The sequence below is a fragment of the Lepidochelys olivacea genome, assembly GCF_965140295.1.
Source record: "Lepidochelys olivacea isolate rLepOli2 genome assembly, chromosome: 5".
NCBI classification, from domain to species: Eukaryota; Metazoa; Chordata; order Testudines; family Cheloniidae; genus Lepidochelys; species Lepidochelys olivacea.
The window spans coordinates 44,979,669-45,101,564 of NC_140415.1; the positions used below are offsets into that span (position 1 = coordinate 44,979,669).

At 40.7% G+C, this 121,896-nt stretch overlaps 1 protein-coding gene across 2 annotated transcripts; it reads right to left on the minus strand.

Annotated features, from left to right (window-relative positions):
• Positions 1-38,607: 38,607 nt before the first annotated feature.
• Positions 38,608-121,466, minus strand: TENT2 (terminal nucleotidyltransferase 2). Of its 2 annotated transcripts, none has more exons than XM_084629667.1 (15): positions 121,294-121,466; positions 112,709-112,900; positions 111,259-111,384; positions 108,890-109,139; positions 106,449-106,563; positions 106,245-106,336; positions 104,983-105,049; positions 103,427-103,496; positions 93,915-93,991; positions 89,902-90,030; positions 85,498-85,541; positions 60,214-60,350; positions 47,211-47,302; positions 42,456-42,535; positions 38,608-39,683 (listed from the first exon to the last, which is right to left on the minus strand). In XM_084629667.1, exons 2-15 carry the CDS (start codon positions 112,861-112,863, stop codon positions 39,609-39,611), a joined length of 1,509 nt encoding a protein of 502 aa, XP_084485793.1. In that variant the 5' UTR covers positions 112,864-112,900; positions 121,294-121,466; the 3' UTR covers positions 38,608-39,608. The 2 variants fall into 2 exon arrangements, with proteins under 2 accessions (XP_084485793.1, XP_084485794.1); XM_084629668.1 differs by lacking the exon at positions 121,294-121,466 and adding an exon at positions 121,162-121,265.
• Between the last annotated feature and the right edge of the window lie 430 nt (positions 121,467-121,896).

Genomic DNA, 121,896 nt, shown 5'->3' on the forward strand with positions numbered 1-121,896 from the left:
GCATTTGTTTTTTCAATTACATATTGAAATTTTCTTCTGAAAGTAGAGACAAGATGGGTGAGGGAATATATTTTATTGGCCCAACTTCCATGGGGGGGAGGGTGGGGGAGAGAAGCTTTCAAGCTATACAGAGCTCTTCCTCTTCTGCAGAGATCTGTGTAGCTCAAAAACATGTCTCTCTCTCTCTCTCTCTCCAACAAAAGTTGAGCCAAAAAATATATTACCTCACCCACCTTGCCTCTCTAATATCCTGGGACCAGCATGGCTACAACACCATGCCTGAAAGCAGACATTTTCTTTGGAAGATTTTGTTTAATTGGAAATCCAATTTTCCACTGAAAAAAATTCTGACAAACTCTTAGACCAGCCCTAGTGCTGAGTGCCATCAGCTCCCACTGAAGTCAAGCAGAGAACAGAGCACTCAATACTTTGAGGGACTGGATCCCAAATTTTTAGTAATACCTCAGTTGTGAATCTTGGCTTCATTTCGGTCTTGTGTAACTAAATCTCTCAGAAAGGAATTTAACTCGCTACACATCTTACAAATAATGCTGAAGCAACATTCAAATACTTTAAATAATTCTTATTACTAGTCTGGTTTTTTACTATACAAACTGCTTTATTGCACTTCAAATTCACATATTTAAAAAGTAAAATGTTTTGTTCCATTTTGAAAAATCTGCACCTGTGTGTTGAAATGTTGCATTTTTGCTGAGTTCTTCCTGCTTTGTTACCATCGAACACATATTTCAAACTTGGGAGCCTAAATCCAGACCCCTAAATCCATAATCAGGCACCTGATCTTTGGAGGTGGAGATCTGTATCTGCAGCTCCCATAAACACAAATAGGCACTACAGGAGCTCATCACCTCTGAAAATTAAGGAACCTAAATATGGGTTTAGGTGCCTAACATTAAGCACTCAAGTTGAAATGTTTTGGCTAAAATATTTAGCTATTATTCTATTTTTTAAAAAACTTAACTCACGTTCTCCTCAGTTATCTGTCCTTACTATTGTTAATATTAACTCTTCAGGGTCAGTCATATTGTGCTCTTCCCTTTCATGTAGCAATAGCTCAGCCACGTCTTTTAAGGATCATTTTAGATATAATTTTATTTGAGATGCTGAACTAATGTTGGTGAGATGCGGGTTCAGTCACATACCACTTTGATCTTTGTTCGGTTGAGGTTCCTCCATGCAATACACCTGGAAGCAATCAATGACGTCCCCTTCACTCACAGTCCAATAGACTGCAATTGATGTGCTTGTAGCCGAGTTTGGTTCCTGAGGTAGCAATTTTGGAGTCTGTGGAACTGGAAGACAGACCTTGGTAGTTATTTATACTGCTTGTATTGAACCACACCAACTCCAGCTATGCATGTCATGAGGCAACCAGATGGTTTATTTTCCCTTAACTATGAATACTTGAGATGACAGCCAGTTAAGGATTCATTAAAATAAAAAATAGGGGGACTATTTCAAATAACTGAATAAGGACAATAAAGATGTAATTTTAGGCCAATAAGTTCATATCAATTAGGGATGGGTGAATCAACGGCTAGGAGTGAAATTCGCTGTCTGATTCACTACTCCCATACAATTCCACTGATCTGAGTGGGGTTGGCATAGGTGCAGAGGCTGACAGAAGTTAGCCCAATATTTGTCAAATAGTAAAAATATCAGTGCTATCCAGCTAGGTGAATATTCAGGCCATACGCAGCTACCTGTCTCTAATGGTCCATCTTCTCAGCAGCAGCAATTCCCAGGCTTATGAGTGTTCAGCTAGTTGTTGCTACATGAGTACCATGAGAACTCCTCCTCAGACAGCATGCCACAACCAGCAGCATGTGAGCTGCTGGCCTACCTTCACCTCTTCCAAACCTCCCATGAGGCACCCAGAGAGACACAATGACAGTTCTTGGTAGGCTCAAGGATTGAAGCCAAACCCTGAGTCCAAGAGGAGCCAGGCACAAGGCTTCCAACGCCTGGAAGGGCTAAATACAGATTATCAGGCTAGGCAGAGGCAGTATGCAGAGGAGTATGTTTGGATCATATGCATATTTGGAGGCCAGAGTATCATCCAGTTGGTAGGACCCCAGATAAAATAATCCTAAACCCAAATACTGAATTGATCACCAAGGCCTAATACTATCAGATGAAGGCAGGTAAGATTTTTGTTCCCTAAGATGGTGTAGAGCTTCCTAGCTCTACAGGTGCAGATTTTCCTTTTCTGCACAACTGCATCTAGTCAGAATCAGAACTTCTCAGCAGCTAATGATAATATCCCATCTTGTCCATTCTTTTCTTAAAAAAAAAAAAAAGGACCATCACACAGGTCTACAATCTGTGATGCAGACAATATTATTCCAGCATTAGAGGCATGATGTAAATGATGTCCTTGTGGGGTTGGGAAAACCTTCCCCACCAGCTCAGAGTCCAGTCAGCCTTAGGAGTGCCCATGTCACTAACTTGCTTTCTCCCAATCTAGATATTAATAGATAGAGGCAGCCTGGGTCTGCCCTTTGGTGATATGGGAACCCGCGTTCCACCATTGAGTCCTGTGATAGCTTTAAGTTTTAAAAGTACCAGGTATGTACTGCAGTGTAGTAAAATGTCATGGGCATCATTCCTTTCCCTGTCCTTTCCCCATGAGGACTATTCATCTTAATAGAAGAGAGAGAGTCCATGTGCTCAGGCATCTACTACTTTCTAGTGCACTCTGAGGCATAAATTCTGCTGAAGCCTCAAAGTGCCTCTTATAATTTAAACTGTCAGATCAGAAAGTCCAGCAGGAGGGTGACTGTTGTCGGTTGCACTGTATTAGAGAGGGAAGCAGGCTGCCTCTTGGGAGAGCCTATTTTTGCTGAACTGCCCTGGCAGCCTGGGTCTGCCCTGAACAGAGAGATTATAACAGGACAGCACCTCCTGAACAGGAGACCAACCAAAAAGGCGAGTGAAACACGTGTTCATAGGAAATACTACACTAGAGCTAGTTAGTGGGAAGTGGAAACCTACTGAAGAAGGGAGCCAGGTTTCAGAGGCAGGATTGGATGTACCCCACTGCCAGCCAAGGGCAGAAAGAGTTAATAAGATTCCTTGGAATCTAGGAAAAGTACCTGCCATACCATGAAGACATTGTACAGTCTGTCAGTTGTAGAGGGAGGGGTGACAGCTGGGCAATAGGTCTTTAGAAGAAAGGATGTGAACTATGGGAGAGGCCATTGCTCCCAGAGAGGAACAGACTCTGCTTGGACCCGATGCTAAGTGGGCTCTGCCCTCCAGGGCTCAGAACTTAACAGCATGAAGAGTGAGAGACTGTGTGGAGTCTCACTATTGTTGAACTGTTCCTTGGATGTCCAGAGATGTTTTGTGGGAAGATAATCCTTTCAGGGAGTAGACATAGAACTCTGCTTGAGCTCTGCAAGGCTGCCATACTTTGATTTTGAACCCTATATCATCTGACACCTTGTGACCTGATTGGGGATGCCACAAAGTCCTCTAAGATTTGCATAAACCTCAATTAAGCAGTCAAAATAGAACCAGCCCTCATGAGATTGTTGTTTTTCAGGATTATGAGTCAATGGAAGACAAAACCATATCTCAACATTAAATAGTCTGATTGCACCGAACAAAAATATACACTGTTTTTTCATTTACCTAGTAAATTTCCATGTTACATGGATTCTACAAAGATACAAGCAGAAAACTTTTGCTCTTTTCAGTTCTCTTCAGACTGATGATGATCGCCTGTGTCATTAACAAAGTAGATGCTGATGCTAGCTGTTTTCCTGCGGTTTATACAGAGAGCTACTGTAAGATTACATCTGCCTGTCATTGAAAAATTCATCCCTTTAGTTGCTAAAAGCAAACCAGATTTGGGGTTTTTTATTGCATCTAGAAGACTCTGTCTTCTAATAGTGTCCAGTGGGGAAATTGTTGTGGGTTTTCAGAAGAGTTGTATGGGAACCAGAATTCCCATTTAATGGGAAATCATGCAATTTTGAAATTTGTTTCTGTTCCAAATTAGAATGAAAACAACAAAATTCAAAATTCCCCAAACAATGAATTTTTTTGAAAAATTGTTGTTTCAAGTCAATCAAAACATTTAGTTGATATTGAAATGAAAATTTTTGATTTAATACAAACTTTATTTTTTATAATATAGAATAAATTTCAAATTGAAAAGTCATTTCAAAACAGAATATTGATATGTTCCCTTCAGAAAATGTTGAAGTGGAATGTACTGACATTATCAAAATGCTTCATGTCGAGGCTTTTTTCCTGAGATAAAATTTAATCAAAACTGACAAGATTCCAGGGAAAGTTTCAGTTTCAATGAAATGGCATTTTCCAATGGAAAAATAATCCATAAAAAAATTTCTACTAGCTCTAGTTTTCAGTGGCATGAAAACGAAGCCAAACATATAGCATTCCATGGAGGGGTTTTCATAAGGTCAGTGTAACGCGGAGAATGGTCAGTTTCCCCCTCCTTTCATAGTACCCCTGGCAGAAAGTTGCAATCAATGGAAGTGCTTGAGTCAAACAGTAACCTGATTTAAACAGCAGGGGCTGGTGGCAGGTTTTTATCAGTGACATGTCCTTGACTTTGGAATTTGTTCCCTCCTTTTTTCCCTGACAGATTTGATTACATTCTGGGTATGCTGCAAGGTTAATCTATGTCCCCAGGCTTTTACTGAGAGAGTAGGTTAAGTGAAGGGATGAATGGGGAGAAGAAAATTACTGGGTGGGAAGCTCTTAGGGATGCTGAGTGGCTTGAAGGGGAGAATTTTCTGATGTGGTGAAAAGGCTCTGAAAAAAACAACCACCCTATTTTTGCTATTTTATTAACCATTCAGCACCTAGAGAGAGAGAGAGAGTGCAGTGGATGAGAGGACTTCAAAGATCAAAATCTGAGGAAATTTTATTTCAGTATCAGTGCACCGACAAAGAAGTGGAAGAAGTATGGTCCAGGAGTTATGGCACCTAGGACTGGGAAGACCCTGGTTCAATTCCCTGCTCTGTGACAGGCTTCCTGTCTGACATTGGGCAAGTCACTTAGCCTCTCTGTGGCTCAGTTCCCCAACTGTAAAATGGGTATAATAGCACTTCCCTACCTCTCAGGGGCATTGAGAGCAGAACTGGATGAATACATTTTTCAGCTAGCTGGCTGAAAAAAAAAATCGGAGAAAAAAATTTGCTTTGAATTAACCTGAAACAAAAATGTTCTGGTGATTTGAAAAACTCGAAAATATTTGGTTTTGTTTTCAACTGAAAGAATTTGGTAAATTCAGCATGAATTTGCTACATTTTTAGTCAACCTGAATGTGTGTTTTTGGCAAATACTCTACTTGCAAAGATAAATTGATAAAGACTGTGAGGCACAGTCACGGATGGTATAGTAATGGACTTCATATAAGTACCTTAAATAGATAGAATAGAGTGATGCAGCAGAGGTGAGCAATGCAAAAGTCGGAGAAGAGACAGCGCAAAAAGGAGGATTAGACAGGAAGAGAAAGGGGCTAGACTGCATAGGGAGCTAAGGGAGAGTTTTAAAAGGTATGGAGGAAAAGAAAAAAGAGGAAGAGATGATATCTTATGTTTATATAGCACATTTAGTTTCAAGGGAATGTAAGGATACAGTGCAGAAGAGCAAGGGAAAAGACTATGTGGAGGAAAAAGGGAAGGAGAGAAATATAGGAAGGGGCTGGCTGGGTTACTGGGAACTGGAAATGGAAGCTAGAGCCACTCACCCCTAGTTTGTCAGTGCAAATCCAGCTCTGGTTGGATGTGCGGTTTGGTTTTGATTGGACACGGTGGTTAAAGCAGATCAAAATAGGAGGGGGAGTTCAGCAACTTTAGGAAGCTAACTTGTTTTTAATCCAAATGTTTGTGGCAAGCAAACACAAAACAAAGGCAAAGCAAATCTGTTGCATCATTTACCTCCTGGCTGTTGGCTGGCAGCCAGAGTAGGAAGGTGGGACTCACCTGCTGGATTGGAAGGGTCAGTTCATAAACTGAATAATAGCATCAAATTTGCTCAAAATCTTTAATAAAAACTGCTAGAGATTTCCTCATAAGTTACTTTTTTTTTTACAGCTACAATGGCATAGGGCTGTGTTGGGGTAGGGCCCCAGCACTCAGACCATCACTTGAATGAAGAATTACCTTGATACATCTAAATACATTTACTTCTCTTATTTCTTGAAAAAACATTAAAAATATGTTTTGAAAAGATGAAGAGAATGGTTGGCAGGATGCTGATGGGAGGGAAGCTGAATAGGTGGCTTGCTGCAAAGAACTATGCTGACTCTGAGCTGTTAGTTCTCAGAAATCATAAAACTGAAGAGAAAGCTAGTAATGGATGAAGCTGATAAGCCATGGCCAGTAGACAAACATGGCTTGTTTATTCTCTTAACTTCCATGACTGCTGGTCAGATCTGGATGATCTTCATAGGTAAAATTCACACACACACATATATGGCACAAAACGCAACTAAACAGGCTTTGTGAAGAGAACTAAGTATGGGCTTGGGACATAGAATACACCCCATTATCCTCCATAGTCACTGCCCTTGCCTACAGAGTGGGCTGGATCCAGCTACTGCAGCCACTGCTCCTTCAGATCCACATGTAGATAGGTTTCCAGCCACTAGATCCACATAAATACACATCCAGTGGCCTCTTTTTTTCAGTCCACCCCCAACTTTTCTCTCCACTCCAGAGGCCTGCTTCCCCAGCAAGGACGTGGTTGAGAAGCACACCCGGAATGGCTGCCATATTTGTGACCCCACACACATAGGCACCACGGGGCTTCCTCAGCATGGAGAGTGTTACACAGGCTTAATTGTACACAGGCACAATTAGACTTCATTTCCAATTCAGCTCTGATTGCTAATTACACAGGCTCAGAACTCCAAACTTTTTTTTTTCAAAGCAAATTCTGATTTTACTTTTTTTTATAAATTCCAGGGCTTTGCCAAAAATGTTCATTTTTTCACAGGATGCACCCATAGATTCTTACCAGCGACACATTTTAAGGTCTTCTGGTCACTTCTCACTGAACTGTCTGCATAATGGTCAAAAAGTGAAAATGCACTGGGCATTTTTTCTAATGAGAGAGAATTATCCATTGCAGAAAGTAACCTATTGGGAAGAAAATATATATCCAAATAAATCCCGGTAGCATTACATAGTTTCCAAAGCTCAAAGATGAACAACATAGGACATGCACTGCTCAGAATATTTCCCATGGATTCAAGAGCAACAAGCAAAGAGAAGAGAACTTCCTAACTTTGGATGTTAAGTAGGGGGTACAGTGTTTAAAATTAGTTCAAGGATATCTTAGCAGTAAATATGAACCCAATCTAACTACAGTGTATATCTGTACACTCATGAACTGTGGGAAAGTTTAGCTATAAAGTTCAGAGCAAGTTCCATCAAGAATATGGGGTTTAAACTTATTGACACTGTCCCTTTAAGTATATTTAAAGTCTACAGAAAATTACATCTATCTACAGAAAGCTGACTTCAGAGACATAATGTAAAGCAGCTGGTTATGAGGAGAAAAAAAGGAAAAGGAAAATGGATTGGACTTAATTAGCCCTTATTTGCTTGGTTCATTATAAAAAACAACAACATATTTTTAACTGAGGCAAAAGCAGCTCCAAGGAAATGGAAGAATTCTTTCTACAAAGCAGTCAAGCAACCCCATTTGTTTTTACACTGAAGTTGTTAGTTGTTCACAGTTTTAAAAGGATATACATAATAAAAATACATCTTCTTTAGAAAGACATGCAGCATTATATAAACCCTTTCCTTAATCTTTTTTAGTAAATGAGATACAATCAATTACAGTAACGAAGTTCATGCATAAAACAAACTAATTTTAATATGTAAGCTAATGCTAGTAAATTACATGCAATAAAACCCTAGAAAATTATTTTTGCATAGCCTACTTTTCAATAATCTACAGTATACAAGTAATTGGACAGATTGCCACATGTTGGTATACAATTTTAATGTAGTGGATGTCCCCCAGAGGTCTGTACTGGGCCCAGTCCTATTCAACATATTCATAAATGATCTGGAAAAAGGGTTAAACAGTGTGGTGGCAAAATCTGCAGATGACACAAAATTACTAAAGATAGTTAAGACCCAGGCAGACTGCGAAGAGCTACAAAAGGATCTCTCAGAACTAGGTGACTGGGCAACAAAATGGCAGATAAAATTCAATGTTGATAAATGCAAAGTAATGCTCATTGGAAAACATAATCCCAACTACACATACAAAATGATGGGGTCTAAATTAACTGTTACCACTCAAGAAAGAGATCTTGGAGTCATTGTGGATAGTTCACTGAAAACGTCCATTCAATGTGCAACAGCGGCAGTCAAAAAAGCAAACAGAATGTTGGGAATCATTAAGAAAGGCATGGATAATAAGACAAAAAAATCATATTGCCTCTATATAAATCCGGTACGCCCACATCTTGAATACTACATGCAGATGTAGTCGTCCCATCTCAAAAAAGAGATATTGGAATTGGAAAAGGTTCAGAAAAGGGCAACAAAAATTATTAGGGATATGGAACAACTTCCGTATGAGAAGAAATTAATAAGACAGGGACTTTTCAGCTTGGAAAAGAGACGAATAAGGGGGGATCTGATTGAGGTCTATAAAATCATGACTAGTGGAGAAAGTAAATAAGGAAGTGTTATTTACTCCTTCTCATAACACAAGAACTAGGAGTCACCAAATGAAATTAATAGGCAGCAGGTTTAAAACAAACAAAAGGAAGTATTTTTTCACACAAGGCACAGTCAACCTGTGGAACTCCTTGCCAGAGGATGGTGTGAAGGCCAAGACTATAACACAGTTCAAAAAATAATTAGATAAGTTCATCAATGGCTATTAGCCAGGATGGGCAGGGATGGTGTCCCTAGCCTGTGTTTGCCAGAAGCTGGGGAATGGATCACTTGATGATTACCTGTTCATTCCCTCTGGGGCACCTGGCATTGGCCACTGTCAGTAGACAGGATACTGGGATAGATGGACCTTTGGTCTGATCCAGTAGGGCCATTCTTATGCTCTTATACCACACGACTTCATAGTACGAATCCCATGAATAATGAGAAATATGAAAGGATGTTTTGAGCACCACTTAAAAAATTAACCCCTTACTCACATATAGAAATTTACAATTTGATGTTTCTTATAATAAAAACTTACTATGTCTTATAGTTATAATAAAATTATAATAAAAACTTCAGTATGTCCCTGAATTGGCCACATATGATTTACCTGGGCCCCAATCGAGCTGAACACTGTAAGCACATGCATACCTTTAAGCACATGACTAAGCACATTGACTTCAGTATTGACAAATCATATGGGATGCATATCAGTATATAACTCCCATTTAAGTCAGTAAGTGAAGTCCTGTCCCCACTTCAAGAGGAGTTTTGCCATTGACTTCAGTGGGACCAGGATTTCACTCAATAACAGCGTTGTGCGCAAAAGGGATGTGGGTTCAGGCTTTATGAATAATAATAAGAGATAATTTGTGCAGATTTTAGCAGAGGGCAAATGACTTTAAGATTAAATTCTCTCTCATCAGGATGAGTCCCACTAAATGGAACCCCCAGTGGCAAATCAGATAAGGCATAAGGGTTTGATTATGGGTTTGGGGGTTTTGTTGGTGTATGTGTTTGTGGCGGGGACGGGGATACAAACACGGATGAAATAGCAGTCAAATTCAAACTTCACTAGAGTTGCAACCATTTATACTAACTCTGAAATTATCCCAGCAATTCCACCCATATAAGTGACATGTTGGATGATTTTCATTAAGATTTTATCTCATATGGAAATTACAGTAGTAAAATATGAACACTTCAAAACAGGGTATTTAAGGCAGAAATCTAAGCATCATCAGAATGCTCTTATATAATTACATGCAACAGCTATTTAAGAGCGGCTACGCAGAATATTCCAAGTGATCTGACATTTTAAAAAAGCTATATTTATTATGATTTAAGTTATGAATTATAAAACACATGCAAAACCCTTCAAAAGCTGTCAGCTACAGTAACGTGTAAGATTTCTTCCCAGACTATTATTTGTGGTTTTGAAAGCAGATATTTATACTGGAAGCATGCTTTCAATAAAGGTAGAAAGTATTAAATAAAGCAGCCAAACATGCTAATCCTAATGTTCACTACAATGCACCTAAACCACATTTCATATACCTTTTATTCATTTCTTTAGATAACTAATAGAGAAAGGGGAAAAGAACATATTAACAATAAAAAACAGAAGTCAACATAATATTAAAGCAAGTAATTTAAAGACTGATTCTGCTCTTTTCTGTTGATGTAAATAAGCACCACTTCATGGACTACACTGGAAATTTTCCCATACACACCAGCAGAGAATTTAGGTCTCCAAGTATTTTCCCCTCTTTAAGGCCATGAATGACCCAACATGGTACCTAAGCACATGCCTAGCTTTAAGCACAATTAGTCAGTATTCATTACTCATGCTTCAGGTGAAGCACAAGTCTTAATTACTTTGCTGAAACAAGTCGTAAGTTACGTTTACAGGAAGAGATGTAATTTCTACATTAAAACATTACGGTCCAAATTCCGAGACCAAAATTCGCTCCACATTGCTGACCCTTAGAAGCTCCACGACCTTTACACCAGTTGAGCTGGGGATAACTCCCATGTCATGGGAATCCTCAGCTGTCTCTTTAGCAGCACAAAGAGGACAGTGAACAGATCAGTGAACAGATGGGGGTTCCTCCATTCCTTATAGAAAAAGCCAGAGGATCTCAGCATTGCCAGCCTCAAGAGATCAAAAATCATGAGTTAAAGACCCCCAAAATTAGGAGATTGGCCCCCCAAATCATGCTTTTTTTATAATAAATTAAAAAATGACTATTTTGTGGGGGCTTTTCAGCCTTCATGTCTGCCCATCCCCTGCCCAGCAATGAATTCTGCCCCATCCAACCCCCACCCCATCAGCTTAGCCCCCAGCCCTCACCAGTGCAGCCCCCCCAAGTTCACTCCCCCCAGCTCCCAAACTCTCAGCTTTCCCACCACCTCAGTTCAGCCTCCCCAATCCCCACCCCCTTAGTCCTACCCCACAGCTACATCTTTGCTCCTCCTAGGCTTCTTCGTACCCTCTCCCAGGTCTAGGGGAACTGCAGTAGGTCCCTTATCCCCCATCCAGGCCAGGGGAGAAGCACTTGGGGCTGGTCACAGGAGGAAGGAGTGGAGTCACCCTGAGCTGCTGCATTCATTGGGCACGTCTACACAGCAAAGAAAAACCCGCAGCTGTCCTGTGCTATCTGGCTCAGGCTCATGGGGCTTGGGCTGCAGGGCTGTTTCATTGCTGTGTAGACTTCTGGGCTTGGGCTGGAATCCTCCCACCCTGCAGGATCCTAGGGCCTGATTTGCAGGTCAGGTCCAGAGGTCTATACAGCCATGAAACAGCCCCACAGCCCGAGTCAGCTGGCACAGGACAGCCACAGGTTTTTCTTTGCCATGTAGACTTACCCTTGAGCTCCCTCGCTACCTGCTATGAGAATGGCTTCAGGATGTTGCGGGGAGGGGAGGAGAGGGCTCTGCCTGTAATAGATGACTCGTTATTCTGCCTTGGGGGCAGACAAGTGAGGCCAGAAACTAATCAGGGAGCGCCAATTCACCAGAGGGCTGGAGCCTCTTGCATTATTGAGAGACTGGGTCCAGCCCCAGCCAAAATCGTGTAACTTGCAGAAAAGCTGTGAGAGTTGGCAATACCAGGATCTTTAACAACCACATGTAGTTAGGGCCCCATTTTTACATCTGACCTGAGAAATGGCACATCCAGTGGCACATGCCCCCACATATTGTGATGGGTATTGAGTCAGTACTGACACAGAGGGGGAAGTGCCACTCACTGAGTCACTGACAATTGTTGCAGCAACGGTGCATTCCTATGGGCATAGATTTTGGCCAGTGATTCCTGCATCTAACCCAAAAACCATTTAGAGATTGTAAGTAATGGAGAATTTTCCCCAACCCTTGGTAATCTGTTGCAACGGTTAGTTACCCTGACTGTTAAAAATGTGAGTCTTTTTTCCGGTTTGGACTCTTCTGACTTCAATTACCATTTCCATTTCTTGTTACACCATCATTTGCTGTAATTAAGAATCCTCTCATAACAAATATCTTCTCTCTGCTTATTATAGATTGTGACTGAGTCATCTCTTAATCTGCTCTTCAATAAGCTAAATAGAACGAGTTCCTTTAGTGTCTCACTGTGAGGCATTTTTTTCCACATGACATATCATTCTTTGACCTCTTCTCTGAACCTTCACATGACCCAGCAGTTCCAGACTGGCGTATCTGAGATTTCAGAATTAATTTACCTCAGAAGACAAAGTAGGTCTGAGGATATTATATCAAATGCCATGTGTGACTAATATCATTAAGGTTTCTGTTATGAATGTAATTCGTACTTACATTTAGGAAAAGAACATCATCAAGTTCTTCTGTTTCCTTTACAGTCATCTCCAAGGTTTCCTTCGCCTCAACAATACTTTGCTGAAAGTTAACCATCTGTTCATACAAGTATTCCATTTTCATCTTCTTCACCTCCTCAAAGTTCTGGGACTTCTCATCATACTGGGCTATCACTGTCTTAACCAGCTCTTCATTTTGGTCTTCTAAAAACTGCTCCTTTTTTTTACTGTTTTCCTGGAAAATAAAACATATGAAAATCTGAGAAGTAAAACTACATCAGTGAATGAATGTACATAAAACTCTCTAAATTATGTAAACACCAGCTATCACTCAGGCAGCCTTTGGCAGCCTTACAAAAAGACATATGTAATTATCTAAGCAAGTTCATGTATAAGAAATATTATTAGGTAAATACTTTAAAAACAATGGCCAAGATTTTTGAACTTGAGTGCCTAAAGTTAAGGTTTCTTTAGTTAGGCACTTAAATAAGAAGCCTCATTTTCAGAGCTGCTGAACATCCAAATTTCCTATTGAAATCAACATAAACTACAGGAACTAAGCACCTCTGGGCAGGGCATCAGAAGACTCATTTAGATGCCTGAACATGAATTTAGGTGCCTAACTTTAGGTATCCAACATTTGAAAATGCTGATCCATGTAAAAGTTTTAATTTTTCAACAAAACAGATTGAAAGTGCTATCACAATAATTTCCCCATCCAGTGGGGAATATTCCACATAGCATTCATTGTGCAGCAGCCCCGTATAGTAAATCAACTATATATTTTTCTCAGTTAATCACTCATAGTAAGGAAACTTTAAGGACTAGTGAAACAGACAATTCCTGTGTAAATGATAACATGAAACTACAAAACAGTATAAAAATATCTTGAAAGGACTGACAATATTGAAGGAGAAAACTGGAGTAGTGTAGATATTAGACTTACCTCAACAGAATTAAACAGGGATTCTATTTCACTAACCAACTCCTCAAACTTCATTGACCTTTGCTGTAATTCTCCTAGAAATTCATCTAATTGATCCTGAAATAAAAAAGTGGCAGCAAATTTTCTAAATATGATGGTTGTGAAATACTGCTTTGTAAAGCTTTCACATAAAATATATATGTAATGTTTCACCTCTAGATGTTATTAGAACAATTGTTAAAATTAATTTCATAGCTTCACCATGACTTGAAAGGCAAGCACAGGAATAGTGGTTGGAAAAGGTATAATACCAATTTCAAAGAAGAAGCAACAATTGATCCTTGAAGGTGCTTATGTGAGGTGTTTCTCACCCGCAATTCTCACTGGCTGTGTGGGAATTTGAGGGTGCTCAGCACTGCACAGGAGTGCTCAAGAGACTGCAGGATCAGGCCCACAATGAGAAGAGAACACAAGTAATTGTTACAGGCTAGCCTATGCAATAAAGTATCTAGGGAAATAAACATAAATATAGATGTTCCCAAGGTTCACTTTTAAATATTTTAAATAAATATACACAATTTAAACTATGTATATATTATACACTGAAGGTCTGAACTTGCATTCCTTTTGCACCCAAAACTCCCATCAAAGTCATTGGTTGTTTTACGTGTTCAAGAATACAGAATAAGGCTCTAGGAATAATAAAGACAACATTGACCAGGTACTATAATAATAATAGAGCTTGTCTCAATGCAGCAGTCCTTCTTGACCTTCCTTGAGAGAGAGCTGGCCATCTGCTCATATGCAATTCAGATTTCATAAGTGCACTTGGTTTTAATTAATTTGTATACTTCTGAATGGAAGGTTTGAGGAAGGCTGGTAGCAGCTTCCTATAATTTGGCAAACTTCAACATCTAAAATGAAAAATACCACATGTGACCTCTGAATTATAAATATCATATTCTATTGTTAAATTGATAAATATTTAGGATTGATCACTTTGAGATTCCACTGTGAAATTCTGTTTGTGAAGATAATGGCTCTGTCAGTCTTTATAGATTAACAGCTCATTTCACTTAATGTGAATTTCTTCTCCAATGCCAAAAGCTGAGAAGGTGAGCATTGTGTTGTCTTTGTATTTCCTTAGCAATTATAGCTGTGTGAGTAGCAAAAACTACACATAGACAATCTAAGAGTAACATGAGCTTTGGCTGGTAGAAATCATGTGAAGTCAGACGTGTGTTGTGGCCAGATTTAATTACTGGCTGTGTCTCCAAGGTCCACAGTCAGGGAATGACATCAGGGGACATATCCATCTCTGGAGTAACTCCACTCACTTCAGTGCAACTACACCAGGGACGACTTCAGAGCTGTGACTTTATTAGTGACATTTTGGCAGCTGATCATAATTCACAGCCAAAGCAGGAAATGCCACAGATAAAAAGTGATAAAATCTGGTACATGCACAGACTAGAGAAAAAGAAAAATAAACAGTTGCAAAAGTTTGCGCCTATTTATATTTGAGGGCAGTATTTCATCATCTTATAATTTTTTATTCTTATTTATGAATTAGCATTATAATAATCTAGTGCAACAGAACATATGCCAGAGATCCACTTTCAGGCCAAATTCAAGGGTGAAATGTATACATTTAATGTTAGTAAAGTGGTGTAAGAGAGTGAAAGTAACTTACGTGCAAAGAGGCCAGAATGAGATTCAAAAAGGTGCAAGTTAAAGGTGAAATCAGTGGGGGAATTCTGCTTAAAAACTGGCACAACATGGCTCAGAATTTTTAATAAAGTTCTAATTGCAAAATGGTTATTATTGGTGACTGTGCACAATCTAGAAAACACAGGTGACTTTCAGACGCTGGATTCAGATTGCGGAGCTGGTAACTAGAAAAGCAATACCTTTTGACTGGTGAGCTGAGCAAATTTGATATGGAATAAATGAGATCATAAAGATGAGACCTCATACCACCATTTTTACAGTCACTTTTCAGAGCCAAACTGCAATTAAACAGGTTTCTAGAGAAGTGAAAAGTGTTTTCACAAGTATTTATATTGTAGGAGTATTTGGATGTAGTCATTATACATAGTATATTAATTAATGCATACCTATGGATTAATACTACATAATACTAAATTGTAACACTGGCAAGAATAGTCTTGCTAGAATTATGGATGAGATTAATTTTAATTTCACACCCTTATTTTTGAGTTTGTTTCAACCTTTTATATTGGATAGATCTGACAATTGATATCCTAGAGGCTGGATGCAAATTATTTGAAACATCAACAGTGGTGCACATTTAGGCTCCATATCAGGCACTTCTCTCCCCTCCCCTGAAGACAATAAGAGCTTGTCTGCACTTCCACAACAACCAAATGAAGGAAACCGATTAAAAAACTAGGGTCTAATGTGTAGTAAGAGGTAAGATTTTAGCCATGTTTTGTAACCAAGCTAAAGCATTTGTCTGACCTTTGTACTTAAACTGGACTGCTAACAATCTTGTGACAATGTCAGTGCAAGCATATAGAGGTTACTCTACAATGTCAAAGTGAAATGAACCAGTGTTACTAAAGTTATGCCTCTTCGCATGCCAAAAAAAAGCCACCTATATTAAGGATGATGCTAAAACTAGGAAAGCTTAGTAAATGATAACATGATAACACCCAGGGTCCACACTGAGCGAGGAAGGGGCAGAATCATAATCCAGCATCCTTCTCCTCTGCTACCACCTTCTCTTCCTTGTCCTGTGAAGAGGCCACTGACTATCCTCAGCAGTTTACTCCCTCCACCCCAGAAGCACAACCCTAATCCTGGCCAAGGGTAGAAGGGAGGCTGGGGGCGGGCGGGAGGGGAAAGGATACAACCTCCCTCCATACCCCACAATGGCTGCTCCTGTCCTGCAGGGCTGGGCCCGGCTCCCCACTCTGGGTGTTGTGACCCTGGCACAAGACCAGGGTCACAGCACCTCTCAAGGTTTGGCCCAACTACCCCTCAGAGGGAAGGGAGCTAGGCCCAGCCCCATGGGACAGGAACTGCTGGTGTGGGGTGTACTTACCCTCCACCTCCCCCTCCTCCCCGGGACCTCACTCCACACTGGGTCCATGACCCATCTACAACCTTTCCGTGACCTATTCCAGGAACCACCATTTAGGAAACACTGGTATTTAAAAAGTGCATTGTAATAATCCAGCCCAAGGATGACTAAAGCATTGACAACTATGGCAAAAGGAAAAGTTCCTGTTAACGGATAGCATACATAGAAACTGAAAACCAAAATACTTGCATTCTCTCTACTGAATCTGGAGCAGTCTCCAACTAATAATTTCCAATCCCAAATCTGGTCTAAGGTTAAAGATGAAAGATACATATTTTAAACTACATAGTCAATCAAGTAATCCTTTATTGATCTTCAATTATGAAAATGCTTACCTTCATATCCATTACAGCAGTGTCCAGTGTTGTCACATCATGGCCTTCATGCTCCCCAAAAAGCTTGTCAATAGCAGAAATTGGGCACCTGCACTGGCAGCAATAAGTATCAACATGGGCCTTCTTAATTTCTTTTTGTGGACTCTCACTTTCAGATATGCCTAGTGATGATTTTTCAGAATTCATCATCACAAAGCCTGAATCCTCATGTTCAATGGGTGTCTCTTGCTCTGTCTCATTTACAAATTCATAACTATAGCTAATCTGCTCAAAAGATTCCCTGTCTTCAAACAACAAATCTTCATGTGCCAATTCAGAGGACATTTCATCTTGCAAAAGTTCTTCTTGGGTAATCACTTCATAATCCATTGACTTGGCAAGATGTTCATCAGTCTCAAAGCACTGCTCCTCTCTTGTTGAATCTGATGGAAAGTTATCAAAATCATGTCTAAAAGGCTGTAAGTCTAAATCACCTGATGCCTTATCGAATTTTACTCCAAGTTCTGGAAGGCCAGTCTTAGCTACTTCTAGGTTATGCTTTGCTATATCATCGGCAATATTTTCTCTGACTGTTTTTTCATTTGTCTGCTCATCTGTATCCAATAGATATTTTTCCCTGCTTATTTTTTTGTTCATACGATCATGGTCTAAATCATATGCCTCTTTTGTCATGGGATGAAGGTGATTATTCAAATATGAAATTAATTGCTCTGGTTCCTGAGGAGTATGAACATATTGATTGCTTTCACTTTCATCAACAGGTGTTCTGCCATGAGGCACGTAATTATCCATTTTATTAACTGCTGCTATTTCATGTAGTTCTTTCTGCTCATCTGTTAGAGGAGTTACTGGCTTTGATTTATCTTGCACGGATGCTTCTTTTTGATTGGTAATTACCTCAGAATCTAGTACTTGACTGGACTCTTCATGACTCACTTGCTCTGACAATTCCTGGTGTGTTGCTGCAGGTGCATTTTCTTCGTCTCTTTGACTAGTGGGATCATTTCTTTCACCTGAAACATTAAGCTTGCTTCCAAAAGGAATTGCCTGAGTTGGCTGACAAATTGTTACTTTAATATAACTAATAAATGGGATTCTCTCTCCTGCCATAATTTCTCCTTCTGACAAGATCTCGGTTTTGGTGGATTCTTCAGCTAAAATATGAACAGATTGCTGCTCCTTTTCAATTACCTCATAAAAATCCTTATGTTTGTCTCCTGAAAGCCTCAGTTGGCCTGACACGTCTTTATTAATAGACTGAGCCTTTGAAACCTGATCTTTTTGAGACCCAGCCACATTACAAGGAATATCATCTTTAAGAATGTATTTTTCAAAATATATTCCAGTTTCATCGTCTGTGTCAGAATTTCGAGGAAAAGATGCATCAGAATTCCCACTTTCTTCATCAGAAGGAGGCTCATTTTCACCTTTTGCATTTTCTCCCACTGCTTCTGCATAGAGGTCCTTGTATAAAAATGCCAGTGCAGGTGGCTCCTCTAGAAGTTCTGGGTTAATCGCGCTGACTGATGTGGGAAACAACATAGATCGTTCTAACACTCCTTCTTCTGTATCAAATAAGGGTGTGCCTGCTAACTTCTGTTCATCTTCTATATTTATCACTTTTTTACTACAATCAATTGATTTTTGCATAGTCAAAAATTTCTGAGCATCTGCAGAAGTCTGCATCTCACTTTCTTGTTCTATCATTCCATAAAAGGCTTCATCCAAGTCATTATCTAGTAAAGTAAATTCATCTTCCAAAGTATTAACATCAGAACTTCCAGTTGAAGAGATGGCTTCTTCTGTATGCTTCTTATGATTTGCCATTACAGCAACAAAGGGAGATAGCCCCTGAACAGATAGCTCAGTGGGGGATTTGTCATCAATCAAAGTATACTTTTCAAAATAATCCACCTCAGTGGTACTCTTGTTAGGATTCAAAACTTCGCCACCTTTATTTTCTGACACAGTGGAAATTTCCTCCTCTGTTTCTACAATTTCCTGAGCATCTACTTCTTCAACAAGATCTTTTTGTTTCATATCTTTACCGCTGGTGTCATCTATCACTGAGTTTTCTGAAATTTCTGTAGCTGTTCCATGTGCTGACGCTTCCTGGTCACCACAATCAAACAGTTTTGTTTTAATGAGGGTATTTGTTTCTAAGTATTCTAGTTTATCTGGCATGTGTTTGCTTTCTTCTTCATCCACTGAAGAAATGAGTGGGACAACATGAATATTCAATATCTCATAGCCTTCTGAAATGATATTAAACATATCTTTTTGTTCATCAGGTTCTGGAGTATATTTCGATTCTTCTGCAGAGTTCACATGTTCTGTTAATTTCTCTTCTCTCGGTGGATAATGTTCAGGCTCTTTTGACCCTGCTTCTACATTTGAAAAATGCTGTATTTCTTCTGCTGTTGAAAGGTCTCCAATGCTAGTTTCTGTTACATTGTTTAAATTTTTATCTGAGACTGGATTACCTGGTAGTGAGGAGTATAAATTATGTGTGTGGATTTCATTAATGGGCTCTGATAGGAGATTACAGGAAGCTTCATTTGAAACAAAATCAGATACCATTGTCATCGCTGATTTATTCTCATTAGTACTTTGGGCTGTACGTGCTGTCTGAAGTCTACCTGGAAATTGTTTTGATTCAAAGTATTCAGCTTCATTTGGAAAAGACTGAATTTCTTGCTTGTCTGCTTCGTTATTATTTGTAGGATCAGCATAGCCAGTTTTTGACTCTTCTGACAACAAATCAGTTTCTTCAAATGCATACGCTTGAATTTCTAGAGTCTCTGTTTCATTAAAAGGCTTAACTAAGGTGGTTTTTAACTGTGTTGATGGGAAACTGTCTACTTCAGCTGAATAAGACTGATTTTCTTGCGTCACGGTTTCATCAATAAAGTCTGATGAAACAGCCATTGATTGTTCAGATGACGTATATTCTGTGTCAGGCAAAGAAGAATCAATATCATGCCTCTCTTCTTCATTAATGGAACCAGCTGAAAAGTTCAAAACTTCTGAAACCAAGTCTGGCACTTCATGTGCATCAGGTTGTATTTCTTGCTTATCACTTTCAGCAATGAAGGTGGGAGAAGGAGCTGTTAACTGTTCTGACAGCATGTATTCTGTGCCCAGTGAATAAGCTTGAAGTTCTTGTCCATCTCCGTCATCAGTATGCATTAGTGACATAGTGACTAACTGTTCAGACATCAAGTTTTCTATTTTAGGTGAATGTAGCTGAATTTCTCGCATCTCTGTTTCATCAGTGTCATATGATGAAACCAAAGAGTGATACTTTGATTTTGCAGGCTTGGGTCTATATGGCTGAATGTCTTGCTTCTCTTCCTCATCAATAGAATGTGACCCAACTAAATGTTCAGGCACAGATTGTGCAGTTACAGGTGAATAAGATTGAATTTCTTGGGGAATTACTTCATTAACTGAATAATATGAAAGTGAATGTTCAGGCTCCAGTCCTGCAGGTCCATGTGAATAACACTGATTTTCTTGTGTTTCTGTATCTTCAATAGGATATGATAAAATTAAATGACCAGAGTCCAGTTGTGGAGTTATGGATGAATAATGTTCTATTTCTTCACTCTCTGTTTCAGATAAAACTAGATGTTCAGACTCGAATTGTGCAGGTACAAGTAAACATGGCTGAATTTCTTCATTCTCTGCTTCTTCAATGGAATGTGATAAAATTCGATGTTCACACCCCAATTGTGCAGCTTGTTTTTCTGTTTCACCAGTGGAATATGATAAATCTGAAAGCTCAGACTCCGGTTCTGCAGTTACTTGTGAATAACACTGACTTTGTGTTTCTGTTTCATCAACAGGATATGATAAATCTACATTTTCAATCTCCAGTTGTTCAACTGCAGGTGAATAAGACTGAATCTCTTGCTCTTCTGCTTCTTCAATGGAATAGGATAGATCTGAATGTTCAGATTCTGCCTGAGCAGATATGGGAGTATGTGGCTGGATAGCTTGCTGCTCTGAATGTGCAGACTCCAATTGTGCAGTCTCTTGTTTCTCTGTTTCACAAGTAGAATATGATATATCTGGTTGTTCAGATTCCAATTGTGCAATTACAGGTGAATAAGGATGAATTTCTTGCTTTTCTGCTTTCTCGATGGAATATGATAAATCCAGATGTTCACATTCTGATTGTGCAGTTATCGGTGGATAAGGTTTAATATCCCGCTTTTTTGTTTCAGATAAAACGGAATGTTTAGGCTCCAACTGTGTAGCCACAGGTGAATAAAACTGAATTTCTTGCTTCTCTGTTTCCTTGCCAGTACGTGATGAACTAGAATGTTCAGAGACAGATTCTGTAGATATAGGCACATAAGGCTGAGTTGCTTGCCCCTCTGGTTCATTAATATAATCTGTTGAAATGGTCTTTGTGGTCAAAAATGAATTAGGCTGAATTTCCTGGTAATCTCCTTCATCAATAAGATATGATGTAATGGACAGCGGCTGTTCTGAGGTCACATTTGCAGTCTCAGGAGGAAAGGGCTGTATTTCTTCTTTCTCTGCTGTATCCATAAGATCTGATGGCTCAGACATTGACCATTCTGATATTGATGTTATGCGCATGGGTGAACTTGTGTGGATTTCCTGCTTCCCCTCTTCCTCAGTAAGGTATGATGAAAAAGACAGTGACTCTTCTGATATCTCATGTAGAGTCTCAGCTGGAGAAGACTGTGTCTCTTTTCTCTCTTCTTTATCAAGAGGAACTATTACACCCACATTTGAAAAACTGCTAGATTCAATATTTGTTTCGACTTGTTTTATATTATGAAGTGAGCCATCATCCTCATCAGTGCAATCCTTTTCAAGATGCTCCAAAGGTGTTGAGGAAAGGCTTTGATTTAGGAATCCTTCGTGCTGTTGTTTCTGCTTCCTTTTTATATCCGATGGCATAGCTGGATCCTTACTACCTTTCTTTCGGAAAAAAATTGGCGTTTCTTCTTCTGAAATTGAACTGAACTTCTGGATTTTAGCTCTTACAGCTCCATTAAGGGCTGGCCTTCCTTTTTTCAATTTTTTTTCTCTACCCATGGACTTTGAGGCAATTGGAGCACGTGACACTGGTTCCTCAGTAAGGTCTGGCAAACCCTCTTTATCTTTTGAAGTTTCTGCATCCATAGCTTGTGCTTCCAGTTCAGCAGCATTTAACTTAGCATCCTGCACTTCTGCGGGAGCATCTCTTAATTCTTGCATCTGCATTCCGGACAAGTCACTCTTTTTGCTACCCTGGCCTCCCTTCAAGTCTGACGTCCTATCTGATGATTTGCACATCCTTTTCCGGACAGTCTTACCTTCATCCATGAGAAAGATAACTTTCCCTGGGGGAGAATCTACAGATGAACTTTCAACACTACAAAGATCAGAAGTAGCACTAGCTTCTGAGGCCCAAGGAGTAGAACATCTGCTTGAGCTGGTTTCCCATGTTATTCCACTATCTTCACTTTGAACTGTTACCATAGAAAAGGAAGGGTCGGACATGATGCATTGTAGCTTGGGTTTCACATCTTCATTCTGGATAATGTCCTTTAAACTACAATAATAAATAAATAAAAGTATGATAGGATCATTTATTATAAAAAAATCAATTACAGTAAAATCAAACATACCTAAGGAAAACGATTTTTCAGATTTAACTACTGTAACAAATATAGGCATAAATAATGTAACATTTTGTCTGACAAATCCGCTGTTGGCACTGGTAACATCATATGTTGTAAAATTGTATAAAAACACTAAGAACTTCAAATTTTCTCTCACTTATGCTAGCATGAGGTTAGAGTCTGGCTTTAAAACTTAAAGGAAGCTTAATGTTCAGCAAAAATCTAAGCATGAAACAAATCAGCAATATCACTAAAGATCTAAGGCCTGATTCTCCAATGCTTGATACCTTGTGGAGTTATTTAAACCTGTACTATGTTGGTGTAAATGCTGATACACTGATTTAGTAGCATTTTACACCTACTTTGCACAGATGTAAATGACTAATTCAAAGCACAAGGCAGGGGAGATTCAGGCCCATACTTTATTACTAAATTACTAAGTTACTTTATTACTAAATTACTAAGTTACTTTATTACTTTATTACTCTTAGTTCTCTTCATCTTCCAACTCTATGAACTTTAATTTATTAATTTAGGTCAATTCTGTGTACAAGGGTGTTACAAATAATAAAAATATTCCTCCAAAATCATGGGTTTATCTGAGTCCAGTGTGCTCTAACATGCCAATACATTATTAGTTAACCATGATTTTATAAAGAAACTTTTAAAATATTTATGGTACATAAAATTCCAATAGCTATAATTTCTATCAGTGATTTAAGTATATTGTTTCAGGAAAAACCTACAGAACCATTTACCCCATCCAGCTTTATAAACTACAGCAGCAAAAAAAGTTAAAACGATTAAATAATTAAGGATAAAGTCACAAATTTATTTCAGTAAAGAAATGTGAAGAGTAATATGGAGAAAATAGAAAAAAAAAGACTATCAGAAAATATTCAACCCTCTACATTTCTTCAGTACCCAGTACCTTAAAAATTTCCATTTTTAAAAGCAAACCACAGAGAAGGCAGAAGAGGTCATCGATTAGACATCTTGCTATGGAAAAGACTTTAAGAAGACCTGTAACCTACCTAGCAACTGACTGAAGAAAAACTGCCAGTGTCACCAGCCCCATCTGACTGAGTACAAAGAAGAGCTTGGAAGAAGAGCTTTGTGTATGCTCAAAAGCTTGTCTCTCTCACCAACAGAAGTTGGTCCAATAAAAGATAACACACCCACAACATGAACTCTCAAAGCCTACTTCATGGGATGAGGCAAACTTGCAGCTGAAAGATCCTGCTTCCACTAAATAGAAGGAGATAGTCATGCTTTGAACTACCTTTATCTGGCTAATACAATGTAATTACACAGATAGGAATGAAGAGCTAACCTGTGATTATATGAGATTCAAGGATCAGAGCCAGGTGGAACTCATTGTATTAGTGGACACAAGGAGGAGGCTGAGCAGCACTGAATTTGTTTCCAGATGGCAAGTGGAGATTAGAGAAAAAGCATAACTACAACCATGACAACCACATTGATTTCAAAAACACTCCTCAACATATGGTAGAAGACATATGTTAAAGCACAAGGAGAAAAGAAAACTCAAAGGAGTACAATGGTCTTCAGAAAAACCTTAAACTCCAAAAACTAGAAGCATACAGCCCCCACAACTCTTGTGCAAAAGTACCCAGCAAAAGTAGTTGTGTGTCATGCCTGTCATCCAGGCAGAACTGAACGAAGCATGACAATTCTGTTTCACAGCAACTTTTGAGGTTTTGAAATTTGTTTTCAATACACACTGGAAAGAAAAACACTTTCAAACACATTTGTGAAAACAGAAGAGCTTGTTTTATAAATGTAACTTTTTATTTATATCATAAAAGTGTTTAAAAGAAGTTGGGGGGGTGGAGACACTCATTGGTTAAACTGGGGAAGAGGAAGGAATTGTTGCAGTAAGAGGAGGGGAGTGGTGGAGAAAAAGCGAATTTGCCTGGGTGGGAGACAGAAATGGAAGAGAAAAGTGAAGGTTAGAAGGAAATGGAAATGAGAGTGAGGCTGGGAAGCTGAATGACCACAACCAATGCTACACAATGAGCCAAACAAGTATTCAGAGCCCCAGGGTGCAGAGCTGCTGCTATCTTCCTGGAGAGGCAGAGTGGAGTTCACTGGGCCTGATCCCCTAGGAGGTGGGGTGGAGTGCGAGTGTCAGTGAGAGCGAGAGCCAGATATATGGGAAGCTGGAAGCCTCTCCCTTCCTCCCTGAACCGTCAGGTGCAGTTAGTATTGGGTCTTTGGGAAATGAGCCCAGATCCATAGGACACTTCCTGTGAGCTCCTCCTGGCTGCTGCTGATTTTGTTCCCCATTTAATAAGGAAAAAAGGAGACCACAGGACCTGACTTGTCTCTACTGCTCTCACCAGTGCTGGCTATTTTGAGGAAGGAGCCCCCAGATGTCAAAGGATTTCCATAGCCCACACCTGAAAGCTCTTCCTCCCTCATGGAGAGTAGCAGCCAGGGATGGAAAAGAGGCCATGGGCCTTGTGCCCTGAACAGGTCCCTCTGGGTTTGAAAAAATGGTAAAGATCCTCAGAGCTGCACAACCCAAATACCATGGGTGAGAGAAGGCAGTGTTGGCAACAGCCCAATTCAGATTAGCCAGTAGACAGGAATAGGAAACTGCAGCAGGAATCCTGGCATAGCTGTGCAGGACGACATGCCAGGCTGACCCAATGTACAGTGGCAATTTCGTAGTCAGGGAGCATCTTACTGTGGTTCCTGCTATTTTACACTTTCAGTGAGTGGTAACACAGGCATCCACCAGTTTGTTCATTTTGAGCCCTTTTACTTAAAACCTCAGCCCTAATGGAGAATTTCCTGGGCCCGTACTTTTTTGTGCCCACATTCTCATGTGTTGTGGTAGGATAACATCTTTACACATCCAGTATACAGCCTACTGATTGCATAAGGCCTTTGTATACTCCACACCTTGTTTCTTTCTCCTCTCCTCACCTAGACAGAAGGTGCTGACCTATTTGAAAGAGACTAAAAAAAAAAATACTGAAACTAACAAAAGAAAACACACTCTCCAACTCCCATTTACTTTAGTAGGTGGGTCTAGAACACCTATGCATACAAACTTACATTTACACCACTGTGACAGTCCCCTCTGGGCCCCTGCCACATCCCACTCACTGGCTGCCATGCAGCTCCTTCTCCACACTGGATAGCAGAACCTCTCACCTACCCAGACCAGTCCACTACTCAAGTTCGACTCCTCAATCCACTTCTCCAGCTTCCTTCAGGCTGAGGGCAGACTCTGACCCTGCTATACCGCCTCTCACCATCTTCTTGGCTTTGTCTCCGTTTAATTGCAAGGAGGGTTGCCAAGCCTCCAAGACTGTCCTGGAGTATCCAGGAATTAAAGATTAATCTTGAATTAAAGATTATTTCATGTGATGAAATCAGGAATACATCCCAACAAAATGGGCAACTCCAATTGCAAGGAGGGCATGACGTTGTTTTTTTAATGGCAATTCTCCAGAACCTCATATTGGTCTTCCAGTTCACTTGCCTTCTGAGATTTTATCCTTAAAAAAAATAATCAACCCAAATAGGTACAGGAAATGGTTACAACAATATAATGTTTGGTTATCTTTTGTTTTCTGAGTATTTGACGCTGGGAGTCTGAAGTCCTTTTATCTATATGAGCCAGCTAATGGAAGGAGCCCAGAAACAGCAGTGTCTGGACAGCTAACTGATGTTTTTTTCCTGTGATTAAACTTTAATTCCACATATGTATCTGACTCCACATGGAATCCTACAAATAAGGGACTATTAACTTACATCATAATAGTTTGTCTGGTGTTTTTCTCAAAGATATGACACATCCTTTCCAAATACCATTGCTGCTTAATAAGAAAATATTAGTTCTAAATGGCAATAGAAAAAATAGACGTCTGTCAAGAAGGTAATTTCACAAGGTACAGTTCCAAAAGATAGAGCACACAGCACAGGCGTTCATAAGAACAACTGGTTTATTCATGCCAACAAAGGACATGATGTCTTGTGCTGTCCTTACGACAGGTTCTGACACTACTTGTTAGTCTCATTGTTTCCAGAAATGACAAAAAAAAAAAAACCTGCAGTACCTGGCTTTGATAAAATGGTGTGAAAAGTAAGGCACCATGACTTTGCTGGAGCTTTATGGAGACTGTTGCTATCAGAACATTACCATAACAGCAGATTTTAAAAGGATAACTAGTTTCTGATAGAAACACTGCCTTGTAGCACTGACCCTGATCCTGGAAACAACATCATCATGCATCACTTTACCCACCTGAGCAGCTTCACTGATTTAAATAGGACTACTTAGTGCAAGTAAGTATTTTTTCATTGTAGGATCAGTCCCTTTACTTGTATGTTGCATGTTTTTTATACGCTCTCTCTAGCATTCTACTTTAGAACTTTAAAAATGACCATTAAACTTTATGCTTTGTCACATCATCTTCGCCAGTTTAAACAACCACCAGCTGCTGCTAGCTTTTGTTTTCATATATCTGATTTAAATCCTTCTTCTTCTTGCATTCAACTATTTTCTCCCTATCAAATAATGCTAAGACTGATTCTGTTTGGTAGCCTGTCTACTACTGTGTTTCAAATGCAGCCCACCTGCTCTGTAAAGCTTTAGTCTAACTGGGAAAAACACCAGTTACAGTTACCAGCAAATCCTCACACATTCCACGCTGGATAATCATGCTTTAACACCACTGTCCATTACTGTTGTTACTGTCCTGTCCTTGAATGCTACTTTACTAAGCACCTTCCAAAAACACTCAGAATATCTTCAACACTTTGAATCTCTTTTAGCTTATCCAAATGGCATATATAGTGTGTACACTACATTTTTACCTACACCACAAATTAATTACTTTTTACCTTTGTTTCTAAAGTACCAGACAGACACCCTCTCCTAAGATGGCCTAGTCTCCAATTGACTGTACAAAGAGCCCGGTAGTGAAAAAAATTTACAGGATTAAAAATTAGTTTGTTGTATTTTCCTGTCTAAAAGGAATAACTCACAATATTTTTAATATTTTAAAAAATATTAGCTCATTTTAATAGATTCTGAAAGAGTGAATAACCTGTTCATTCAAAATAACCTCTTCTCTTTATTGGATGCACAGGGTTTGTGTCAGGTTATTCACAGGCATGGCTACAGCTTTTTTTAAACAGCACTGATGAACTTTATTTTTATTTATTCATTAACTTTGCACTTATCACAGCTGTAGATAAGTACTTTCTATGAAATATACACCATTGTATCCTTAGTCTTCAGAAACTGACTTAATAATCCACTAATGTCCCATTGCTCATTGAGATCTCACCTTTGTTATCTACTAAATGACAGAAAGATTAAACGATCAGTCAGATCTCTCTCTCTCTAGCACAATATATGAAGCTAGTCAATTTGGGTTCTGGCAGAGTGGCAGTGGAAGCAAGCTTCAGAGACAAGGGCTCTCAGCTAAGAGCATCCTGCATAAAGGAACTTCAACAAAAGTGCACTGGATGACCTCAACTGTTGTCATGGAATATGCAAAGAACTGACATAACACAGTCCCAGGCTTTGTAGCTCTCTAAAAATGAATGATAGGAAGACAATGCTAAAGTTATTCTGTTTGAGCACTGCTGGGGGAGCCAGGAAACCTGAGTTCTAGTCCTGTTTCTAAACAGGCTTCCTGTTTGCCCTGGGGCAAGTCACTCGACTTCATTATGCCCTGTATCATTATGCTCATCTTGCTTTGTAAAAGCTCTTGGAAATCTGTGGATGAAAAACATGACATAGGTTCCTCTTACGTCCTACGGCAAAACTCCCCCCAGGTTTAAAAGTGCAAGGGCAGGCACTATTAAACTCTGTCTAGAGCTGAACAGGCAACCAGTGCTGCGCACAGATCACAAATGTTAAATTGCAGTTAACAGCAGAGTTGGCTGCAGAATCAGGCATGTACAGCCTTGCAAACAGATTTAACATGTCTTGGACTTTTCTAAAAAAGATTTTCAAAACATTAATAGCAATTGTGTCTTGCAACAGAGGCACCAAATTTCACTTGTAAACTCACAGCCACGTTACAGAGTGTAGAGTTACATCTTATGGGCTTGCCCTCTACATCCTTACTCATATTCCTGAGAGTTTTGGCTAACTAGTAATGACAGAGGAGGGCCTAAAGCGCCAAATCTTCATTTTATTTTCATTTACAAAAATCCCTAATAGCTAAAAAAAAGTTTTAACATTTGCAACAATAAACCATTTCTGAGCCGTGAACTTGTTTTGCCTTATTTGCACTAAAGGCAAAATGTCAATTCCCACCACAGACCTCCTGGAAAAGCAATGGAATATCCTGAACAATCGTGATGTGAGCAGAACTACAGGAATTAAATCAGAAGCAAGTCAAACTTAGGGCTGGTCTACATTGGCACTTTACAGCGCTGCAACTTTCTCGCTTGGGTGTGAAAAACGCCCCCCGCCAAGCGCTGCACGTTTCAGCGCAGTAAAGTGCCAGTGTAGACAGTGCACCAGCGCTGGGAGTTACTCCCCTTGTGGAGGTGGGGGGGTTTTAGAGCTCTGGGAGAGCTCTCCCCCAGCACTATGCTGCGACTACGCCGGCGACACTAAAAGCGCTGCTGCAGAAGCACTTTAACGCTGCCAGTGAAGACGAGCCCCGAGCGGAAAAAACTCAGGCGCCCATTGAACACAGCTGTTTGGAAGTCCCTCAGGTACACTCACCTATCTTAATGAAATGCTGTTGTGGGATGTACATGAACAGGGCCATTATTAATATAATTGGCTGTTTAAGGAATTCATCACCATGATTTATCAAATACTCACTGTATTAGAACACTCTTCATCTGCAGCATGATGATGCTATGCCTAAATAGGGAACGGTACTTTACTTGTCCTGTTTGTATTGCAGTAGCACCCACCCCAGGCAAGAATGAGATCTGATTGTGCTAAGTACCATTCAAATGCTTAGATAGAGACACTCCCCCCTCCTCAGAACTGCTATTAAATATAGGAGATCTGAAGATAGAAGGCGTGAGCTACTCCCATCTGTAGTTTAAAGATAATTTAAACACCATTATTAACTATTTAATTGTTGCTCATAGAAGCAGAAATATCCAGCTGATGACCCTGATTCAGAAATATACTTAAGCATGTGTATAAACTTTAAGCCCTGCATAGTCCCATTGACTTCAGGGGGACTACACATGTGCTTCAGGTTACACACATGTTGAAGTAACTTCCCAAATCTGGGCTAAAGAGCTTAACCAGCATGGTTAATATAGGTGCAAAATTGGGCATTATTATGAGTAGAGTTTCACCGTTTTTTCTTCATCCTTTTGACCTCTGCCCATGAAGAACTTTCATGGTAAGGTTCCAAATCACTCCAAAATTTGATAGGCTGCCGAGTCACTTTGTATAATCAAGAACAACTCCTACCACTTGGGTGGCTGCAAGTGTATCATTCAAAACCCTTATCAAATAGACTTCAGAAAGTATTTTTCAAACATTACTACTTATTTTTCAACTCTGTTTACAATGTACATTTAACAATGATGGATTCTGTCCCCACACAACAACCTCCTGCTCTTGATCTACATTAGGTGGACCTAGATGGGCACAAGGTGTCCCACTGATATCACTGGGGTTCTGCATGAGCACCAGGGTCTGCCCACATGTATCAGATTGCAGGATCAGGGCCCAGGATCCTGGCAGAGACAGGATCAGAACTCAGATTTCTGGCTTCCAGTCCTATATGGAGAGCACTCATCCAAGCTATTTCTCAGCAGTTTCTCTATGTTAGAAACTTTGGTCCCTGAATAAAATGCCTAAAATCAAAACAGTATTCTGTGCCCCTTTTCACCCTAAAAAGCAGAGTCACAGAAGGCCTCAGATCCCTGGTGGAAGGAGCTTAGAGTCCTCCTTCCTCACCCGACTGCTGACATGTAAATCCCCAGAATAAGTAAGATCAATATGTAACAAAAAGTCAGCCAGAAAGGGAGGGGCAGGAGATGCCACTCCAGCTGGCATGCTGCAGACTCTTTAAATAGAAAAGCCTTCAGTGCTCAGGATAGGCACTTACAGAATAAAACTTAATTACAGCCAAATTAACCAGAAAGCGTCGCTGGCAGATTCTCATTTGTTTTATTCAAATACTCTTTGGGAGGAAGGGAGGGGAGATAAAATAGGCCTGGATCCCAGGTCCCCCAAGTGTTATGCCCCACTCATGCATGCAGGGCTTGTTCCTTTCTGGAGCGGGAGTACCTGTTAGTCAACTCCTCCACTTCTTGGGGCTCCACCAATCCTTCGGGGACTTCATCCTCTAGAGAGAAGGAAATCTCAGACACTCTGTCACACTCAGAGCCAGAGTAACCCTCCATTCAGTTCAGGCCCTTGCTGGGATTTTTACCCCCTACTCCGTCCTCCCCAGGGTTGCCCGAAGCAACTGTCATCCCCAGCAGCTTCAGTTCTCCTGACTCAGGAGAGTCTTTAAATAGAAGGCAGGAAAGTTACAACAGCAAGTTGCTGTTGCTGCCTAGGTCTTACCACTGGGTCCTAGCACCAGCCCCACCCCAGCACACTGTGAATAAAAGGGACAAACCAGCAATTGCAGCCACTTCTCTGGGCTGCTCAAGCCATTCACAAACTAAGCTCATTTTTGCTACTAAGAAGCTTTTGATAAGAGTATTTTATAGCCAAGCTCACTGGTTAAATGAGCAGAGTTACAAAAAGAAACACAAATCAGAGCTTCAAGTGACTTTCCGCAACCAGAAGAAAGGACAGGGTGGGGCTAGGAGAGTGGGGGAAGCAGATATGTCGAGTCTAATTTTGTCTCAAAATCAGTAATTAAAAGCAAAGTAAATGTATGTTCAACAGGGGGCTCTGGTGTAAAACCCTGTGTGAGGGTTCAGAATAAAATGTGGGTTTTAAAATTTTTTTTTATAAAGTTTAAAATATTAAAAACACAGCAAAGAATACACAGCCTTAAAAATGAATGTAGTGCTTGTGAAAGGTGTCAGGTGATCCTGGTGTTTCAAGTTTCCTACCCTTACTCCTCGAAACTGGAATACTGAGTTTATGCACCATGTGAGGGGAGCCAATTCAATGCCCTTGGCTTGAAAAACATAAGTATTGTAATTAGGCATTCAGTTTATAAGGTAATGGGAGGCATGACTTGATTTACTGCTCAGATGCTACACTATCTTGAAACAAATTACAATTTTCCCTTTCCTTCCCATATGGTAACTCTGCTAAATAGTATTTACTAAAGCCTATGAAGACAAAACAATTCACTAAAATGTGGATGAAGATGCAGCTGCAGGTTGAACAGCTACTGATACTATGTATTGTAATTGATAAGCAAACTAGCAGACTAACATCTGCTTTTCCTCTACAACAGATGGAAACCAGCCAGATTTGCACTACAATTATTCTCTACCATCATACAACTGCGTTGCTTTTCACAGGCCAGGAGACAATGATCTTCAATATTCCTAAATTAAAATTAACCAAATGAAGTGCTTGTCACAGGTCAGGGGAACTGCACCTGTATTTCCCCATAGTGGTTCAGCGATGGCGCCCACATCAGGCTTCCAGCTCCCCTGGCCATCACCTCTCTTGGGTGCAGACGGGGGTCTCACTTCCACTGACCGGGGAATCTCCAGGCTGCACAGTCTCCTGACTCTACTGGGATGTCCCAGCAAGAGACTCTGCCAAAGCAGGCCTGCTTACTTTCTCTTCAGAGACTACCTACAGAGTAATTCCCCACAGTTACAAGTTACCATGCAGCACTTCCTATGCAAGCACATTTTTTTCTTAAGGTAAAAGCAGTACAGATCAAACATTAAAAAATAAAAATAAAAGAACTTGCATGTACGCTAATAAGCTTACCAGTGATGCCTCCAATCCAAACATGGGCTCTGGCAGGAGCAGTCCTTCAAAACCCCACCCAAGGGGTTTCCCTGGTGGTTTCGAGTTCATCACAGCTTGAGCTCAGAACAAGCACCCACTCTTATGGGGACTCAGTAGGCCAAGTCCTTCCAAATCTTCACTAAGGGTTGGGGTCCTGTTGTATTAATTTATATGGAATGGGTCAAAGGTATTATCACCCAAACACTGTCCAACATTAAGCAGCGTTAAACAAGGTCCAGGGTTTGATATACAGAGGTCTCAACATACTTTGTACCTTGGCAAACACACCATTATCTTTAATAAAAAAAAATTTAAAGATGGAAAAACAGTTAAGGCATTTGAAATGTAAAGTATTAAATAAAGCTTTTATTTTAGCAACATCTCTTGTTCTCTTTCTAGCAGGACAGTCTTTAGAAGGCAGTCTCTTACATGGTATCAGAGATGGTGATAACCGTCCTTTTGGGGAAAAGAGAAGATGTTAGCACAGATGTGCCAAAGCTGCTGCTGCTGCTACTGAAGTCCAATTCTGTTTTTATCCCTGGGGTGTTTGGGATGCAGCTGGAGCTGGTAGATGTGATCAGGGTCCCTCGCTCTGGCTTAATCTGGTCAGGACATGTCTCAGGATCAGGATGACAAAAGGCCTGGTGTGCCAGAATACGGTGGGGGGTGGCCGCAGCCATAATGGTGAAGCTCATTCCAGTGGCCTATTTTTCTCCCCATCGTTTCTTTTTTTAGCCAGCCAGCAAGGGAATAGTGGACTAGCCCATCCCCTCATTATTTTGTCCATCAATTGGGCCTAGTTTCTGACACACCAATTTTGGTTTACTGATTTGTGGCTCCACGTTTTTCTCGTTTACCAAGCATGATCTTAACAGTCTGAGTTACATCAGGAGGCTTTTTTTGAGGTGGGAAGGGATTAATTCAGTCTGTCTCCCTTTCGTACCTTTTCCCATCAACATTTGTTATTATAGGTTATTGTGACATCTCATTAACTTTCTTATGCTTTTTACAGTTGAGTTCACAATTATGGTAAATCTGTAGGCCCAATTATCACAACAGCCGTCCATGGACGAGAAGTCCTGTCCATTTGCTGGATCAGGATATTTATCCAAGAATGCTTTGTCTGTTGGTCCCTAAAAAATCCAGTTTCAACTAGTATATGGAAACCTCCCCAGGCGGTGGCTTCAAAAGGCAGATAACCAGAGGGGTTAAATTAGCATCCCCCTCCTCCTACACCAGATACACACATTTCCACAATAACACATGCACCACTGCATTTTTAATGCAATTGACGCCAAAGGTATAAAGCCTAATTAAATAAGGTTTAAATTAATTCAGTAAAGTTTATCTTAATTCCATAAGGTTTGTCCAGGATATAGTCAGTCCTCACAGCACTCGTCATTATATTTATAATGGGGGAACTCCCTCAACTGAGATTTTGAATACAGAATCCTAAATTAACCAGAATGTTGTTTCTTGATACTTTGAGTGAAATAAAATAATTCCATATTTTATTTGGCACTTTAAATAAACTGCAAGTTGTAAATCAAACAAGCAGCTCTGGTTGATATCACAAGATTAAGGAAGTCCAGCAGGACTAATTTCTGAATATAAGTCATCTCTCTAAAACTAAATTACAAACTTGGGTGCCAGAATCATCTCATCCAAAGTGTTTCCTATGTGCAGATAAAGCATTTTTGTTCCCCTGGCCCCAAGCAGTCAGACCTGTTAGGTACATGATTTATAATGCAGACTCTGCATCACAGATCATTTTTTAAACAATTACCTCGATTTAAAGGGACATTATAGTCTGACCACCTCTATGTCACAGGCCATTACATTTCACCCAGTTACCGCTCTGTTGAGCCAAAAATCTTGTGTTTGACTAAAGCATATCTTCTAGAAGGCATCCAGTATTCATTAGAAGACATCCAGAGATGGAGAATCCATCACTTCCTTTGGTAGTTTGTTCCAGTGAATAATCACCCTCACTGTTAAAAATGTATTCCTTATTTCTAATTTGACTGTGTCAAGGTTCTTTCTCCACTCTGAACTCTAGGGTACAGATGTGGGGACCTGCATGAAAAAACCCCTAAGCTTATTTTTACCAGCTTAGGTTAAAACTTCCCCAAGGTACAAACTATTTTACCTTTTGCCCTTGGACTTTATTGCTGCCACCACCAAGTGTCTAACAAATATATAACAGGGAAAGAGCCTGCTTGGAAACGTCTTTCCCCCACAAATCCTCCGAAACCCTACACCCCCTTTCCTGGGGAATTGCTTGATAAAAATCCTCCCCAATTTGCATAGGTGAACACAGACCCAAACCCTTGGATCTTAAGAAAAATGAAAAAGCAATCAGGTTCTTAAAAGAAGAATTTTAATTGAAGAATAAATAAAAGAATCACCTCTGTAAAATCAGGATGGTAAATACTTTACAGCGTAATCAGATTCAAAACATAGAGAATCCCTCTTGACAAAACCTTAAGTTACAAAAAGACACAAAAACAGGAATATACATTCCATTCAGCACAACTTATTTTATCAGCCATCTAAACAAAACAGAATCTAACGCATATCTAGCTAGATTACTTACTAAGTTCTCAGACTCCATTCCTTTTCTGTTCCTGGCAAAAGCATCACATAGACAGAGAGAACCTTTGTTTCTCCCCTGCTCTAGCTTTGAAAGTATCTTGTCTCCTCATTGGTCATTTTGGTCAGGTGCCAGCGAGGTTATCCTAGCTTCTTAACTCTTTACAGGTGAAAGGGTTTTTCCTCTGGCCAGCAGGGATTTTAAAGGTGTTTACCCTTCCCTTTATATTTATGACAGACTGTCTGGCTTCAGCTTCCAGCCATTGGTTCTTGTTATGCATTTCTCTAGTAGAATAAATAACCCTTCAGTTGCTGGTATTTTCTCCCCATGAAGGTACTATATTATATTTATTTATATAAACATAAACAAACCCCAACATTATACTACCATTAATACTGCTTCCCGTCAAAGACCTCACTGACTGATTTATCTTCACTAATTTACACCTGCAGCAGTTATTCTTCCAACTGAACTCTAAACTAAAGCAGATCTTTGCCATGTACTCCCACCAGCTGCATTCTTGTACTAGTAATGGCACTCACTGATCTCTAGTTCCCCTTATATGCTCTTACTCTGGCTTCAGGGCACATATTTCAACCTTTTTTTCATTTTACTCAAGTCACTATCTCCCCAGTCTAGGATTTCCAGAACTGAGCTACATACAGAATACCTCCCGGGGGATTTACTAGAGCAATTCCTTGCACCATCAGTGTATCATGTTTAGAGTTCAGCTTTTTCACCCACACCCTGTGCTAATAACCTATTTTGGTCATATGTGTAAGATTTACCTAATTCTGAGAGCTTGATTTAGATTTATAAAAAAAATCTTCAGTGAGTTCATAATAGTGTTTTGGCCCAACTATGATTATGTTCGCTTTAATCTCACTGGCAGCATAAATCAAATAGTAAAAAAGCCAACATTATAGATCCTACTATACGCAGTCCATGCTGATTCCAATACTGCTGCTACAAAAAGTGAAGCTTCTGCTATCACACAGTGAAGTCAGTTAGGTCACCTGTCCAAATCAGAGGCTTAACTGAAACGGATGTTACTAATTCCTGTGGCACTGGAACACTGAAGAGGGCTCTTGGAAAATGATATAAAGTAAAACAGAATCCTACACTTAGTCAATTTCTGGCATAATGTAAACTGAGAAATGGGAAAGACATCAAGCAGCAAACCACTACCGAAACTCACATAGTATTCAAAGCTGTTTCTAAAGCAATGGAAGGGGTCTAAATTAAATCATTCCACTTCATCGCAGTGAGAAACCTCAGAGATGCTTCAGTGTCAGACTATGCACAGTGACCGAAGGAAACACTGGTCCACCATGACAAACCCTTTAACAGTTAGGCCATACCTACACTTACAGCTGTGCCGCTGCATTATGCCGACGGGAAAGAGCTCTCCCGGCGATATAAAATTAGCTCTAGTGGCAGTGGCTATGTTGGCGGGAGAGTGTCTCCCACGGACATAGTGCTTTGACCACCCAGCGCCTAGGCTGGCAAAACTTATGTCACTCGGGGGTGTTTTTACACATCCCCGAGCAACAAAAGTTTTGCCACCTTAAGTCCTCGTGTAGACGTGGCCTTAGTCTGTTACTTAGACTTTAGGTCTCTCAGAAAACTATTATTGCTGCTGATTACAAAGGAGATGGAATCAGATTACAAATGAGGAACCTTATTTGAGTAAATTGGAGGAGAAAGATCTGAAAAAGTTAATTCATAAACATATTGGCTATTAGTGGACTCCTCACTCTGGATAGATGCCTAAACTAATTGAAGATTTAGCTCATCAAGTCATCTTCAAGCAACTACACAAGGTGAGTGATCCAAACTTTCTAAACTAAGTGGAAGATGAGCTCAAAAGTTACACAATCCAAACAATAAGATTTCTTCAAGAGCTTCCATCTTGTTTTATGAAGTCAGTCAAAAACTACAGTGCACAATAGTACAAGCTTTACAGCATTCACAAGTTATTCTTCCAATACTTGGCATTTCCACAGGAAGTTGTCCTGCTCCTGGTTGGCCAGAGAGAAGGATACTACAATACCTTGATATTTGTTCATTTTTTGAGTCTTCCTTATGTTATTCTTCACACTACTGTGGTACTGCCACCATCCATGCTACCACCAAAGAGAACTACTTCAAAAATAGTTACTCACAAGGTACCTTGCTCCGGATTATGGGAATACTTGCTGGAGGAAAGATGGCAGTTTATTCCCACACATTTGAAGGAACTACCACTTGGACTCATGGATTCCTGGTTACAGGTAGAGCTGGTCAAAAGTGTTTCAATTTTAAAAATCTATTTGCAATTCTCCTCACTGTTTTTTTTTTTCTTCTTTTTTTAAACCATTGATGACACTATTGAGCTTCATAAAGGAAACTATAAGGGAATTTTAAAAGGAGACTATCCTACTAGTAAATTTTCGGCAGAGATAGGGAAATAGTGCGGGATACAAAACAATTATAAACATGGAGAATGGTAACATGGAGAGCTTTCCTGATGCAATACCTATTGCCCTTTTTGCTTTCTCTGTTGGGAGAGATGCATATTCCAAGGGCTTGTCTACACTACTGCTTAAATCAATGCAACTTATGTTGTTCAGGAGTGTGAAAAAGCCACCCCTCTGAGCGACGTAAGTTACATTGACTTAAAGTGATGTCTATACTGCGCTATGTTGGCGGGAGATGCTCTAGTGTAGTATAGTGAAGACAAGCCCCTTGAGATAAAATTTGTGGAAGATTATACATGTAGTTTTGTAGCTTTGACATGCCACTCACTTGAAATGCATATGAGATGCTGTCTTGTGTATACATGTTCCTTTCTAGATCTTCTATTTCCATAAAGTTTTGTACTCTGTAGGCATAGGAATAGCTAGTGCCTTTTTAAACATTGTATACACACATCTAGAGTCACTAGAGAATCTTTGAATGCTGACATTTTGTGCAACAAGTTTTCACTGTTTTATGTAAAGCCATTTGATCATACCTCTTCAACGTATTTAAATAGTGAGTGACTCATTCAGACCAATTTTATCATCTCAAGAAAAGGAAACAAAACCTGATTTAGAATAAAACATTTCAGTTTTATCTGCTTGATTGCCATTGAACTACAGATTAGATTAAAGTTATAGAAGCAAACTTATTTAAATAAAAAATTAAATGACAGATTAGAGTGAGACCTGTACAGTAAATGATTTTAGAACAGGCAACAAGCTGACCATTTAATCCTAAACATTGGAGTGTTTTGTAACTTTTTAAAAAATTCTGTAATTAATGAAGCATAAATAAAAATTATCTGCAACTTGGAGATATGAATTCAAGAATATGTTAAGAATCCAAATGAGCATTTTGAGAAGCCTGTAAGGACTACATTGCACATACATATAAAATTCCAATAGCCACACATAAATTTTTGGTTTTGGACAAGACAATCCTTAGCAGACTTCTCATTCTACACAATCACAGGGAAGTAGAAAACATTTAGAAGAGCTCATGTGAAATAAGAGCAAAAAGAAACAGAAAAGTTATCTGTATTTTCCATACATAAACTTTATTCCACTGGACACCATACAAAATATTAAACTTAAGAGAAAAAAAGAAAATATTAATTTGACATCATTGAGAAGTAACAATTGTAACATATGAATTGGTCTGCAATAACAAGTACATGAGAGGCACAAACTGTGCTACAGCAGGTCTAAAAGAAGTTTCACTGTGTTTTTTTGGAAAAGTTAAAATTTTCAAGATTACTTTTTAAATTTCAATTTACAGCAGCCGACCAATTTACAAATATTTACAGAAAATCAAAACAAAAACTTGCCTTATTAGCAGCTTTTCTTTAAGCAGCCATCACTACTACTTTGCATATGGAAAGGAAACATTAAAATATAGATATCTGACCTAATCTGTATAAACATTAAGCATTTACATACATTGGTTTATCATGGATTATTTCAACTGTTTTGTAGTAGCTCTGCTGCTCAAAAATTCCAGTTTAGATTATAATTCCTGTGACCTGGAGCATAACAACTAGGGGATAATTTCATTTTGATAAATTGTTCCATGTAAGAGGGAAATAAAACTGGAAAGTGCCAAGTAGAGCAAAAGTGCATACTGCTTGAAGCAGTTGTAAAGCACAGCCTACTTATTCATCAAGAAACGTGCAATGTGTGCTATGTTTTAAGCTGGACTTTTATACATTGCTTAGCTCTTCATTTCTTTACTTCAGTGTTAAGTGTGGTCGAATTAACCATTACTTAGTTAAACGTAACAACAATTTAATATACTCTGATACCTTCCCTAAAATTAATTAAGTCCTGTGGTCTGAAATTTGGGTCATAATAGTCTCCTATACAAGTCAATGGTGCAAGGATTTTTAGAAAACCCATTTTTGAATGAATAGTTATATTAACAAATGTCATAATAAAATATGCAATCTTTCTTATAAACATTTCCTTAACAAAAACTTGAAAGAGAAAACACTTCATAAAAAACTATGGGGAAAACTGCATTGTGGTTTTGATATTGTTCTTTATATTTCAGCAGACTCCAGTAAGAAGAAGAAGAAGGAAGCCAATTATCTTTTCTGTATAGTTGCTCTTACAGGTAGTATACAGTTCAAGTCTCTCTTGTCTCGTAATCTCTGCCATGACTGAGGAAAAAAAGTTACAAGGTTTTTTAAAAGCTATTCTCTTCTATATCACCACCTCCTTTAAAACTGAAAGAGGTAAACCCCACACAGATCCACAAAGAGTTTTAAACAGTTTTGTTTTCCTCACAAATTTATGAGCAGCATCAGGTACTTATTTCTTTAAAAAGATTGCTTACAGTAAGAGGGAATCTGTAGTAAGCCAGACAAAAAGGAGTGCACTTTTGAGAACAAGGGCTAGTCTACGCTCGAAACGCTACATCGCCACTGTCGCGTGTACGGTGAAGACGCTCTATGCCGATGGGAGAGAGCTCTCCCATCAGCATAAGAAATCCACCTGTGAGAGGCAGTACCTATGTTGACAGGAGAAGCTCTCCTGCTGACAGAGCGCTGTCCATACTGGTGCTTAGATCGGAGTAACTTACATTGCTCAGGGGGGTGACTTATTCACACCTCTGAGCGATGTAAATTAAACTGAAGTGGTAGTGTAGACCTGACCCAAGTAATTATGTTTTCAGGGGACAAAGACAACTTGTGAAGGTGGGGGTATTAGTATATTTTAAAAGAACTAAGTCTCTTATAATGTTCTGTCTTTAAAATGGTTAGGTACCTTCACGTTTCTGATTTTGGAGACATACGCTAAATATCTGAGGAGCTATCCCTTGCTACTTCCGAAAAAGAAGAATGTGTCCTTGAAATTGGTGACAAATTATATTATCTCTATTTCTGTCCTGGGTTACAGAAGTAGAGTATGGGATTAGGTGTCTAAGGCCCTGATTTGGCAACTGACTTTATACAGGCAAACCTTGTGCCAGTGTAGAGTCAGTGCCTTTCAAGAAAACATTTCACAGGCTGGAGCGATTTTCAATGAGTTATGCACCAACCTCCCCCTTGGGGCTCCTTTAAAAATCCAAGCCTTAGAGGTTATTTGTAAGTATGTGCATCTTTTTAAATAATTAATATAGTTGACCCTTACGGTGCCTAAGCAATTTATTTAATCATTCATTAAAAATGGACTATTTTATTTACATATATTATATGGTGCTTAACACTAGTGGCTTCACAGAAATAAAATATTTTGTACAAAAAACCCCAAATACTTTATATAACTTATGAGGTCACTAATATTCTCACAATAAAATCAAGCTTGCAAACTGCCCATATTAAAAGCCCAGATCTGACCACTTGTGTCAGTAGATCCTCAACTGATATCTTGCCCTAACACCAAAAGGAAAAAGGGACCGATGTTTACAGCATGCCCAGAAAGTTTTCCAGTATGGGCTCTCTCTTTTCCACTGCTAATATTCAATAACATATTTAAAATCATAGGACAAATATACTGTGCCTAGAACTATATAAATAGTTATAGAATCATGCAAATGTAGATTTGGAAGAGACCTCGAGAAGTCATCCAGTCCATCCTCCACACTGAGGCAGCCAAGTATACTTAAGACCATGCCTGGCAGATGTTTGTCTAACCTGTTCTTAAAAGCCTGCAGACAGAGATTCCACAACCCCTGTTGGAAGCTTAGTCCAGTACTTAACTATCCTTCTAGTCATAAAGTTTTCCCTAATATCTAACCTAAATCTCCTTTGCTGCAGATTAAGCCAATTACTTTTTGCCCTACCTTCAGTGGACAGAGAGAACAATTGATTACTATCCTCTTTATAACAGCCCTTAGTCTTCAAATATGTTATCAGGTCCTCTCCTCAGTCTTTTTGCAAAACTAAAACACACACATTTTTAAACTTTGCTCATACAACAGGTTTTTTTTAGATCTTTCATCCTATTTGCTGCCTTCCTCAGAGAACACAAAATGCCTATGAAATGTAACAATATTTTAAAAAGCAGAAAAGTATTTTACTCGTGTTTGTGACACAGAAAGATACTCAGTTTTAAAAAGACTAATTCTGCTTGTTTCTTGAATTAGAAAAATCTGATCTTCACTTAATTCCAAACAGATATGTCACAGTCAAAGCAAACTATGATGGGGAACAGGGATAGGAGACAGGAGGTGGTGAGTATTTGCAGATTAAGCCCAAATCTGAGGCCCAAATCTTACATTCCAAGTAAAATCCACATCTCTCCACCATCAGCGGGAAATAGGGAAAGTTGCAGGTCAAACAACAGTCATGTCTCACTACAGTTAATGTTCTCCTCAGATTGTGCCAATAACCCCTTCTTGCTGAAGAAGTGCGTACCTGATATTTAAAATGTGTACAAAGAGCAGAAAAACAACTTGTAAACTACTGGAGGCCATATTTACCCATGATAGAAGGAGAAGTAAAGGCTCAAACTATTTTTTGTTCCATAGCTCCCTTGCAGATTCCCATAAGAAACACCACTGAATCCAGGAAAGGTTGAAAATGTTCTATCCGCAAAACATTAATAAGAAAGTCAGGCTAAGACTTTCAAAGCTGACTAAGGGATTTGGATGCCCAGTTCTCATTACAATTTATCTCTGCCTTGGAGTCCTGAATTTAAACACACAGACCATTAAGAAATTTTCATTTTAGGTACCCACTTCAGCATTAGCCCTGCCCTTGCATGCGAATGCACACGCACACACAACAAAACATTCTCACTTCATATTTCTCTCCTTCTACATATATTGGGATGAATGCCTATTACACAGATTCTCAAGTGTAAGGCAAACAGACCTCAGGCCACCACTGTAGTACACAAATCCACTGACCCTCTCAGTTTTCATTTTTTATTCCAAAAACTTTTTAGCAGACAAGAGGGCTACAAGAATTAATCTGATGTATTTTTACCTTTAGAAATTCATCCTTGATAATGTCAAACTTCTGCTTTTCATGTACAGCCCTAGCTGTGTTTGTTCCATCAAAAGGCTCTGCAAGGTTAAACGTAAAAATTTAAGTGTTAAAAAACCAACCTTTACTTTATCTTCACCTGGTAAACTACTCTGTGAGAAGCAGAGGATAAGTCAATATATTGTCACTTTCTATGAGGACTTTTAGCAACAGGCTGCATTTTCCCTTTCTGACATGTACTGTGCAGGTAACTCTCATACCATAAAAACACAACACTAATATTCTGCAGTTGCAGTAGAGATTGTTGGAGTATTACTCCTTTAAATGTAGATACCTGACACTATCAGCAGGAGTATTAATACAGGTCTTCTATCATGTGCTTTCGTCCACTGTACAAGTATTTCAAGTCTTATAGAAGTCAGCAGCCTATTCAGAGTCTCAGAACAAGGAATAGAGCAGCCATATCCTTTACTAATGTCCTTTGTCAGTTCATAGACCATATACTTCTATGCCATTTTAAATATATTTCTGAATATTCTAAATAAGGAAGGTCCTGTTACAATCAATAGTGTGTATTATACATCTAAATATGACTTTGTGCAACTGTTCTGAAAGGTCCATGTACAACAATGTGCTTATATCAGATCTACAAGCAATTACTTTCTCTTATTATGCTGTATCTTTTGCGACAAAATTATACAACAGACAGCAGTGGTAAAATATGGTATTTTTCTTAAACCAGAATATATAAAAACAAAAGCCCTGTAAAATATTTTTAAAAACCCATCTTTCAAAAAACTTTCTATTCTTCCTACTATTTTTGTCTTTTTCCAGTTGACAATGTATAGTTTTTCTCGTTTGCTTCTAATGGACTAGAAACCAACATGACTTTGGCCTATTATTTGTCATCCGCATAATCAATATCAGCATAGTATTCATAAAATGTGTACTCCCCTCTGCAGTAGAGCAAATATACTATAGGGTTAACCATGCACAGACCACCTTTCAATTTCACTGCAAAACATGTTTTAGAATCCAGTCTTTTTACACTTTTCCAGAGGACAGTTTAAGTACACTATGGTGTATTATGTATTTCATACTTGTAAAGGTACAATAGCCAATGACAGAGCCCTGAGGCAAAATACAGTCCTAGCTAGATTAGTCTCCTTTTAATATGTCAAATTTTGGATCTTAAACTAACTTTCTTTTTAATGGTTTAGGAATCCTTTTAATTTTAGTGGATGTGAGCACAAGAGTTTTATGAAATACATAAATACATATAAGATGTGCTGAAAAAAATACTATAAATGTCCATATATATATTGAGCACAATATTGGTCACAAACAGTTTTGTATTTCTCATATGTATTTTTAATTACAGTAGCAATGATGCACTTGTGACTTTCCAAAGTATTCATTTATGGCCTGTTTTTAGGATCTTTATTCAAGAAAAGCAGTGTGGTGGAATGGACTAGGTCCCGAGACCCCTGCTGGAGACCTTGCAGTCCTGCCTCACCCCACCCCACCCCAAAAAAGAGCAAAGGAGTAGTCCTCCAGGCAGCCTAGATCAGCTGCATGGGAAAAAAAAAAAAAGCAGCAGCAACAGAGCAGTCAGTTGTTGCCTGGAGCTGGAAGAGAGAGAACTGGGTTCCTGGATGGCTGGAAGAGCAGCAGGACCACGGACAGCTCAGTGTGGGCAGGCGTGAGCTCAGGGAGGGCTGCTGAAGACCAGGGGGGCTAAGAAGGAGCTCCTGGCAGACTGCAGGGACCAAGCAAGGACTGAGCCCAGAACCTAGCCAGACCAAGTGAGGGCACCGCGATGGGCCCTGTTGGACTGTTATAGCGGGCAGTTTTTCTGGGTAAGAAGCCTTAGCGAAAGATGAAGACTGTATACCTTGGAAGGGGTTTGTTTGTTCTATTCCACCTACAGACAGTGTGTGAGATTCACTGAAGGCTGAGTCACTGAAGACCTGCTGATGAAGCCATCGACCAAAGGGGTGGGTGGGAGGGGTGAACGCTTGCGAGAGGTGGGTGCCACCCCGTTCCAAGAACTGAGAAACGGCAGGCTCACACTCAACCAGAAGGGGGCGCTCGCAAGAGGTGAGGGTACTCGTTTAGAAGCTCTCATTTACCTCACAGGGATTTTGCCAGTATAGGGACTATAAGACTGGGTCCTTTCATTATCAAAACCATCCAAATTACACTCTAAATTTAAATGAACTTCAGTACTCATAATTCACTAACACAATGGGATGACTGGTTTTCTTTGGCATGGTTCTAGAATTTTTTTCCATCCTAAAAATAGGTTTAAAATATTTCACTGGGTGCTTACTAGCAGATTTTACTTTACAGTGAGATATGCCTTTATACTGGATCAGAATATTGGCCATCCGATTCACAAGATGTTCAGCATTCTAAAATCTAGACACAGAATTTCACACAGTGACCTGTTACTTCAGTGAATTCCAAATGCTGATTATATGCCATGTGAAGTAGCATAGTATTTCCTTTTATCTATCTGAAATTTGATGCTGAATGATTCTGTAATATTAGTTAGGAGCCTCCAGGCATTCCATACTGCACCCAAGATCATAAAAACTTTAAAATGACAAGTGAGGGGCTGCAAAGCCTTCCCAAGATTGTCAGGAAGCTGTCAGAGTGCAGACTCAAACCTTTCCCATGCTATGCTAATAAATGACAATAAAAATTATATTTTAGTCTCCTGTCAAAAGAAAAACACTTACTGGAAGACTGGGCAAGAAGAATTTTGCAAGATTATGTATGCAACATTTTAATTAAAATAAATCAACTGTAAGTGTCCCTCAATGTTTCCTAAACATCAGAAAGTTTTCAAAGGAAAACTCCAGTATAATGTAAATTTTACTCATTAATCAGAAGAATAATTCACTAAAAATGAATGTCAAATATAAAATAATCAAATTGCCATCCTGACAATTTGATGGGGGGGAGGGATAGCTCAGTGGTTTGAGCATTGGCCTGCTAAACCCAGGGTTGTGAGTTCAGTCCTTGAGGAGGCCATTTAGGGATCTGGGGCAAAAATTGGGGATTGGCCCTGCTTTGAGCAGGGGGTTGGACTAGATGACCTCCTGAGGTCCCTTCCAATCCTGATATTCTATGATTCTATGATTGAGAAGAGGACTAAAAGTATTTTTTCATTAGGAAACATTAGAATCCAGACAGTTTAAAACCTGCCTTGCCACTACCCTTGAAACAATTTTTGAAAAAAAAATCTACAACTGCACAGCTGTGTTAAAGGCTTATGGAAATGAGACTAATACTGGCCTGAATCAGATACAGTGCAGACAGCTATTGTGCAAGCTTCTCTAAAAACATATGCAGTCCAGTCACTCATATGAGCTACAAGGGGATGGCATGGCACACGTGCAGTTAGGTCAGCACTGAGGGCCATGAGGGGCGAAAGCATTCCCAATGTGGATAGAATCAGTGATTTAAGTACTAAAACTAAGACATCACCACTGAGCATGAGCAAACTGAGATTTTTCAAAGGCTTATAACTTGGCCCAATTTGGGCAGATTTTCACAGGAATAGCAAAAGAGACGTCCTTGACACAAAGGACCCCCCCACCACCACCACCAAATTCTGACTCCCTGCTCCAAAGCACGGAGGTGCTACATCTTCTCAAAGAAAAGGTTGCCAGAATTTTAACAATTCAAAACAATGCAAAACAATGTATTTTTCTCTAGCCTTGTTCTTGGAAATGGCTAGACCATTATGGCTGAAATGTTCTAAAAAAATTCAGCCTGAGGCAGACGGACAATCAGAATAGAAAATTTGAATTTGCCAAAATTATTAGCAACTGAAAAAAGGATCAGTGTGACAGGGTGTACAAATCCCACACTGGGTCCAGTGGGAGGGGAGTCCTGCCCCTCCCAACCTGCAGAGCATGCTCCAAATGGAGAGGAACCTTAAAAGGGAGCAACTCAGCTCAAAAGGGGGAACGTGACAAAACCAGCCTCAGGGCTCCAGAGTAAGGGTACTGAAGAAGCCTCCAGTGAGTCAGATATTGTCGTCTCTCACAGGGTCCTGGGTCACAGGTCAGAATCCAGTTAGAAGGAGGGAAGGCCCAGGCTCCCCTAACAACTTCCCTTGTTGCAGGAGGGGCCAAAGCCTCACCCCACTCTAGTAAGGAGAGGATAGGGCATCGAAAACCCAGAGGTGAAGCTAAGCCACGTAACAAGGGTTAGTAATTGGACAGAAAGCCCTTCCCACCAGGAGGTGAGAGACTGGACACTGGGTGTGCTATCCACTCGTCCACCTGATCCTCTGAGAACTATCAAAGTCATATAATGGGTAATATCACGCATCCTTAACACTAAGCAACATTATCAGCTCTGCCTATAACAGTACCGTAAGTGAAAGATAAACTGGGAGCAGTCACTGAATAAAATAATATGTGAAGTGAAGCACAAGGTATTATAGGACAATGGTTAAAAAAAAAAAAATCAATCACTCAAAGGAGAGAAGCCAACAAATATTTCCACTTTAGTCACTTAGGACTTTGCTACATAGTTGTAAGACAGTAATCTATCTTGGGTATATTAACTTTTCCACTGAAATGTCATATAATATATTATGTATCTGCATGTATTATTGAAAATGCCTGAAATAAGAGACAAGCAAAGTCTATGAGTGACAGGCTAACTTAAATCAATGCTATCAAGGAACTAAATATATGAAACTGAAAACACAAAAATTGCAGCTTCACACTTCACCTTCTACACAAATGAATTTGTTTCTCCATTCAATGCCATCAGGTCTTGGAATGGCTCTGGCTTCACGAACTGAAATCATTTGGCGGCTCCAGCTAGAGGAAAGGAAAACAATTTGCAGACACTTAACACAGATTGCTTTTTGAACCATCAGTACATGGTTACACATAAAATAGGTAAAGTGCTCATACAGAGTTATGACTTAGGAATTTCAGAGGATAGTAGTTCGAAGTAGCAATATTTTTTTTGGTGTTTCTAGCAGGGGCTGCTCTAGCCACAGACAAACTAGGCCACTGCCTGGGGCAGCCAGGCCAAACTTGAGTAGCAGTGCAACCCTGTACACCAGGTTCCAATGCCACTCAGTCAGATTTGACTGGCTGCAGCTCTCTCTCTCTTGATGGAGAGACAGCCAGACCACACCTGAGTGAATAGTGTTGTGACCTAGTGCTTAGCTCCTACTCCACATCTACCATAACTACTGAACTATCAGAAGGCTCACCGCCTTCAGCCCAGAAAGTCTAATGTAGGGTGCATGCCCCTCCCCCACTTGAGAACTTCTGCTGTAGGGGGTAGGAGTGGAGTGGCAAACTAAAATTTTGCATAGGGTGGCAGATTGTCTTGAGCAGCCTCTGTTTCTCTTCAGAAAATAATGGAGATCAGTCTTCATGGCAATTAACCATTTTGGCGAGTGGAAAACATGAGGGGGAGACAAGAGGCAAAATTTTCAGACACACATTAAAATAAATCATCAAAACATTTCAGCAATACAGAACACCACAGACCTCAATGTACATTATGACTTGGTGGTGAAACGCTTTCTTAAAAATAAATAAATAAATAAAAATTGATCCCTTCACAGCTCAAATCTAGGGTGTCCAACATCCTGTTTTAATTTAAAAAGACAATTAGAATTTGAGACACTATTAAAATTCTAATTAAAACAAGCCAAGCTGACCAGTGTAGGTTGAGAAGTAGGGGAAGGGCACGGTAATAAAATTAGGTCTAACTGTGGCTATATAGTGGGTGTCATTAAAAATGTCCAACATTTAATCATAATATACAGTACAGTAGTTTACTCTCAGATTGGTGAAATTCATACTTGTGCAGAAAGCCTGCACAAAGCCTACAAGCAAGGTAAGGATATTAGAGAACCTTTACACTTTTTCCTCTCAAACCTTCTGACTGTTTAAAATTGTACATCAATGGAGCCATGAGAATTTACACCAACTGAGAATCTTCCCCCATAGCTTTACGGAAGACTGTATTCAAAATACTTTTTACAAACTAGTTCTTATTCACGACTTCAGACTAGACACCTGAAAAGTTTCAGCTTGTGAAGTTCAGCCACTTGAGTTAAGTGCACATCCATCTTTATTGCAAAAAATATATTTTCACTCTTCCATAACTCAAAAAAATACACATGTTTAACAGTTTGTTGAAACTTCTCATGGGGTTGCAGGACAAATTGCTTAATGTACAATTTAGCTGAAATACTTCAAACAACTTAGCCACACATTTTTACATATTTAAATTTCTCTTGATTGACTGTTCCTATGCAATAACAAAAGTATAAACGGTAAATATGTCTAGCATTCAAGGCCAGCAAAAACTTTAGCTCCTATACATACCACCACTCTAGTAGCTCCTTGCATCTCCCACTAGTTTTCACAAATTAGGGAACATTTATCAGTAGAATATAAAGTATTGTAACTAAATACTGTAATGCCCATGTCAAATGAACAACATAGATTTACTAATTCATTAACCATGTAGGCAGGTTGAGAAAGGGCTTCAGGCATACGGGGCGACTTGAAAAGATGCAGTGACCACAGTATTATTAGCAAGGTTCCACTGCAGTTCTAGAAAACATGGGTCACAGAGGAAAGAGTAATATTAGACACCATCATTTAGCTCTCACCCCAACATGGCTATAATGTCTTATCTTAAACAAGCTAAAGAGAAGAGTTATGTAACAGAATATCTAAACTGAGCAGATCACAGCAGGCAGTGAAGCCACTTTGCTGCACACTGAACATGATACACATTCCTCCTCTCTCCCCTCCTTACAAATTATTGAGGTTCTACCTGGCTTCAAGATAAGCAGTTGCATCTTCAGCAAAAAAAAAAAAAAAGGGAGGGGGAGAATATTTTCTATATATTTTATTGCAGAAAAATCTAAATATTTTAAGCTGTTCTATACTAATAAGTGTTTGGGAACAACGATGTAGCATTTCTAGTTGTTTAAATCACATTTTGCACTTCACTGAATCATGACAGTAACTACTCTTAGTTGATATCCCCATTTACTATTCATTAACATTGTATTCCTACTAAAATTAGGAGTCTGAATTAGAATTGAACTATTCACAACAAGTAATTTATTTACTGACTATAGACTTTTTGGTTTGTAAAAAATGTTTACAAGTTTGTTCGCTATTTGTAATTGCTCAATGAGCATTTTATGCAAATATATTTCAACCTATGCGTTTAAAATATGCCCTTTGTTTCAACTATGTCATCAGCTATTTCTGGTGTCACTGATCACATGATGTTTCTGTTCTCTGAGCAGCAGACAAACATTTCAAGGAAAGAACCACAAAGATTTCACGACAGCCAGGCAAATGCTTCTGGTACAAACTTTTGCACGAGCACATTATGCATTCTTGTGGACAAAAAAAGTTACTTACACAAATGTTCAAAGAAAATGAACAAGTACATTGTGAATACATTCAAAAGCAATTAACTATTAATTTAAGTCAGTGTTCATTATTGCATTATCTTCCCAGCTGTATTCTGAATAGATGAACAGAGCTATGAACTACTCTACTTGTTATATACTTTGCTCTTCCTCACACTCCAAAAATGAAGATAGAGATCACACGACCAATCCATACTTATTTTGTCATCTCTAACCAAATACAGCTTATTCATAGGATGACCTTAAACCCATAGCCCAACATCAATTATGTAACTCAAAAACACTTGCTATAAAAATCAGCACCCCAACCCTTCCAAGGGCATTTTAGAATCTATTTTTCATCACTAGGGACTACATAGTTTCAAGTAACATGTCTTCATTATACAGTTTTTTTTATTTAAAATTCTAATTCAGAAGAATAAATTCTGAAAGCAAAACATTTTCACTTTTCAATAAACAGGTAAGATTTAAAAAGAAGATTGCATCTTTCATTGTGCCTTTATTTAGTCTCCAATTCCACAGCAAAATCCACTGGATATAAGCAAGGCATTTATCAAATCAGCCCTTGCTTTGTTAAAGAGTGTTTGCCAAGTAAAAACCTGCTGCCTTCACTCAGAGCTGTTGTGTGAAATCAGACACGAGGCTCGTAAGAGGGTCTGATAAACAGAGAGGAGTTTCAGTAGATTATTTTCTTTTGAATACACTTCCAGACTACTTTACACTGTGCATTAGACTTGAATATTCTGAAAGTACAGCTTTGATAATTTGGAATAAAAAATTATGTTCTTTGAAGAGATTCCATTTACTTACTAAAAGTTCACACTTCAAAAAAGATTTAAAAACACATCCTCAGCAAGTTGAATTATGTACAAAACATTATTAGAGTGAAATTTAATCAAATGCAATCCAGTGTATGAGAATCAAATTGTGTATTGTTTGCCAATATTGCTGCATAACAAGTTTATTTAAGCTTTTCCATGTGTGGTACTTCTGGGACAATCTTATTTTCCCCTCGATTATTTCATTTATAATTTGTATTACAGTGGTGCCTAGAGGCCCCAACTGAGACTGGAGTCTACGCACTGTACAAACACATTTTAATAGACAACCTCTGCTTGAAAGAGTTTACAGTGTAAATAGATAAGACAGACAAACAGCGAGAGGGTAAAGAGAGACATAACAAGGTGAAGTGACTTGCCCAGGATCACATAGCAGGACAATGGTGTAGCTGCGAACACAACCCAGCTCTGAATTCCAGCCCAGTGCCCTACCTACTGGACCATGCTACCTTGGTCATAAGAATTACTTAATTCTACCGGATATGATGTATATAAAATTTAATTTAAAAATCCACTGTCTTCATTTAGAAACGATCTCTCAAACTGATCACCAAATAATATTACATTGTTCTCCCTCCACCCAAAACCCTGTGACAGCTGACCAATTAAACACTCAAGCCAGGTAACAACAGTGTTGAGGATGCAGATGAAACTTTAATTATGTCCCATTGTGAATATCCATTATGATACAATTTTCAATTATACGGTCATACTACTTCTAAATCGTATATTTTTCTCTATAACACCTATATTGTGTGTTACATCTTGTAATATTGTGTATTACTCTGTATAGGCCAGAAGCTATGAAAGCTACTTATATGAATTCTACATACAAATAATTATTCTTTAATCTGTACTATGTTGTATAATAGGTCAATAGTGAAAATTCGCTGGAATATATAGGCCGCCTAAGTATGAAATAAGTGCATAGTTAACTACCTCCTCCCCTGAAATGCAACTAAGCTGGGAATGGGTGACAGGGGATGGATCATTTGATGATAATCTGTTCTGTTCATCCCCTCTGGGGCACCTTGCATTGGCTACTGTCAAAAGACAGGACACTGAGCTAGATGGACCTTTGGTCTGACCCAGTATGGCCATTCTTATGTTCTTAAGGAAGGCTCTTCTGCTTGTTGAAAAGTAGTATTGTATTGTGCATGCTGCTGATTAAATTACCATATATTCTCGTTCATAAACCAACTATTTTTGGTAAAAATGTGACGCAACGAAGAGCAGGGGTCAGCTTATAAAACGGGTCTACGGCAAAATGTGATGATTTTAAACTCTTTGGAATCATTGAATATCTAATACATTGTCATTTTGTTTACCTGGAGCGTCTGCAGGCATGAAGCCCCTCAGTTCCTTGTGGCCGCGGTTTGCTGTTCCCAGCCAATGGGAGCTGCAGGAAGTGGCACCACTTCCTGCAGCTCCCATTGGTTGGGAATGGCAAACCGCGGTCAAAGGGAGCTCCATGCCTGTGAACGCTCCAGGTAAACAAAAACGTCCCGACCCGCCAGCAGCTTGCCCTGGCTGGCTGGGAGCTGAAGTTTGCCAACCTCTGAAATATACGGTCGGCTTATGAAAGGGTTATACAGTTTTTACCATTTTTACTTATCCATCTTGGGGGGGTTGGCTTATAAACGAACCAGCTTATGATCAAGTATATACGGTATTCAATTATATAGAGAACTGAAAGATCATTAGAAGTATTGGAGCATTACAGTAATGAAAACAGCATTAAGTATGTAAGAATGAAAAAATATGACAGGAATCTATATGCTGCAAAAAAGTTTGATATACTGTATAACATTTGTCTTTTTTTATATGAATGCTCAACCATACAATATTCACGTTCTCTTAACGTGAGAATTTTTTTAAAATAAAAACTCCCAGGTTTCATTATTTTCTTTTAAAGGAAAATATTCCAGAATGATATCACAACATGCTCTTGGAAAACTGAAATAATTCATGCTCTTCTTGAAATCTTGTCCTCTCGCAGTTTCCATGACTCTGTCCTCTCCTCGTTCTTCTCCTATCTCTAATTGCTCATTCAATGTATCCTTCGGAAGATTCTTAATATGGGGTTCTAAGGGGCTTTGTTCTTGGTCCCCTTCTCTTCTACCGCGATACCTTATCTCTGGGTAATCTCATTCATATTCACAAATTCAACTACCATCTCTATACTAAAACTCACTGATCTACCTCTCTACTCCAGACCTCTCCTTCTATCCAAATTAAAATCTTGGCCTGTCTCTCTGACATCTCTTCATGAATGTTGAGCCATCTCCCCAAACTCAACATGACTAAAACATAGCTCTTAATCTTTACTACCTCCTCTCTCAATCACTGTGGACCACGCCACCATCCTGCCTGTCACTCAGGCCAGTAATCTGGTAGAAGTCTTCGACTCAAGCCTCTCTGTCTAGGTTCTCACATCCATGTCGAAATCTTGTGGATTCTTTCTGCATCACACCTTCCCTATCTATCCACATAGATAAAACTTCATCTACGCTATTCTCTCATGTCTCAGCTACTACAACATCCTTCTCTCTGGCCTTGACAAATGAAATCTTGCCCTATTCATATCCATTCCAAATGCTGCTGTAAAAATCATCTTCCTAGCCCATCATTATGACTGTCACCCCATTCTTTGCATCCCTCCACTGGCTTCCCCTTCTTTTTTGCACCAAACATAAGCTATTTGTTTTCATTTTCAAAGCCCTTCATTGTCTATCTTTCAATTTACTGTTATGAGGTCAACTCCTTTCTCCAACTGACTCATGATACAGAATACTCCAATCAGTCAGTTATTACATTTTCAAACAAATATCTTTGTGCTTTCCCCCATGCTGCCCCTCATGCTTGGGAGCAGCTCACCATGAACATCCACAAAGCTACCACATTATCCTCCTTCAAACTCTGTTTGTGATGCTTACAAAAAAAACTTGTCAAAGGTTAGGTGGCTGATATGCTGAGACCACTACCTATCATGCTGACCAGTACTGTCTCATTGTTCCCTTGTACAGCCCATCTGTTGTCTCATTTTACACTTAGATTTTAAGCTCTGTGGGTTAGGGGCAACCTTTTTGTACTGTGTTTGGTCACCTAGCACAGAGAGGTCCTGGCCCATAACCAGGGCTCCTATGCACTACAGTAATATACATTTTAAATTAAAAATATACCTTGAGTAACTGTTGTTCTTCAAGATGTGTTGCTCACGTTGATTCCAATTCCAATGTGTGAGTGCCACATGCACAGTAGCCAGAAGGTTTTCCCCCTAGTGGTATCAGTCGGGTCAGTTCAGGTGCCCCCTGGAGTTGCGCCTCCATGGTGCCGTATATGTGGGTCCTGACGACCTGCTGCCACTTCAGTTCCTTCTTTCTGGCACTGCTCCGACAGAGGGACAGGCAGGTGGATCTTGTAATGGACATGAGCAACATCTCAAAGAACAGTTAGTTACGAAAGGTAATTGTTTTTTCTTTGAGTGCTTGCTCATGTTGATTCCAATTAGATGACTCAAGCAGGAACTTGGAGATGGGATTGGAGCTCATGGGTTCGCTGATTGAAGTGCCGCTCTAGCCTTCTGAGTAATGGCACAGTGGGAGGTAAAAGTGTGGATTGAGGACCATGTCACAGCTGTGCAAATTTCCTTGATTGGAACCTGGACCACGAGTGCCGCTGAAGGTGCCTGCACCCTCATGGAGTGCGCGGTCATGGCGGGGGCAGGTACTTTAGCCAGATCGTAACATGTCCGGATACAGGATGTGATCCGCAATGAATTCTTTTGGGAAGAGACTGGGAGACCCTTCATTCTGTCTGCTACTATGACGAATAGTTGAGTAGCTTCACCAGTTTGATATAAAAGGCCAATGCCCAGTGAATATCCATAGAGTGGAGGTTTTGCTCTCGGCTGTTGGCGCGTGGCTTAGGGTAAAAAACTGGAGGAAAAATGTCCTGATTAACATGAAACTGGGAGATGACCTTCAGGAGGAAGGCTGGGTTGGTCGAAGCTGAACTTTGTCCTTATAGAAGACTGCGTAAGCAGGTTCGGATGTTAGGGCATTAAGCTCTGACACCCTCCTGGCATCACCAGAAATGCCACCTTCCGTGAGAGAGAGAGCAACGAGCATGTCACTAGTAGTTCAAATTGGGGCCCCATTAGTCTGGAAAGAACAAGGTTAAGAACCAGTCTGGGACTGGTTGCTGTACTTGAGGGTATAACCTGTCAAGTCCTTTAGGAAAACGTCCAGCTATCGGATTGGTGAAGACAGATCGGCCAGCCACGCCTGGGTGAAAGGCAGAAATGGCAGCCAAGTGGACTTCTATTGACGGCATAGAGAACCCTTGTTGCTTCAGGTGCAGAAGGTACCCAAGATAAAAGGCACTGACAAGTGCATAGGAGACTTATGTTTCTGCGATGACCAAATCGCGAATCTTTTCAATTAGGCTAGGTAGATGGCCATAGTAGACTGTTTCCTATTACCAAGGAGGACTTCCCTAACTGGATCAGAGCAAGCAAGCTCCATCGGATTTAGCCATGGAGCTTCCAAGCCGTGATGTGGAGAGATTCGAGATTGGGATGCTGAAGATGGCAATGAACCTGAGTTATCAGGTCCAGGAGCAGCGGTAAAGTGATCGGAGTGTCCACTGACAACTTCAGAAGAGACGTGTACCAGTACTAACATGGCCAGGCTGAAGCTATCAATATCACAGAGGCTTCATCCCGTTGAACCTTGAGTAGGACCTTGTGAAAGAGTGGAATGGGTGGAAACAAGTAAAGGAGGTGGTCCTTCCAAGAGAAAAGGAAAGCATCTGTGATCGAGTCTGGGATGTGAGTCAGGAAGGCGCAGAACTACGGACACTTCCTGTTGTGTCTTGTTGAGAATAAGTCTATTTGGGGAATTCCCCGCTGCTGGAAGATGGTGTTCATGACATCCGGGTGTATGGATCACCTGTGGTTGTGAAAGGACCTGCTGAGATGGTCTGCCAACTCGCTCTGAGGAGATAAGATCCCTCAAAATGTATTGAGTGGGTTATGCAAAAGTCCCACAGTTTGAGGGCTTCCTGGTACAGGGGAGAGGAGTGTGCTGCTCCCTCTTTTTATATAAAACATCCCTGTTGTATTGTCTGTCACGACTGATACTTGGAGGGGAGGTGTGACAGTTTGGGAGGTCTGGCATGCCAGACGGACTGCCCTCAGCAATCTGACGTTGATGTAAAGTGAGTCCCGCTTGGGACCAGAGGCCCTGAGCTTCCCCAGATACGCTCCTCACCCCATCACTGATGCGTCCATGACCAGGGAAAGTGATGGTGGAGGTCTGGAGAAAGGAATCCCTGCACACACAGCTTGCTGGTTGAGCCACCATAGGAAAGACTCAAGAACTGGCTACAAAAGACTGACTACCTTGTCTAGACTGTCCTGGTTTGGTCAATACACCAATGCTAGCCACGCCCAAAGGGGTCAGAGCCTCAGTCTGACATGCTGCACTACATCAGTACAGGTGGCCATGTGGCTGAGGAGCTTCAGGCAATTCCTTGCCGTGGTGGTAGGAAAACATCTGAGAACTTGTATGATGTCACAAAGAGTCTGAAACCATGACACTGGTTGGAATGCTCTCGCCTGTCTTGAGTCCAACACTGCCCCTATGAACTCTATCATGTGAGTGGGGGAGAAGGCCAAAGCTGTCAAAAGTTGATCTTATTAGACTTCCTGCGTCTCCACTTGTGTTCTGGAGTAGCCCTTGATGAACCAGTCATCGAGGTACGGAAACACCTGCACCTGGCACTTCTGTAAGGAAGTGGCCATGACTGCCATGCACTTGGTGAACACCCAAGGTGCCACTGACAGGCCAAAGGGGAGGACCGTGAACGGATACCGATTGTGGTTTACCACAAACCTAAGAAACCTTTTGTCTGGCGGAGTTATGGATATATGGAAGTATGCGTCCTTCAAGTCAAAGGCAGCATACCAGTCCTCCTGGATCCAGGGAAGGGATAATGGAGGCCAAAGAACTTCAGCTTCTTCATGAATTTGTTCAGAGGAACCTCCTCCATCCAACCTCCTCCGCTCTCAGTAGCAGCTGCACCTCTTGCATTAGGAGATGCTCATGAGAGGGTTCCCTGAAGAGGGACGCGGGAGGGAGGATGGGAGGGAGGAGAGAAGCTGAACTGGAGAGAATATTCCAGTTCTACCATGTGGAGATGTGTTCCGGACCCATACATGGCATGAAAAGGAAGGGATGGGATAGTTGGATGCAACGTTTGAATTGGTGTGTCGCCCTTGGGAGCACCTTCAAAAGGCTTGTTTTTGTCCAGAGCGCTGTTTCACCTGCCCAGAGCCCTGAGCAGATGAAGGAGGAGGCTGCCTCCTGTGGTTTCTATTAAGCCTCCTAGAATAGTCTTGCCTGTTCTGAGGTTGGTAGAATCAAGGCAGAGGCTGGGGCTTAAAATGCCTCCATTGCATTGAGGGGGTATGGTGGCCAAGGGACTTGAGAGTGGCTCTTGAGTCATTAGGCCTACGGAACTGTGAATCCGTTCTCTTGGAGAAGAGGGTTGAGCCCTCGATTAGGAGGTCCTGGATGGTCTGTTGGACCTCATACGGGAGGCCTCATGCCTGCAGCCAGGAGCTTCTTCTCATGGCCACCCCGACACCATGGTCCAAGCGGCTGAATCGGCAACATGTAGGGCTGTCAGTAGCGAAGCCCGTTTCACAAGCTTGCCCTCCTCCACCAAGGTGGAGAAAACAGCCCTCAAGTCCTCTGGCAGAAGCTCTGTGAACTTTGACATAGCCCCGCGGGAACTGAAGCTGGATCACCTGGTGGTTTGAAATCCAAAGCAGGAGCTCCCCCAGTAGAATAGACTTTCCTCCCGAAGAGGTCCAGCTTCTTCGCCTCTTGGGCTTTAGACGTGGGTCTTTGATACCCTTTATATTCCCATTCATTTGCTGCTGCCACCACTTAGAAGTTGTCAAGGTTCCTTCCCCACTCTGAACTCTAGGGTACAGATGTGGGGACCTGCATGAAAGACCCCCTAAGCTTATTCTGACCAGCTTAGGTTAAAAACTTCCCCAAGGTACAAACTTTGCCTTGTCCTTGAACCCTATGCTGCCACCACCAAGCATGTTAAACAAAGAACAGGGAAAGAGCCCACTTGGAGACGTCTTCCCCCAAAATATCCCCCCAAGCCCTACACCCCCTTTCCTGGGGAAGGCTTGATAAAAATGCTCACCAATTTGTACAGGTGAACACAGACCCAAACCCTTGGATCTTAACAATGAAAAATCAATCAGGATCTTAAAAGAAGAATTTTAATTAAAGAAAAGGTAAGAGATTCACCTCTGTAAAATCAGGATGGTAAATACCTTACAGGGTAATCAGATTCAAAACAGAGAATCCCTCTAGGCAAAATCTTAAGTTACAAAAAGATACAAAAACAGGAATATACATTCCATTCAGCACAGTGTATTTTACCAGCCATTAAACAAAAGGAAATCCAACGCATTTCTAGATAGATTACTTACTAACTTTACAGAAGTTTGAGTCTGCATTCCTGATCTGTTCCCAGCAAAAGCATCACACAGTCAGACTCTTTGTTTCCCCCCCCCCCCCGCCCGATTTGAAAGTATCTTGTCTCCTCATTGGTCATTTTGGTCAGGTGCCAGCGAGGTTATCTTAGCTTCTTAACCCTTTACAGGTGAAAGGGTTTTGCCTCTGGCCAGGAGGGATTTTATAGCACTGTATAAAGAAGGTGGTTACCCTTCCCTTTATTTTTATGACAGGGGTCCAGTGGTGGGTGTGAATAAAAATGTTCAAACCCTTTAGAGGGGACAAAATATTTCCCCTCTGTCCTTTTCACCATCGGGGCAGAGAGGTGAGGGTCTGCCACTAAGTTTCTGTGGTACCCTCTATGGTCTTAATAAGCAGCAGAGCAACTCTGAGAGTCACTGGGGGCCAGGATATCTACCATGGGGTCCAAGGACTCAGATCTCCTCGACCTGGAGCCCCAGGTTCTGGGCCACCCTCTTCAGGAGCTGTTGGTGGACCCTACTGTTCTTGAGTACAGGAGCCATGGAGGTTTGAGCCACTGCTTCATGTGGCAATGACGAAGACAAGGTTCTAATCAGGACCGACTCTTGCTCCTGGCCTTGCATTACCATGTGCAGAGCCCCTCTGCAGAGAGCACTGCCGGTGCAGAGCATCTCTATTAGAGTCTTTCTCAGTGCCAAAGTCTCCTGTGTCGATGCCAGGGCACTGCGCACTGATGTAGAGGTGCTAGCATTGGCTTGGCCAAACTTGGCTCCGAGTGGGGTTGGAGAGCAGCCTCCATCAGAAGGATTTTTAATCGTTGGTCTCTTTGCAGATCTTGCAAACAGTCCTTCTGATGCAATTGCCCCAGACACTTCAAGCAGGAAGTGTGAGGGTCGCTCCGGGGCATAGGCTTGTTACAAGCTGCACTGGGTTTAAATCCCGGAGACTGAGGCATGCCCTGGTGCCGGGGAAAGGGGCAAGGGGAGAAGGGTAGGGAAAATGGCGGGTAATCCCCAGAATAATTCCTTACTGGAATTCTAACCATACAATGACTAAACTAACTACAACTACGAACAAACTGATTTAACTATTTATAGAGAACAGTCTGAAGACCACTAGGGAGAAGGCTTGCCGAAGCAAGAGAAACTAGCCTTCCGGCTAACTGTCACAGGCGGTAAGAAGGAACTGAAGTGACGGCAGGTCAGCAGGACCCTATATACGGTGCAATGGAGGCATGACTCCAGGGGCACCTGAACCAACCCGACAGACACCAGCAGGGGAAAAACCTTCCGGCTACTGTGCACACAGCGTGCACATACCTAATTGGAATCTACATGAGCAAGCACTCGAAGAAGAACTGCAGATCATGTAAAACGTACTCTGATCTGTACTGAACAGCAGTTGATTTCCAGGTAAAAATTCAAGGTGTTTGTTTTGACCTAAACTGTTTGGGTCAAACAGGGGGCCGTTAGGTCAAGCACCTCAGTTAATATAAGGTGAAACTATGAAACAATGAAGAAGCCACTGAAGTAATCAGGACCCAACCTACTTCAGGTCAAAATCAATACCTTCAGTTGCATCCAGAAACTCTGAATCTCTTTGGAGAGGGAAGTTTCAGTCTAAAACAACACACTAACAAATAGCTGGCTTTAGGACAATAGAGCTATCTGATTTTTGACAGACTATTTTACAGATTAAACTAAGGTAGTTTAATAAACAACCGTAGGCACATCTCAGTGCCAAGCTTACACAGGCACATCCAAGTGCTGTCATGTGCCCCTTTTCATTTATTTCTCTCCTTGCTCTTCATCACCCCCATCCTGTCTCCAAACCATTCCTCTCTCTTTGCTGATCAGTCTTAAAATGTTAGCAAGCTAAGTCCAAACATGAGGCATTTTCATTTATTGCAAGATGCTAAACACAGGTAGAAGTTGATCACTTACTCAAATTCTGTGGCATAGTATTTGAAGAAGCCCACTAATAAATCTCCAAGAGTCGATCCATTTTTGGAGAGGTAAGGAGGAACGGTGCGTGGAGCTTGATGTACAAGGTGCAGCTGCATAGTAGGATTAAAAGATTCCTGTCAAAATAAAAGAATAGAGAATATAGCCTTTCGTAAAGTACATGCTGCAAGACTGCTCTTAATCTAGGTGCTTTCAAGATCAGACATACACAGCAGAAAGTTGCCCATCATTTATTTAGCAAGTGCTGTAAATGTGCATGGCCCAGTTTCTATTTACCAGTGAAGGGCCCTATTGTTCCTCCTACTCCTCTGTTGCATATAAGTAACTCCACTGACCTCAACGAGAATTAATCATCCCCTGCGTGGGGACAGTCAGTCATGTTATTTCCTGTGCTCCCTTTCCCTTCATGAAGATGCCTAAGAACGGTCACATCAGAAAAATCTCAAAATTGAATTTTTATTTGCATACCCACTATGACAGACAGTCTGAAAGGGAGGGGAAACTTATTTCATAGTTAGTTTTAAACCAATGTGTCAAACCCCTGGCTCCTATGTGACCATGCATCTTCTCAGACAATGATTTCAAAGACTATAGTAGTAGCAGCATTTCCTCTAATCAAGTTAAGTGAAAACATTAAAAATCATTTAACAATCAACATATACCCGACTATATAATCCATGGCACTTTTGTTTTTCCACCAGAAATATTGGAGGCTGACCACAAGAAGAGTTGCCTTTACCAATTCAGAAAGTCTTCACCCGACTAAATAACTTATTTAAATTTTCCCTTTTAATTTTTTTTTTAAACAATTTAACTTTCCTAAACATAAGATGGGCATGTTAAAATAGCAGCAAACAACTGCCAGTCTTGCCATTTTGCATACAGATCAGGTATTCATCATCATCATTATTATGTTTAAGAGAAACTTGTACAGCACCATATCTTGCAAGTTCACCTCAGAATATGGAGGCATGGCAGAAGGAATCGTAAGAAGAGAGAATGTAACTCAACCTTGTATTCCTAGCTAATGCAGTAGGTTTGAAATCCCTGTAATAAGAGGGCACATATGAAAAGATTCTAGTTCTTGAATTGCAACTTCAATACTAATTGTATTACTTTTAAAAAAGGAAATGTACAGAAATTAACAGACTTCTGAAAGCAATCTTGCAGCTTGCAAGAGAAGAAATTAGCAAAAACTGAAGGAAACTCTTCAGGGTCAGTTATTTATTATTTTGTGTTATTCCCTGTGCCTGCTAAGCTTTCAGAAAATAAAACTGAAATGTACAGAAAGCTTCTCTCAAGTTTAGCAGTAACTCCTCACTTAACGTTGTAGTTATGTTCCTGAAAAATGTAACTAAGTGAAATGATGTTAAACTAATCCAATTTTCCCATAAGATTTAATGTAAATGAGGAGGGTTAGGTTCCAAGGAAATTTCTTTTGGGCAGACAAAAGGCATTATATACTGTACTGTTGTTAGGAGGTGCCCCTGGCTCACTCCTCACAGGCACAGCCTACTGCAGACAAGGACGCTAGGAAGCACCTTGTGCAGCAGCAGCGGCAGCTTCCCCCGAGAAGATCAGGCGCCGACCTTGCTGGGAGATGCTCCAGGCCCGCTTCTTCCTGTCCCTGCTCCACTCCAGGCCCACCTCTTCTCACTCCACTCACCACCTCCCCGGAGCACACTGCATCCCCAGTCCTTCCCCCTCCCCCCAAAAGTTCTAGGCACCTCCAAACAGCTGTTTGGCGGTGGGGGAAGCGCTACCGCTAGAAGGGAGAGGGAGGAGGTGGAGAAGAGGAACTTGTGCAATGCTCCCTTGTAAAGTCGCTGCTCTTTCACAGACTCTTATAAGCAGTGGACAGAGCAGGCAGCCAAACGACATTATAAGAGAGCATTGCACAACTTTAAACGAGCATGTTCCCTAATGGAGCAGCGACAACTTCGAAACAACGTTAAGCAGGAGGACGTTAAGTGAGGAGTTACTGTATGAGTAAAGTCACATTCTCGATCAACAGGCACTCAGTAAATATCTAAAGATCCTGCAGCATTCCATACTGTTTTAACATCAGTTTCACCAGAAATGTAATACCTGAGTGGAAGCGATCCCTACAGTTTGCTGTAGGTTTGAACAAAAGAGCCACAGCATATAGTAACAAGGGCCTTAAGATATTTTCCCCTCCTCACACACACACAGGTTGACAGCTGGGACTGTTGCCCTCTAAGAATACGTAAAAAGGTGAACATAATGAAGTTGCTATTGCAGACATTTACTGCTTCTACATTTACATGCTATTACTAGACACTTCTGAAATGGAATATGGGATTTATCAAGGGCTTTTTTGTATTCGTACAAAAGACGAAGACCTTCCCAACTTCAAGAAAAATCCACTAGTCTGCACTGAGGCCGTCATACTGAGCTGGTAAGGAATTAGGCTAAAGGGAGTATTGCCCCATTTGTTTTAGAGATTAATAAATGAGCTATTTTCATTAGTACAATTACTATCTCACACTTAGATCGGAACCTGACCAGGGAAACATACAGGCATTAATCTAAATTAACGAAACTTGACCAATATTTAAAGATGTGATAACAGTCCCTCGTTTTTATTTATGGAGCTAAAACAAAAACTAACCAGATTGCCATGAAAAGTAATCTACTGCCAACAAACAGTTATAGTAACCCCATCAGTCAACATCAGGCATCACTAGGGTAAATATTTTAGCCAAGAAGAAAGCACAAACATACATACAGGAAAAAAAATAAAAGGATGAAAAAATATCAAATACCATTATCACTAGAAATGTTTTTTAAGTTGGTAACCAAAGCTTAAGATGACATGTATTTAAGAAACCTTTTAGGAGTTCATAGTAGTTACTCATAATATAGACATATGATTATTAAAACATTTAGGATAACGGATGGAATTTTCGGGTATATCTATTGTGCCTGCTTCTTCACTAAATTTACTCCTTTCCAGCAATCATGCAAGCACCAGCATAGCAAATACGAAAAAGACTCCTCCTGTGACAAGCTGGAAATGCACCACATTCAAAAGATCCAAAAATGCCAGCCACTATTCTTGGACGATAAGAACAATTCTTAAACTTTCTTAAACAGAAGCCTTGTTTTCTAATTTCTGCTGGTCACAGTGAATAATTTTTTCAAAATAATTTTTTGAAAACTAAAATCAGGTTTTTAAAATGTATATTCTTTTTTAAAAATAAGCCTGTTTGAAATTTAATTTGAATTCATGACAACCTATTATCTTTTTATCATAATCTAGTATCATCTAAATAAAAGGTATGTTGAACTAATGAATCCTAATATATTTTAACTAATAAGTTAAGACTGCTTTTCTAAAAAAATAGCAGCAAGGGGAAAACATAACTAAATTTAGAGGTCAAGCTTTATAAATACGACACAATGTAGCATGTATTGTATTATCTAGTTTCGGTCTTAATGATGTGAATACTGCTATTTATTTTTTTTCACCAAATGCCAGTACTTCGTTATGCAGTGAAAATCTTGCCTTAGTTGTTGAATAAATGTGTGGTAAACTAGCTATACAATTGCTTAAATAAATGCGTATAGCTATAGTGTGCTCTCCTGTTTTAGCAAGAAGTACTACCAAATCTAGTCTAAAAGCTGCATTTAAATAAATCAAGTAATAATGTTTTAATGGTTCTACCAATGAGAATGAAATTTTCATTTGGAAAATAACTAAAAAGTACAAATGGTTAACATGATTTTCCACTTGCTGATTTAAATAGTGATTTAAATCAAAGAAATTTAACATCAATCCACCCTCATTCCTCCAAAAAACCAAACTGCATATCATGTATTTGACATTACTGCCTGTCATAAATATAAAGGGAAGGGTAAACCCCTTTGAAATCCCTCCTGGCCAGGGGAAAGCTCCTCTCACCTGTAAAGGGTTAAGAAGCTAAAGGTAACCTCGCTGGCACCTGACCAAAATGACCAATGAGGAGACAAGATACTTTCAAAAGCTGGGAGGAGGGAGAGAAACAAAGGGTCTGTGTCTGTCTGTATGCTGATTTCTGCCAGGGATAGACCAGGAATGGAGCCTTAGAACTTTTAGTAAGTAATCTAGCTAGGTATGTGTTAGATTATGATTTCTTTAAATGGCTGAGAAAAGAATTGTGCTGAATAGAATAACTATTTCTGTCTGTGTATCTTTTTTGTAACTTAAGGTTTTGCCTAGAGGGATTCTCTATGTTTTTGAATCTAATTACCCTGTAAGATATCTACCATCCTGATTTTACAGGGGGGATTTCTTTATTTCTATTTACTTCTATTTTTTATTAAAAGTCTTCTTGTAAAAAACTGAATGCTTTTTCATTGTTCTCAGATCCAAGGGTTTGGGTCTGTGGTCACCTATGCAAATTGGTGAGGCTTTTTATCCAACATTTCCCAGGAAAGGGGGGGTGCAAGTGTTGGGAGGATTGTTCATTGTTCTTAAGATCCAAGGGTCTGGGTCTGTAGTCACCTAGGCAAATTGGTGAGGCTTTTTACCAAACCTTGTCCAGGAAGTGGGGTGCAAGGTTTTGGGAAGTATTTTGGGGGGAAGGACGCGTCCAAACAGCTCTTCCCCAGTAACCAGTATTAGTTTGGTGGTGGTAGCGGCCATTCCAAGGACAACGGGTGGAATATTTTGTACCTTGGGGAAGTTTTGACCTAAGCTGGTAAAGATAAGCTTAGGAGGTTTTTCATGCAGGTCCCCACATCTGTACCCTAGAGTTCAGAGTGGGGGAGGAACCCTGACATGGTGGCACAGTGGTGGGATTAACCTGAAATCATTTTGAGATCCAGTTGAGATTTTTTGAACTAGAAATACAGATTTTAAAAAGGAATTTTTAGGAAGTCCAGAAAGCAGCTTTGAAACTGAAAGCAGCTTGGTTTCTCTCTGCTTTGTGGCCAAGCAGAGACAAAAGGGGATTATCTTGTGAATTGCAGGTTTTCTTTGCCTGGAGGCAGGGTATTTAACTCCTGCAGGGAAATTCACAGTCTTCCAGCCCAGAGGTTTTTTTTTCTTTTCTTCCTAAAAGTAAATAGGGGGTGTGTGTTCTACCCATTTGCTTTTTCTTTGGGCTGGGTAAGCAGGTTTCCAAGTAGTTGGAGGTTTTTTACTTTAATTTGGGCCCAGAGCAGAGACAAGGGAATTGTCTTTTTCTGTAGGCTGACAATCACTATCAGAGAATAGGTATTCTATTCCAGCACAGCAAAATTTTACAGCCAAGTTTTGTTTGTTTATTTCTAAACCTCGGGTGTAAAGTTAGTAAAAACAGAGAGGTTAGAATGGCAAAATCCGCGGCTTGACTACAGCTCGAATTAGCCAAATTTCAGGCTGAGGAAAGACAAAGGGAACATGAAAGACAGATAGAACTCATGCAGCTGAAGAAGGAACAAGAAAGGGAGGCAGAACAACACCAAGTGGCTGCTCACAGGAGAGCTATGGAAGCGAGGGACAAAGAACTGGAGGAGAAGGAAAAAGAGAGGAAGTATGTGGAGAAGATGGAGAAGATAAAGGCTCAGCAGAATATCCCAACAAACCCTAGTAATCCTTCTCCAAGTACCACTTCCCATCCCAGAAAGTTCCCCACCTACAAGGCAGGCGATGATACTGAGGCCTTCCTAGAAAACTTCGAAAGGGCCTGCCTTGGGTACAACATCTCTACTGACCAATACATGGTAGAGCTGAGGCCGCTCCTCAGTGGACCCTTAGCTGAGGTGGCAGCTGAAATGCCTAAAGAACACATGAACAAGTATGAACTGTTTAAATCCAAGGCGAGAGTCAGAATGGGGATAACACCCGAGCAGTCTCGTCGGAGGTTCCGAGCCCTAAGGTGGAAACCAGACATGTCATTTACCCGACATGCCTACCACATTGTGAAACATTGGGATGCCTGGATATCAGGAGCAAGTGTTGAATCTCCAGTAAATTTGCCCTTCCTAATGCAAATGGAACAATTCTTAGAGGGTGTTCCTGAGGAAATAGAAAGATACATCCTAGATGGGAAACCCAAAACTGTAATTGAGGCAGGAGAGATTGGAGCCAGATGGGTGGAGGTGGCAGAGAAGAAGAAAACTGGTCGCAGTTGGAGCGGAGACCAGAAGGGACCACCCCAGACCACACCCTATTACCGGGGGCCGCCCAAAGCCCCACCTACCTCCCAAAGAACCCTCCAGACCCCTTATCGTCCCACCACCCCGTTCTCCAGCAACCCTCCTCGCCCCAGTGACCCGTCAGCTGGACGATGTTTTAAGTGTAACGAACTGGGGCATGTAAAGGCCAACTGCCCCAAGAACCCCAACAGATTACAGTTCATTGCACCGGAATCACACCAGAGGTCCACAGGCCCAGATACCTCCCAGATATCCTTGGAGCGGAGGGAAACTGTGAGTGTGGGCGGGAAGAAGGTCACCGCGTGGAGGGACACCGGAGCACAAGTGTCAGCTATCCATGCTTCCTTAGTGGACCCCAATTTAATCAACCCAGAGATCCAAGTGACGATTCAACCCTTCAAGTCCAACTCTTTCAATTTACCTACAGCCAAGTTGCCTGTCCAGTACAAGGGCTGGTCAGGAATGTGGACTTTTGCAGTCTATGACGATTATCCCATCCCCATGCTGTTGGGGGGAGACTTGGCCAATCATGTGAAGCAGGCCAAGAGGGTGGGAATGGTCACCCGCAGCCAGGCTAAACAAGCAGTGAGGCCTAGCTCTGTTCCGGAAACTTCTATCAGGACCCAGTCAGAGGTGATGGACCCGGACCCCAGGCCAATGTCTACAACAGCAGTAGTGGATCCAGTCCCAGAGACCCAGACGGAACCAGTCCCAGAACTGGAACCAGCCAAACAACCGACACCAGACCCCGTGCCAGCACTGAATCCAGTACTTGCAACCTCAACACCAGAGGGCCCCACCGAACCTGAACTGGCAGCAGCCGATAACCCTACACAAGAGGCTCAGCCGGAGCCTGAATCCCAACATAGTGCACCAGCGGAGAGCGGTTCACAGTCAACAGAAACAGCTCCATCCCCTATATCGCTTCCAGAGGGACCAAGCCTAGGTCCACAATCCAATGAGGAACTGATGTCCCCAGCATCAAGGGAACAGTTCCAGACCAAACAGGAAGCAGATGAAAGCCTCCAGAGAGCTTGGACGGTGGCACGGAGCAACCCGCCGCCTCTCAGCTCTTCTAATCGATCCAGGTTTGTTATAGAAAGAGGACTTCTATACAAGGAAACTCTTTCTGGTGGACACCAGGAAGACTGGCATCCTCAGAGACAGTTGGTAGTTCCAACTAAATACCGGGCCAAGCTCTTGAGCTTAGCCCACAATCACCCTAGTGGCCATGCTGGGGTGAACAGGACCAAAGACCGTTTGGGGGGGGTCATTCCACTGGGAGGGAACGGGCAAGGATGTTTCTACCTATGTCCAGTCTTGTGAGGTGTGCCAAAGAGTGGGAAAACCCCAAGACCAGGTCAAAGCCCCTCTACAACCACTCCCCATCATTGAAGTTCCATTTCAGCGAGTAGCTGTGGATATTCTGGGTCCTTTTCCGAAAAAGACACCCAGAGGAAAGCAGTACATACTGACTTTCATGGATTTTGCCACCCGATGGCCGGAAGCAGTAGCTCTAAGCAACACCAGGGCTAAAAGTGTGTGCCAGGCACTAGCAGACATTTTTGCCAGGGTAGGTTGGCCCTCCGACATCCTCACAGATGCAGGGACTAATTTCCTGGCAGGAACTATGAAAAACCTTTGGGAAGCTCATGGGGTAAATCACTTGGTTGCCACTCCTTACCATCATCAAACAAATGGCATGGTGGAGAAGTTTAATGGAACTTTGGGGGCCATGATACGTAAATTCGTAAATGAGCACTCCAATGATTGGGACCTAGTATTGCAGCAGTTGCTCTTTGCCTACAGAGCTGTACCACATCCCAGTTTAGGGTTTTCCCCATTTGAACTTGTATATGGCCGTGAGGTTAAGGGGCCATTGCAGTTGGTGAAGCAGAAATGGGAGGGATTTACACCTTCTCCAGGAACATTCTGGACTTTGTAACCAACCTACAAAACACCCTCCGAACCTCTTTAGCCCTTGCTAGAGAAAACTTACAGGATGCTCAAAAAGAGCAAAAAGCCTGGTATGATAAACATGCCAGAGAGCGTTCCTTCAAAGTAGGAGACCAGGTCATGGTCTTAAAGGCGCTCCAGGCCCATAAAATGGAAGCATCGTGGGAAGGGCCATTCGTGGTCCAGGAGCGCCTGGGAGCTGTTAATTATCTCATAGCATTCCCCACCTCCAACCGAAAGCCTAAGGTGTACCATATTAATTCTCTAAAGCCCTTTTATTCCAGAGAATTAAAGGTTTGTCAGTTTACAGCCCAGGGAGGAGACGACGCTGAGTGGCCTGAAGGTGTCTACTACGAAGGGAAATGTGCTGGTGGTGTGGAAGAGGTGAACCTCTCCATGACCCTTGGGCATATGCAGCGACAGCAGATCCAGGAGCTGTGCACTAGCTACGCGCCAACGTTCTCAGCCACCCCAGGCCTGACTGAACGGGCATACCACTCCATTGACACAGGTAATGCTCACCCAATTAGGGTCCAACCTTACCGGGTGTCTCCTCAAGCTAAAACTGCTATAGAACGGGAGATCCAGGATATGTTACAGATGGGTGTAATCCGCCCCTCTGAAAGTGCATGGGCATCTCCAGTGGTTCTAGTTCCCAAACCAGATAGGAAAATACGTTTTTGCGTGGACTACCGTAAGCTAAATGCTGTAACTCGCCCAGACAACTATCCAATGCCACGCACAGATGAACTATTAGAGAAACTGGGACGGGCCCAGTTCATCTCTACCTTGGACTTAACCAAGGGGTACTGGCAGGTACCGCTAGATGAATCTGCCAAGGAAAGGTCAGCCTTCATCACACATCTCGGGCTGTATGAATTTAATGTACTCCCTTTCGGGCTGCGAAATGCACCCGCCACTTTCCAAAGACTTGTAGATGGTCTCCTAGCGGGATTAGGAGAATATGCAGTCGCCTACATTGACGATGTGGCCATATTTTCGGATTCCTGGGCAGACCACCTGGAACATCTACAAAAAGTCCTTGAGCGCATAAGGGAGGCAGGACTAACTGTTAAGGCTAAGAAGTGTCAAATAGGCCTAAACAGAGTGACTTACCTTGGACACCAGGTGGGTCAAGGAACTATCAGCCCCCTACAGGCCAAAGTGGATGCTATCCAAAAGTGGCCTGTCCCAAAGTCAAAGAAACAGGTTCAATCCTTCTTAGGCTTGGCCGGTTATTACAGACGATTTGTACTGCACTACAGCCAAATCGCTGCCCCACTGACAGAGCTAACCAAAAGAAACAGCCAAATGCTGTTCAGTGGACCGGAAAGTGTCAGAAGGCCTTTAACAAGCTTAAAGCGACACTCATGTCTGACCCTGTACTAAGGGCCCCAGACTTTGACAAACCGTTCCTAGTAACCACAGATGCGTCCGAGCGTGGTGTGGAAGCGGTTTTAATGCAGAAAGGACCTGATCAAGAATTCCACCCTGTAGTGTTTCTCAGCAAAAAACTGTCTGAGAGGGAAAGCAACTGGTCAGTCACTGAAAAAGAATGTTATGCCATTGTCTACGCTCTGGAAAAGCTACGCCCATATGTTTGGGGACGGCGTTTCCACCTGCAAACCGACCATGCTGCACTAAAGTGGCTTCACACCGTCAAAGAAACTAACAAAAAACTTCTTCGGTGGAGTTTAGCTCTCCAAGATTTTGATTTCGACATCCAACACATCTCAGGAGCTTCTAACAAAGTGGCTGATGCACTCTCCCGTGAAAGTTCCCCAGAATCAACTGGTTAAAATCGTCCTTGAGATGTGGAAAATATTGTTAGTCTTTATGTACTTGGTAGTATATTTAGAGATGCATGTGTCTTATTAACTCTGTTTTCCTAGAGCTCCAGGAAGAAATCCCAGCCAGTGTTTCACCCTGAGATTTGGGGGGCGTGTCATAAATATAAAGGGAAGGGTAAACCCCTTTGAAATCCCTCCTGGCCAGGGGAAAGCTCCTCTCACCTGTAAAGGGTTAAGAAGCTAAAGGTAACCTCGCTGGCACCTGACCAAAATGACCAATGAGGAGACAAGATACTTTCAAAAGCTGGGAGGCGGGAGAGAAACAAAGGGTCTGTGTCTGTCTGTATGCTGGTTTCTGCCAGGGATAGACCAGGAATGGAGCCTTAGAACTTTTAGTAAGTAATCTAGCTAGGTATGTGTTAGATTATGATTTCTTTAAATGGCTGAGAAAAGAATTGTGCTGAATAGAATAACTATTTCTGTCTGTGTATCTTTTTTGTAACTTAAGGTTTTGCCTAGAGGGGTTCTCTATGTTTTTGAATCTAATTACCCTGTAAGATATCTACCATCCTGATTTTACAGGGGGGATTTCTTTATTTCTATTTACTTCTATTTTTTATTAAAAGTCTTCTTGTAAAAAACTGAATGCTTTTTCATTGTTCTCAGATCCAAGGGTTTGGGTCTGTGGTCACCTATGCAAATTGGTGAGGCTTTTTATCCAACATTTCCCAGGAAAAGGGGGGTGCAAGTGTTGGGAGGATTGTTCATTGTTCTCAAGATCCAAGGGTCTGGGTCTGTAGTCACCTAGGCAAATTGGTGAGGCTTTTTACCAAACCTTGTCCAGGAAGTGGGGTGCAAGGTTTTGGGAAGTATTTTGGGGGGAAGGACGCGTCCAAACAGCTCTTCCCCAGTAACCAGTATTAGTTTGGTGGTGGTAGCGGCCATTCCAAGGACAACGGGTGGAATATTTTGTACCTTGGGGAAGTTTTGACCTAAGCTGGTAAAGATAGGCTTAGGAGGTTTTTCATGCAGGTCCCCACATCTGTACCCTAGAGTTCAGAGTGGGGGAGGAACCTTGACACTGCCAGGAAAATGTTTAAGAACTTTGAGGATTTCCCACACCTCCATAAGGTTTTCCAGGAACTCCAAGGGCTGCTGATCACCACTTGACAAAGTTAATCAGGCAAAATACCACTCTTTAAACAGATAAATGATGTGAGCTTGCAATTTCTTTAGGGCTGAAATACATTATTCCAGCTTTATGCATTAACTGAAAAGCTAACAAGTGTTCAAGGATGGTAGCTCTCAACTAAAACAAGCTGTTTCACTGACAGAGCAATGGAGATTAAGGACAACTTCAAAGTTTTATATAATGTATAAGATAGCTGAAACTAGAGTGCTTTTGCAGGCCATGAATTTATATCATGAAAGGTAACGTGCGTGTGCAATAACTCTTTCCTCCCACTTCTCCCTTTATAATTAAATAATTTTCCTTCTGACAGGTTTTAACAAAACGTTCCTTATGTGAATACTAGACAGCTAAAAAGACAGTTACCTTTTTCCGACAGCTCTTCGAGATGTGTTGCTCATGTCCATTCAACTTAGGTATGTGTGTGTTCGCCACATGCACCGGTTCTGGAAGTTTTTCCCTCAGCAGTATCCATAGGGGACCGGCTCTAGAGCCCTCTGGAGTGGTGAGCATATGCAATGGCATATAGGGTACTGCCTGCCCCCTCCACCCTCAGTTCCTTCTTGCCAGAAACTCCGACAGTGGGGAAGGAGGGAGGGTTGTGGAATGGACATGAGCAACACATCTTGAAGAACACCAGTTATGGAAAAAGGTAACTGTCTTTTATTCTTCGAGTGATTGCTCATGTCCATTCAACTTAGGTGACTCCCAGCAGTACCCCTGGAGGCAGGATAAGGAGTTCACAGACATGTAGATTGCAATACAGCTCTGCCAAACCCAGCATCATTGCTGGCCTGCTGCGTGATGGCCTACTGGGTCTGGAATGTGTGTACCGAGGACTATGTCATGGCTTTACAGATGTCCTGGATCGGAACATGTGCCAGGAAGGTCGCCAAGGATGCCTGCGCTCTAGTCGAGTGGGCTCTCATGATCGGTGGCAGAGGGACTCCCACTAACCCGTAGCGGGTCCGAATGCAAGGGGTAATCCCGTTAGAAATCCTTTGCATGGACACAGGGAGGCCCTTCATCCTATCCCACCTGTAGAGATAAAAAGCTGAGTCGACTTTTGGAAAGGTTTTGTCCGATCTAGGTAGAAAACCAGGTCCCTTCTTATGTCCAAAGCGTGAAAGCGCCTCGCTTCACTAATCTCATGGGGCTTAGGGCAGAAGACAGGAAGAAAGAAGTCCTCGCTCATGTGGAAAGCGGACACCACCTTGAGGAGGAAGGCCGAGTGGGACCGGAGCTGGACCTTTTCCTTACAGAAGACAGTTCTGTATGGAAGTTCTGAGGTCAGGGCTCGCAGCTCGGAGACTCGCCTCACCGATGTCACTGCCAGCAGGAAAGCTACCTTCCATGATAGGTGATATAGGGAGCATGAGGCCAAAGGCTCAAAGGGCCCTGTGAGCCTGGACAAAACCAAGTTGAGATCCCATAGAGGGGCCGGGGACCAGACTTGAGGAAAGAGCCTCCCGAGGCCTCTAAGGAACCTGACTGTCATGTCATGGGAGAACACAATCGGCCCCTGGATTGGCAGATGAAAGGCCGAAATAGCCACCAGGTGTACTCTGATAGAGGAGTGCGCCAGGCCCCGGTTCCTTAAATGAAGCAGGCAGTCCAAGATCCACTGCACTAAAGAATGTGAAGGGGAGATGCCCCATTCGGCCACCCAGTGGGAGAACCTCATTCACTTTGCCAGGTAGGTCTGCCTAGTCAAGGGCTTTCTACTCTCAAGGAGGACCTTCTGGACCCAGTCTGAACAGGCCCGTTCATATGGGCTCAGCCACGCAACATCCATGCTGTGAGGTAGAGGGATGCGAGGCTGGGGTGCAGGAGTCGGCCGTGATCGTGTGACAGCAGGTCTGACCAGTTCAGCAGGGGCCAGGGAGGGACTTTGGACAAGGGCAGAGAGGCTCGAGGTGAGGCTCGCTGGTAACCAGGCGCCAACCTCTGGAGGTACGCACCCCCTGGCAGAAGTTTCGGAGTTGGCGCCTGGAATCTCCGTGGCACCAGTACTGCTCCAGGGACAGGTCAAGGGACCAACGGTACCATTCCATGGACTGTCGCCTATCCCTCAGGGCAGCATCACTGCATGTGACTACATCTTCATGACACCAAGCCCACTCTAGTTCCCAATCCTGCTCCACATCCTGGTACTGCTCGTTAAGTGCGAGATGTAGATCGCCGACCCGGTGCTGTCGCGGATCTGCAGAGCGCTGCTGGTCACCAAGGCCCCGATCCAGATGCTTGTCGAGGTCAGTGAGATCCAACTCTGGGAGGGGTGACCAGTACCGATTGGGACAAAGCCATCAATCAACCCCCGTCTTGGTTGCAGGGGAGCGACAACTCAGGCTCTGGCTCAGGTTCGCCGCAAGGTTCCCTAGCAGTGGGACAGGCTCTGGCACCTACGGTGTAGACTACCTTGGCGGCACCACAGCCATGCCCATAGTTTAGGGACACTTCTATGAAAGAATCATTACAAGCACCTTCTTGAAGATTTAGCCTAAATTATATGTTAAAGGATTTATGGCTCAAAAGGCTAAATAGTATTTAAATTCTGAGATATGCTGCAGATAAGATAATATGGATGTAATATATTATTCAGCCTTGAAAAGACTATGATTTAGACTCAGGGCTGATTACACTAGAAAATCAGGTTGGTTTAACTAAGTCAATCAGAGGAAGAATTCTTCCATCAACCTAGCTACCACCTCTCAGGTAGGTGCATTACCAACACGAACTGCAGAATCCCTCCCATCAGTGTAGGTAGCATCTATGCTGAAGCACTGCAATGGTGCAGCTATGCTGCTGTAATGTTTTAAGTACAGACAATTCTGATTCTGAAATTTTGCATCCAAATTGTCATCTTCTGGGTTTCTTCTTTGCATTCTAGGGGGAAAATGTTCCTCTAGGTTGCGTAAGTACTAAAACATTTGGTACTGACTGGATGAAACTGAATCTTGTTTTTCTGGGCCATGACTCCTTTCAATTTCCATTTGCTGGTGGTTCAATTTCAGTGAACAAAATATCTTCATATTTTGCAAAAGCATTTTTAGAGAATGTAATCCTGTGACAGAGACGCTGATAAGTCAAGTGCTGAAGCTCAATGTTAAGTTTCCTAGGCACAGGAGCGTTACACAGCTAGAGTATGTTTTCCTAGAGTTTAGCCACTAAATGATAGGGGAAAAAACAAACTCCTCCAGCTTACCATTTTAAAAACACCTATTCCCTTGCCCTCCCTTTGGAAACTCTCTTTATTTAGGGCTCAACAGGAAGCTCAAGAGTTATAGTTAGTGATGCTGATGTGCAATAAAGAATTCCAACAGACTGAAACTTAAGTAGGATCACCCCATCTTTAGTGAATTTCTTACTGCAAGGAACAAAAAAGTGGAATGTACCCACATAAAGCAGAGTGGTGCTTATCTATTTCTTCCATGGGTTTGGTGGAGAGTACCAATTCGTGCACAGACGAAGCTGTAGGAAGTTAGTCACTCTCTTTTACTAGAATATAGATGGTCTATTATATATTATGATTTGGAAGTTATATACATGATCTAATATTGTAATAGACTAAATAGATAAATTTCTTGATTTAGTCTCTTAAACAGGTAATATGCTTGAAAAAGTATTTTGTACACAGAGCTATTAACAAGAGTGCCAATATAAACAATTCTACAAAACAACAATATGGCAACCAAGTGAGTTCTGTAACACATTTGTATAATATTAACAAAACCATATATTATATGGTACCATTACAGTACCACAGTACAATACTTACTGTTATCTAATAGGATAACCAATACAATTTTCTTTAATTATGGTGGCACTGGTATTGACCTACACTTAAAGTTGCACTATGACATCTGCAGTAGTACGGGGGATTATATCCCTTTATGTTTGAAAATAACGTGTCAACAAGTTCCCAACACTTAGAGTAACAACTGAATTTTCAATAAAGTTACAAGTATATCTATTTATTAGTTTAGGATTGAATATAAGTTAAAATGTCTCTCTTTAGAAATTTAGGTTTCAGAGTAACAGCCGTGTTAGTCTATCTGCTAAAAGAAAAGGAGTACTTGTGGCACCTTCGAGACTAACCAATTTATTTGAGCATAAGCTTTCGTGAGCTACAGTGCAAAGTATGCATCCTTACAATGAGTATGATAATCAAGGTGGGTCATTTCCAGCACAAATCCAGGGTTTAACAAGAACATTTGAGGGGGGCGGAGGGTAGGAAAAAACAAGGGGAAATAGGCTTGAATAGAGACTGGGAGTGGCTAAGTCATTATGCAAGGTAACCTAAGTTAATTGTATCAAATTTGCAAATGCATTCCAATTCAACAGTCTCTCACTGGAGTCTGGATTTGAAGTTTTTTTGTTGTAATATCGCAACTTTCATGTCTGTAATCACGTGACCAGAGAGATTGAAGTGTTCTCCAACTGGTTTATGAATGTTATAATTCTTGACATCTGATTTGTGTCCATTTATTCTTTTACGTAGAGACTGTCCAGTTTGACCAATGTACATGGCAGAGGGGCATTGCTGGCACATGATGGCATATATCACATTGGTGGATGTGCAGGTGAACGAGCCTCTGATAGTGTGGCTGATGTTATTAGGCCCTGTGATGGTGTCCCCTGAATAGATATGTGGGCACAATTGGCAACGGGCTTTGTTGCAAGGATAAGTTCCAGGGCTAGTGGTTCTGTTGTGTGGTATGTGGTTGTTGGTGAGTATTTGCTTCAGGTTGCGGGGCTGTCTGTAGGCAAGGACTGGCCTGTCTCCCAAGATTTGTGAGAGTGTTGGGTCATCCTTTAGGATAGGTTGTAGATCCTTAATGCGTTGGAGGGGTTTTAGTTGGGGGCTGAAGGTGACGGCTAGTGGCGTTCTGTTATTTTCTTTGTTAGGCCTGTCCTGTAGTAGGTAACTTCTGGGAACTCTTCTGGCTCTATCAATCTGTTTCTTTACTTCTGCAGGTGAGTATTGTAGTTGTAAGAAAGCTTGACAGAGATCTTGTAGGTGTTTGTCTCTGTCTGAGGGGTTGGAGCAACATCAGCCACACTATCAGAGGCTCGTTCACCTGCACATCCACCAATGTGATATATGCCATCATGTGCCAGCAATGCCCCTCTGCCATGTACATTGGTCAAACTGGACAGTCTCTACGTAAAAGAATAAATGGACACAAATCAGATGTCAAGAATTATAACATTCATAAACCAGTCGGAGAACACTTCAATCTCTCTGGTCACGTGATTACAGACATGAAAGTTGCGATATTACAACAAAAAAAACTTCAAATCCAGACTCCAGCGAGAGACTGTTGAATTGGAATGCATTTGCAAATTGAATACAATTAACTTAGGCTTGAATAGAGACTGGGAGTGGCTAAGTCATTATGCAAGGTAACCTATTTCCCCATGTTTTTCCCTCCCCCCCCCAGATGTTCTTGTTAAACCCTGGATTTGTGCTGGAAATGGCCCACCTTGATTATCATACACATTGTAAGGAGAGTGATCACTTTAGATAAGCTATTACCAGCAGGAGAGTGGGGTGGGGGGAGGTATTTTTTCATGCTTTGTGCATATAAAAAGATCTTCTACACTTTCCACAGTATGCGTCCGATGAAGTGAGCTGTAGCTCACGAAAGCTTATGCTCAAATAAATTGGTTAGTCTCTAAGGTGCCACAAGTACTCCTTTTCTTTTTAGAAATTTAGACTTTCAGTCCCACCTTTTCTTCATCTCCTTCTAGCTAACAAATATCTTTGCTATCACATTTCTAAATTCATATCCAAATAGCTAAATCTCCAACATAGCATTCAAAAAATAATGATTGTTCATTATAACTGTTTCAATTTAACGTAAGAATGGCCATACTGGGTCAGGCCAAAGGCCAACAGACAGTGGCCAACTTTATATTAAGGGAAACCAACACAAGTGTCTTCTTCATAGAACAAAACTTCTAGCACATGCAGGGAAACAGTGAAGGGAGGAGGAGCTCCCCAGCACTGCTGCCCCAGCTGATCCATAACAGCCTTCAGTCAGCCCTTCAGTGTAGCTTGCCTCATTTCTGCTGCTCTCACAAGGATGTGTTAAGATTCAGCAAGTCACTTAACCTCTCCATACCTAAGCTCCCCTTCTGTAAAACAGGCAGTATCATTGTCCCTTTTCTCCCACCCATCATCTTGCCTATTTACACTGGAAGCTCTGCAGGGTAGGGACCATTTATCTACAGTACTTATATGGTCCTCATCACCATGTATTTGAGGGCCAATCAGTCTTTAAAATATTTATCCTCACAACACCCCTGCGAAGTAGAGAAGTACCATTAACCCTATTTTATGGATGGAGAACCAAGCCTACACTGAATACAGGTATGGATAACTCCAGTTTCCTTTCTAGTTTGCACTTACAGCTTACTGATGAGGAAAGGAAAGATATATCTAAAATTTTATATTCCTAGAAAAAATACTTGTCCAAAAGAAACATTATATATTAATGGGGAAGAAAATCCAAGTGACTGTGGGGACATACAGGGATTGCAGGAGATGAGGGGAAGAGATCAGAGAGGTGGCATAGTGTGAGATGGTGCAGGATTCGAAGGGGCACAGAAGTGGATTTCAGGGAACAAATAGAACTCCAGAAATGGGACTGGGTATAGGGGAGTAGGAGGAAGAAAGAAGAAAAAGGTTGGGGAGACAGGAGGGTTAAGTTTGGGGGGTTGTTTTAAATGGAACTCTCCTTCCAAGAGTCATTAACTTATCGTTAAGGCTGCTCAAGTTCGTTTTCCAGCAGTGTGATCACTAGAACCCTAGAAAAATCATTAAAGAAACACTGGCTCAACAGAGAGGAATGTGTCCCAGGCTAGGATGGTCCAGTGGTTTGGGACCTAGCCTGAGCCATGGGAAAACCTGGATTCAGTCCCTGGTTCTGCCATAGACTTCCTGCGTGATCTGGGGCAAGTCAATTAGCCTCTCTGAACCTCATTTCCCACATCTGACAAATGGAGATAATAGTACTTCCTTACTTTGCAGGGGTTGTGGGGATAAATTAAAGAGAGTGAGATGCAGATAATAAGGTAATGGGTGCTATATAAGTACGAAAGAGAGGTAAATAACTATAGAGCAGTGGCACCAATGCCGGAACTCATTCACACAGCATCCTTAACTGGCTCAGCAATGAGAAAACCTGTCTTTAAATCTTCCCTTCCGAACTCTCAAAAGCAGAGGACATGATTCTCCCAGCAATAGCCCCCTTTCTGCTTTCAGTATCCTCACTATATTCTGCCTATAAAAAAGGAGAAACAGGATCGGACTTTAAAACAAACCTGAAGAGATATCACTTCACACAAAAAATGTACACACAAGTTTTATTTGCATTTGAATACTAGGAACTATGATTCTTTAGGAAGAGGTTAGGGAATTGACAGGACTGGTTGTGAATGGAAGATGGACAGGAAAGACCATTGTTCTAATGCATGAGCAAGTAAATTTGCTCCTTTCCCTCAGTTCCTCTTTTTAAACTAAGCTGGTTCTGGCCTCTTCATTATATATGAGTGTGTGTGTGTGTGTCACACACACACAGAAGTGCTTAGGGAGGCATTGCTGTTTTGCTGGGCTTTGTACTCATTCACTGGTATTCTAACAGACCCTAATTTACTCAATGTAGTAAAGAATTCCAGATATAAACTTCCCGAAGCCCCCAATGAACTTTTGTTTTGAAGAGTCTGATAGTCCTCTAAAATGCAGGAAATTGCACCTCTTACTTCAAAGTGTTCCAGTCAAGAACCCTACTACCCTTTTAGTGCTTCCCCCAACTTCTCACAGCCTTCCTACTTTTACTTGGCTGGCTACAGACGCTAATGTTTCCTCAAATATACAAACTTATCTTCACAACCACATATAAGAACAGCCATACTGGGTCAGACCACAGGTCCATCTAGCCCAGTATCGTGTCTCCCAACAGTGGCCAATGCCAGGTAATCAACCAAATGATCATCCCCTGTTGCCCATTCCCAGCTTCTGGCAAACAGAGGCTAGGGACACCATCCCTGCCCATCCTGTCTAATGGCCATGGATGGGTCCTATCCTCCATGAACTTATCTTATTCTTTTTTGAACCATGTTATAGTCTTGGCCTTCACAACATTCTCTAGCAAGGAGTTCCACAGGTGGACTGTGCCTTGTGTGAAAAAAATACATCCTTCTGTTTGTTTTAAACCTGATGCCTATTAATTTCACTTGGTGATCCCTAGTTCGTGTGTTATGAGAAGGAGTAAATAACCTATTTACTTTCTCCACACAAGTCACAATTTTATAGACCTCTATCATATCCTGCCTTAGTCGTCTCTTTTCCAAGCTGAAAAGTCCCAGTCTTATTAATCTCTCCTCATATGGCAGCTGTTCCATACCCCTAATCATTTTTGTTGCCCTTTTCTGAACCTTTTCCAATATATCTTTTTTGATATGGGGCACATCTGTACACACTATTCAAGATGTGGGTGTACCATGGAGTTATACATAGGCAATATGATATTCTCTGTCTTATTATCTATTCCTTTCCTAATAGTTCCCAACATTCTGTTCGCTTTTTTGACTGTCGCTGCACATTGAGTGGATGTTTTCAGAGAACTATTCACAATGACTCCAAGATCTCTTTCTTGAGTGGTAACAGTTAATTTAGATCCCATCATTTTATATGTATAGTTGGGATTATGTTTTCCAATGTGCATGACTTTGCATTTATCAACATTGAATTTCATCTGCCATTTTGTTGCCCAGTCACCCAGTTTTGAGAGATCCTTTTGTAGCATCCCTTCGCAGTGTGCCTGGGACTTAACTATATTGAGCAATTTTGTATCATCTGCAAATTTTGTCACCTCACTGTTTACCCCTTTTTCCATATCGTTTATGAATATATTGAAGAGAACCGGGCCCAGTACAGACCCCTGGGAACACCTCCATTTACTTCTTTCAATTCTGAAAACTGACTATTTATTCCTACCCTTGATTTCCTATCTTTTAACCAGTTACCAACCCATGAGAGGACCTTCCCTCTTATCCCATGACAACTTACTTTGCTTAAGAGCCTTTGGTGAGTAATATATATTCCCATTCTACATGTCTTATTGGAAGAGAACACAAACCTCCACCCAACACAGTTAGTTACTCAAAAGCAACACACACAAGGAAACTCTGGCCACAATTTTTTTCCTTTAAAAATTTACAATTTGACATTATCAGCATAGAATCTAGCCATCTTTGAGTATCTTCCCTCACACACCTTTTCAAAGGGTGCAGCAGGAAGGAGGGAGGAAAATACATAGTAGCCACTAATGGCTGCCTCATTCAGAGGCAAGTACAATGCCAGACCCAGGGCAGATTAAAGTTGCTTAAGGGGCAGCTTCAGGGCTGCTCTAATTTATGCATCTGACTATGGCCCAGAAGGGTCTGTCTGCCAGCCTGGAAGCACCAGAACAACTCCACACATGATATGACCCAGCATTTCTCCAAAACTCAGAGGTACAAATGTCAGCTCTCTGCCAGCTGCAAACTCCTCCATGACAATGAATTCCACAGATGGGCAGATCTGGTTGCTCTCCAGCCCCTTTGCACTGTCACAACATTAAAGGGGCTAGACTGAAGCAGAAAACCTGGCCTTTATTACTTCCTATTCAAAACACTTATTTCCTCATCTATTACATATTATCTGCAATTTAGATTAGACATTTCTCAAAGTTCTAGGAGTATTTTCAGGTCAAGTTAAAGCTTTGTATTTGATTCTGGATAACTGGAATGGTGTAGATTTGTACTGAAAGGGAACAAATTGCATTGGTAAACAGTATCAGAATGTGGAGATACATATTGTTCCGTGGGTCCCGTGACCACAAGTAATATGTGAGTTTCTTTGGATGCTGATGTATCTGTAACTAGCACATTTCTTATGTTTTTAGTAGGTCTGTCAAACTGAAAAAAAATTAATCATGATTAATTGCAACATTAAAAAAAGTAATCACGATTAATCACCATTTTAATTGCACTATTAAACAATAGAATACCCTTTAAATTTTTGGATGTTTTCTACATTTTCAAATATATTGTTTTCAATTACAACACAGAATACAAAGTTTACAGTGCTCACTTTATATTATTTTTATTACAAATATTTGCACTGTAAAAAGATGAAACAAAAATAGTATTTTTCATTTCACCTCGTACAAGTACTGTAGTGCAATATCAATATCATGGAAGTGTAACTTATAAAATGTAAATTTTTTTTTTCATAAAACTGCACTTAAAAACAAAACAATGTAAAATTTCAGAGTCTACAAGTCCACTCAATCCTACTTCTTGTTCAGCCAATTGCAAAGACAAACTGGTTTACATTTATGGGAGATAATGCTGCCCGCTTCTTATTTACAACATCACCTGAAAGTGATAACACGTGTTCCCAAGGCACTGTTGTAGCCAGCACTGCAAGGTGTTTACGTGCCAGATATGCTAAACATTTGTATGCCCCTTCATGCTTCGACCACCATTCCAGAGGATGTGCTTCCATGCTTACGTCGGGTTTACTCAATAACAATCCAAAGCAGTGCAGACCGACGCATGTTCATTTTCATCATCGGCATCAAATCCAACATAGACTGTTGATTTTCTTTTTTGATGGTTTGGGTTCTGTAGTTTCTGCATTGGAGTGTTGCTCTTTTAAGACTTCTGAAAGCATGCACAACACCTTGTCCTTCTCAGATTTTGGAAGACACTTAAGGTTCTTAAAACTTTGGATTGAGTGCTGTAGCTATCTTTAGAAATCTCACATTGGCACCTTCTTTGCGTTTTGTCAAACCTGCAGTGAAGGTGCTCTTAAATCGAACAACATGTGCTGGGTCATCATCCGAGACTGCCATAACACAAAATTATATGGCAGAACGTGGGTAAAACCGCAGAGCAGGAGACATACAATTCTCCCCAAGGAGTTTAGTCAAATTTTTATTAACATCTTCTTTTTGAATGAGCATCATCAGCACAGAAACATATCCTCTGGAATGGTGGCCAAAGCATGAAGGGTCATATGGATGTTTAGCATATCCGGCACATAAATACCTTTCAGCACCGGCTACAACAGTACCATGTGAATGCCTCTTCTCACTTCAGGTGACATCATAAATAAGAAGCAGGCAGCATTATCTCCTATAAATGTAAACAAACTTGTTAGTCTTAGCAACTGGCTTAACAAGAAGTAGGACTGAATGGACTTGTAGGCTCTAAGTTTGACATTGTTTTGTTTTTGAGTGCAGATATGTAACAAAAAAATCTACATTTGTAAGTTGCACTTTCACGATAAAGAGATTGCACTACTATTCTTGTATGAGGTGAACTGAAAAATATTTCTTTTATTTTTTGCAAATATTTGTAAGCACTGCACTCAGAAGCGTGCACTATACACTTTGTATTCTGTTATAATTAAAATAAATATATTTGAAAATGTAGAAAAACCATCCAAAAATATTTATAATAAATTTCAATTGGTATTCTATTATTTAACAGTGCAATTAAAACTGCGATTAATCCTAATTATTTTTTTTAATCTAGTTAATTAACTCATGTTAATCACTTGAGTAAACTGTGATTAATTGACAGCCCTAGTTTTTAGGGATTACATTAATGTGAAATGCACTTGAGCATCCTGAATTCAAGTTTTTTATAAGGTGTTCCTCATTTTCATTCTGATTTGTAGTTTATCCAATGTGTAGGAGTTACAATTTTCAAATCAATAGTTTAATACTTAAGTAATTACATTCTTGGTGGAGAAGGTGGAGCCAGCAATATACTTGCAATTTTCTAGCATACCGTAGAAGCCAACGATTTTATTACTTTAATACAAGATTTTGATTAGAATATTATTACATTTTATGGTACTATATATTCATAAATTAATTCCAAAAGAGTAAATGTAATGGCTATTAACTATACAATACTACACTGCCACCTCAAATACAGGTACCTATCTGTGAAATTGCTATCACTTGAAAGAAGTTAAAAAGAATCTCCTATGCCTTCATATTAAAACAGATTAATTTCCCACAATGTGTCTTCCTAAGAGAGTCCAACTTCTTTGGCAAGTCCACAATGTGAACACCTGCATTTTGTGAGAGTTCAAATAAACATTAGAAACACTGGGAGTGAGGTAATATCTTTTATTGGGTCAACTTCTATTGGTGAGACAGACAAGCTTTCAAGCTTACACAGAGCTCTTCTTCACATCTGTGTAAGCTCAATAGTTTTCCTCTCTCACCAACAGAAGCTGGTTCAAAAAAGATATTACCTCACTCACCTTGTCTCTCTAATATCCTGGAACCAACACAGCTATGACAACACTGCATAACAGAAACACATTCAAATGATTTTTTTTTTTTTTTTAACACGGAACAAACTGTAGGAGTCGGTGACACTCAAAAATATATGCTGTACAAATGACAACTAATTGGTTTCAGAGTAGCAGCCATGTTAGTCTGTATGCACAAAAAGAAAAGGAGGACTTGTGGCACCTTAAAGACTAACAAATTTATTTGAGCATAAGCTTTCGTGAGCTACAGCATGCATGCATCCGATGAAGTGAGCTGCTCAAATAAATTGGTTAGTCTCTAAGGTGCCACAAGTCCTCCTTTTCTTTTTGCAAATGACAACTAAGTTTCACATGAATTGCAATATTTACATGACATAAAATGTTGACCTGAAGGCAAGTTCAGTTATCTTTAACTACACAGAGTATGATATTTACAAAAAATTATAAGAAACTTCAGATGTAATGCAATACCAAAAAAGTGAATCGTGAGAGAAGAGATTGAAAGATATAAAACTATAGTAATATTTTTCTAAAGAATAAAAACACAATGTAAAAAAAAATATATAGCTTTAAAGACTAATTGTAGCTACCGAGTCAGCAGGGTCAATGGAATAAGAACAGAATTGCAAATTCTGAGTTTTATATTCTATTTCAAAGTTTTCCACTGTTTTTTGTTAATCTTCACTGTGTATAATGGCTTACATTGGACTACTGTGAATAAAACCTGCCATATGAGAGTTGGATACTATTATTTTTCCCTGCTATAGAGTCAGCAATTTTGAAAGCAGCTCTTCCTGTCAGTGTGTGATGGTAGCAAGCATGGTTTTCTGAAGGGTTGATTCAGCACAATCTGGACATCTAACTGTCATTATCAGTAACATAATAAAGCATAAAGAGACCAAGAGAAGAGACTGAGTGGAGTTATAGGAAATATGGGAGAGAAATGAGGAGCAAAGAATATGAAGGCACAGATGGAGGAGAAAAGACAGATGTTAGGGAGAAACATGAAAAAAAGTGATACACAAGAAGAAGAAAACAGAATAAGGAATGTCTCTGAACAACTTAAATACAAAGTATAGCCACTCAATAACTCCCTCCTTTTCTTTTCCAATTGAATATCTGTAAAAGGGCAGGAAGCATTCAATTAAAGAGCCACCAATTAAGACCCTGATCCTAAAAAGAGATCCAACAGCATGGTCTCTTATGCCCAGTAGTTCCATAAGCAATCAGCGGGACATTCCATGGGCATACCAGTAAGTGTCCACACACACACACACACTTGATAGAACTGAAGCCTAACGTCATGGGGAGGTTGTGCACAATCCTCCATATTAACTATGCAAGTTTTGTCCTCTTCTGGTCTAAATATTTGATCAAATGGAGGATCCAAGTGACTCAACAGCTAGGCAGCTGGCTCTCTCCCTGGCCTTTCCTGCTGCTGACAGACAACAAGAATGAAAGTGCTGCTGGAAGCAGTATTAAGAAATAGCAAGCGGAACTTTACACCAGACTAATATATGCAACTGATGAATTTTCAGCACAGTACATGGTCAATTAGGTGTGCAGCTCCTATTAACACCACCACAACACATTGTCTGATCCTGTGTTGAAAACTGATCTTGTATGTAACTGAAACAGTTCATACTAACAAAGGAATGGTCAGAATCAGCAGGCAGCACTTCTGCACGCAAATGAAATGGCATTGAGCGTTCCAATGACCATGCCCATAGCTATATTTAATTTTACCCAATACTGATTTAAGTATTCACATTAATATTGTAGATAATCAGTTTTATATACAAAATATGATGTAATAAGAATTTATAAGAAACACTTACTGGGTAATTTTTTTGGAGGGATGGAAGGATGGGTTCAGGTAGGGCTATAAAAAAAAAGTTTAAAGTTGCTGTGATTCACATAATTCACAGAAAACAATATTGTATCAGTTACACCAAAGGTGTGGACTGAAAGTCCATGACAGAAGCGTTTACTCTGAATTTCATTTTCATGTACTTTGTGAAATTAAAATTACCTGCATAAATTTTATATAATTATTGTATATCTCATAATATGAAAATGATTCAGTTAAATGAAAGTGTTATCAACATATTGCTATTTGTAGAACAAACATATGAAGACTTCTATGTCAGCTGGACACTGTTTGCATTTTAAAATTCATGTTAATTCGTTATTGTAGGCTACTATTATTTAGACTCCAAAAAGGATAATCATAGCTTAACTCAAGTACTTGGATCTACCCTAACATGATTATAACATGGCATGGGATGTCTTCCATATTCTAAATGAGTTCACAATTCTTCAGATATAAAATCTGCCACGCTAGATCATCAAAAGTAACTAAAAATAAAATAAGATGTGCCACATATCCAGTAGCCACTGCTGACAAAAGCCCTAGAGAGATTATGTTCTGTGCTATTTCCCGCTTTACTACACAGCTAGCAGTGTCCCAAAGCCACGTGGACATTGGTGATGTTAGTGCACTAACAAATAAAGAGGTAATTTTAACTTTCATAAAACCCTGAGGTGGTGGAGGGAGTGTGTGTTGGGGCGGGAGGGAGAAGAGGCACGGCGGGGGAGGAGAGACAGGACACACACACAAAGAATAAAAATAATGGGGCAAATATTTATCTTCCATATCAGATGGTGTTAAACATAATAGAGAGAGAAAAAAAACCCCACAAAAAACAGTTGAGTTTCCATTTAACATTTATATCCCACTCATTATTTGAGCTGCAGATCTGGTAGCTAGCTCCTTGTTTCACTAAAGCTATAATGTCACTCCATCAACATGTTTTTAAAAAAGTTAGTCTATACCATTCCTTAAGGAGAATGATAATGAAGTTCAGCACGTAGAACTCAAAACTAGGTCTCAGAAGGGAACAATGGTTAAGATATCCTTTGTTTTTGAGAACTGAGAATTAGACCTGCAGAACTCTCAGCAACAGGACTTTCATATTTTCAAAAGAATGCTACAATGACTAACTGGGTTGCTAAGAATAAGATCACAGCTGCTTTAATGCTCAAGGTTTCCTTTGCTTGTGGGCGTTTGGGGATATGAAGGAGCTATCTTATTTCTATGACATCTTGGAGATTTCCCAGCATTCTGTCATAATGACAGGAAAGGAAGCAAAATCTGAGCCATCTGAGTGCTCAAGATATTTTCATCTGAGTCTACATCATACATGAAGAGTCATGGGCTATTAAGGGGGGAAATGTTATTGGTCCGTAATCACATTTGCCATTTGAGTTCCTCTTCTCCTACAATACAGTGCAGATGGACCTGTTCATGTAGAAAGGTTAAAGCTCAAGAAATGTGTGTACCTATAAAATAAACTCAAGCCATAGGTCAAAAAAAGATTTCCACAGTAGCATGGTGGGCAAAGCGAAAAGCAAAAAAGAAAACAGAACAGAGATTTGATTGTACTAGGGAGGAAAGATGGACTCAATTTTACTGGTAAATGAAATATTTGCTTTTCCTTTCTTCTTCTCCTATACCTCCTTACTAGGATTTTTGTAGGTAAAGTATACAATTAGAAAAGATAAGCTGTTTCCAATAGCCTCCTACCAAATGTGTTATCAGGAGTTGTGTGGCTAGTTAATCTTGCAGAAATAAAACATTAGGAATACAACCACTAGCAGCTGTGCATATATCCAGAGGCACATTTCCCCCAGCCTTTTTAGCCCAGGAGGTTGATCTAACAGAGCTAAAGAGCTCCCAAACTGTGGTCTGTAAATTGTTGTTTCTCCTTGGGGAGCTGGCTGATCACATGGTGATGCTTCTCCAGCTGATTTCCAATTGCTTAATAATATTAAGAGATAGCAAAATACACATTAAGTTCCTAATAAAATGCAAACAAATGCAGAGGTTGTCACAGGGATTTTGTGCAATTATCACTCCCTCACAACTAGCAGTATCATTGCAAAATATCTATGTATATAAAACCCATGTATTTCATTGTATCCCCTTCCCTACTATTTGTAGGACACTTGTCTTCATGTAAGACACACTCTCTGGTTTGAAAAGCTATCTATCTGTATTTGCACAACACTTAGAGCAAAAAGTTCCCCAATGTGAACCAGGAACTCTTTGGGTGTTACTGTAATACAAATATTAAAGTTTAAAAAAAAAAAGTGAGGCCCTTGCCTTCAATCTCCAAGTGAGTCAGCCTACTTACACTGAAAGCTTACCTCTGACCACATCAAATGGTTTATAACTTTTGGGCCAAATCCATTTTAAAGACTGCTAAATGCTTTTCACAACTCTTTGAAGATACTTCTTCCCCCCTCTTGCACACACTTCAGCTTTCTTATTTGGGACCTTAGGATCCAAAGGTCCACAGTGGTTTTGATCCTATAACCAAAATGGCCAGACTGACAAAGACCTCACTGATTAACCTCCCGATTATGTCATTTTTTTAATTGGCTGCTTCAATGATTTACATCCATTCTACCCAGTTGCATGCAAACAATACAGCCATTTTTTTTAATTGGAAGGAACAAGAAACTATTCTGGAAACACTCCACCACCTACCATAAGGTTTCTGAGTCACAAAAAACAGACTTAGCAACATTTTGGCTAGCAACTCTTCCCTTTCACAGGCATCTCTCCAAAGGAGCCTATAGCAGACAACCAGACCAAAAATATACTTATAATAGGACAGCACAGACTAACTCTTACATTTGGTGCCTAGATACCACGGTGACTGCTACATTAGGAATATCTACACAGTCTCGGCAGGACAAAATTGAGAGGTAACTCAATCTAACTGGTCATGGAATGACATATGCCTTTTAAATTGCTATGCTTATAGATGTTGTCTTACTACAATAATCAGAGCCATCAACCTGGTTAACTGTGTTTTTAGTTAACTTCCGAATTGTTGTAAAAAGCTTGCAGAGAAATCATGGTATCACATGCTCCTTGAGACATTTTAGTAAGTAGTTAGCTATACATTCTAGGCTGGATATCAGGCATCCAGGCCAAGAAAATTATGCAGAAGTGAATAAATAGAGCCATGTCTATCTTCCTACCTGCAGGAAAGAAAATCTACGCAATCTGAAAGGCAGCAAACTGATAAAAGAAAAACTTAAAAATACACACAAAATTTGAAGGTAAAACAGCAAGGAATCTTTGTGGCCAAGAGCTTAGTAGGATTAGAAAAAGGACAGCTATTTATATAGATAAGAACATTGAGAGTTGCATTAGAAAAGGTTAAAAAACAAGAATTTGGAAGAAATACAAACCTTCAAGCTTTGAGGCATAAGTCAGCCTCTAAGTGGCAGAGGCTACACAGAACTTCCTCTGTAGACACGTTACTCCATAACTGTACACCTCAGAGTTTCTTGCACTGTCCTTCAAAATATCTGCTACTGACCACAGTTGGGACACAGGATACTGACCTAGACTGACCACTGATTTGATATAGATTCTCTATTCCTATGTTTCTAAGCAGGCCAGAGAATTTAGGAGATGATGTAGAGGGATTTCTTTAACATAACGGAGCAATATAAGCATATGGAGGGAGGGGAAGAACCATGAGCATGCAGTTCAGTCTTATGCTTACAGAAGCAATCTCTGTGCTGCACTATTCCACTGAATTTGCAACAAGAAGTCTCAACTCAGCAGCCCTGAGACTTATCAAATACAGACACAATTTCTATACATAAACTACAAGAAAAGATGAGAGACTGCGGACATGTAGGGACCCCAGCAGCTCATGATCACTGGATATACCAGTCCCTTAATGAAAAATCAATAGTAAGGAAGCTCTCATGAATTTAAGCTCTATTTGCAGGAATTCATTGTGCTCCAGTTGTTCAGGTCCTGGAAAATCAGAACACAGAGGAGGCCACCCAACAGCACACAGTCCCCCTTAGGCTATCCAGAAGACATTCCTGAACACAAAAATAACCTGAAAACAGAGCATTTAACCAAAATCTATCTCTTGTAAAGTGAAAATATTAACCTGGGCTTGAGTTTATTTTATGGCAATACAAGGTCCTCCAAGCACATTTTTATTAAGAATTAGTCTGCCTCCAGAGAACAGGTCCATCCTCACTACCTAAGAGGAAGCACTAAGGAAAAAGAATATAAAAATAATTTTCACTTTATCCTCAGCCACTTCTATCAGGTTACTTGAACTCCTAATGCTAAAAAAAAGAAAGCTAGAAAAATATTACTTTAAAAGGGACACAATTTCAAAAGCTGAAAACATACTTACTTTGTAAATAGTGCAAAACCATCAACACAAGACTATAGCTGCTTAAAGTACCACGACTGGCATCATTTATGTCATGAAAACTTGCCCACTTCTTAACCACCAGTACTAATGGACGAACTCGATTCTCAACTGTAAGTAAAATAAATACTCAAAATAAGCAATTAAATACATTTTTAACTAATTGTCAATGTTACAGTTTTTATATTCCCTCCAGGTTAACATGACACCACCTTCTATATGATGCCCTCCCTTTTCCTGCCTATTACAGAATTTCATTAGTTATCCCAGTGCTACTGTCATCTTACCAGAACAGGAAATTGTATTCATGCTTACTTGAAAATTTCCTTTCTTTGCGTAATAAGGCTCGCAGATCCATTACAATGGATACTTCAGCCTGGCTGCAGCTTGGGAACTGAACTGGACCCACCAGTCACTGGTAGCAGGGGAATGCCCCGCCTCCTGAAGTTGAGATAACTTCCACAGCTAGGATAATTCAAGCCTGCCTTCCTAAATTACAGATGATGTTAAAATACTTTGAAGAAAACAATTTTTCTTATTGCATTGCATGGTAAATACCACATAACAAACAAACCCAAATTCTTGGATGTCAGTCTCTAACCTAGATAATCCATTATCCCCTACGTAGGTCTTATAATTTGAAGAAAGGAAACTTTCAGGTAAACATGCATAAATTTTCCTATTCTTCTTTGTGCTAAGGTCTACAGATCCATTACAATGGGATTTTCATAGCAATGTGCCTACAGGGTGGAAAGCAGGATCATCCTTTAAATATGGACATCCAGAAATAAGTAAATGATGTCTCTCTCTTCCCCTGGGCATTAAGGTGTGGAAAAGATTTCTGCCAAAAGAAAGGAAATGGCATCAGGTAAGATTGGATAACCAATATGCAGAATTTGGTTAACTAATGGCCATCTAGCAGATCTCAATACAGAAGACATAACTACTCTGCCCTAAGATTGTCAGCATGCCTAAGGACTGTACTTTGTTGCTTAGCCAAAGGAGGAATATTTTGAATTTACTTAAGGAATTAATACAATGAGCCTTATGAGGGCTATTTTTCCAAATTAAAAGTACAATACTGAGTCTGTAAGGAGCACAATGAGGTTCCTGGGTCACACACTAGAACCTTGTGGGGTTGGAGTAAAGTTGATGCCTTAACAAAATATTTAATGTTGAATTTGTATAAATAAGTCTTTTCTTAAACATGCTTAGAACACATTTCAGAAACTTGGGTTTATTGATCTTACGGACCCCAAAAAAGTCAAATAGAACTTTTTCTGGTACAAAGCCCTTAGTTTAATTACCACGTTAAACCACTGAAACATAGCTTTGATTTCCCCCAGAAGGGCTTTATTTTAGGTATATTAAGAGTGCCCAAGCAAAACATGCTTCATCCAAGTATTCATTTTAAACCCTGTATGGTCCTTGATGGAGGACTGGTCTTGTACTAACAGACCTCCTGTGTGAGACAGACATACCCAAAGATCCAATGCTAGGTTAATCAAGCCTGAGAGCCAGAAAGTCATAAACAGTAAAACTGCCACTGTCTTGTTCCTTTTGTATTGTCTTGGGGAGCAGTGGAAAAGGTGGAAAAATATATAGCAGGGACTTTACCCAGCTTTATGAGATGCCATTCACTACTTCACATCCTGGATCTTCATGCATAGCAAGGTTATAAGGTTTCCAGATGCACAGAGGTCGATGATCAGAGGCACATATTTACTAGTTTATTTTTGTTTGCCTGATGCTATCTAAGAGTTTCCATGCCCAAAGGAGGGAGCTGAGATGATACTTATCAAAGGCCTATATAGTGAAGTGGTCACTCAGGTAAAAACGTCCACAAGTTAGAAACACAGAATCCCTGGCCACCAAAGAGCCACATTTATTTTGGGTAGTGAAAGCAGATTAAATTTTGTCTGGTGCACACCGAGGAGGCCTTCTACCCTTATAAAATTGAGTCAAGGGTAGAAAAAGTGAGTGGTGAACCAAGAGACCCCTCACTGCCTGACTGTTCTTCCATATATGGGCTGCTGTCCAGCCATTAGTCCACAGCTATCTACCGGGGAAAGTAAGAGGCAGTGGTGAGGCATGGCAACCTGCAACAAAAGCGAGGAACAATAATCTGAACATTAGGGCACGGTGACCCACAGCACCAGCTGGAGACAACAGCGTGATACTTTCCCAATCTTTTTGGTGTGACAGATAAGTCCTAGCCTTCTATTATATCTTCCCAAAGAGCATCAAGATGGATATACAGCTACAAGACAGCTGCAGACCAACGAGGGATAGCTTCAAAATACCCAGTACTCTCATCGACAAAAGTCTATCCTCTTTTTGTTTGGTGGGATTTTTCTTTTTGGGCTGTGGGGAGGGAAATGTTAATATATTTTACTCTTTGTGTGTCTAACTCTGATTTGAACTGCTGGTGTGAAATTGGGGTGAAAGCATCCCTAGAGGAATCAGCATGTCTGTGGGCCAACCATTCTGCTTATCTACTCTGTGATGGTGAGCAGAATATCTTGGTACTGAGGATTAGCTGATAGGCTTCATGCCGTGAAGGTGAGCAGGGGAAGCAAGCACTAATTTTATTATTCATTTATTTCTCCTTTGGGAGTTTGTCCCCATAATCCTGCTTCAGAGTGGGGAGTGAAATTGGGTTCAGATTGCACTGGGAACATTTCAAGGGGCTAGCAATTTCTATGACCTCAGAGATGCTGAGGTTATTTGTCTCTCCTCCCTAACACAGCCCTCTCTGGGTCTCTCAAGGAAGGCATGAGCCTTGGACCATGCAGCTCTATCCCTCTCTTTTGCATGGGATCCACATGGGCCAGATAAGTCTGTTTTCCCCTGGGGTCAGGGGGAGTCTCATCCTGGGACGTCAGCAGGGATCTATTCAGGTTGGGGGCTGTTATAGAGGTGGCAGAGGGGGAGGGAGCTGGGCCCAAAGGCTCCTCACTGCATCCTCTGGCACTGGTAGTGACTGTGCTGTATCTGGTGCCCCCCAACATCTGTGACATACAGGGAAGCAGAGACAGCTGTGCTCTGCAGTCAGAGGTATGGCTGCTAGTGTGGGCTGAAGGGATGCTGGCACGGTCTTCCATCTGGCATACTGCTCTTCTGGCTTCAGTCTCCTCATGAAGATGGAGAGGACTGCTTCCCCCAGAGCCAGTTCTTTACCAATCCTGCCTGTCCCATTTTCCTACTTGGGCTGCATCTTGCCCAGCACAGCCAGCCTCTCCAATCTTGCCTGGCTCCTCTCCTGTCCAGGGGAGAGGGGCTAAGGTGACCCACACTGACTGGATTGTGAGGGAAATTGCACCCTGTGCGCAGAGCTGGTCACGCTCCCCAACAAAACACAGACCCTTCCATTTACCTCTGGCTTTTCTCAGGCTAGCTCTCTCTGCAAGGGTGCCAGCTGCTCCAAACACCTCAGAAAGGGAATCAGAACTGAGAGGACAATCTCCCCCAAAATCGAAGGCAGGCCTGGGACTCTGCTAGGAATTAGCCAGACTAATTATTCAATGGAATTTTCAGTCTAAATCTGAAACACTGTTTGGAATTCCATCCAAAGAAGCTCTGCAGTAGGAAGGCAGAAAAAACTGGGGGACCTTCAAGGAGCAGGGCATTCCGCTGCTCCCAGTGACTGGTGAGTCAGGTTCTGCCACCAAGCTACAGGCAGGCTGACACACCCACTGTAATAGATCTGTGGACCTTAGCATGAAAAAATATACATTTTAACTTTTGAAAGTTAAAAAGATTAACTAGTCCTATTAAACTACACCACTTTTCTCTATATAACTGATCTTTTAAGAATTGTGGGTAACAAGAATTACTGTACATATTTTAGTTACTTAATAATAGATAACATCCCAATATGATTAGATGCTAGTGCATTTGTAATAAAAGTTCCTATCAAGAGGGTTTAACTGAAGTGCTAGTTTAAAGTAGGAGAAAGTTCTCTGGGAATAAGAAAATATAAAAAGACAACTTACTGTATGCATAGGTTCTGAGAAGGAATGTATTTCTTATTCCTACAACATTGTTTACATTCAAGTCAAACTCCACACAGCTATGCGGGGGGGAGGGGAAAAGAAGTCAAATTGTATCACACACATTTCAAAATAAGACATAACTACACTATATTTATTACTATACTGTCATTGACTGAATTAACAACTATGAGTTTGTTTACTGGAAACCTGAGTTTAAGATAAGCCTCTAGACTTCTGCTTTTTGGGTCAATAAAAGCTGTGAGGATGTGCTATTTGCTTCATTGTTGCTCATGCCTCAGTTATGGACTTGAATTTGGTTGTGTCTGATACAACTAAATAATACTGAAATTGGATAGTACAGGATATGCAAGAAGAATACATTCCAAACCAATAGGATGGCTTAAAATCCTACATGTTTTAGTATTAGCCTACACATTTACATAAACACTTGGGTCTGATGACGCATCTTTTGAAATCATTTTGGATTCTGTGATGTTTTAGTTTAGAATACGTCCCTGAGAAAGGGAGAAGGAAAATATAGGTAGAAGGTTTAGAAACACAAGGATCCTCCCTATACAATTCAGATTTAATTGATCCTACTCTGGGGACACACCAATGTGGCTATACACACTTCAGTGTCCTTGCTGTTTCTTAACTCTGCAGTGGCGTTTGGATATCAAAGCAACAAGCACTTAAGAATGAGACATTGTTTTGTATAAAATATGCAAGATTTGCTATTAACTCAGTTTCTCCATTGTTAATCTGACTTCAGAGTGTGCGATTTTTATAAACTGCACATTATTAGGAGCAAAACAAGCGCAGCAAGAAAAGCATAATATGCCTATTCCCAAATCAAAAATTTTAATTGTAGTGCCTGTATGAAATTAGAAAACTCTAGATTAGTGACAGCATCTGAATTTACAGTCAATGAAGAACAGCAATGTTTCAATCTATTCCAGAAAGGACACACTGCAGATGGACCGGAAGGGAACTCAAAACAGTGATACATTAGAGATTCAGGACTGATTGAGTCAAATTTTCTCAAAGGGTCAAACACTTCTTATTTTGCTTTGATTTTAACATCTAGCTCTTTTTAAATTTTTTTTAAAATCTATTTATGAAGCTTTAACAGGTTTACAAATCATTGCCATATAGATATCAAAATAAACCAAAATAAACCAATCAAAACAACCATTACAGCAGTGAGCTTTTGTTTAGAGAAACATTACACAGTAATATAATCATGAGATTGCTATTTAATAATCTCTGTTTGGGAGAAAATCCCTTTGGCATGTTACTTACACTTCCTTTATGATAAACAATCCTATAAACTGTTATATTGGTGGAAACAGAAGTATGGCAATTAAGATATCAGTTCTGAATATCTTCAGAACACACTACACTGGTAAAGGAATTTTTATTTTGTTAATTGCTTTAAAAACAGCCCATTGTACCAGACATATTACTTGAAAACCTATATCAGAGTTAAATCTTACTCTTTCAGAAGTCAGAGAATGAAAAAGCCCCACAAAGAAAACAGAAAATCAGCAGAGTAGGAAGTTTACAAGTTTGAGTTAGTATTTGGTAGATATTGTAAATAAATGTGAAAACACTGCCGGGAATATTAGAGGTCACAGAACTGCACTGAACTAAATATGCTTCCTGGGAGCAGCTGGGAAAGAGAGAAGGTGCCTGGACAGTGAATCCCCCTAAATTTAGTTTGGTTTATACAGGGTTAGTCCTCTAGGTAATCACTGCCTGGTTCATTTTTTGATTTCTGTGTGGGTAAGTGCATGGGTACATGCATGTGTGAGTTAATGAAGAGTGTGGGAGAGAAAGAGGTTGATGGGATAAGTTGGAAAAGTAATGCGTCACTTGGAGATTTTAGGAGAGGAGGGATACAGTAACATACACAATTAGGGAAATAATTAGGTGAAGGAAAGGAGGGAAAAGAGGAAAAAAAGACACTGAAGACTATGCAGGAAAGATGTATCACCTTTGGGGAAATTTTCTGATGAAACTTAGTTTTGTCAAAAAACGCCTGTTCAGTAGAACAAAATCTTTTGTCAAATCTGTACTAGAACTGGAAAAATTTTCATGGAAACACAGCAGAGCACAGGACACTCTACCTCCTCTACCTCCCATCTAGCTCAGGAGAATAAGCCGTACCATTGTGGGTCCCAGAGCTGGGGGGTTAGCAGGGAGGCATAGCGGCTCCGCTCGCTGCCTTTCTGGCAGCTACCCTCAAGGAAGGCTCCTGCCAATTTCAGAACAGAAATTGACAAGAGCCTTCCTTCAAGGTGGCCAGGAAGCAGGAAAAAAATAGTTTTCATTCTTCTGAAACAGGATTTCTCTCAGAATCCCTTCCTGTGAAAGTTATTTTCCCTATAAATAGATGGAATCTAAAAAAAAAAGAAAGCAGACTAACAAAAGCAATAAAACATAGCAAGTATTGTTGATGATGTTGCAACTAAAAATACACAAATAGTACAACAGGTGTTTAACTCCCATAAGCCACAAGTGTTGGCAGTACAGTCTTCTTGGGTGATAAGTCTGCCCTGGGGGCTAATAGGTGACAAGTAAGTTTTTCAATCTCGGATTGTAAATAGTCTCCACTTTGTGCGTTGGCATTAAGATTATGGCCATGTATTAGGTGAACCTTTACATAGTAGTATTACTGGCAAGTGAATGTATGAACTGTAAACTTATCAGAATATTTATGAAAACTACCCAATACAATCATTTTAATACTTATTCTTAGGGGTTTTTTTTTTTTTTTTTTTTTAAACTTGCTGTTACACAAAGATAAGTGATTAGACGTAGTTAAGTTTCTCACCTGTGAGTTACTACTAAATGCACACAGGAGACCACTGTGGTATCTGGGCAAATTTTACATGATCCTTGCTTTTACTTCACTATTTGGATGATTTATCCACTGTTTACCTATGATTTAAAATAGTTGAATAAAATGATCAAAGTAATATTTTGCATACTTTGATCTTGTGTCCCACAGTCCTATGCCCTATCCAACAGACCATCTTTTCTCTTATTTTGAACCTCATTGTAAATGGAAAAAGTATGTAATGAAATTCCAATTAGCATTTTATAATCCAGAATGCAAGTAAAGCAAAATTGGAAGGTGGTTACTAATAAAAACTGATGAAATACTAGATTTTGTAGTACCAAAGGGGATATAGGAGGGTTTTTTTGATCTGATCACAGTGAATCTCTCCAAGGAAGGTCTCAATAAGTTTTGGATTCCCCGCCCCCAAGACAGGATGGGGGGGGGAGCAGGAAGAAAGGGGGCAGTGAGCAGAAAATAGCTGAATATTAGAAAGCTGCTCATGGAACTCTCTACTAGGAATGATTAGAGTATAGTCATCACATGAAAAGGATATATAAATTGTCTTTCTATCCTAACATGCAGACCCATACATTTAGAAAGACTTGGGCACCATTCCTATACTTTGTCACTAATTTAATGCTTTTACATGTAATCTTTTTTCCAAGTAAGCACTCAGATGTTGAAAACTTAGCTGGGTAACAGGATATAAATAACTATGCTGTACAGCATCCTAGTGCATCCCTCTTATTAGACTAATGTTCTTTTCATATTCATTCATAAATTTCACAAGAACTTTTTTGGATCCATTATGCTTTCATTAAGATGTGTATCTATGTGAAAAATAGACATTTTTCCTCAAGTGTTTAAAAAAATTAAAAATTAAATACTAAACCAAGTACTTAATGCACATGCATAATCCTTGTACTATACGGTTAGTATGGAAGTCCATATTTTTTGCTACAAATTCAACACCTCTCTCCACAAAGTATTTAGAATGTTAATTTTGATTCAAACCAGGCTCTATAGTTTGTGCATAATGATTAAAAAAACAATATGTCTTTACAAAAAATGATGTTCAATTGATGTTAAGATGGTTTTACCACAAAGTACAAAGATCAGTTACTTACCCTACAGTAAATATGGTTCTTCGAGATGTTGTTACTGTGGATCCCACCATAGGTGTGCATGTGGATCACACACTGTGACACTAAGCACCCCTGTATTCACACCCTACGCACGATTGTAATAATCTTTGTAAAAAATATGCCTTGTGAAGCATTTGAAAATTTAACAACTCACTGATCATTAATATTCTTGTGTGAGGTATATATGCAGTGTGTATTAAGAGTTATGGATGTATGCTGGAATGATTAATAAAATGTGTTTAAACCAGGCATGCCAGGGGAAGTTGGTAACCAGGTCTGCCCTAGACAAAGGAATGTGTATTTGCTTCTCTGACCAGCCTGGTGATCAGGCAGAGACAAAGAAGACCCATTTTACCATATCAGACGAACACAGCTATAAAGCTAACAAGTGGGGGAGGAGACAGCATGGCATCTATGCCCCAGCAGGAGAGAGAAGCTTGGTCTGGGTTTTACTTTTCAAACAATACATTGCAGAAGTTTACTGGTCTATAAAGATAGTGGTGGGGTGGAAGGACTCAAGTGATAAGTAATTGAATCAACTGATTGTATATAGTGTTACTGTATTATCCAAGTTTACAGGGAGAAGTCTTTTCTGAAAGTTAACGATACACTGGTGATTATTATTATTATGAAATGTATGTATGTATTAACATTACGTGAGGAAATATGAATACTTAATGATATTGTGCTTTAAAGTCTGTGCCTAAACAGAAACAGGTTCCCTCTCAGCCAGGAGGGAAGGCAGCTATCTACTGGTCTCCAATGAAATTAAGCAAGGTATGACCAAAAAACTATAGAAGTCCTATTTACATAAGGAGGGGGATGGGAAGTTTATAGGAAGGGAAGAATAGCATGAGGCCATCCTGCCTCTTGAAACAAGGTCACTGAAATTTGAAAGATATAAGCAAGGACAGAAGCCACCTTTGACATCCATCACTTGACAGACAAGGGAACAGAATTCTTGCAAGCGGAGAAAGATGGGTCTTTCAATGAAGGTGGTATTGAAGTCTCTGGAAACTTCAAATAAAGTGAGAAATCTGCTTAGGCCAAGATCTTTCACTCACAAAGACAAGCGAAGCCAGCACCTTGTGCTTCTGTGGAAGGTCCTGACTGAGAGAAAGTCAGCCATGACTGGGAAGAAGGAAGATTGGTGTGAGAAACCATCTTGAACAAAGCCTGTACCTTCCTAGTTTATCTTTTAGATGCCCGTTTTCCCTTTTGATTTGCTTGTAACCCTTTCTAACTTTATTTCTTTTACTTGGCATCACTTAACCTATGCCCTATTGTTAATACATTTTTTTTTCCTATAAACCAATTCTGTGCTGGGTTTGCAGGAGGATACATTTATTCCAATTAAATTAATAAACTGTGATGTGCTTTTGTTCCTTTAAACAGACACACAGACCTTATTATTTCTCTGAACTGTCCAGGAGAGGGCTGGACATAGAGAACAAGGTTTGGGGAAAATTTGGGACTGGGAGTATGTTGGGGTCACCTTACTGGTTGTAACCAAAGCTGGTAGAAGCCAGAGTGGGTCTGTAGACAGGCTGCTCAGGTCAGAATTGCTGAACCAGGGCTGGCTGCATAGCACACAGACACTCGGGGTATGACCTGCATGCTTATTGCTGATTCCATGTCCCAGGTAGTGAGCTACAGTGGCAAAGCACTGAGAGGCACTAAGTGTTACAGGGTAAGAAGTGACAACCCTTCCCTGGTCTGAATTGCACATGCACAAACTTAAAACTTTTCAACATTTCAACAGACACATCCAGCAGGGCAGCACATGTGCCTGTGCAACAGCCATGTCCCTTGCCCTCCCTCGGTTCCCTCGTAATTTAAAGCCCTTGACTGCTGAGAACTCCAAAAGCAGGGATGGAGAATGGGTCATGGGACCCACACTTACCACAACATCTCTAAGAGCCACTGCTACTATAGAAAGGCAAGGGATGGTGGCATAAGGAGCGTCAGCTCCATCAGTTGAACAGAAACTGAGGTACAGCTTTCCCAAACTTGGCATCAGATCGAGCTAAATCCAGTGCATAATGCTTGACATATATGAGTGGGTTGTTCTATCTTGCAGATTTCAGATATCAGTACATTTCAGAAGTAGGCTACAGATGTCATCTAGACTAAGCTGGAGTGAGCCTTAATAATCATCATTAGGATAGACAACAGCCAGCTGGTAACACAATTAGATACAAAGGATACTTAAACGGATAATGGAGTGCATGAAGTAGCCTGTCCCTATAGCCACAAATAGAAAAGGAGACATTCTGAAAGATTTGGGCCTATCGGTGTAATATAGAAGAGCTCTGAATATGTCCAGAGTATGTAGCTTTTTCTCCCCTGGTGTGGAGTTTCAGGAAAAACAGAGGTAAGTTAACTGATTGGCTTAAATGGACTTCAGAAACCACTTTGAGAATGGATTTTGCATGATGTATCAATATCGCCATGCCCATACAGAATGAGGTATACAGGTATTCTGACACGAGTGCCTGACGCTCACTCACTGTTCTGGCCAAATTGATGACCACCAAAAGGACTGTTTTGAGTGTAAGACTGTAGATAGAGCTCTCTGAGAGGGGTTTGATGGGAGGCTCCATAAGCTTTGAAAGGACAACATGGAGGTTCCATACGGAAGGAGGTTCTCTAACCTGTAGATAAGTAAGCATTAGTCTCAAGAAAATTGGATACCATTAGATGAGAGAAGATGGAGAGCAATTTTATCACAGACCAGAACCCCATTGTGCTAGGTGCTGTACAAACCGAACAGACAGACATTCTCTGCCCCCAAAGAGCTTACAATCCAAGTTTAAGGCAAAAGACAACAGAGGATAAAGGCAGATAGGAAGTACAAGGAAACAGTGAGTCAGTATTGGTCAGCAGGATAGGTAGTGGTCTCAGCAGCATAACCATTGCCAAGTTTTGTGTAGGCCTCATGGCAAGGTAGAATTTTAAGGCTGGTTTTAAAGGAGGATAATAAGTTAGTTTTGCAGATGTTTATGGTAAGCTCTTCCCAAGCATGGGGGCAGCGTGGGAGAAAGGATGAAGGTGTTTGCTTTTTCAGTACATGGGATGAGGCTCTGCATTTCTGGACATGTGGAAGGGTAGATCCCAGCAGCGCCAGTAAAGGCCACAGTGACAGATTATAAGGGTACTGGTCCAATTACAGTTCTTCTGTCCACAGCCAGTCACATATCAGTGCCCAGTACAGAATGTTCCCACAGTTCCCTCTAGGCTTCTTTCTGACCCACAAGGGATGATTCCCTAATTGAAGTAGGGAAGAAAAAGTGTGGCTTGGAGATGGCGAAGAGGAGTACATCTCTGGGAATGGCAGTGCCACTGGATGCCATTCTAGTGCCAGAGCGTCCACTGTCACTATCTGTGCTGATGATGATGCAAGAGGGGATTAGAGTTCCTTGAAGGGGTCTCTCTGTGCTGGGAAGGTCTTGCTGGTTGGTATCGACCCCAGCACCAGAGCAAGTATCTGCAGGAAGGTCAAATACAAGCATAACAGTCTCTTGTACCTTTTTCAAAATCTGTACTTTGCTCCCAGCTCTCGACATCAATGAGGGGTTTGACAATTTGTTGTGAGGAATGTTCCTCCTCCTTGCAGGATAAGCCTGCTGCATGCTCTGAGGTGTTTGTGCATTTGGTACAACTCTGTCAGCCAGAGCTTTGGGAAGTGGACAGTGCTTATGTTGGATCTCTTAGTCCCAGAGTCAGTGCTGAAACAGTATCAAGGCTGTTGAAGCAAAAGGACCAATGCCTGGATGGTTTATGTCAGAGAGTTTGACACCAGTACAAATGGTCTGGGTGTCTTTTTCAAAGACTTCTTCTCCCCACTGGAACGAAGGTTATGGTGCCTGGTTACAGGGAGGCACTTGCCATGGATAGGCCCCACAACTCTGGGTTGGTGGATTTCTCTTCCCCAGGTTAAGACATAACTGTCATGGATTGCTCAAGTAGATGTAATTTGAGCCTGATGTCTCTCAGTTTTTGAATGCAGGAAGAGAAGATGCAGCAGGGAAAAAAAAAAAAAAAAAAAACCACCACACTTGCTGGGGACTTCCCTTTCCCTGAAGCAGAAAAGACATCTGCTGAACCCATCAATTAAGAGCATATGGCCATCACATGAAAGACAGGGTTTAAACCCTGTGGGTTTAGAGTCTGTCATGATGACAGCTGGTGCAAAATGCCTTGCCCTATTGTACAGGGGACATAAGAGGCATGTACCCATTTTTTTTAAACATCTAAGTCAAAGATAATGGGAAGTGAAGAAGAGTTTCTTCACAAAACAAAGTTTGAGCTCAAGATGTGTAATGGGTTGAACATTTGCCAGGTTCCATTTTTCTGCCACAGACAGTAAGAGGCAACTGAGGGAGGGTTGTAGACACTCTGCCCCTTATGTCTTGGTATGGGAACATGAGATGGCCCAGGGGGCATGCGAAGCACCAACAGCTACTACTGTTCAAAAGATTCTGAGCTTGTGTATGTGAGGCACATTCACATCCACAGTGGGATCCACACTCAAAGAAATCATGAATTCATTCTTGACAACAGTTAAACACTTAAATGGTGAAAACATCTTGAATTGTTTCCCCTTTGAATTTTATCCTGCAATGAAGTAACTATTAACCAGAGCTGTTTGGGAATTTTTTCCTAAGATATCGTTTCTTTGGAAAAATGCTAATTTTTGCAGGACTGCACCAGCAACTACACTTTTGGTAGGAAAGATGCCTCAGGTCAAAACTAGAAACCACCCCCGCACCTCAGAATAGCCCAGTGGTTAGGGCCCTCACCTGGGAAGTCGGATGTACAGGTTCAAGTTTCTGCTGTGTGATTTGGAGCATGGGCTTAAACATGGGTCTTCTACATCCAAGGCGAATCTTCTAGCTCACAGGCTATTTACTACTCTCATAGTGGATGACTCACTCTCTCCTGTTTGACCTGTTCCACTTTGCATAAATAAGTAAATATTCAATAGATCAGAGATAGAGTTCGATTCTCCGTCTCTGTAGTTAGAATATTCACCTGAACCTCAATATCCACTTCCCAGGTCTGCCCCCTAACCACAGGAACAGTAGCTATTCTGGGGTGGGAGCTCTCACTGATTTTTTCACAAAAGATTTCAAAAGGTCTCTGATATGTCCCAATGTAGAACTGGAAATTTTTCAAAATCTCAAAAATATTTGCAGGATGAGAAAAGGTTCTTGCACAGATCTACTATTAACTAAGGCTTTTAAGAAACAAAACGCTGTGTACATGATAACATGTGATGCGGTGCTGCTATTTATTCACATCATAAAAACTCAACAGCTCTCCAGTAGTGAAAATTGCTTAAGGCCAGGAAGGAGATAAGCTGACATTACCACTGTGCTAGCTGACAAGATCTATGATCTGACTACAGCACATGTCACAAATAAGAAGCATGATTTTATGGGACTACTCAAGTGCAAAGTACATGTTTAAGAACTTTACTGTATCAGGCCTAAGAAAGGACGTTAATTTAAGGTACTTGCCTGACTTTATCCCTGAACTTCACTATTGGCACTTTTGCTCGAATCAGCTGAGGTCTCTCAATGTAGTTTGCTGAAAGGGAGGAAAAATATATTCAATGAAGTGTCATGCAAGATGCTGACCGTAAGAAAACTGGATTCTAAAGTAGTCGTCAGCTTGTTCACAATTAGTAAATAGGAGCTGACTAGTGAATTTAGGTAAAGTGGTTTAATGAAGTCCAATATGAACTTTTGCAGTAAACCTAGAACTACTAGCTAAAATACAATCTAGGCAATTATAAGAAAAAATTAAAGTTAACTTACTTCTACTGTGAAAAAACCATTGGTGGAAGGTTTTTCAATGGGGCATGAGATATAAGCAGATTAACCCTAAACAGACCAATTCTTCAAATGTTACATTGAATAGTCCTTGTTCACATGAAAAGGACCATGAAGTCAATGAAACCGCTTATATTAGTGCTACTTACTTTAAGGAGGTACAAAACCAGACCTAAAACTTGGAAGCCAGGCCCACAGTCTGCTGATATACAGCAAAACAGACTAGCACTGAGCTGTGGGTGTGACATGTAACTAGCCTGTCTAATTTTTAATCATTTTCCTTCGTACTTAGGATTTTTTAATTCTACATTTTGTTAGATTAGTACTTTGATTTTGTCTTAATGCAAGAATTATATCTTCATTATACATACATACTGTACTTAAAACTCTCTACAGGAACTGTTAATTTGGTTAATTGACTCTGTTCTAAGAAAGATGTTCCCTCGCATTCTAACAACATAGAAGACAAGTCATTGTCATTTTTGTAATTAGTATAACTCTTTCCCTCAAAGGGGAGGAGGGAGGATGGACCACACGTGCACTTTGTTTTTTGGGAGCTAGGACGTATCTTCCCAGAGGCATATCTCACTCAGCGATAATCAAGAGAGACGGAGAGAGAAAAGCTGAGTCCAAAGGAGCTTAACCATCATGGAGAACCATCAGAGAACAGAACTTTTAACAGTCTTCACTACGTTAGCAAAATTTGGGACCACTTGAACTTTGCATGCTTTCTGTATCAGACACATAACATTTTATTTTCTCTTTCCACTACTGTAAATTAAACCAGAAGTAGAACGTGTAAGGAAAATAAAAGTAAGAACATTTTGTTCTTACCTCTAAGACCACCTTAAATTAACTTACTCCTCACTATAATACTATTTTGTTTTTCTCTCAGGGTTGTGAATATAGATTAAACCGTTTCTCATCATGTTTACAATCAGGTTCTCACTAACCCAAAGATGTAAGGTTTGGGTTGCAAGCACTATAGGACAATATTAGTTTATTAAAAACAATCTTCCCAGTGAAATTTAAAAAGTCATGTCTATCTGATTTTAGAATTTGCAAAGGTCTTTCTAACTACTGTACCATTTATCCCTTCTGATAAGATACTGTATATTATATGATATTTTTATCTCACATGATTGGAATCTAGACAACATACACATATATAGGTAACTTTAATGAAATATCCATTTTCCCTCCAGAATTACAAACACTGTTACCAATTGTCTGGGACTTACAAAGTTTAGTACAGAAGAGTTTTTGGACTAAGCTGAGTATATGCCTTGCTTCAGTCTTCTGATTTACCTGAAATATGAAATTTAAAATACAGAACATAAATACGTTACCTTCTTTCCCTACTTAGACAATATTTACAGTGAATGGAAAAAATCTGACATGAGCATGTAAAAACCTATCAACATTCAGGAAGTTTATCAAAGCCTTCATAATATTTTCTTTAGCACCAGCTAAAACATTTCATATGGAGTATTGCTTAACATGCATCATAGTCACATCACAGAATGACTGTGAAAGGAAGCCAATCCATATCTGAAGAAACTGGAATTTTGCATCATTCACTTGAATTGGTGTTACCTAAAAAAATACTCCAGAATCCTCTACTTAAGACTTATTTTTACGATTCCTTTTCTCTGAACTTAACACAGTTCCCTGTATTTAGCTTCCTCTCACTATATGTAGTAAAGTATAACAAGTACATTTTACTGATGATACATTGCATACGGTTTCTTACTGTGGCAACTCAGTAAAATTACTGAGTCTCTATTCCCTCTTAAAAAGTTCATGCTCTGTTTTTCTCAATAGGATTTTGTATCACTGGGAAGTTCGTCTTTGCCTTCTCATAATAATGCAAATGGCTGTCACCACTATATGTAACCTGGACTTCAAGTCATTTTCCCATTTGAGAACTTTTCTCCTATTGAAGTAAAGTACGTTTATTGAAAAATCTAAGACGTGGAAGGTACAGCTATATTCGCTATCTGCCTTACTTGATGTGGCAACTAAGAAAAAAATACTCCCTTTTTTTTTAAAAGGCGCAAGACTGATAGTTCTAATAAGTAAGAGCACAGAACTGAGAAACAGGATACTTGGGTTGTATTCCCAACTGTGTCACAGATTTTCCAGTGTGACCTTGGGCAACTAACCTCATCCCTCTGTGTTTCAGTTCCGTCTATTCGTAAAATTAAGATAAACAACTACTTTACAGGGCTGTTGCATGAAGTTATTTAAGATCTGTAAAGAATTCTGAGAGCCACAGATCAAAGCTCCAGCAATGTGAAATATAGGTGTTAAACAGAAGGTTTTGACACCGCCTGTATACCTTTCAATTTCTTACAGGGGTGGATTCCAAAAACAGACTTAATCCACCAAACCAAAAAACACACTTTTCGAGGTAATATCTTAAAAGAGACAATTTGCTTTATTACAGAGTTCACTATGTGAACAGTCTACCCATTTTAACAATGTTTTTTAAGCAACTTACTGGCTCCTCTTTAACCACCAGGCACAGGTCACCATCACTGCTACGAGTACCAAATCCATTCAGTGAGGATCCAACCAAGAAGAGTCTGCTCTCTGTAGCAACAGAACCATAGAACCAAGCTTGAGGATTTTTCTTAGCTTGAACAAAATCATATATCTGAAACCTAAATATTAAAATATGTACTAAAAGCCAGAAACAACATACGTGGAAAAATTCGCTGAATTTCCTTCTGGAGTTCCGTTCGGCAGAGCTCTTTTTTGTTCAAGTCGCAGGTTTGTTGCTGACATGCTTGAAACAACTCCAGAACCTGTTGACTTAACTTAACACCCCCCACGAAAAAAAAAACCTTTTATAATGGATAAGTTATTCTTTCCCGTGAAAAAGACAGAATACATCATAATTAAGAGGCAATAAAATACATATAATATGCATGTCTATATTTGTTTCCAAAGTCTATTCACTCTTAGAGTCTTATCCAACCAAAATTCACCTTAATCACCCACACAAGACTGATTTGGCCAACATGTGGAGAGAAGCTGTCCACAGCAGGCCAATTTCCATCTTCAGCCAGGCAATATCTGCAACCTTCCAAGCAAAGAGCAGACCTAAAGGTTACAAATATTCTCTACTGACTCATAACTTTAAAAGTTCCTATTTGTTTATCAATGTCAGGAAAAACACAAATATTAAAAAAACTATTTTGAAGACAGTTTGCATGAGAGGAAAAATCAAGACACTAGCTGTCTGGCTGAAAAATTCTGGTTTCGTTTGGAAATAAGCATCAGTTTCTCTTGATCTACTGTATAGCTATGCATAATAATAAACGTCTTGAGGTAAATATCTTCACAGTAGTATAACAAGACCTGTCTCAATACGTTCTTGACCTTATTAAAAATGAAAATTCTAACATGGGACTTCCCTGTTCTTTGTTACATAATAAGTCTTTCAATTTCAAAAGAAAAGACTGCAGCAGGCTTTGTTCTTATTTTGTGGCTCTGATACCATTATACGCAGAGATGGTGCTAGCCCATTGGGGGCCCTAAGCAGGAATATTTTTGCCACCCCCTCCACCAAATACATACAGTACTGAAAAGTGAATAGGTTGCACCCTTGAGCTGCTCGGGACCTGCAATTGCTTAGTCTGCTTATGCCTACCACTGGCTTTGATTATATCCGCTATGCCCCTCCTCCCACACATCCTAGAAGATGCAGGATAAAGCAAAAAAAAAAAAAAAAAAGGCTTTTTCCTCCCTTACACATCCCCAGAAATGGAATGATAAATTCTCCCTCACCTCCTCCCGGTTTGGGCAGAGAGGCTTCTCTACAGCTCTCTCATTACACTACAGAGGGAGCCATCTCCCACGCTACTGGTCTCTTTACTTATTAGTCTTATCTCTGCTGTTTCACATGTGATGCAACAAATAGAGACCCCTATGATTTGCACTCTGTCTGACCCAGTTATGCAGATTTCATGACATCCACATGTAGGAAGAAAACAGGGAGGTAGCATTGAGCTAAAGACATTCTCTGCCCCTTGCAAGAAAGCACCAGCAGCCTTGTTTGTTAAACCCAGCAGCAGATGCTGCCATAAAACCCTCCCAAAAAAACTTTTCCTGGGAGCCTGAGAGACAAGAGTCTCCCTACCAGCTGGAGAACAGACTTAAAGTAGTTAATGTTTGTAAGTGTTCCGTAAAAGCATCATGCAAGCGACAAGTACACCTCTACCCCGATATAACGCAGTCCTCGAGAGCCAAAAAAATCTTACTATGTTATAGGTGAAACCGCGTTATATCGAACTTGCTTTGGCCTCTAGCATTGCCATTAATAGTCACTTCCCGCTCTCTGACTGACCCCTCAGAACCCACGACCCATCCAACCCCCCCAACTCCTTGTCCCCTGACTACCCCATCCAGAGACCCCCCCCGTCCCTAATCACCCCCAGAACCCCACCCCCTACCTCTGACTGCCCCAACCCCTATCCACACCCCTGCCCCCTGACAAGCCCCCTGGGACTCCCACACCCTATCCAATGCCTCCGTTCCCCCTCCCCTTACCGCCCCGTCCCCAGAACCTCCGAACCACCCAAACCGCCTGGTCTCTGTGCCCTGACCGCCCCTGAGACCCTCTGCCCTTTATCCAACTCCTTGGCCCCGGCCCGGCACCCTTAACACGCCGCTCAGAGCAGTATGTCGGAGCCAGATACGCTGATCCACCGGAGCACACAGCCCTGCCTCCTAAAGTGCTGCTTTACTGTGTTGTATCCGAATTCGTGTTATATCGAGTCGCGTTATATTGGTGTAGAGGTATAGTAGTATAACTAGCTCATTTAAATTTGTTAATAGATCATAGAAGATTAGAGTTGGAAGAGACCTCAGGAGGTTTTCTAGTCCAACCCCCTGCTCAAAGCAGGACCAAGCCCAGGTTAATCATCCCAGCCAGGGTTTTGTCAAGCCGGGCCTTAAAAACCTCTAAGGATGGAGATTCTACCACCTCCCTAGGTAACCCTTTTTAAAACAGAATGGTGTCTTACCTTTAATACTTAAGAAAATAGCATTAAATGTTTTCTTTATACTTTTTTCACATAAATGATACAATCTGAACATCGCACAAGAAGAAAGTAAAACTCAGGCCTGTGTTAGCATTACCTTATCTTTGGCCACAGGGAGCGTGGTTTCTATAGGGTCTGGAAATGGAGCATCTCGCAAAGGTGGAACACATCCAGTCAAATCTGGTATGTAATGTGCATGAAACAATGGTGAAGGAATTGATCCTGGGAATGAGTATCTGCGTTCTTCTGGTAAAGGCACTGTTTGGTTAACTAGAGTTGACTCACAATGAGGTGAATGAAACCGCTGACGTTTGACGTTATAAGGAACATTTTGTTCACTTAGCCTCCTGCAAAAAACAAAGACAGTATCCCTCCAGTTTGTATTTTAAACATGTACCAACATCCAATAATGAATTACTTAAAGAAGAGCCTGAAGTACGAATACTAACAGTTAATTACAGTGAATATTTCAGCAAAACAAAGGTTTTTTAAAAAACAAGAGGCACGCCCATCCTAGATACTACGTAAATCAAAATCTTGAATGGATAACGTAAGAGAATGGATAACCGCTGAAGTGCGGTCAACTCTGAAGTGCAATGCACCACCAGCTGCTTAATGGGACAATTTACATTATACAACAGTAAAACGAATACCATCGCCAACTGAAACTAAATGGTGAATTCGGTTAGGCAGAAATATAACTAACCAAGCTGAAGTCTGGTCAGGCTATTTTTATGAAAAGTAACCTAAACTTTTTTTCTGAAATACTCACTACCGAAAAGTGTGTTTTTGTAAATTACATCCACATTGGTGCAGTGAAAAGTTGTGTCCAGTGTGTATACCCAGTGATAAAATTGATAAATTCAGGGGTGGGAAGGGGAAAAAGAGAGAAACTTACCACAATAGCCATTCAAAATGTAGAATTTGTCTGTGTAGGTTTAGATTGTACAGACAGTAAAATGTGTAATCTGGGCAAAAAAGAACCACTATTCATTTGGCAAATATTTATAGTTTAATGCATTCAGCAATGTGGCTCAAAGTTAACGTCTCCGTTTCAAACACAAACTTAATATAACTGAGCATGATGTCATTAGTTTTAGAAATCTAAATATACTTTATTATGTGATGTTGTGGTCTTACATTGGTCTTGGCATTTCAAACTCCTATTGTGACAAAGCTGTATTAGATACTCTCAAACAGCTATCATACAGAAGAGGATGCTTTAGTTTTGTATACAAAGAAAACATGAATATAAAAGAAAAGTATATTTATTCTTTACAAAAATGCACCATGAATGAACTTTTCTTTTAAAAAATAAACCTGTTTAAAATTACAATTTGAAATTTGAGAAACTGATTGGGAATTTAAAAAAAAACAAAACAGAAATGCCTGATTTCCTCTTCCAATCTAGGAGTAAAAATCAGGAGGGAGAGGATGAGATACGAATTCTAAAAACAAAGGACACGGGGACAGATTTTCAAAGATATTTAGACACCTACGGATGCAGATGGTTACCAATGGGATTTTCAAAAGGTCTTTATCTGCATTTTTAGACACCTAAATATCTTTGCTTCTGGTCACCATGGCCAGATTTCCATCTGTCAATTTGTTAGCTACAGTTAATACTTCCTTTGTTTAATAAATAATCAGTTTTAAATATAAAAACATGTTTTGATAACATTGTGTTTCCTTATGTATCCTATTTTTGCACATTTACTTGAATTCCAATTTCCATCTAAATCCAGCTTGACACAAAACTGAGCAAAACCCAGTTTCCATCTGGAATTTCCCTTTCAGAAAAACCTAAGACAACTGAGAGGGACACAAAGCTAAGTGTAAGTTTATTTATTTATTGTAGAATAGCTGCAACTTGCCTACAAAATTCCAAAAAGCAAGACTCTTATGTGTGCGTGTATATATAAATAAATAAAAGTTATAAAAAGCTAAATTTAATTAATAATGTACCTCAAACAAACTCTAAGATGCAGAGGCAAACAAGCTGCAAACTTCCTGTTTTCTATGTCACAGAAACATCTCCATAAAATGTACACTGAAAAAGCAGATCTACTCAACTTGAATTTTTTACTTCCTCATAATTTTTATCAAGTTATTGACACTAATCTACTTCAAGTTAACCACGCGTGTGTGTTTGTTTATACAGAATCAGGGCCCTGATTTGCAGGTCAGATGGCGGAGGGACCACTAGTAATTGAAAAAGAAATAAAAGAGCAGTATATGCTAAGCACTTTTCTACTACAGCTAATATTGTCACAAGCAGGTATATGAATGCTTAAAAATGCTGGTATACATGTACTTGGACCTACTTCATCAGTATTCTTATTCAATATTCCTGATTCTAGACAATTTTAAATAAAAATTGCAAATCGATCTCGCCATCAAGTCTCTCAGAAAATCACCTTTTTGTGCATTACAAGCATAAGTAATTATATACTAACAAATACTTACTTCCTGCCTCGGAATAACGTGGGGGCAGCTGATGTAGGTCCTGAGCTGCCATTTCCATATGTCAACGGCTGTGGCGAAACAGCTGGAATAGTTGAAAGGTTCCCACTCAAGAGAGCTCTAGAAAGACTGCAGTCCATAATTATTATTCAGATTATAACTGAGGGTTTGGGATTTTTTTTTTTTACACTTTTCAACCAAAAAAATTCAGCAGAAACCCCCAACTATTTCTTAGAAGCAGTATGTCCATTCTTTACATTTGAAAGGAGAAGGAGGAGAATACTTTTCACAGGATGAAGTTGACTAGAATAAGAAAATGAGGTAGTCACTGTGCAGCGTACAAATATAAAAGGAACTTTGCAAACTCACTCAAAAACAACACTTAGTGTTAACATGAGTTTCTCAAGAGAACATTCATGCTTTAAAACGTAACCCTAGCCAAATGTTCCTTTCCTTTATTCATCTCCTCCCCTTGACTTTCCACCAGCACCCCCACACATTCTCAATTTAAGATCCTCAAAGACCCACTGTATTACTAGTTCCCACTGCTGTGATGCATCACGTATTGCGCTGGAGTGTGTTTCATCCACCACTGAAGAGTAATTGAATATGCAGGCCACCAAGAGAGATAATGTAAATCCATGTTAAAAATGTATCAATTTCTAAACAAAATTAAAATATTTTATATGCCATAAAGCCTAATATATTGGAAAAAAAATATACCCTCCAGTGATAAACAGAAATTATTTTCCTTCAAAGGAAGATAAATTTTGGGCCTGATTTGACAGTGACATCTGTTAATTCTCTGAGAGTATTATCTTGTTTGATTCCTCCAGGGGTGAAAGTAAAATGTGTCTCTTACCAGTACTGGGGTGGGGCAGCTTTGCCCCCCAGAAGGGGCAGGGCCCCGGGCAGAAGGCGTGGGGGAGGTCAGCCTTCCCCAGCTAGCCCGCCCGCACCACCCAGGGCTCTACGGCAATTTAAAGAGCCTGGGGCTCCGGCCGCACGGTAGTTGCTCCTTCCCCCTGCCCCCGCATCTCCCCAGTCAGCGGCCCCCAGAGGGGGGGCGGGAGGGAGGAGGGGCAGCGCTTTAAGCAGAGTCTTTCTGCCTCAACAGCACTTTAAAGGACCCTGCTTAAAGCACTGCCCCAACAGTGCTTTAAAGTCACTGCCCCTTTTGCGTCCCCCCCTCCTCATCAGTGGCCCTGCCAGTAGGGAGCCAGCAGGGCTGCCAACATGGGGGCGCAAAAGGAGCAACCATGTTAAAGCGCTGCCGTGGCAGCACTTTAAAGTCAGCGGTACAGGCGGCCACTTTTTACCAGTACGCTGTACCGGCCCGTACCACCTTAATTTCACCCCTGGATTCCTCCCTCCAAGAGAGATCAGTTTAAGAAAAATAAAAGCACAGGCCTTTCGGGAATCATTTCCCACTCTGAAATTCTACTGTACTTACGCTGCATTCTGAAAGTTGAACCGAGCATCAACAATTTGCTGATGAGAGAGAAGAGTGGGCGGTATGTTCAGAGGAAGCTCATTGAAGAAATTATTGTGCTGCTGATGTTTTGGAAGAAAGGGTGGACGACCCAAGTTGGAGGAATTTGGGAACATGCTCTTCTTCACTGAAAGTGAACATGTAGTCTTCTACCTAGATCAACATTTTAAAAAATCCTGAAATTAGGCAGTTAACAAAATACTAATTATGTACTTCTTTTCAAGTCACGCATTGATTTAACTATTTTGCCACTGAACAACTAGAATAATCAAACAGATTTCTAGAAGTCACCTTCGATTTTCTCAGCCTTATCCTATAGGTATTTTAACGCCTCTGAGAAGGCACTGTGTAAAACAAAATCATTTTAATTACTAGTTACCTTGATTTAGAAAATTCTTTAAAAGGGAAAATTCCTCATATTTAGTTTTTGTTAAAAATGTTTTACAAATCCTAAAGGTAGGCGTTTCCACCGTCTTGTTGAAAATTGATTTCCATGTAAACAGTCTACTTGGAGTTAAACATTTCCAGGCATACTCCAAAAGAAACAAAATGGCACCCAGTTACTAGATAAGAACCAAAAGGTGCAACTGACCATAAAACAAAACTAGTATATTATCATGCTCAAGATGAATAATATGTGAAAAGTAAGCAGCCAACATTAATGATGAAATGTAATATAGAGTTTTAAAATGATTTCAGTTTCCACAATATAACTGAGTCTAACAGAACTATTCACATGCATAAAGTTACTCATATGCACGTTTACAGGATAGAGTTCTAAGGCAGATGCTCTCAAACTGTGATCCACTAATTAGGTGCCTTGACCCTGGAGAAGATGCACATGTAAGGGGATGTGGTGGCCTTCGGGTAGGTGGGAGGGGGCAATGGGGTGAGAAGAGGGGGTAGGAGGAATTTGGGACACGCAGGGCTGCAGCCACCAGAGAAAGAGGCGACTTTCCCCAGCTCCAGGGCTGCAGCTGCCGGGGAGAGACGGCCCTCCTTCCCAGCCTCAGCTCTATGGCAGCTGTGACACTCCTCCGTCCCAGACCCAGCTCGGGGGCTGCCACAGCAGAGAAGAGAGGGCACATCCATCGCATTAGAAAGACTCCTGATCTTAAAATACGAGTTGTGTGCTTTTATTTGTAGAACAAAATATCATTAATTATTAAGGGCTTTTATCCAAAGCACTTTACAATAGTTAGATAACGGTACAAACAACATTTGGAAAAATCATGAAGTGGTCTGCCAAGACCCTCTGCAATTTTCAAGTGGTCTGTGGAAAAAAAAGTTTTGAGAACCACTGTTCTAAGGCAATAGTAGTAAAAGTTTGACTTTTTTTTTTTTTAATTACACATTGTTTCAGCTGACTGTGACAAACATTTGTGAGTCTGTTACAATTTACCTAACCCACTATTTTAATCTGCCACCATGTAGGAAAATGCCAGAAAGTATAACTTAAATCACATATGTTGTATAGAATCAGAAAAAAACAATCATAATTCTGTGTCTAATTTGTCTCAAAAATGAAGTTTTTAATGTACTACAGAAATTCCTGAGCATTTTTTCTTAAACTCAACTTATGTTATAAACAAGTTTCCTTTCTTAAGTTATGAACACTGCCTCAAAAGAATTTTCAAATCCAGTTTGCTCATCACTGCTGTTTACTTTTCTCCTTTCTCTTTGCTGCAGTGAAAGCCAGAGAGTTTTTTCAATTTTCTTTATAATCAGTTTCACATTCAGGGACTTAAACCCAAACACAAATCTTAATCACATAAAGTAGCCCCACTGGCTGCTGGCTGCAAGAGTTAAGACTGTGCATAGGGATGTTTGTATAAACAACCTTTTTCATTGGAATGCCTAAAAATAATTTGAAAATAAAGTGAGATATTTCCACATGTTTAGGTTGTCAACTTGATTTTATAAACACTACCCCACAAAAAAAAAAAAGAAAAGAAAAGAAAAAAGAGTGCCATCCACAACACTGATATGCTCATGCTAAAAAGAAAGTTAAACCATTAAGGAACTCAGTGGGAATTTCCCAATTGCTTAAGAAAAGAGAAACCACAAATAGAAGAAGAAAAAAAAACCAAAAACGATCCATTCCCACTTCAGCACCAGATATGGCAACAACTGCATCACATATCACACCCAGTTTTCAGCATCCCCTAAAACTTACATCCCTTTATATGCACTAAATCTGTGTGTATTCCATGACCCCCAAAGCAACAAAACCCCTGAAGTGAGTACATCCTTTACAAGAGAACTGATTCATAATCCAAACTTTCTTTAAAAATGGCTGTAAAGAACCATGAACCAAATATAAATCAATGCACCAGTTAGCTTCCTGAATCAGAATACAACCTAAACCCATGGCTCAGAGATATGAACTGCTCAGTTTATGCAAATGGTGATAATTATCAGAAAGCTTGAAAATTATGTTAATATTTAAATTAATTTTCATCACTGATTATCCAGGTAGAAACACTTAGGTAAGGACTTGTCTTAATGGGAAACTTTACCAACATTATCATACCGCTACATATAGTGCCACATGGGTAATTATACCAATATAACTACAGCAGCCTGGTAATGCTGGTAGATTTCCCCATACAGACGAGTCCTAACATGCATAGCTGACAAACCTAAAATGGCATCCACTTGGATTGAAGGGGCAAGTAGAGACACTACAGAGAATCAGAGAAGCTGAGGAATTCCGGGACAAGCCAGATTCAGGAAACATCAGTACTCCAGATTCAAGGAGCTGGCCACCAAGGAGTTGAGAGAGTCAGAGAAAAGACCTGGCAGTTTGTAACCACCAGAGGCAAAAGGTCACAGCAGCATTCTATACAGCTGGAGATAGATGAGGATGGGCAGGCTGTGGCCACCAGAAAGACAAGGATCAAGAGGAATTCCACAAAGCTAGAAGTTTCCAATTGATACCAGGTCCTCAGTGTGGAAACGGTGGAAAAGACTTCTCAAGATCCAGCTGTTCCAAAGGAACGGAGAAATGTACAGGACACACCTGTGAATGACAGCTCAGCCCAATCTGTAAGAAAACCAAGCTTGTCCACAAAGAGCTCTCCCGCTATCCAGGTGTGGGACAAACAGGCTCAGCCAGCATCCAAGTGTGGAGAGGCTTACTGTGGTGAGAATCCAGATGTGAGGTGAGAGGGTTCTGTGCGGGGCAATCTGGGTGCAGGCAGCTCATTGCGGGGTTCCATCTACAGGGGGAATGGGACTCTGCAGGGTGGTCCAGATGAAGGTGGTTGGGGTTAAGCAGAGGGACTGTGAGGGGATGAGGCTTGGCAGGGGGCTCTGGGTGTGGGGAGTTCAGGGGGGAGTCCAGGTGCAGCTGATTGGGGCTCAGTGGGGTAAGGGGCTCGTTGGGGTGGAGGTTCGAGTGCACAGGGCTCTGCGGGGGATGGTCTGGGTGCAGGAGTGGGAGTCTTGATGCAGGAGGGAGCGGCTTTCCAAGGGGTCCAGGTGCAGAGAAAGGGGGCTCAGCAGGGAGAGAGGTCTGAGTGCAGGGGTCCTCTGGATGCAGGAGGTGAGGCTCCGTGGGGTGGAGATTCAGGGTGCTCGGTGGAGGCATTCTGGGTCCATCTTCTGTGAGAAAAGGGAGCTGTAAAGTTTGGATGGCCTCAAGCTCAGCAGAAGAGGGACCAATCTTCTCAGGGGCTGGCTGGCTAGAGTAGTCAGGAGGTAGTTAAAATAATAACAAAAGAGGAGGGTAAAAAGAGGGAAGGTCTGAGCACTCCACACAAATCAAGACGTTGAGAACAAAATTAATCATGAACCAAAGGACATGAAGAGAAGAAATTCTTTAATTGCCTATGCAAAAATGCTAGGAGCCTGGGTAACAAACAAGAGGGAATTGCTCATTTATGAGCATAAATTTGCTCTTGTTGGTATAATTGAAATCTGGTGGGATGATTTTTAACCTTCAGTAAAGGGAATTAATGGTTAAAACCTATTTAGGAAGGATCAAGTGGCCAAAAGGGGAGTGGGAGTGGTGCTCTATGTAAAAAATGGCATTACTTGTTTCCAAGTCACTGATAACTCAGAAGAAAATGATCTTGAATGCTTATGGATCAATGTCCTAACACATAAAGCACACAACGGGGCATAAGGGGCTGCTACAGAACTTTAACACACACTAGGGAACCACATAACTAGCTCCTTATGGACTTACAGAAAAAAAGCAGGTTTCAGAGTAACAGCCGTGTTAGTCTGTATTCGCAAAAAGAAAAGGAGGACTTGTGGCACCTTAGAGGAAGTGAGCTGTAGCTCACGAAAGCTCATGCTCTAATAAATTGGTTAGTCTCTAAGGTGCCACAAGTCCTCCTTTTCTTTTTTTGAGAAAAAAAGCACTGATAATGGGGGACTTCAGTCTGGGTGACACATGCTGGAGGACTCATGCTGCCAGTACCAAAACATCTTTGGAATTTCTAAGTATTGTAGATGACAACTTCCTGGCTCAGAAATTGTTTCATCCAAGATGGGGGAATTCTATATTAGACCTCATCTTGACAGATAATGAAGAAATGATCACAGAATTTAAAATTAACTTAGGTACTTAGGTACCTAAGGTAACTTAGGTACAAGTGATCATAACTTGGTCACATTTATAATGGGCAAGCAGAATAAAGTCCAGACCAATAATATATATATTTGGTGCTTTAAAAGGGCCAATTTCACAAAGCTGAATACAATTATGAGCCAAATCAGCTGGGAGGAAGAATTATCATTCACATATTTAGGAATACTTTACTAGATGCTCCAAAAGCCACGATTGAGGAATAAGGCCATCTTGGTTAAAAAACTGACTTGGTTTAGAGGGAAAGTGAAAACAGCCATAAAAAATAAATATATATAACAACTAAAAGAAAAGAGAAGCTGATAGTTCTGAATATAAACCAGATGCTAGGACTTTTAGAAAATGGATAAGGGAAGCAAAGGGACACAAGAAGAAACCCATTGCCAACAAAGTTAGGATGATAAAGAGTTTTAAAAGTATATTGGGAACAAAAGGAATTCTAACAATGATATTGGTCAATTATTAAATGGAAATGGTAGAATTACCAATAATGCAGAAAAAGCAGAAATGTTCAATAGATATTGCTGTTTTGTATTTGGGGGGGGAAAAAAGAGAGATGTAGTCATATCACATAACTCTCTTTACACTCTGCCATTATCTTAGGAGGATGTTAAATCGCAGATACTAAAGTTGGACATTTTTTAAATCAGCAGGTCCAGAAAACTTGTATCCAATAGTTTTAAAAAAATTGGATGAGGAGTTTATTGGACTGTTAATGTTGATCTTAAAGAAATCTTGGACACCAGGGAAGTTCCAGAAGATTGGAAGAAAGCTAACGCAATGCCAATATTTTGAAAGGGTAAACAGAACGTCCAGGTAATTATAGGCCTGTCAGTCCAACATCAATCCTAGGTAAGATAATGGAGCAGCTGATTTGGGACTTGATTAATAAAGAATTAAAGAAAACTAATATAATTAATGCCAATCAGTATGGGATTATGGAAAATAGATCCTGTCAAAATAACTCGATATCTATTTTAGATGAGATTACAAACTAGGTTAATAAAGGTAATAGTGTTGACATAATATACTTAGACTTCTGCAAGGCACTTGACTTGGTACCACATTAAATTTGATTAATTTTACATCTACCTAGTTTTTTTTTTTTTGGTTGGTTTTTTTAACATGGTACCCATTAAATGGATTAAAAACTGACTCACTGACAGGTCTCAAAATGTATTTGTAAACAGGGAATCATCATCCATCAAGTGTGTTGTTAATAAGACCATACAGGGATTAGTTCTTGGCCCTACACTATGTAAGATTTTTATTAATGACCTGGAAGAAAACATGAAATCGTCACTGATAAAGTTCATAGCTAACACAAAAATTGAAGGAATGGTAAATAACTAAGAGGACAGGTCACTGATATAGAGCGATCTGGATCGCTTGGTAAGCTGGGCGCAAACAAACAATATGTGTTTTAATAGGGCTAATGTAAACATACATCTAAGAACAAAGAATGTAGGTTGTGCTTACAGTTTGGGGGGATGCTTTCCTGGGATGCAATGACTCTGAAAAAGATTTGGGGGCCATGGTGAATAACCAGCTGAACATAAGCTCCTGCAGCAATGCTATGGCCAAAAGATCCACAATGAAATCCTTGGATCCTTCCCCCCACGTGGTGTAAATTTTTTAACAGTGAAAGTAATTAACCATTGGAACAACTTACCAAGTGTCACTGAGGATTTTTAAATCAAGATTGGATATTGTTCTAAAAGATCTGGTCTCGGAATTATTTTGGGGAAATTCTATGGCTTGTGTTGTACATGAGGTCAGACTAGATAATCACAATGGTCTCTTCTTGCCTGAAATCTATAAATCTATTATAAACATCTTACCAGGTGCCACAAGTCCCAGCTATCCCCTACCCAGCTGCCCAAAAATCCTCTAATTTCTCTTCAACAACTTCTCCAACTCAGTTCTGTACTGCCAATACAAATATCTTTGGCATAATAAAAACTAAAAATGTAGGGACAATATAAGATACATTAAATAAATGGAACAGGGGCTATTGGATTCAGCCCATTATTCAGTTCATGTTTAAGTCACTAAAACTATATTTATTTCATTAAATATAGAATTTATCATCATTTATCACTTTTTCATCAGTGCTCTGCAGAATTGTGGAAACATTTTGCAAACCTTAGGTTACATTACATACCCACCTTTGTGTTTCCAGGCTCATCAACAACTGCACCAATAAACACACCCCATGCTTCCAACCCCGTGGAGTCCCACCTGCATTTGCAGTGTGCTATGGCCTAACGCCTCCAGATCCCAGCATGCATACCACACATATGCCTTCAGTGCCCTGCACCTGGTGCCCGAGCCCCCAGCTCTGTACTACACTACAACCCCCCCACACACACACACCCCTCAAGTGTTCTGTACTCTAGTGCCACAAGCACATGCCCTCACATCTTGCCAGCCCCCAAACCACAGAACAGTACCTTTGCCCAAGCCATATATCCTAGCTCTGTACCGCACACACCTCCAGGGCCCCAGCTCTGTACCCCACGCATCTCTGCACTCATGTCCAGTGCCCTAGGCAGCCATAGCTCTGTACCCCACACATCTCCCGGCACACACCTTCAGTGCCCTAGGCCCCAGCTCTGTACGCCACACATCTTATGCAAAGTAAGCCGTCATGGGATAAGAGGGAAAGTCCACTGATGGATCAGAAACTGATTAAAAGATTGGAAACAAAGGGTAGGAATAAATGGCCAGTTTTCAGAATGCAGAGAGATAAATAGTGGTGTACCCAAGGTGTCTGTACTGGGACCAGTACTGTTCAACATATTCATAAATGATCTGGCAAAAGTGGTAAACAGGGAAGTGGCAAAATTTGCAGATGATACAGAACTACTCAAGACAATTTAGCCCAAAGCAGACTGCGAAGAGCTACAAAGAGATGTCACAGAACTGGATGACTGAGCAACAAAACAGCAGATGAAATCCAATGTTGATAAATGCAACACTTTGGAAAACGTAATCCCAACTATACATATAAAGTCATGGAAGTCTAAATTAACTGTTACCACGCAAGAAAGAGATCTTGGAGTCATTGTGGATAGTTCTCTGAAAACATCCACTCAATGTGCAGTGACAGTAAAAAAAGCTAACAACGTTGGGAATCATTAGGAAAGGGAACGATAATAAGGCAGAAAAATCATATTGCCTCTATACAAATCCATGAGTGCAGATGTGGTCACGCCATCTCAAAAAAAAAAGATATTGGAATTGGAAAAGGTATGGTAAAGAACAATAAAAATGATTGGGGTAGGGATATGATAAAGGCCCATAAAATCATGACTGGTGTGGAGAAAGTAAATAAGGTAGTGTTACTTACGCCTTCTCATAACACAAGAACTAAGGGTCACCTAATGAAATCAATAGGTAGCAGATATAAAACAAAGGAAGTATTTTTTTCACACAATGATCAGTCAACCTGTGGAACTCCTTGCCAAAGGACATTGTGAAAGCCAAGACTATAAAAGGGTTAAAAAAAAAGAACTAGAGAAGTTCATGAAGGATAGGCCCATCAATGGCTATTAGCCAGGATAGACAGAGATGCAAAACCATCCTCTGAAGTCTTCCTAGCCTCTGTTTGCCAGAAGCTGGGAATGGGCGACAGGGGATGGATCGCTTGATGATTCCCTGTTCATCCCCTTTGGGGCACTTGCCATTGGCCATTGTCAGAAGACAGGATACTGAGCCAGACGGACCTCTGGTCTGACCCAGTATGGCCGTTCTTATCCCTCCCACCCCACCTCCAGCGCCAAAGCTCCCAGCTCTGTACCCCCCGGCGCAATACCTCTGTCCCAGCAGCAAGCGGCGGGGACGGAGCGCGGGGCCCTGGCCCCTCCCGTGTGTCCTGAGCAGCGATTCACCCGCGGCCACCCCCGGCAGAGGACCCCGCGGCAGGCGCCCGGCCCGGGACACTTACTCCAGTCCGAGGGCAGGGACTGGCAATGGAGGAGCCGGGGCCTCGCCAGCCCCGCATAGGACACAGCGCCGTGCCGGCCCCGGGCGGTCAGCGGCGGGCGGCTCGCTCTGCTTTCCGCCGGCAGGGGTTCGCCGGAAGTCAACCGGGCCAGGGGCTACCCAGCTGAGAGCCGCCCTCTGACCCGGATCCAGAAAGCGCCGGCACGACGTCAGCGCTGTGCCCCTCCCGTCCCCGGCCTCGGGCGGGTCACCGTGCGCATGCGCAGCACCCCCTCTGGTGCAGAAGAGGCGTGGCTGCGTCGTTTTTTTCTGTTCCCTGCCTGTGCGCGCGGGGACGAGCGAGCCTTTTAGGGGCCGCCCCCGCCCTGGGATGAACTTTCTGGGAGCGGGCACAGCCCTCCGCGCTCCTGCTGCAGCGGCGTGAGCCTCCTGGAGCCTGCGGTGCGAGCTCAGCCGCTAGGCGGCGCTGCGGCAACGGGTTCAATGATCTGCTGCCTCATGATCACTTCGGTCCCGGCGTTGCCACTTACCCTTGGGGCACACAGAGTTTGTGCTTCAAGAGGTGAGCCGGCCCCCGCGCCGGCTGAAATGATCCCGCCGCGGC

Coding starts and splice junctions, on each gene's coding strand:
- TENT2 (XM_084629667.1), bottom strand. CDS start 112,863: ATGTTCCCAAATTCCTCCAACTTGGGTCGTCCACCCTTTCTTCCAAAA. Junction 109,140..111,258: donor ACGTTATTCCGAGGCAGGAA/GTAAGTATTTGT, acceptor TGTTTTTTGCAG/GAGGCTAAGTGAACAAAATG. Junction 103,497..104,982: donor ACTCTTCTGTACTAAACTTT/GTAAGTCCCAGA, acceptor CCTCCCTTTCAG/CAAACTACATTGAGAGACCT.